Below are 144,179 nucleotides of genomic sequence, written 5' to 3'. Positions count from 1 at the left end.
AACTGATGGATTTGTTCTACGGTTCTACCTGTGGTCAGAGATGTCCTACTGGGAGACAATCAAGATTAAGTCAGAGTTTGAAGAATTGGCCGCCAAGTCAAAACCCCAAAGCCGCCTTAGATTTTGCTTTAATCTGTGGCATGTCTGACGTCGACTCCCAAAGCTTTAATTACGCCAACTTTGACTTGCAGAAAACAACTGATTTGAATATGTCAGAGACGTCCTTTTCTTCATCTTTAACAACCTTAGTTATGACTGGGAAATCCAAAGTCAAATCGAGGCATTTGGTTTCAGCTCAGCAACTGTTATGGTCCACCAACAGAGTAACTGAACATGGCACAGCTTGTAAGCATTCCATGTGAATTATTACCACTATCTGTACAGTTTGAATACCAACAAATTTTTCCCCCCTTATTCCGCAATCAGATCTCTTCAATCTACAGGACGGGTGAGAACTTGTGTATGAACTTCAGTTATGGTCTCCGGTTCAGATGAGTAATTCAACAAGGCAAACTTTACATGCAATGCGATCTTTCCGCCTTCTCTGGCAAGCTTGGCTGCTGTTGCAAGCCAATGGCCAGGTACATTGTGAGGACCACGTACCACCTCAGTCATATCCACAAACTTTAAGAGCTTTCTTGACTGGACTGGCACAGGTGGGCCATCGGGATACACGGCTGAGTTCAGCTGTGCTGGTTCGTTTTTTGGAGGAGGATGTGCATCCCTTGTTGTGAATGGTGCGCTAAGTGTGGTGCTCAGGTTTGTCAAGAAGCTCCCCTTCTGAGAAGTTGCTGGAGCACGAGCCCACTCAGTCTTTTGAACTGTGCAATTTGGAATGTGCATGTATTGGAGGCGAAGATGAAGCACTTTCTTCGACCAATTTCCTTTTGTGACAAGTTGTGCGCCGGTTATGACAAACACACCATTGGGCACTCTCTGGAGCCAAGCAGGATTGTGCTTCACAGCTGACGTGCAAATAGATGAGTAGCTCTTCCATTGGACAGATTCGAAATATCCCGACTCTGAGTCTTCCGATCCTTGCCACTCGGACTTCCAGGATGAATCAGAGTTTCTGAGAATGCCAGGGATACTGGAAAGGTGCTGCAAATGTATGGCTAATCGATTACAGTTGGGACCCTCCAAGTATAACCGCATACCAATCACTGGCTTTTGATTACTTAAAACCTGAAAAGGAAAATAAGCCTACTTATCAAACTACAGAAGAATCAACTAGCGTGCTCTAGTGTTGCAATGAATCTAGGAATCGGCAGTTTATTTAAAAATTTGCATTTGCCAACCAATGCAGAAAATTTATTAAACTGTCTCAGCTTAATACAAAATAATATTATTAACAATAAAAATTTTAAGAAAAAAAAAATAAAGAAGGATAGGAAAAGAGAATATACCACCAGAGTCATTGCAGTTTAATGTCACATGCTTATGTTGCATAGTGTTTAATGCACTTAGGTGCGAACTCCATTGATATTTAAGTATATTTTACGAATCTTCATTTGGAGGGTAGAGTTTAGAGTTTACCATCTGTATCACTTCCTACTCCTTTTAACACATAGTACATATGGATTGCAACGACTTGCAAACCATTTAAATTACCACCATGCCAGTGTGCTAGAACTGTGGTCTAACTTGTAAGGCATCACATTAAATAAAACGGCATAGTATCCATGGAGATGCATGAAATGAAAATAATAATAATGGGGTAAAAAGTGGAATGCATGAACTAACTAGTTCTATCTCAAAGTTTGTTAACTGTGAAAATGACAATAACCAAAAATTAGGGATGTAAGGAAACAGAAAAAGGTTGATTTACGATTAGCAGAAAACAATTTGCATAGACACTACCAGTTACACCCTTCTGCATTTAGCACCTAGAAAATCAAGAAAATATAAGTTGCAGCTTTAGGATACAATCAGAAATTGTACCTGGTCAGTATTAACATGAAGTTTTGGACCGAAAAATCTAAACTGCAGCTGCGAATAGGAGGCTTTTCTTCTTTGAGGTCCAAGAGCTAGTTCACTGAACATTGGTGCCCATTGATTAGGGACTTGAAATTCCAAGAAGTACTGTAACTCTTCAGGATCCGGTTTGTCTGGCAAGTGGCAAATATAAAAGAAAATGTGATCAAAATAACAGAGCATAGCATTATTAACTCAATCTCAACTAAGGTTGCAAATGCATTTTTTTACGAGTAATTTACACATGAAGATTCCATTAGTATATATGAAAGATTGATAAATGAAACACCTTAAATGTTCTAGGATCTGAACAATGAGATCATGATGCATTGTAAGTTTTGCTGGCATGAAATCTTTTACTTATTCTATTTTATGCAGATTCATTAGAGCAAATAAATATTCAACCAGATAGAGCCTATTGAGAAAATAATATAGTAATAAATTTTGTTCGTATCAACTTACAACGAAGATATAAATTTATAGCATGGCTAAGATATCCGCTTCCCTGGATGCCAGTTAGAAGAGATGTGATGGGAACAAACTTGAAGAGAATTGCATCAGGATTATTTTGTATCGTTTGTAGCCAATTGGAATGACTTGAAGCATATACATCACCTCCTCTTTTTGAGCATATGACCGTGAGCCCCTATTATAAAGGAACATATCTAGTTCAAAATCATCCAATTCATGTAGAAATCCAAGGCAACATCTATCACAAGGAAATGTCTGTAAACATACTTCCTTGGTTGAAGCTTCTGAACGGACAGCCAGTCTCAAGGTGTTAGGTTGCAAAATTTTTGTGAAGACCTCAGGCACCTATGTTAATGGAAAGCATTAATAAACTTTTTTGATAGAGATAAGCTAACATCAGAAAAATAGATATACCTTGTTCTTGCCTTCTTTGGTTTTCTGATGTAAAGGAGAAAAACTACCGTCAGAAAATAAAAAATCTCCAAGATCCTCAAGATGTATCTTTAATTCGGTAGGTGAGATTGTTGAAGAAGGACTTTGCCTAACACAAACTATATCTTGACCTCCTATAGCTACCTCTACGATTATATGTGTTCCAAACGTCTTGATGAACCTAAGAGAAAAAAGAAATATGTTTATTAATTCAAGAAAATATTACTTGGTGGGGTATAATAGTGCCACCTCATAGTGAGAAGGAACCATGTCTTTAAACTGCTAGAATTATTATCATCATGCATGATTCTACACTGCTAGTCAATAAGATGGCAGATTTTTCAATATAGAGCATTGTAACAAATAACTCATCTATTTACATCTAAAAGAAGACATTATATCATTAACCACTTCGTTATAACTCACATGAGAGCACAATATTTGCTAACTTCTAATGTTACAAACTAACTTCATTGTCCTACGCAATGCAATAGTACTCACCAACTGAGGGCCACAGGATCCCACTTTGAGGGAACTGCCTTCTTAACCTCATCATGAAGAACCAAATGAGAGGCTTTTAGGTGTAAATTATACAAGGAAATGAAGTATCCATCAAAGGCAAGATACTTTGTCTCCTTAGAATCTTCCAGCCATGACCCGGTTAGATCAAAAAGTGCATTGAAATAACCTGAAGGCACTTTTCCTTGGACTGAAGATTTCTGATTGAGTAATTCAGACATCTGTTGCAAAGAAAATGCTATTATGGTATGAAAACCACAATTTCAATATTAAATAATCAAGTTGAAGAATATTAGAAAGCAAAGTTAATATCCTAAATCCTGTGCAAGTCAACTAAAAGTTGCTAGATGGAATACAATCACCCTCTTCAAAAGATAGATATACACACACCACCCTGCTTTAATATTAATAGAACAATAAAAGATCCTTATTTCTACTTGGCAGTTTACAGAAATTCAAGATGTTTAGGATACTCAACAGGCAAGACAGTCTCTTCAAAAGATAGATGTGACCACCCTGCTCTAATGCTAATAGATCAACAAAAAATTCCAATACAAAGAACTTGAATTGCTTCTACTTGGCTGTTTAGAGAAATTCAAGATGTTTGACGTACTCAACAGGCAAGATGCCATGCATTAAATTTACTAGAATTGAAACTGCAATATCTAGTATATTTGTCAGACATTCTGCAACCTGGAGGGAACTAAGAAAAACTATCTTAGTTCATGCTTAGGTTAGGAATGCCCCCCAATCGATCGAATGAGAAATTACCAAACTTCTCATTATGCTACACTCCTGCAATTCTAATACCGAAAAATGAAGACCCGTTTTAGTATCCAAAATCACCTGGTTGAACTCGAACACATCAGAGCGGAACCGAATCCTATCGCCCTTGTCCAACCCGATGTCCTCGGAGACGCCGCGGACTACCTGCCCCCCGGGGAACACTACGTCCCGCGTGCGGCCGTCATCGAGCTGCACGATGCGGCCACCGCCAGGGAGCTCCTTGGAGAAGCGGAGCCTGAAGTCGCAGGTTAGGTCGAATCCGTGCCCCAGCGAGAGCAGCGCCCGATGATCCACCGTCTCCTCCTCCATCCCTCTTCCCGGGTCTTCGTCAGTCTCCAAGGCCCACAGATTCAAGAAGCAGGGTCATAGAAGTAAGCAAACAAAGGGGCGGAAGCGACAGAATAGCGGTCATGCGGTAGTCCGAGGAGATTTGACCATTCTCGTCGCGAGGATCGAGGGGAGCGGCGAAGACGACGGAGTCGGAGTCGGAGTCGGAGTCGAAGTGGAAGAGTGCACGCGCAGCTTCCAGCGCAAAGGCGTCGTCTTTCTTTGAGGAGCCAAGGAAGAAGCAAAAAAGAGGAAGCAACTGAGAAATTAGCAGGCGAGTCTCTGAGCTGGCGTGGGACCCACTGGGTGGTGGGTCCTACCCGAACCGAGGAACGATGGTCGCATAACACACTTCATTGCACCCATAAACCTCTAACTAACTATTTAATCCATTTTCATTCTGTTTTGTACGGCAACTTTAACCGGGTCGGATCTTGAACGACGGTGATGACAATTGCCATCCTACCGGGTCGGATCTTTAATGACGCCGACGCAAAAACGGCTACTCGGTTCCTCCTATCTCGATCCCATCCGAAGCTTCTCGCTCTCTCCTCCTCCTCCAACTCCGCGATCCTCTGCAGGATCTCTGCCGCCGCTGCGCCACCCAGGGGCGATGGCAATGGCCTCTTCCCATCTCGCTGAACGTAGTCTCACTCCCGGCGGAGACGCCTCGGCGGCCAACGTGCTTGAACCCCAGCTCGCTGAGTCTGCTTCTTGTTTCACTTTCGTAAGTTTGGATTGGCTTACCTAGTTGCTGTTTCTCATCGCATGTTTGGGAATTTTTTGCTATCCGTGTTGAATGGGAAGTTTTTTTTTTAGCAGAATGACTAATTTTGTGCTGTAGGTGAGATGTAATGTTGGGGCTTAGCTATGAAAAATGTGGTCGTTCGGATTGGATCGGGCATTGCCTTGTTATGCTCCTTGTTTAAGAACGATGACTCTGAGGTACTGAAACTCTAGAAAGCAGAACGATGCCTTTTGAACTTGCTAGATGGAGTTCGGTCTTTTTGAGTTAGCTCACTTCTTTTGTTTTTGGGTGAATTATTAAATGTTTATGGAGTTGGGATACTAGGTACTGCGCTTTTATCAAATTCCTGTTTTGTCGAAACAAAAAGATTTGCAATTGGTAATAATGATTTCAACATCCCAAAATTTCAGTTTGGGGATTTTTTGATTTTAGTTCAAGGTGGGTGGTCCTAAGTTATTGTGGTTAAAATGCTTCAATGATAAAATACCAGCTACCAAAAATTTTGGTTTCTTGTAGTTAGAGGTGACAATTCGGATTGTGTTAATGGTGTCATAAATTAGTCATCTTACTCAGGCCAATAAAAAAGTAAATGAGATAACTTAAAATTATTATAGTTTTTGTTAAGAATGATTTTAAAAGGTGTAAGACCGACTCACTTCTCTAAAGAATTAAGTTATATGACATAAATTATGTTATTTCTAAAAGTGAATTATTCTCATAAATAAGTTAGTAATATGTCTGGGATGTCTCATGTTACTTTTGGGTTTTATCTCTCTTAACTGTTTTTCATGTCAACTTGAGGTGTGTTAACTGGCTGTGTCTAATATCTTTGGCTATAACTATAGTTACAAACATGAGAAATTAAATTTCAACTATCATTTTTACATCTAAATTCATGCCTCAGAATTGGAGTAGCATAAAGTTTAATGGAAAATAGCTAATTTAAATTTGCATCTACTGCAATATATCAAATTAATTAACCCAAGCAATCCAAATAAGGAATATTTGATATGTATAATATAACATATCGAATTAATCAAGATTTTCCCTGGTTCCTTGATAAAAATATTGTTTTTGTTGTATTTAATCTTAAATAATCAACTTAAGTCATCCTTATACTCTAAAGTACAATATGACAATGCATATTAATCAAGCTAAGTAGGTTAAAGGCTTTTGTTATTTTGATTGAATTATGTTTGATTAGAGCGTTCAAAGTTGGACATAATCTTTTTTCTGCCGTGACTCCTTTGCAGCATCCACATGCATTGACACTTTTTAGAATATTTGTCTCTGTTAAAGGTTTAGTTTTGTTTTTTGTTTTTTGAGAGTTGATTCTAAAGAAATTGTTTAGGGATGCATTTAGGTAATATGAGGAAGGAGATACTATGCTAGAAGTCATTTCTATTACTGTCTGTTGGAATGCTGCCTTTCCCGTTGTGTATGAAAAATAAACATTTAGTTCATAATAAGATGTTTAAAACTTCTTGGTTGTGAAAGACAGACCAAGAATAAATGTTATCCTAACATGAAAAAACCGGTTCCCTCTTTGATTAAATGGTACATGTAGGAAGTTTATAATATACATCAAATTGTGTGTATGTCTGCACGCGAGTGCCTGCATGCACATGATTGCAGATAGTTCAGACTGAAGGAATAAGAAAATAAAGGCCCTTTATATTCCTAAAAAACTATATTCTGCACAGGTACAATACCAAAGCTAGATTTATTTGTAGTGTAGAGGAGTTGCTGAATGAAAACTACAACTGTTTGCAAGGAACTGATTTTGTTGCTATCATTAATGGTTCCTCCAATCATCATCCATTCGTTCAAGCCTGAATCGCTCTTGAACATAGGCGATAAAGTTTGCAGCTCGCCTGTCTACCTCACTGATGGTGTTCACGTTGTTGGCAGCAACCTCATAGGTGCCCAAGTTACTGATCCCTTCCTTTTTGATCAAGGAAGGTTTTGGCTTGGGCGAAGGCACAACAGCTTCATCTTCCACATGTATGCTTACTACTGTGGTAGCCGGAGGAGTTGGAGCCGGCACAATCTTGTTTGTGTATTGCACTGAGGGCTTTGGTGCTCGATAGAAGGCCACAGCCATCTTACCTTTGGATCCTCTACGCTTGCGGTTGGTCTCCATTATGTCTCTAAGCTCTTGTTTTTCGATAATGGTTTGTGTGGATGTTCTGTTCTAGTGCTATTTATAGTAGTAGGACAGCATGTCTGTTAAAGAAAGATAAGAATGCTGTACGGATCAGCACATAATAGAGGGGTAAAATATCCAAATCTGATCAAGAATATTCTTCTTTTTACACAGAGAAGTCGATGCAACTTATCTCACTTTTATGCACTAAAGTAGCTTTGGATTCTTTTGGGGGCACTCTCTCTTCAGAAAGGCAATCTTGTGCTTTATCAGATTCATTTATCCTGCTTCATTAACTGTAAGCTATTTAACCATATTTCCAAGTTAAGATATTTCTCGGTGTTTAGATAGTTGAAATAGATAAGATTGATGTCTTTTTCCAGTTGAATATTCCTACCAAGACGTGCACTTTCAGTTTTTGATCCAGTGGTTCTGTAGCATCCAAGTCAGGGGTATCGTATTAGTGCAACTTTTCAAATCTTCTTTCTTGAATGATATCTTTCCTTATGCAAGCTGATATTTTGTTCTTCGGTTTACAACTGAGAGGACTATGTTGCCTGTCATAATTCTTATCTTTTGCTTTTGAAGGGATGTTACCTACCTTTTGATGGGTGAAGAATGAAGCTTTTAATGATGATGAAGTCCTTCCACTTGCCTCCCCAAATTCTTAGACGACAACAGGCTTGCAATATGTTGATACTTTCTACTTGTTTCTGGGTTCTACCATATATTTCCAGAGCAAATTCTTCAAAAGGCAACCAGTCTCCACATGTAAAGCTCTAATGTTTAGACTTCGCAATTTTGCTTCAGTGGAGGAAACCCCTAACATAAGAGCCTTGGTGACATGGGTTCGGTGCCCATTTTTCGCTGCTAGAGTCGGGAATGTTTGGCAATAAGCACCTCTAACCACTTCAAAATGGTGAGGCTAAAGAGAAATCAGCCTGTAATCTCTCTCTACTTACCATTATAATTCTTCCTCTCTTTCAAAGTTTACAGCAAGTGGCAGCAAAAATCTCACACACGCACACACACATCAACTTAGGGTTTAGGGCACTAAATACTAATTTAGATAGATTTCATTGATTTTTTTTTAAGTTTTATGCAGTCATTTTTTCACAGAAGCTTCATTCTTATCTTGACCAGGAAGTGTCTTGATGTTCTACTGAATGTCATATATATATATATATATAGAGAGAGAGAGAGAGAGAGAGAGAGATTTGATATGTTAAGCGATGTTTTGTGCGCGATCGTGAGCGAAATCCGAGTTGGGTTATCTGACGCGGTCAAAATTTAATTTTTTAATCTTTCTGTCATCTGTATGCAACAATTTTTCTCTCTTTCTTTTAAAATTAAAATGAAATTTTATCTTCTCTCTCCTATTATTACACACAAAAATTTATTGTGATAGTGATAATACAACGTTGTAGCAGCTATTATGTAGTAGCAGCTACAACTTGTAGCAGTTAGTATGCAGTAGCTGTTACAATGGTGCAGTAGCTGCTACAACGATGCAGTAGTCGTTACAACGGTGCAGAGGTCGCTACAACGGTGCAAAGGCCACTACAACGGTGCAGAAGCCGTTATAATGGTACAGTAGTTGTTACAACGATGTTGTAGCTGCTACAACATAGTAGCTACACACTAACACTGTTACATGTTATAACAGCTATTGTACAGAAGCTGCTACAATGTGTAGCAGCTATTGTGTAGTAGCTGCTACAACATTGTAGCAGTTACATCACCTTTAAAAATTAGCAGCACAGTGATTATTGTATGCAATCAGATGAGAGAGAAATGAAAATTTTATAGTTTTTGCATGCAGATGAGAGAAAAAAGTTATTGTATGCAGATGAGAGAGAGATTAAAAAAATTGAGTTTTGGTCGTGTCAGATAGCCCACATCGGATTTCGTTCACGGTCCTGCACAAAGCGTTGCTTAGCATATCAAATATATATATATATATATATATATATATATATATATATATATATTTGATATGTTGAGCGACACTTTGTGCGTGACCGTGAGCGACGCGCAGACATGGCGTTGCCAGCTCGATTTCGCTTAAAAAAAAATATGTCCTTTATTCTCTCTCCCCTTCTGCCTTCTATTCAAAACTTCTGCGTGGGAAAATTTTCAAATTAAAATCTCCCTCGTCACTCTCTCTCTCTCGCTCCCTCCATCTCCATCGTCCGTCGAACCTCGCGCTCCCGTCGAGAAAGTTTCATCGGTGTCTTCAATCTTACAGCTGCTGTGAGAGCTTACCACCTCTCTCCATTCCCAATGGTATTTCGTTTCATTTTAATTTATTATTTTCCGTCGTTATAACATACATATATTAGAAGGGTTAATGCTATAATGTGCAGGGACGACACTGGCTACAAATGCCTGCAGGCTACAGCCACGTCTGCGCGTTAGCTGCTATACGTTGTAGCAGCTACAAACGTGAAGCAACCACTTGGTAAGTCTTTTTTTTTTGTAGCTACATTTTCTAGCATATATTACCCCTACAAATATTTAAGTTCATGTATATCAACTTTATAAAAAAATTATTTGAAATGATTTTTTACTGATGCAGCGCCTTTGCTTCGCTTCTAAACGTTGCAACAATTACTATTGATGCGGGAAGCATCCGACGATCGAACCTTAGTTTTGATAATGACAAAAGGGATTCAAAGTTAAGTTTAATTGTTATCTAATGTGATTGAATGAGTTTTTTTAGGAAAGTCCTAACTGCGGTTAGGCAGGTAGAAAACCCTAGAGGGTGGTAACCCTAGGGCATAGGAGGTGGTAACCTTATGTGGAAAGTCTTGGTAGGTCAAGGTCTTTGGGCAAAAGTCCTAGAGTCGAGGACTCTAGGTGAAAATCCTGGTGGCGCGGATCGGGTGGAAAGACTGGGCGGGTCGTGGAGCGGACGTCCAGCAGAAAGTCCTGAAGACTCGGGCACTGAGCAAAAGTCCAGTCGATCTGGAGGATCGTGTTGGAGCAATATGTTGGGACCTTAGATGGCTAGAGGGGGGGGGGGGGGGGGAATAGCCTCTTTGAAAAACACTAAACGCAAATTTCTTCAAGAACTTTGTTAGCACAGCACAGCGGAAACAGAAAACTAAAGCGAAGGAAAAACAAACACACAGCAGACACAAGGATATACGAGGTTCGGGGATAACTTGCCCCTACTCCTCGGCGTGTCCGTAAGGAGGACAACTCCTTGATCTTTCGGTAGATCACACCCCGGACAAGATCCGGCTAAAGATGTCTCCTTCTCGGTGGAGCAACCTCTCAACAAAGTCTCAGTTGATTATAGATTTAAGCACAAGACTTACAGTGGTGGCTGAGAAAAATATTAAGATGAGCTTACAGCCACGCGGAGAAGAGAACAGAGCAGAGAGCGCACAATCAACCTTCTCAGCAAGGAGCTCACAGCTTCACCAACTTGCTCTCTCGAAGGCTTGATCACAAAAGACAGAGAATTCAGAATACCCTTTCTGAACTCCTCTTCTTCCTTCTTATGTCTCTCTGCTTTACTGGCTCGAATCACCGCCGTCTGCAGAATCGCTGCTGCCAGCAAGGCGTAGCCAATCACCTCTCCTCCTCTTCTGATTCTCTGAACACATGCCAATGGAAATCACTGGCGTCTCTGGATACCAACCAATGGGTAGAAGTCAAACTGAGCAGCCCAATCGTAATCGGATTTCGCCAGTGAACGTTGATGCCCCAAATGTATCTGTTGCAGCAAATTACAATGAAAAGGGTACTTGTCTCCTTCTCTTAATGAAGCTTAATTTGAATCCAAACATGAGAATGTGACCTGCAACCTGCAAGCTAGAAAGACTCACAGTAGATGGTTAAAAACAGATGGTGAAGACAAATACGGCAATCAGAAAAAGTATATGCAAAACAAACAATACTGTGGATCGGTCTGCAGACCGATCCATGATTTCTGGATCATCTCTGATCGGTCTGCGGACCGATCAGGAACTAATCTGATCGGTCCCTAGACCGATCAGATAGCGCTGTTTGAAAATACGCACAGCTCCTGATCGGTCTGCGGACCGATCAGGAACTAATCTGATCGGTCCCCAGACCGATCAGATAGCGTTCTTCCCAAACGCTTACAGCTTCCTGATCGGTCTCCAGACCGATCAGTAAAAACATAGTAGGCTACTGATCGATTTCTGATCGGTCTGCAGACCGATCAGTAAACGTTCAGTAGCCACTGATCAATTCCTGATCGGTCGGCAGACCGATCCAGACACACCTGGATCGGTCTGGCCGACCGATCCAGCCTCTGCTGGATCGGTCAGCCGATCTCTGACCTAGTCCGGAGAAACGAGCTCCCTAGCTCTCTCCGACTTCATCCGGTCCTAGAGAACGAGCTACCGAGCCCTCTCTGACTTCGCATGCCAAGCTTCCTTCTTGGACTTTTCAACACCAGATGTCCGATCACCCTTGATCCATCTGGATTTTCCCTTGCCTGGCTTCACTCACCAGGACTTTCCAACTGCCTAACATCCCAGTTAGGACTTCCTCAATCAGGTCAACCTAGTCACCAGGACTTTCCAACCGCCTAACATCCCAGTTAGGACTTTCTCAATCAGGTCAACCTAGTCAACCTAGATTAGTAATTAATCTGAGTTAAATATCGATACAAACTTAAATCGGTGTCAACAACAAAACAACATCCAGGTCAGACTGTCTCCCCCTTTTTGTTGTTTGACAACACGATTTAAGTTTAGATCAGAAATGCTCATCTACCCATAATTTTAGGGAAATCAGGATCCTCCCCTAAGACGGATACACCACCAAGTCAATGACGGGAATCAAGATCCTTCCCGTTATCCTCTCCCCTAAAATCAAGCTTCCATACATTTCTAAACTTAGGTATCCTCTCCCCCTTTGTCAAACACCGAAAAGGTGCAAATGAGGTGACAAAAACTCAAAAGGCTCCCCCTAAATCCATACTGCCTTCTCTTAACTGACCTAGAGTTCCCTCTAAGGTCACAATATGACAGTAAGAAAGACAAAAGATACAATCAAATCATGGCATAGGAACAACATAATAATAATTAAAAAAAAAAAACATAGAAAATGAAGCATAATAAGGAGCAAGCAAATATAAAACCGAGTAGCATAAATATAGGAGTAGCATCAGAAGTGCAAACATCCAGGTCCGACATAAAGACTAACAAATAACATCCAAAATGCAGACAGCCAACAAACAAACTGTATCAATCAACATCCTCACACTGAGGAACACCGCCATCATCGGCAGGAGGGGTGAAATCCTGAGGCGGCACGCTGGAGGATGAATAGCCTGGGTAAGATTGCGGAGGCGGGTAGCGTGCCATCCATCCGAGTAGCAACTGCTGTGTCACCACCTGATGACTGCGCATATCATCGAAGCGCTGGTCTATCCGAATACGTAGTCCATCGAACTCAGCAGCCACCATCTCCTCGTGTCGATCAAAGCGACTCTCCAGCTCGGCGATCTGCCAGCGCAGATCAGGATCGGCCTCCCCATCGTCAGCAGCAGGAGGAGCAGCAACAGGAGCAACCTGTCGTCGAGGTAACTCACTAAGTGCCCTCCCATCCTTCCACCTAACTGTCCCATCCTGTCCTAAGATTCCAGACTTGGAAAACGCACGTTTCCCAAGTCGACAATCCTGCTTAACCATCTTTACTATCCTCCCCTTAGAGACATCAATACCCAGGGTCTCAAGCCAGTCAGTAATTACATGCCCAAAAGGCATATAGATGGTGTAACCGCTTGGCTCGCTATGGGATATGATAGAAGTATAGACACTCGACATGACATCAAAGTCAAGACGCCTACGCAACCCGTAAAGCATCAGACAATGATACGGTCGAATCTCTGCCAATGGTTTAGAAGTAATAGGGAGAAGACAGTTTGTAACAATTTTGAAAAGAATGTAATCAGGAGCAGAAAGGCCAAGGGCTGCAAATGTAGGAAAGTCGACATCTAACTCATCTAATCCATCTGGTCTTGGATGTCCAAAGAAGTACTCATAAATCGAATCAGATGAGACATCAAGAGGATGAGGCACGGGTTCAGGCAAAGAAGGATAGAATGAGAACACCGTCCCCGAACACATACGACAGTCTAAATAACCAAAGAAGGCAATTAAGCTGAAATCAATGTTTTGCTTAGCCACTCTTGATCTATAACTACCATCAATAGTCTGATGAAGGTTGTTATAGAATTCAGAGACTAGGTCAAAATTGATATCTCTCTCTAAATAGACCAAGGAATCAAGTTTATAGTAGGCTATGGTTTCCGTAATGGCTGGACAAAACTCATTCATGTATTTTCTATCGACTGATCTACATGAGAGCAATTTGAAGGTCCTTTCCTTAAAGGATTGTTCAAACTGTTGGTTGGGAAATCTTCCCGAACTGGATGGTTGAGGTCGGGAAGGAGCAGCAGGAGCTTTGGATTTATCTTTGGACTTGGAAGTACCCTCACCTACTGATTTCTTCCTAAGGGGACACAATGGGGTAAAATGGGGCAATGAGTGAGCACCGGAGCCATCAACAATTAAGAACCGAGACAACAAAACAACAGAAGATTCAGTGAGAAATGAAAACACAATGCCAAGTTCTTAGAGAGGCAAGAAGTTACCTTGGTGCCATTTGAACTAGGGCTTCCGAGGGCTAGAGCTTCGGCTAGGTTTGGCGTGCAAAGAGAAGAGAAAGGGTGGTCTGTGGGAAGAGTCGGCTAGGGTTTCGCGTGAATGACGAAAAGGAGGGATCGGGAGGTTTTAAGGGTTTAGATGGGTGTACAGTGAAGAAATGATCAGACGGTTGTCCGATCAGAAGGTATCCGAAGCCCCCTGATCGGTCACCAGACCGATCAGGGAACCTCCTGATCGGTCTGTAGACCGATCAGAAAGTGATCAGTAGCATTCAGCGAAGCTGATCGGTCCCCAGACCGATCAGGGAACTTCCTGATCGGTCCGTAGACCGATCAGAGATCGATCAGTAGCCCAGTGAACTTCTTGATCGGTCCGTAGACCGATCAGAGATTGATCAATAAGCCCCTAAGTCACAGACTTAACCAATGGAACCACTGATTGGTCTATGGACCGATCAGAAGAGCCCTATGCGTATCAGATTATCCTGATCGGTCCCTGGACCGATCAGTGAGGCGCACAAAAATAACCTGATCGGTCCTTGGACCGATCAGATTACAGACAGAAAGGTTGGGAAGTTTTTGGATCGGTCTGTCGACCGATCCATCTTCTCCTGATCGGGCTGTAGCCCGATCAGTGTCTGATACTGAAATTTTCAGTGATTTCAGTAACCGAAATCCTTAGATATGTTTGATAGTTCGTAGAAGTTTCTCCAGTAAAACTTTCAAAATCAATATCTAGAACCCTGAGAATCTACAAGCATAACTATGTCCTAACGATGGGCTCTTATGGTGTGAATTTGTTTATAACTTGAGACTTTCAAATTCGACCACAAACACTGAGATTTCAGACAAGTTTCAAGTTTGTCAAAATAGACAACTCAAGGTTAAAGACTGAAATCTTCAACCTTGCTATGTTCAGTCCCAAATTTGGCAAAATATGTCCAAATTTCTATCATTATTTCAATGACTTATCCTAGTTTCAATCAAAATCACGAAAGGTATCGATCAAAGGTATCAAACATTCCAACAATCAAGGTTACATGATTTATAAGGAAAAGTCCAACCAAGTTTCCTTGGTTGGAATATATGAGTAAGATCTAGGAACCAAATACACATGAATTATGTAATGGTCTTCCCCATACTCAATTAATGTCTCTTCAACCTAATTATTTAAGGGATGCATGATACATTTTGAATAATTTGGTTGTTCCTAGCATCTCACCCCATTTCTAGCAAACAAAAATATTTTGTTAAACCTTATAGTTTGTGTGAGATGTTCCCAAGTTGCCCAAAATATTGTCCCAATTACTCTTGTCATTTTAATAGTCCTTATTGATCATGGTGAAGTTCTAATGACCTAAGGAGCCAAACACATTCCCAACTCCCTCCTTAAATGACTAAATTCATTCTCCGGAAGGGGTTTGGTAAAAATATCAGCTAGGTTTGACTTTGACTCAACATATGTGAGTGCAATGTCTCCCCTAGCTACGTGATCTCTTATGAAGTGATGACGCACTTCAATGTGTTTGGTCCTCGAATGATGGACTGGATTTTTAGTTAGGTTGATCGTGCTAATGTTGTCACATAGCACTTGTACACCCTTATAAGAAAGTCCATAATCCTCTAGGGTGTGTATCATCCACAACAATTGTGATACACTCTCTCCCATGGCAATGTATTCAGCCTCGGTCGTGGAGAGAGCAACACAATGTTGCTTCCGACTTGACCAACTAACTAAAGATGAACCTAAAAATTGGCAACCCCCACTAGTACTTTTCCGATCCAATTTGCACGCATAATCGGAATCGGTATAGCCTATCAAGTCAAAAGACTCCATGCGAGGGTACCATAGACCTACTCGAATTGTGCCCTTAAGGTATCTCAATATTCTCTTAACTGCAATTAAATGAGATTCCTTGGCACAGACTTGATATCTAGCGCACATGCCCACAGCGAAAAGTATGTCCGGTCGACTAGCTGTGAGATATAAAAGACTACCAATCATGCTTCTATATTGCGTTAGATCAATTGGTTTTCCACTCTCATCATTGTCAAGGCGAGTGTTTGTCGCCATTGGAGTGGACACTTCCTTAGAGTCACTCATATTGAATTTTCTAAGCATCTCTTGAGTGTATTTCGTTTGATGGACATAAATGCCATCTCGAGTTTGTTTGATTTCTAATCCAAGGAAGAATGTCAATTCTCCTACTAGACTCATCTCAAACTCACTTTCCATGTGAGAGATAAATTCATTCAAATAGCCCTTGTTATTTGAGCCACAAATTATGTCATCGACATATACTTGGGCTACGAAAATGTTTTCACCATCTCTACGCAGAAATAGTGTTGGGTCTATTTGGCCTCTTACAAAGCCCTTTTCTAGTAAATAAGTTGACAGCCTTTCGTACCAAGCTCGAGGTGCTTGTTTAAGCCCATAAAGAGCTTTCTTGAGCTTGTATACGTGGTTTGGAGCTTCGGTACTCACAAACCCCGGGGGTTGTTCAACATAGACCTCTTCTTTAATGAAGCCATTTAAGAAGGCAGATTTAACATCCATTTGATAGAGCTTGAAACCTCTATGTGCAGCAAAAGCTAGCATCAAACGAATGGATTCTAATCGGGCCACGGGAGCATAAGTCTCATCATAATCGAGACCTTCGACTTGACTATAGCCCTTGGCTACAAGTCTTGCCTTGTTTCTTACAACTTCTCCCTTTTGATTTAACTTATTTTTGAAGACCCATTTAGTTCCAATAATGGTGGTCTTCTTAGGTCTAGGAACTAAGTCCCATGCTTGGCTCCTTTTAAATTGACCTAACTCATCTTGCATAGCTATGATCCAATCAGGATCGCGCAATACCTCATCAACTAATTTTGGTTCAATCTCTGAAATCAATGCGACTTCATTAGACTCATTTCTAAAGAATGACCTAGTCCTAACCCCTTGTTGGATATCTCCCACAATTTGGTCTTGGGGATGACTAGTGGTTATCCTAGATTGTCTTGGTGTTGGTGGTGCCTCATGAATGGTCTCACTAGGCACAGGCAAGGACTCAATATCAGGCAAGGGATCAACCGGAGCCCTTTGTTGCCTTTGCTCATCGTCATCAGAGTCAACCTCGACTCTTTCTTCATTTTGATCATTCAAACTTAGATTTCTAAGTTCAAGTTGAATTTCTCCTACATCCCTTGATTGATCATTTGATTTAGGGATTTCTTCAAAAGCTACATCAGAGGACTCTTCAATCAATTTAGTCCTATTGTTGTAGACTCGATAGGCTTTGCTGGTGAGCGAGTAACCGACCAGTATCCCTTCATCAGCCTTGGCCGAAAATTTTCCAAGATGGTCCTTGGTGTTCAAAATAAACACCTTACAACCAAACACCCTAAGATGTTTAATTGTAGGTGGTTTCCCAAACCAAAGTTCATGAGGAGTCTTTCCTAAAAACCTATGTATCGAGATTCGGTTTTGCACATAGCAAGCTGTATTCACAGCTTCAGCCCACAAGTAACTCGGTAGTGAGTACTCATTGAGCATGCTTCGTGCAGCCTCTTGTAAGACTCGATTCTTTCTCTCCACAACCCCATTTTGCTGTGGGGTCCTTGGAGTTGAGAACTCATGTCTATACCCTTTTGCTTGACAAAATTCTAAGAACCTATGGTTTTGAAATTCACCACCATGATCACTTCTAATGGTTTTAATTGTTGTTGATTTTTCATTTTCAGTTCTTCTACAAAAGGAAATAAAAATATCTATGGTTTGATCCTTAGTTTTCAAAAAGAAAGTCCATGTATATCTAGTAAAATCATCAATAATTACTAAACAATATCTACTACCATTCAATGAAATAACATTGTTACAATCAAACAAGTCCATATGTAATAAGTCTAAGGCAGTAGATGTACTCACAATGCTTTTACCTTTATGAGATGCTTTTGTTTGCTTACCCATTTGACATGCATCACATAGTTTGTTCTTTTGGTACTTGATGCTTGGTAAGCCTCGTACTAGTCCTTTGTTGGCCAACTTCCGAATGTTCTTCATGTTTACATGTGCCAACCTTCTATGCCATAGCCAAGACTCTTCTTCTTTTGACATGAAACACTTAATCAAAGCATTAGTAGCACTTTTAAACGATACTTGATAAATATTATCAACCCTTGTGCCTACTAGTACCGTGTCAAGTGTGTCAATGTGTTTAACCAAACATTGACTTGAATGAAATTCAATTGTGTAACCCGTATCACACAATTGACTGACACTTAGGAGATTAAAAGTCATCCCCTTGACTAGAAGAACATTCTTGATGTGGAGACATTCGGATATATGAATGTCTCCAACCCCTATAACCTTAAGACTACCATTATTGCCAAAAGACACATTACCTCTATTTTTATTTTGTATGGTAGAGAATAGTGACTTGTCCCCTGTCATGTGCTTGGAGCATCCACTATCAACAAACCAAGTTGATAGACGCTCCCCCTCGACCAATGCCTACAAGACACGAAAGACGGATGTTTTAGGTACCCAAATTCTGGGACCTAATGCATCTACAATGAGAGACTTAGGCACCCATGCCTTAGTCACCTTCTTCCTAGTCTCATGAACCCTAGAAACATGTGTTCTATGAAATTGGGTTCTTGACACTAAAGAAATAAAGCTAGACTCCTTAGGTTGGTATCCTAATCCAGCCTTGTTGTAAACCGCCCTTTGGGCATTTAGAATCATGTCTAAGGTCTTAGAGCTGGTTGAGAATTTCTCAAGCATTTTCTTGAGCTTCTCAATTTCACCCTTCAAGGTTTTGTTTTCATCCTCTAGGGCCTCTTGATAAAGGTCATCGACCTCATCTTCCCTAAGGGCCCTTAATTTCTCTATTTCATCTTTTAGCAGTTTAGTTTCTATTTTTGATTTTTTAAGGGAAGTAGACAAATGTGCAATTGTTTTATAACACTTTTCTAAATGGGGAGAGGTTACCTCTTCATCATCCGAAGATGATGAAGTCGCGGCTGAAGAGCTTGAGTCCTCACTCTCGGACTCGGACTCCTCTCTTGCCATGAGGGCTAACTGCCGTGTACTCTTCTCCCTCTTCTCTTCCTCAGATGAACTTGAAGAAGACTCATCCCATGTAGCTTTTAGAGCCTTCTTCTTCTTGACTCTTTCCTCCTTCTTTTTGGCTCGTTCCTCCTTCCTTTTTAATTTCGGACACTCGCTCCGATAGTGTCCCTTTTTGCTGCACTCATAACATGTAACATTAGTTTTGTCAATATTTTGTTCACTAGGTTTACCTTTCCCTTTGTATCTTCTGCTCCTTCTCATGATTCTTCTCACGAAGTTGGCCATCTCGCTTGATGATGATTCACCTTCATCATCGGACTCGGAGGAGGATGAAGATGAAACAATTTCTTTCTCCTTCTTCTTTTCTTTCTTTCTTCTTCCCTCCTTGCTCTTTTCTTCTGCAACCAAAGCAATACCTTTCTCTTTTTGCCCTTTGTTAGCAAGTTCATGTAATTCCATTTCACAAAAAAATTCATCTAACTTAACAATGGAAAGATCCTTGGATACCTTGTAGGCATCCACCATGGATGACCACAAGGCATTCCTAGGAAAAGCTTTTAGAGCATACCTTACGAGGTCACGGTTTTCTACTCGTTCATCCACCGAATGGAGACCATTGATGATCTCCTTGAACCTTCCATGTATCTCACTTACAGTTTCATTTTCCTTCATGACAAGGTTCTGTAGTTGGTTTAGGAACAAATCCCTCTTGGCGATCCGAGAGTCTCGAGTCCCTTCTTGGAGCTCGATGAGCTTGTTCCATAGATCCTTCGCACTTGTGAAAGGACCAACCTTGACAAGTTGATCCTTGGCTATCCCACATTGCAAAGTGACAACCGCCTTGGCATCGACTTGTCCCTTGCGAGTTTGCTCGGTTGACCATCTCGATGAGTCAAGTTCCTTACCTTCTTCGTCCTTTGGAGGTGAGAATCCTCCTTGACCGAGAACCACATGGAGATATCAGTCTTGAGGTAATACTCCATGCGACTCTTCCAATACTGGAAATCTGCTCCATCGAAGAACGGTGGTCTGTTGGTGCTGAATCCTTCCTTCATGGCCATCTTGTTGCTCCTTGGAATGTTAGTCCAGATGAAGAGCACCAGGCTCTGATACCACTTGTTGGGATCTTAGATGGCTAGAGGGGGGGGGGGTGAATAGCCTCTTTGAAAAACACTAAACGCAAATTTCTTCAAGAACTTTGTTAGCACAGCACAGCGGAAACAGAAAACTAAAGCGAAGGAAAAACAAACACACAGCAGACACAAGGATATACGAAGTTCGGGGATAACTTGCCCCTACTCCTCGGCGTGTCCGTAAGGAGGACAACTCCTTGATCTTTCGGTAGATCACACCTCGGACAAGATCCGGCTAAAGATGTCTCCTTCTTGGTGGAGCAACCTCTCAACAAAGTCTCAGTTGATTATAGATTTAAGCACAAGACTTACAGTGGCTGAGAAAAATATTAAGATGAGCTTACAGCCACGCGGAGAAGAGAACAGAGCAGAGAGCGCACAATCAACCTTCTCAGCAAGGAGCTCACAGCTTCACCAACTTGCTCTCTCGAAGGCTTGATCACAAAAGACAGAGAATTCAGAATATCATTTCTGAACTCCTCTTCTTCCTTCTTATGTCTCTCTGCTTTACTGGCTCGAATCACCGCCGTCTGCAGAATCGCTGCTGCCAGCAAGGCGTAGCCAATCACCTCTCCTCCTCTTCTGATTCTCTGAACACATGCCAATGGAAATCACTGGCGTCTCTGGATACCAACCAATGGGTAGAAGTCAAACTGAGCAGCCCAATCGTAATCGGATTTCGCCAGTGAACGTTGATGCCCCAAATGTATCTGTTGCAGCAAATTACAGTGAAAAGGGTACTTGTCTCCTTCTCTTAATGAAGCTTAATTTGAATCCAAACATGAGAATGTGACCTGCAACCTGCAAGCTAGAAAGACTCACAGCAGATGGTTAAAAACAGATGGTGAAGACAAATACGGCAATCAGAAAAAGTACATGCAAAACAAACAATACTGTGGATCGGTGCGACCGATCCATGCTCGATCATCTCGATCGGTGCGGACCGATCAGAACTATCTGATCGGTCCCGGACCGATCGAGATTGTTGAAAATCGCGGCTCACGATCGGTGCGGACCGATCAGAAATCTGATCGGTCCCCGCACCGATCGGATAGCGTTCTTCCATACGTTTACTTCGATCGGTCTCCCGATCAAGAATATCGATGAGCTCGATCGATTTACGATCGGTGCACCGATCGATGGCGCTCGATAGCTCGATCAATTCGATCGGTCGGCGGACCGATCGGTATAAATTTCACCGGATCGGTCCGCGGATCGATCGGTGTCAGGTTTCCGGATCGGTGCCGACCGATCCGACTTCTTGATCCGGTCGAGCCCTCTCGACCTAGTCCGGAGAAACGAGCTCCCTAGCTCTCTTCGACTTCATCTGGTCCTAGAGAACGAGCTACCGAGCCCTCTCTGACTTCGCATGCCAAGCTTCCTTCTTGGACTTTTCAACACCAGATGTCCGATCACCCTTGATCCATCTGGATTTTCCCTTGCCTGGCTTCACTCACCAGGACTTGCACCTAGCTTCACTCACTAGGGTTTTCACCTGGCTTCACTCACCAGGATTTCCAATCTGCCTGGCTTCACTCACCAGGACTTTCCAACTGCCTAACATCCCAGTTAGGACTTTCTCAATCAGGTCAACCTAGTCAACCTAGATTAGTAATTAATCTGAGTTAAATATCTGATACAAACTTAAATCAGTGTCAACAGTAAAACAACATCCAGGTCAGACTGTATCAACACAATATCCCTTAGGTCAAGGTTGACCTGGTTGACCAAGCTTGAGTCTTGGTCGTGGTTTCGATGTTTGTCAATACATGCAAACAACACATGAACAATGCAGGTGCAATTCTCCACTGATCAGGGCTTGATCAGTTTGGTTGTAGAAGAGTCAAGTAAGTCAAGGTTGACCGGATACTTGACTGGGAAAGTCCTAACTGGAATGTTAGGCAGAAGGAAAATCCTGGTGAAAGTCATAGTGAGTGAAGCTAGGCAGTATGAAAATCTTGGTGAGTGAAGCCAAGTGAAAGCCTTGGTGAGTGAAGCCAGGCATATGGAAAGTCCTAGTGAGTGAAGCTAGGCAGAAGGAAATCCTGGTGAGTGAAGCCAGGTGGAAGTCCTAGTGAGTGAAGCTAGGCAGTGAGAAAATCTTGGTGAGTGAAACCAGGTGAAAGTCCTAGTGAGTGAAGCTAGGCAGTTGGAAGTCCTGGTGAGTGAAGCCAGGCAGATGAGAAGTCCTGGTGAGTGAAGCCAGGCACGGGGAAAATCCAGATGGGTCAAGGTTGACCAGACATCTGGTGAAAGTCCAAGTAGGTCAAGGGATTGACCGGATACTTGGCACGAGGAGAAAAGTCCAAGTGGGTCAAATGGATTGACCAGATACTTGGTGAGGGAGTCCTAGCAGGTCAAGGGTGACCATATGCTAAGCATGATGTACCAACAGGTCATGGGTTGACCGGATGTTGGTTTGGGGGACTTAGGACTTGGTTTTGGGCAAAAACCAGCATCTGGATCGATTAGCTGATCGATTGGATGATTCCCAATCGATCAGCGGATCGACCGGGTGAGTCCCTGCGACAGAGCTCCTCCCAATCGATCAGCCGATCGATTGGGAAGAAATGTCGCGCGCACAGAACGCCTTTGGATCGATCAGTCGATCGATCCAGAGCTCCCAATTGATCAGTGGATCGATTGGGAGATGGCAATGTTGCGCGATAAGCCCTGGATCGATCAGCCGATCGATCCAGGCATTTCCCGAGAGCACAGAGGCGCTCTGGATCGATCAGTGGATCGATCCAAAGCCTCCCCGATTGATTGGGAGCAATCCAATCAATCAGGATCCGACCGTTGGCGTCGTATTTAGTTGCAGGCGTTCGATTCCTTCGGAAGAACTCTCGGCCACTTCTCCAGATCTTCACCAGCGATCACAGAGCTTCTCCACACGGTTCTCACCGCCAGTTCTTGAAGCTCTTGGAGGTTTTTTCAAGTCAAAAGGCGGATCTACAGCTGAAGAAGAAAGCAAGGGTTAGGGTTTTCTTGTACTCATTGTAAGCTTTGTGCTTGTATTTTGTATCCTTTCCTTTTCTTCTTGTAGTGTGAACTTGTAGGGCTTCTCCGCCTTCGGTAGTTACCGAAAAGGAGTGTTTATTAGTGGAGGTGTGTGTGAGTGTGTGGATCCTTGGACTAGTCACCTCCTTTGGAGGTGGATACCAAGTAAATCTACTTGTTAGCATTGTGTGTGTTGTTTCTTGTATATTTCCGCTGCACATCTTTGAAGAAACAAGCAACGCCGACCACGAGCACGCGATGAGCTATTCACCCCCCCTCTAGCTATATTTCGGTCCCAACAGATCGAACTGGCAACAGGTATACTCTCCTGAGTGGAATAGATGAGGGCGCGTTCCCTGGAAGAGGGAACAGTAGGCGTCGATTCGACCTAGGGTTTTCGGTCGAAAATTTGAAGTCAGAACCGGACAGTCCGGAGACTGTCAAATACTTCTTCTATTAGATTTGTATGTGTGCTAACTTTGACTTGTAGGGTATGTAGGTGTTTTGTGGACTAACATATTCTGCAGGGACTAAAGTACACATCTTGCCTCGGATGAATAGTTCCCGAGGCGCCCTCCATGGAGCTTGGAGGCCCCTCGGGTGCAAAGGTGGGTTGGTTGCGCAGCGGGCTTGGAGGCGTCCTTGAGGACAGCTAAGGCGCCCTGGACGCTGGCTTGAAGGCGGCTCAGTGGTGATGGAGGCGCCTCCAGGCAGGATAAGCAGCAGGCAACGCAGGCTTATCGCAACGCAGGAAGAGGGATAGAGTTTAGGTTTGAGGAGCCTCCATGGGGCATTGGAGGCGCCCTCAACAGCCTATTTAAGGCCGCTTTGACCAGCAACTCAATAAATCAACGAAAAGGCTATCTTTCATAAACAAGCTGCTAACAAGACATTTTGACAAAGCTACAATTCGATGCCGACGACCCGGAGCTTTCAAATTACTGTTATATCTGTCGTTGGTATAATTACTGCTTTTTCATTGTACTTAAAATTGTAATCATTTTACGAGATTATATTTGTTGCCCAAAGTAAGCGTTCAACAAACGTGGACCTTGGAGTAGGAGTCTCCACAGGCTCCGAACCAAGTAAATCTTGGTGTTCTTCTGTGTGATTGTTCTTTTATTATTTCCGCTGGGTTACTCCGTTAGTTTTAAATCGAACGAATTAGCCACGAGCGTTATTCATCCCCCCCTCTAGCGCGGTCTCGATCCAACAATTACTTCGCATCAAACTATCCTTATAGCTGCTACAACTTGTAGCAGCTAACTTGGAATGGTGGCCGGAGAAGGAAGGAAGGATTTATGCTACGACGTGCAAGGCCGACACTTGCTACAAATGCCTAAAGCTACTTGGACTTTCTTTTGCTGCTACAAGTTATAGCAGCTACTTCGATAGTTAACTGTTATACTATACCTTGTAGCAGCTAACTGTCCATGTAGTTGCTACAACGTGTAGCAGCTACTTCAACAGTTAACTGCTACACCTTGTAGCAGCTAACTTTCTATGTAGCTGCTACAACTTGTAGCAGCTGCTTGGTAAGTCATTTTTTTAGTAGCTATATTTTCTAGCAGATATTAACCCTAAAAATATTTTTGTAGCTGTATATCAACTTGCTAAAAAATTATTTATGTTATTGCAGCGCCTTTGCTTTCTTGCTACACATTATAGCAGCTACTTCGACAAATAACTACTACACCTTGTAGCAGCTAACTTTCCATGTAGCTGCTACAACTTGTAGCATCTAATATTCCTAACTTGGAATGTTAGCTGCTACAACGATGTAATAGCTCTTTCTTTGTTTACACTCAATAAGATGTTACTCTGCATTTTCAACCAATAATAGATCATAGTAATCTCAGTTTTTTATTTAGATCAATTAAATGAGGTTCTACACATTGTAAAAGCTACTGCAACACGTTAAAGTAGTTAGTCGTCAGAAGCTGGTACACGTTGTAGTAGCTTGTCAAGAGTGGTTGCTACACTGTGTAGCAATTACTTCTGATTTGCTACTACACTTTGTAGCAACTACTCCAGAATAGTTGCTACAACGTGTAGTAGGTATTGTTGATCTCCAAATAACATTTTCTTACCAATTACCTTATTGCAATTATTGTGAAAATATATATATACCGTGCAATTATATTTTTACTCTCATTGGCCAAAGGTTTAACCCCTAAACTCGTAGTGTGAAAAATATTTCGAAAGAATTTCAATCATAGTAGATCGGTGCCCACACGGTATCTTCGTCAATCAATCTCACCGCGATGACTTGTTTCTCATCCAAATCTTCGCCCCCATTGTAAGTATTCTGTTAGAGATGAAAGTTTTGAGTCATCTCGTTTTGTTTAGGAGTTTGAATTTTTAGGGTTTTGATTCGTCTGCTATCTGCTATAATGGGATTTAATGATTTTAGGGCTTTCGGGATTAAGATTATGGTTGAGGGAATAGAGTGTTTAAAAAAAGTGTATCTTTGTTATAGCAGCTACTGTAGTTGAACCCTATTGATTGATACAATGTGGCTAAACTCTATAGTCCCGATTGGCTTCTCACTATTGTAGCAGCTACTTGACCCTAACTGCTACAACGTGTAGAGTACTTATGTTTAGCAGCAACTACTCACATTGTACTACCTAGGAGAAATTATAGACATTGTAATGTATCAGATTATGCTTAAAAAAATAACAATGTAAGGTATCATAGTATGGGTGAAAACCAACCGCATTGCACTGAAGGCAACTGAGTATCACTAAAATCTTATGTATTTGTTTGACAGAATTAAATGGCGAGGTAGAGAAATACTACTTCCCGGGCATATCGTAAGAAAGTACATTGGAAAAGTAATTACCCACACTTCAAGGGTTTTTTTATCATCACTACACATAAACGACCGACAGATGGAGATGATCAATGGAAGCTCATTTGCTTGGGTAGTAGTCATGCCTGAAATTGCAAATATCCAAAGCTTTATACAAAATATATTTGACAATTGGGATATTGAAGCCAGATGTTTCATCTTTCATGACAAGGAGATTAGCTTCATAAGGAAAGATGTTTCACTGATTCTAGGACTCCCAGACCAAGGCGATGTAGTAAATTTGCAGCAGCATGCTGCCACCACCCCACTATTTCTTCAACACTTCAGTAATATGGAGTGTACACAAAAGGAGTTAGAGAATAAGATGATCAACCTCAGCAAACAACCTTCATCTGTTGAATCTGATACTCTTTTTTGTCAATTTTTAATATTGTATTTCTTAGTTTCTGTTTTATTTACTGCTACTAGCAGTATATCTAGATTACCAGTACAATCACTAATAGATTGTGTAGATAATTTTGCTAATTTAGGCAAGTATAATTGGTGTAAGGTTGTATATGACTATATGAGCCCACAGCTAGGGGCAATTGGTGTGATGCTTTCACAGAGGCTGAAACCAGAGAGCCTTGCAGGAAATCAAGCTCTCGTGCTCAAAGGGTTCGCACATCTCCTTGTTAGTGTGTATACTGAAAGCTTAGCTTTTGTAAACATTTATTTTGAAATAAAGAATCACATTGGTCAAAAATATCTACATTTGTAGTTGTTCAATTAATTTATATTGTAGATAACATGGTGTGTGGTGTCACACACAGAAGATCATGTTATCAGTTCTTTATAAATTATAAACAGATGCTCACGACTAAGATGGAAGGGAACAAACCGTTGGAATAGTTGTAGTGTAATTAGGTATTAGTTATCTTGACTAATAAATTACACTAGTATATTCTAAATGTATTGAGTGGGACCATTTAAGGTAAGTTCTTTTTATACTGACTTAATAAAAGAACAACACCTTAGTTATTATGGAAGTGTGTGCTCCTAATCCTAATATAATAATAAGCACATATATTTAGTATTTATTTCTTTAACTTATCAAAGGGTGAGATTTAACTCGATAAATCAAAAGGCTCGATAAGTTGGGAAATGATATTACTTATAGTGTGTATTGTTGATTATAGGAGGAAACTGTGTCCTAGTAATCTAGGTTGAGAATGTCCCCAAGAGGAGCTCATAAGGATTGTCATATTAAACCCTGCAGGTGAACTTAGTCCGACATGACGATGAGGTTGAGTGGTACTACTCTTGGACTAAGATATTAATTAAAATGAGTTGTCAGTAACTCAATTAATTAGTGGGCATTCGATATCTTAAACACAAAGAGATTAACACACTCATGATAAGAAGGAGCCCATAATATAATTTGAGATTGGTGCAGTAGTGCAATAATAACTCTCTAGTGGAATGAGTTGTTATTGATGAACTTGAGTTGTGTGTTCAGGGCGAACACGGGATATTCAAGCTCGTCGAGAGGCCAAAATCAATTTCTCCTCTAGGTCCCTATCTTAGCCTCATTAATGCCTCATATCCACCCATGAAAAGCTCATCTTGGTATCCAAGAGGGGGCCGACCCAAGGCTTGGTGACCAAAGCCAAGGGTCGACCACTATCTTCTCTAAAGGGGTCGGCCATAAGTTTTACAAAGGGGGCCGACCACATAATTCAAATTATGAGAGGTGTTTTGAATTTTTAAAATCTTCTCTTTGTAGATATCTATAAGTTTTAAAAGAGATATTTTAAATTATAAAACTTTCCTTATTTGAATTAGGCCACATGGTTTAAAAGAAAGTTTAAAAGTTTTAAAACTTTTCTTTTTTTAACCATCCTTATGGTTTTTAAAAAGGGAGTTTTAAATTTGAAACTTTCCTTTTTTTGTCACCATGTTAAAAAAAGAAATTTTAAATGAGAAGTTTTAAATTTTAAAACTTGTTTTAAAATAAAGAAAACTTCCCTTTTTTAAACATCCACATTAGGAGATTAAAAGAGAGCTTATAAAATTTTATAAGAGCTTTCCTTCTTTGCTTATAAAATTTTTACAAAATTTTTATTTCCTTCCTCTTAGGGCCGGCCACCCTTGCTTGGTGCCCAAGCAAGGGGCCGACCAATCAAATGAATCAATCAAAGAGGAGAAAAAGGAATTAAAAAGGAGGAAAGGAAAAACAAGAGGAAGATTTTAATTTTTTGTAAAAATCTTTCGTTGTATGCCTTAGGCAAGTATTATAAAAGAAGGAGAGGAGAGACCTCATGATGTATCAATTCTTATTCTCTTGCTTGTGCTCCCTCTTGTGGTCGACCCTCTCCCCTTTCCTTTCCCCTTGCTCTCTTTTATTTCTTTGTGGTGGTAGTGGCTGGATTTTAGAGAAGGAGGAAGGAACTTTTGGGTGGTGTTCATCTTGGAGGATCGTCGCCCACACGATGTCCAAGAGGAGGCGAGGAATACAACAAAAGATCTCGAGGTTATTAGCATACAAAGAAAAGGTATAACTAGTAATTATTTTCCGCATCATGCTAGTTTTTCTTTATATGAATTCCAAACACAAGAGACATATGATTCTAGAGTTTCGAATTTGTGATTCGAGTTTGTGTGTTTTTTTTTATTTTTCGAATTTGTGATTCGATTGTTCTTTTTGGTTAAACCTACAGTTATATAAAGAAATTAAATATTAGCTTTCCTTAAAAGGTTTTGTATAGGCGGTGGTGGATGATTCCATACCCAAGAAGGACTAGTGCCTTGCCATGCAGTCCTGAAAGATAATTTTAGAAATTAATATTTAATTGAATTTATAACATAGGTGGATTTGGATCAATAATGTTAAGCATTGTTTGCGATCCAAATCTAAACCATTAAGAACAGATAAGTTAAATTTGGAATCAATAATGTTGAAGTTCCGTTTGCGATTCCTAATTTAATTTCTAAAGAACACAATAGGTTGTTTAGGAAAGGTTCGACACTTGTACAAAATTTTTGTACAGTGGAGCTGGTACGATCTTCCTAGGACCAACCAACACTCCTAGCTGTAAGTGCTTAAATATAATGATAGCCTCATAAGATTTATGGAGAAAATATCTTATTTAAACAATTTTATTGTATTGCAGGTCTGGATCTGTGAACATGTCAGAATAATTGATCCTTACAGACAGAATGCTCTTCTAAGAATATGCAGATGGAAGTGGTCAGGCTCTCGTGTGGAGACAATAAAGTCTAGGATCGCAGAATTACATGCTGCCAAAATAATTGTTGATTTAATTCCATCGGACCTAGAGATACATCTGCTCTCAAACGATTCTCTAGAAGATGTTGTAGAGTATATAGATCAATAAATTGCTGAGGGATTTTTACAATCAGCTGCTAAGCAACATCCTGAACAAGTTCCTAGGCAATTTCCTGAATAGGCAGCCGACGCTCAAGAAAATCTCCAAGCATGTCCTAAGCAAGAGAAAGAGGCTTGTACAAATTGTCAAGCAAGGGAGGCCGAAATTGTTCATTTGGAGTCTATGGTTGAGGGCAAGGACCGACTCATTGCTAGATGGAGGCTAGAATTAGTGAGTTAATTGTTGAGAATAAATTATGTGCCAGTGATGCAGAAACTTCATTAGCTTCCAAGGACAAAACAATTGATGAGAATGACAGAATTATAGATGTAAAACATCAAATTATAACATAACAAGATAGATAAATTAAAGATCTTCAAAGCAGTTGCTTGCCAAGGTTATAATGTCATTACCTACCAATCGGCCATTAACAAGGTCAAAGAGGTGTACTACAAAGAGAAGGACACCCCTAACTGCTAAAGAGATTAAGGGAGTGCCCTTGGCCAAAAGGAGAAAAAGAGTCACTTTCCAAGATGAGCATGAGACAGAGATGGCCAAGGGCAAAGGAGAGAAAAATGTTGAGCCTCCTGTTAAAGTACAAGAAGCCCCTGTCTCATCTACTGATGTAGCTGCCACATCTTCATCAACTAAACTCTTGTATACACTTGTCAAACAAAAATCCAAAATCATTAATGTTGGGACAAAAATGTAGCTAGAGGGGGGTGAATAGCTCGACGTGATCTCTTGCTCGTCGTTGCTTGCCTCTTGCGATGATGTGCAACGGAAATACAAGAAAACAAACACACAACGCTAACTCTAGAGATTTACTTGGTATCCACCTCAAGAAGAGGTGACTAGTCCAAGGATCCACACACTCAAGCACCCTCCACTATAGAAACACTCCTTCTCGGCAACTACCGAAGGCGGAGAAGCCCTACAACCTCACAATACAACAATGAGAAAGAAAGAAGCAAAATATAAATGAATCTTACAAGATTACAATGAAAACCCTAGCTTCTTCTTCTTCTTGTTGCAACTCGCCTCTTGACTTGGATGAGCCTCCAAGAACCTTCAAGAATTGACGGTGAGGAAGAAAAGATCGTTGTGGAGCCGTGTTGTAATCGCTCGTGGAGAAGAGAGGAAGAGATATCGAAGAAAACGCTCGCCAACATCTATATTTACGCCAACGGTCGAATCTCAATCAATTGGATTGCTCCCAATCGATTGGGGAGGCTTTAGATTGATCGGCCGATCGATCCAGAGCGCCTTTGTGCTCTCTGGAATCACCCTGAATCGATTGCCCGATTGATTCAAGGCTTCTCGAGCGATTTCCAGCGCTCCAATCGATCGACCGATCGATTGGAGATTTCAATCGATCAACTAATCAATTCAGAAGCTTACTGTTCACTCAGAAACTCTCCCAATCGATTGACCGATTGATTGAGGAAGTTTCAATCGATTACCCAATCGATTCAGCCCATTTCTGCATAAATTTGCGTCACCCAATCGATTGAACCCCCCAATCAATTGGCCAATCGATTGGAAAGTAGAAAACTGGATAGAGCTTGAAATTAGCTTCATTTCGCATCCAAGATCACCTCATTCCGATATCCGAGTCAAAAGTTATGGCATTCGGAAGTTTACTACGTCCGAACTTCCTAGTTCCATGCCGACTCCCTATTGGACTTACGACCGCTAAGAAATCGGTCAACTTTTGACCCATCTGGACTTTCTCTTTGCCAACTTCTCATTGGATTTCTGATCACCAAGTATGATCCTCCTTGACCCACTTAGATTTACCGTCTCATGCCAAGTGTCCGGTCTTCCATGACCCACTTGGACTTTCACCAGATGTCCAGTCACCCTTGACTCATCTGGATTTCTTTGTACCAAGTATCCAGTCAATCCTTTGACTGACTTGGACTTTTTAACACCAGATGTCCGGTCAACCTTGACCCACCTGGATTTTCACCTGCCTGGCTTCACTCGCCAGGTCATCCCATCTGCCTGACTTCAATCACCAGGTCTTCCCATTTGCTTGGCTTCACTCACCAGGACTTCCTATCTGCCTGGCTTCACTCACCAGGACTTTCACTTCTGCCTAGCTTCACTCACTAGGTCTTTCACCTGGCTTCACTCACCAGGATTTTCCTTCTACCTAGCTTCACTCACTAGGTCTTCCCATCTGCTTGGTCAACCTTGACCAGAGGAAAATTGTACCAACAATCTCCCCAAATGAACGATTGCACCTGCAATCTCCATTTACTATCAGTTTCCATGTATTGTCAAACATCGAAACACAAACATCAAGACTTGAACTTGAGCCAACTCAATCTTAGTCAATCTGGTCAACCTTGACCTTAGGGAATATTGCACCAACAATCTCCCCCTTTTTGATGTTTGACAATACCTTTAAGTTAGGCTAATCCCATAGCCTCAACTCTCCTTCATGCCAATGTAAGGATGATGGTTTCCTTCATTCTTCTCCTTTACTAGAGGGCAAACTCCCTCTTTAGGTAATGAAGGCCTAACTTAACCACACATTCTCCCCCTATTGGCATACATAAAAAACTCTCCCCTTGAAGAGTTACCCAACGTTGTTCACAACTTCGCTCGTTGTTCACAACACCATTATGAAGGTCTCATACCCTTCATTATCCTTTAATGCTCACCCTTGAGCATGAACAAACAAACAGTGAGGATATCCACTCCCCATTGTATTTAAAATGCTCAACCTTGAACATTTACGCTAAAGAAGGTTAACCACCTTCCAAGATATATGAAAAAAAAATTAATTTTCATGTCCTTAAAGAGTAACTCCCCCTAAAGGCATGCACATTACTTCTGTCATTGCACCAACAATGACTTGGAATTCTTAAATCTTCAGGAAATCCAAATTTAGAAGTTTTGAGGTTCAAAAATTCAATATTGAAACCAAACCTCAACCTAAACCTCTACTTAGTCTTCCTTAACCAATTCATCCTTGTTTTCATCATAAAAACTCCCCCTAAATATATACAAATGTGTTTTGAGGGGTAAGGAATGGTTACATAGACTAAAAATACTGAAATCTAGCTTACCCAGACAAAATTAGCATTTCAATCGATTGGAGTTGGGTCCCAATTGATTGAACCCATCTGAATCGATCCACTGATCGATTCAGGTTGCGTGGATCGATCGGATCGATCCAGCGAGCTTCTGCTCGCGAGAAATGCCTTCTCAATCGCGATCGATTGAGACACTCCAATCGATCAGGTGATCGATTGAAGCTCTGAAAATGCTGAAATTCACTTTCAGTCAATTTCAGAAACTCCCCAAAAATTCTACAAAATTCAAAAAATCATTAAAAAATCATGTAGACATTCCTTAGGGCATATATTATCAAGGAAAAAAAATAGTTTTCTATGAAAATACTTTCTGTTTTCAAAAATTGACATAAACTTGAAAACTTGTAAAAACTTTAGAGTTTTCTTCCAAGTTTGTAGCTAACTATTCAATGATGATTACTATCAAAAGATAGCCTTCATCAAGGTTTTCCAAAGTATATTTAAAACTATTTTCAAAACCAATATCCAACCATATTCTTTAGGCTCAAAGCACATGACTTGTACATTAGCTTTCCCAATGATTGGAAAACACATAACTATGTGTTTTGATGAACTTAAAACTCAAAAGAATGCACTAAATCAATATCTTGAGTTTTTTTTTCATTATCCTAACATCTCACTTGTATTTAATGTGTATGAAACCACATACAAGTCACCTTATAGTTCTTAGTGAGATGTAAACTTTGGTTTTACCCTAATCTAGGGATCATGCATATCTATCTAGGCATTTTGAGGTTATGAACATCCACCAAGGATGTTGCTTGTTGATGAATGTCATTTGTCCTTAGTTTGCAAGGAATTAAAATAATGCATGATGTGTTATGACATACATCAAAGATAAATAATTTTCAAAAGAAAGTTTCCTATGACTACATGATGTATGTATGACATGACATGGTACTTTTGTATTTTTCATAATAAGGCATGAGTGGAAGAATAGATATGATGTCATGACATATGATGAGCAAACAAAGCATGATAAATTAGCATAAATAAAGTACCTAAACTATCTATCTAAGTATCCTTAAACCTTAGCTAACTTAAATTTAAAGCCTAGATTGCCCATTACTTCCCAAGAAAATGTCAAAACCCAATTTTGACATTTCTTTTGCTTTTATAAATTTTATGTCAATTTAAAATTATATCCAATTTCTCAAATTATGGCACATCTTACTCTTTCCAAGAGTAACTCATTTATCCTTTTCATTTTCAAAGGTTAACAATAACCTTGAAAATGCTCTCTGAGTGTCAACTTTATCAAAGTTGGGTTAACTACCCTTCTAATCAGAGTTGACACTCTTTAACCCATCTAAGGGGTAGAGAAAATGCTCCTAGGAACCCAAAATCTATTGGTGCTCCTTGGATGCTCTAGGTATTCACTAGGGATACCTTCCCTAGATACCTTCCTAGTGACCTTGTTGTTGGAACCCCAAGGTGTTTTGATGTGATCAAACAAGCTAAGTTAGGTCCTGCGTTTGTTTAACCCTTGTGTCTAAGTGTGCAGGAGCTTAGGAACACAGGAAGTTGAGCGGAAGACGTGGCTAGCGAGAAGGACGGCACGGGGAGAGAGCCGACGGGCTCGGTGCATCCGAGGGACGAGGTGACCGCGGAAGAGTACACCGGTGGACGAGAAGAACGTGCACGGCGTTCGAGGGACGAGAAACCAGGAAGGAAGGCTGCTCAAAGAGAAGGCCGGAACTTGGGTTCGTGTGAGCCCTATTCCGGATGGTCGAGATCACCCAAGCTAGCGGAGTCGGAGCGAACAAGACCCGGACCGAGACGAGCTGAACCGGAGGCGAAAAAGTCAACGCTGTTGACTTCGAGCTTCGGGGCGCCCGGAGCATTCCGGGGCGCCCGGAGCAGTCCGGGGCGCCCGGACCTGGATTTTGACCAGGATCGCGTCAAACGCGATCTGATCGTTGGGGATAGAATTTTATCCCCCCCAGGGCGCCCGGAACTCCTTCCAGGCGCCCGGACCAGTACTATAAATAGAGTACTGGTCTGCACATTCAGTACAACGAACTTGTAATCAATTCCTTCTGTGCTTTCAATTCTGTTCCTTTCATTTGTGCTGTCAACGTTGTAAAGAGGCTACTCCGCCCAGAGGAGAATCAGATAGTGTGCTTACATTCCTTGGATTAGCAATCCCCTGATTGTAAACCAAGTAAAACTCTGGTGTCTACTTTTCTTTACTTAGTCTCTTTTATTTATTTATTACAAGTGTTCATTATATAGTTGAAATCCGAGAAAGGTTCGAGTTTTATTTTGTAGGGCAATTCACCCCTCCCCTCTTGCCGGCCTGCAAGGGACCAACAAGTGGTATCAGAGCAAGGCACTTCAGCAGGACTAACCGCCGATCGAAGCAACAAGATGACCGGACCAAGCATCGTCCCACCAAAATTCGAGGGGAACTTCGCAGACTGGAAGCGTCGTATGGAGGTATTCCTAAAAATAGATTTTGAAATTCGGTTTATTATGAAATATGGTTTTGTAGCTCCAATAGATAAAGATGGAAAAGAAAAAGAAGAGAGCGATTGGACAAAGAAGGAGCAGAATGAGTCGGTAGCAAACAGCCGTGCGGAACATCACCTGCTGAGCGTGTTACCGCATCGGAAACTATTTATCTGCTAAAGAACTTTGGGAGAAGTTCTTGGAACTCCACGAAGGCATGTCCGAAGCAAAGCTCGCTAGAAGGGACATCCTCCGCAACAAACTGATGAACATCCGTCTGGAGAAAGGTGAGAAAGTAGCCCGTCTACATGCAAAGGTAAAAGAACTAGTTACTAGTCTCGAAAACCTTGGTGAAACGGTAACAAACCGGGACACTATACGCTACGCGCTCAATGCGTTTCCAAGAACTCCGGAATGGACATCAATCGTCGATGCTTACTACATCTCAAAAGACCTGGAGGTAAGTACTTTAGAAGAGTTGTTTTCTACCATTGAATTACACGAAACTAGATATGCAGAGATATCAAAGGACACAACCCAGACTATGGCGCTGAACGCAACCAACAAGGATGAACCCGAGTCAGACTCCGAAGACGATCAAGAAGCGTACATGGTAAGAAACTTTAAAAAGTTTTTTAGATCTAATAAATTTAAAATGCAGAATAAAAAGAATCAAAAAGGTAGAAGAAATGTACAGTGCTACCAGTGTCAGAAGGAGGGACACCTAAGGGAAGACTGCCCAGAACTCAAGAAGGTCAAAATGAAGACACCCAAGAAACACAACCTAAAAGCAACTTGGGACGACACTTCTTCATCCGAATCAGAAGCTCAAGAATATGCCGGGATAGCACTGATGGCAAGCTACGAAGGACAAAGTACATCAGAACCCAGCATCGATGAAGGGGGAGCGACCTCAGATGGAAGTAGCGAAGCAGGGGGAGATTCAGGCTTCAAGTCTGATATGGTAAGTGAGGTATGCCTCTTACCCCCTGATGAACTTTATTTTGGAATCAAAGCTATGACTAAATTCATGTATAAATTAGAAAATAAAAATGCCAAATTAGAAAATAAAATTTTAGAAACAAAGAGAATTTTGGCAAAATCATGTCTTATAGAGGATTTTGAAAAATTGAAAATTGAAAATGAAAAACTAAAAGAAGAAATAGAAAGATTGAAAAAATCTAATGGTTCAAATATTTCTACTTTTAGAAATTATAGAGGTTTAAATTGGTATTATAGATTTCATCAAAGTCAAATTAGAAATATATCAAAAATCTATATACCTAGGAAATACTTGGTTAATCCTGTAGGTAGGAACCTCTACTGGATTCTAAAAACCTGTTTAATTTAAAATTAAAGTCAGACTTAGCATTTTCAGCAAGGAAATTAAACAACTAATTTCTTTATGAGGCTTTGTCTAAGGAAGTGGTTGTTGCTCCAATAACCAAGAAGGTCTAGTGCCTCGCCACGACCTGGAAGCCAAGTATCGAAATGAAAAGTTTAATTGACTAACTGAAAAAGCATTAATTTTAATTACTTAATGCTTTAAAAGAGTTATTCAATTTGTGTTAGAAAATATTTTAAAAAAAAAATCTTAGAAATTTTTTATCTTAGAAATTTTTATAAAAATTGACTTAGAAATTTTTTTATGAAAAGTTATCTTAGAATTTTTTTTTGCCTTACAATTTTTCTTAAAATTGACTTAGAATTGTTTCTTATGAATATTAACTTAGATTTTTTTAGAAAAGTTTTTTTTGGAATGTTACAATAAGTTTCAAACTTAAAATTTTTTTAACACTTAACTGTTTTTATCTGAAAAATGTTTTACTTAAATTTTTCTCGAAAGAAAAATTCTGAAGAGTCTTTACTTAGACATTTTTTTTCTTTCTCAAAGTTTTTTTAATTAACCTTAGACTTGTTAATAACCCCAATTTTTATGTGATCAAAGGGGGAGAAGTATGTTAAGTCTAGGGGGAGGTAATATAATTTTTCATTTGAAAAATATTTGGACTTATTTGAATATAAATTGTTTTTATTGCATATGTTTACCCTAACTTAACTTGGGTTGCTCACATCAAAAAGGGGGAGATTGTTAGAACCCCAAGGTGTTTTGATGTGATCAAACAAGCTAAGTTAGGTCCTGCGTTTGTTTAACCCTTGTGTCTAAGTGTGCAGGAGCTTAGGAACACAGGAAGTCGAGCGGAAGACGCGGCTAGCGAGAAGGACGGCACAGGGAGAGAGCCGACGGGCTCGGTGCGTCCGAGGGACGAGGTGACCGCGGAAGAGTACACCGGTGGACGAGAAGAACGTGCGCGGCGTTCGAGGGACGAGAAACCGGGAAGGAAGGCTGCTCAAAGAGAAGGCCGGAACTTGGGTTCGGGTGAGCCCTATTCCGGATGGCCGAGATCACCCAAGCTAGCGGAGCCGGAGCGAACAAGACCCGGACCGAGACGAGCTGAACCGGAGGCGAAAAAGTCAACGCTGTTGACTTCGGGCTCCGGGACGCCCGGAGTAGTCCGGGGCGCCCGGACCTGGATTTTTACCAGGATCGCGTCAAACGCGATCTGATCGTTGGGGATAGAATTTTATCCCCCCCAGGGCGCCCGAAACTCCTTTTAGGCGCCCGGACCAGTACTATAAATAGAGTACTGGTCTGCACATTCAGTACAACGAACTTGTAATCAATTCCTTCTGTGCTTTCAATTCTGTTCCTTTCATTTGTGCTGTCAACGTTGTAAAGAGGCTACTCCGCCCAGAGGAGAATCAGATAGTGCGCTTATATTCCTTGGATTAGCAATCCCCTGATTGCAAACCAAGTAAAACTCTGGTGTCTACTTTTCTTTACTTAGTCTCTTTTATTTATTTATTACAAGTGTTCATTATATAGTTGAAATCCGAGAAAGGTTCGAGTTTTATTTTGTAGGGCAATTCACCCCTCCCCTCTTGCCGGCCTGCAAGGGACCAACACTTGTTAGGCTTCTTAGAGTCCTTGGTCATCTTTTCTAGATCAACTCTAGGAATTGCTTCCCTTGTGACATTCTTAGTGACTTTCTTAGACTTCTTAGAAGTCTTAGTCACGTTTGTTGTTGCAAAAATACTTCTAGGGATAACTTCCCTTGTATTTTTAACTTGACCACTAGGCCTAGGGTTAGTTCCATAACTATATGGAACTCTATGGTAAGAAGGCACATCCTTTTTGGTTTTAGGTTTGTATCCCAAACCTCTATGACCCTTGGATGATCCTTGTTGTCCTAAACCTAGATTTTGCTCATTTTACCCTTTTAGGATATTTTCCATCCTTTTTAGGGGGTTTTTCTAATTCATCAAGTCTTGACCTCAAGACTTGATTTTCTCTCATTAAATCCTTAGTTTTTGGTTTTTCATTTAATCCTTGAGCAATTTTATTTTTAGGCTTGTAACTAAAATCCTTAGAATTCTTGTCTAAATTTTTATCTACCTTCCTAGACCTAGGTGTGGTTGTTTTAACATGAAAAACTACATGCTTTTCCTTAATGCTATCATGCTTCCTATTTCTATGGTAAATAGCATTAAAATGATATAAATTAGAACTAACATGCTTTTTACCATTATTTAAAGGGGTAGGCTCAACAAATGATACCTTGCGTTTTACCTTGGAGGCTCCTCCTTGAGTTATGCTTTCTCCTTGAGCCTTGACTACTTTCTTCCCCTTGGGACATTGACTCCGATAGTGTCTGTCCCCTTTGATTGCAAGAAAAGCACACAATGTGCTCCTTGCTCTTCTTTGTTCCGGGAGCGGTCTCTTTGGACTTCTCCTTGCCCTTTGGTGTCACTTGACCCTTCTTCTTGACCAATTTAGGGCACTTGCTCTTGTAATGTCCTTTTTCCCTATACTCAAAGCAAATAACATGATCTTTATTATTAACAATTGAAATTGGTATACCTTTGCTTGAAGGGATGACTTCTTCTCCTTTTAATCCAGATGTAGAGGCTTCTTCTTGATCCGACAATGATGATCCACGCTCCCCCTCAATCCTAGCGGTGGAGGCTTCTACCTCTTCATCCTCAGACGTTGAGTATCTCTCAAATTCCGAATCCTCATGCTCATGAAATAAGGAGTATACTCATTTGCTTGTATCTTCGTGCTCCATAGAGGATGGATCTTCTTCTTCTTCCTCCGGTGTTGAGCATCTCTCAACCTCAGAATTCTCCTCCTCTTGGTCTTGATCCACCAAGTCACCCTCTTTGGATTCTTCATTATTTTGTACAGTGGAGGGAATCTCATAAATCTTGGCCAACTTTCTCCATAATTCTTTCACATCTTCAAATTCTCCAATTTTACAAAGAATTGTGCTTGACAATAAGTTAACCAATAATTTGGTTACCTTGTCATTCGCCTCATACCTTTGAATTTGTTCTTGACTCCATTTGCTTTTCTTGAGGATCTTGCCTTTTGAATTTCTTGGAGCTTCAAAGCCTTCCATGAGAGCAAATCATTGCTCTATCTCCATCATAAGAAAGTTTTTGATTCTAGATTTCCAAGAATTGAAACTCGTGGATACATATGGTGGAGGCACCCTCGTGTCGAATCTGAATCCATCTCCGAATTCCATTTGAAGTTGAGTTTGATGATGAAGTCTTTGACTTGATAGAATTTGCTTCAACTTCTACACCCTCTAGCCTTGTTGCCCCTTCCGGCAATGATTCCGGTGAAGAGCGGCATCGCTCTGATACCACTTGTTGGGACCAAAATGCAGCTAGAGGGGGGTGAATAGCTCGGCACGATCTCGTGCTCGTCGTTGCTTGCCTCTTGCGATGATGTGTAGCGGAAATACAAGAAAACAAACACACAACGCTAACTCTAGAGATTTACTTGGTATCCACCTCAAGAAGAGGTGACTAGTCCAAGGATCCATACACTCACGCACCCTCCACTATAAAAACACTCCTTCTCGGAACTACTGAAGGTGGAGAAGCCCTACAACCTCACAATACAATAATGAGAAAGAAAGAAGCAAAATACAAATGAATCTTACAAGATTACAATGAAAACCCTAGCTTCTTCTTCTTCTTGTTGCAACTCTCCTCTTGACTTGGATGAGCCTCCAAGAACCTTCAAGAACTGGCGGTGAGGAAGAAAAGATCGCTGTGGAGCTGTGCTGTAATCGCCCGTGGAGAAGAGAGGAAGAGATATCGAAGAAAATGCTCGCCAACGTCTATATTTATGCCAACGGTCAAATCCCAATCGATTGAATTGCTCCCAATCGATTGGGGAGGCTTTGGATCGATCGGCCGATCGATCCAGAACGCCTCTGTGCTCTCTGGAATCGCCCTGAATCAATTTCCCGATCGATTCAAGGCTTCTCGAGCGATTTCCAGCGCTCCAATCGATCGACCGATCGATTGGAGGTTTCAATTGATCAACTGATCGATTCAGAAGCTTACTGTTCACTCAGAAACTCTCCCAATCGATTGATCGATCGATTGGGGGAATTTCAATCGATTACCCAATCGATTCAGCCCATTTCTGTACGAATTATCATCACCCAATTGATTGACCAATCAATTGAACCCCTCAATTGATTGGCCAATCGATTGGAAAGCAGAAAACTGGATAGATCTTGAAATTAGCTTCGTTTCGCATCCAAGATCACCTCATTCCGATATCCGAGTCAAAAGTTATGGCCTTCGGAAGTTTACTACGTCCGAACTTCCTAGTTCCATGGCAACTCCCTATTGGACTTACGATCGCTAAGAAATCGATCAACTTTTGACTCATCTGGACTTTCTCTTTGCCAACTTCTCATTGGACTTCTGATCACCAAGTATGATCCTCCTTAACCCACTTAGATTTATCGTCTCATGCCAAGTGTCCGGTCCTCCATGACCCACTTGGACTTTCACCAGATGTCCGGTCACCCTTGACCCATCTGGTTCTTCGTGCCAAGTATCCAGTCAATTCTTTGACTTACTTAGACTTTTCAACACCAGATGTCCGGTCAACCTTGACCCACCTGGATTTCCACTTGCCTAGCTTCACTCACCAGGTATTCCCATCTGTCTGGCTTTAATCACCAGGTCTTCCCATTTGCCTGGCTTCACTCACCAGGACTTTCCATCTTCCTGGCTTCACTCACCAGGACTTTCACTTCTGCATAGCTTCACTCACTAGGTCTTTCACCTGGCTTCACTCACCAGGATTTTCCTTCTGCCTAGCTTCACTCACTAGATCTTCCCATCTGCCTGGTCAACCTTGACCAGAGGAAAATTGTACCAACAATCTCCCCCAAATGAACGATTGCACTTGCAATCTCCATTTACTATCAGTTTCCATGTATTGTCAAACATCGAAACACAAACATCAAGACTTGAACTTGAGCCAACTCAAGCTTAGTCAATCTGGTCAACCTTGACCCTAGGGAATATTGCACCAACAATTAAGGTATGGTTTTGGTTGGTTAAATGTTTTGTCTTTTAGTCCTAATTCACATATAATTACTCACACAGAAAATTTGTCTATATGTATTTGTTCAGCAAGTGAAGTCATATTTTAAGAATACTAAAGATGATGTGGTGGCACAGGCATTGTTGAAACTGAGTCAGCTAAAGTGAGTCAAATGTTTGTTGAGTTATACACTTACTGTAATGCAAATATATGATGAATTATGTTAATACTTCTATTGTGAACACAAGGATAAATTATATTGGAATTATCTTCTTATTGTATAGTCAAACAAACATTTCATATTGTTGAATAAAATCAACAGTGACTGATTTAGAAGTTGCTATAACACATATAATTTTTGTAACTACTCCAATTATAGCAGCAATAGGCACTATTGATGTAAAACCAAATTTATGGGCATGTTTTTTTTTTGGTTTATGTAAGGCTATGACAAAGTCAATATGGTCCAACGAAACAATTTCATTCAATATGTCATCTTTCCCGTGTATTTTTTTTATTGGACTGTCGACAGAGATGGTGATTACATAAATGCATATTTTGCAATCATTGCAGAGGAAGTCAAATCTTCCAACATACCTTATTGGTCATCTATATTTTATCCTACTGGTTTTGCTATAAGTATAACACCAACTCCTACTACCTAGTTTTTTATTCTCTATATATTCCTCCAACAATGTTTGTGTGCATACACAGGATTTGTTTGCAATAGTAAAATATGAGGCATTTGGTCTATCAACAAGCACTGACACTAATAAGCCAGTCAGATATATATTCTATCCATTAAATAATGTAGACGATCACTGGCACCTACTGATCATAGACCTCCAAGAAACTCATTATATGCATTATAACTCCCTTAGAGCCTCAGAACTCTACACATCTAAGTTTCAAATTCTGTAAGTACCTGACATGTTGAAGAAATCATTATGTAATGGATTTATGCGTGTATTGGTTACTTACAAACTTCATCCTAATGTAGGTGGATTTTTTTTAAAATATGGACCCATCTTACTGTTGGGGCAATTTCCCTAAGTCAAGTTTGAACAGTTTGACTAAGCTTGAGTTGAGTCAAGCTTGAGTCAGGATTTGAGTTTTGATGTTTGACAATATAAGGAGATTGATGGAGCAATCGTCCGGTTATGGAGATGGTCAAAGGGTTGACCAAGTTGATGAGAGTACAAGTCAAGTAGGTCAAGGTTGACAGGAGACTTAACTGGGAAAGTCTTAACTGGATGTTAGGCATTAGGAAAGTCCTAGTGAGGAGCTAGGCAGGAGAAAGTCCTGGTGAGGAGCCAGGCAACGGGAAGTCCTAGTAAGGAGCTAGGCAGGAGAAAGTCCTGGTGAGAAGTCTGGCAATTGGGAAGTCCTGGTGAGGATCCAGGCAACGGGAAGTCCAAGTGTGATCTTGGCAAAGGTTGTAAGTCTAAGCATGTGGTCTTGGCAAGGTAAGTCCTAGTGTGACTTGGCAAAGAGAACTCGATAACTAGGATGAGGCTGAAGGAAGCTTTTGAAGGCAAGGCGTGAAGGATGAGGAGATATCCTAGGGACGCAAGGATGATGGAGGAGGTTAGAAGGCTAGTTTGAGGTTGGTCAAGTGTGGTGGTATAATCCGACAACTAGGATGAGGCCGAAGGAAGCTCCTGAAAGCAAAACATGAAGGATGGGAGATATCTGAGGGACGGAAGGCTGATAAAGGAGGCTAGAAGGCTAGTTTGAGATTGGTCGGGTATGGTCGGATGCTAGGCATGATATACCAACAGGTCATGGATTGACCGGATGTTGGTTTTAGGGGGCTTTGGACTTGATTGGGCAAGTCTATAGGAGCTGGATCGATCAACCGATCGATTGGCTCATTCCCAATCGATCGGTTGATCGATTGGGAGAGCACCCGCGACAAAGGGTTCTCCCAATCGATCCATGGATCGATTGGGAGCCTTTGCTGATCGCACAGAAAGCCTCCCAATAGATCAACCGGTCGATTGGGAGCCTCCAATCGATCGGCTGATTGATTGGGAGGTTGGATTTTTGTGTGATATCTCTGAAAATCGCACGAAACATAGTGAATCGATTGGGAAATTGATTCATGGGATTTCTAGAGAGCACAGAGGCACTCTGGATCGATCGGTCAATTGATCCAAAGCCTCCCAATCGATTGAGATTCGACCGTTGGCGCAGATAAAGGCATTGGCGTGCGATTTCTTCGGTAGAACTTGATTTCTTTCTACACGAGCTTGCAAGGGTGATTTCCACAACATCTCCACAACTCTCCCCGCCAGTCTTGAAGATTCTTGGAGGCACGCCCAAATCAAGAGGCGAGTTACGACAAGAAGAAGAAGAAGCTAGGGTTTCATTGTATAAAATCTTGTAAGAGTTATTTGTATTTGGCTTCCTTCTTGCTTATTGTTGTATTGTGAGCTTGTAAGGCTTCTCCGTCTTTGGTAGTTACCGTAAAGGAGGGGTTTTCATAGTGGAGGGTGTGTGAGTGTGTGGATCCTTGAACTAGTCATATCTTCTTAAGGTGGATACCAAGTAAATCTACATGTTAGCGTTGTAGTGTGTTGTTTCTTGTATTTTCCGCTGCACATCATCACAAGAAGCAAGCAACGACAAGCACGAGATCGCGACGAGCTATTCACCCCCCCCCCCCCCCATCTAGCTACATTTTGGTCCCAACAATTGGTATCAGAGCGAGGTCGCTCTTCTACGGACTAACCGCCAAAAGAGCAAGAAGCTAGAGGAAGAAGAAGATGGAGCTTGATGGACTGCTTGGATGAGATATCCAAATTCCACCTCCTTACGACAAAGAAGACTTCAATTATTGGAGGACGCGGTTAGAAACTTAGTTTCAAATGGATTAGAACCAATGGATTGCATTGGAAGACCCATTTGAAGCTCCTAATGATAAGAAGGGTAAACGCCTCCAACCTCGACATTGGACCGAGGAACAAAAGGAGCAAGCGGAGGCGGATAAGGAGGTAACAAACATCTTGTTAAATTTATTACCTTCTAATATCATTGTGAGTGTAGGTGAATGCACAAGTGCATGTGATCTTTGGAAAAAGATCATTGCTTATCATGAAGACCCTTCACAATTCCAAGGAGTAGAAGAGCCTAAGGAGAAGGGCTCATTGGTCTAAGAAGAGAAGGATCAATTGGATGTTGACACGAGTGCAACATTAGAGAAAGAAAAAGAAGAGGAGGAGAAGGAAGATGAGGAGAGATCTTCTACATCCTCAAGAGAGGAAGAGATGGAAGCATCCATATCCTCAAGAGAAGAAGAAGAAGAAGAAGAAGATGATGCCACCTCCACAACACAAGATAAATCAAATGGAGGATTGAGTGCTATCTCTACAAGAAAAGGTAGATAAATTTGTATTGTAAATAATAAAAATTATATTATTTGTTTTGAGTGTAGGGAGCATGGACACTACAAGAGTAAGTGTCCCAAATTGGTCAAGAAGAAGAGCCAAGTAGTATCCAAGGGCAAGGAGAAGCCAAAGGAGACAATCCCCACAACAAAGAAGAGCAAGGAACATATTGTGTATTTCTTGTGCAACCAAAATGGACATTATCGAAGTCAATGTCCAAAGGGGAAGAAGTCGGTCAAGGTCAAAGGAGGAAACACAAGTCTAGGGGGAGCTTCCAAGGTAAAAACCAAGGTATCATTTAATGAACCTATTCTTTTGACACATGATAAGAAGCATGCTAGAAATAATTCTTATCATTTTAATGCTAATTATCATGAAAGTAGGAAACATGATGGCACTAAGGGTAAATATATTCCTCCTCGTGCTAGATCTATTACACCTAAGGCTAGGAAGGTAGATAATTACTTAGGCAATAACTCTAAGGATTATAGATATATACTTAAAAATAGAAATGCTCAAGGACTCAATGAAAAATCAAAATCTAGGGATTTATGGAGTGAAAATCAAGTCTTGAGGATAAGACTTGATAATTTAGAAAGGACCCTAGCAAGAATGGAAAATATGCTTAGGGGTCAAAATGAGCAAAATCTAGGGAGAACTAGGCAAGAGTCATTCAATGGCCATAGAGGTTTAGGATACAAGCCTAAGGCTAAGAAGGATGTGACTACCTTTCATAGGATTCTATATAGCTATGGGACCAACCCTAGGTGTAAAGGTCAAGTCAAAGATACTAGGGAAGGAATCCCTAAAAGTACTTTTGGCAATACCAATGTGATTAAGACTTCTAAGAAGTCCAACAAAGTCACGAAGAAGGTCACAAAGGAGGTCATCCTTAAAGTTGATCTAGTAAAGGTGACTAAGACTCCAAAAAGGTCAAACAAAGTCACAAAAAAGGTTACAAGGGAAGTTATTCCTAGAAGTGACCTAGTAGAAGTGACCAAGGCTTCTAATAAGCCTAGAAAGGTCCTTAGTAAGGTATCTAGGGAAGTCATCCCTAGTGAGTACCTAGAGCATCCAAGGAGCACCAATAGTTTTGGGTTCCTAGGAGCATATTCTCTACACCCTAGATGGGTTTAGAGAGTGTCAACTCAAATTGGAAGGGTAGTTAACCCAACCTTGTTAAAATTGACACTTGAGAGCATTTTCAAGGTTATTGTTAACCTTTGAAAATGAAAAGGATTATGGGGTTACTCTTTGAAAGAGTAATATATGTGCCAAAATTTGAAGAGTTGAACTTAATCTAAATTTGCACACTTAAGAAAAGTATAAGAAAAATCAAGTTAGAATTTTGATACTTTCTTAAGGAATTAAGAGAAAACTCATGCTTTACTCAAATGTGATTAAGCCTTGAAGAGCAAAAAGGTGCCAAGTTTTGAGGATTTGAAATTAGGTTAACATTGGCACACTTAAAGGAAAATCATAAGAGATACTAAGTTGAGATTTTGGTGTTCTCTTAATGGGCTAAGGGACAATTTAAACCTTAATAAAATTAATTACTTCTTGGAAGAGTAAGTTGTGCCAAACTTTGAGGAATCACACTTAATGTAAGCTGGTACACTTGGAAAAAGGATACGAAATGACTAGTTGAGATCTTAGTATGTTCTTAAGGAACTAAAAGCAAATCTAAATCTTAAGTCTCAACGTTTAATCCTTAAAAGGAGTAATTTGTGTCAAATAAAAATTTGAGAATTGAATTCTTAATTTCAATTGGCACAAATAGAAAAGGGTAAAAGAAATGTCAAGTTGGGTTTTGGCATTTCTTCAAGAAATGGGTAATTTAGGATTAAATTTTAAGGTTTAGCATATGATTAAGGATGCGTAGATAGCCTATCTAGGCATATTTTATTTATGCTAAAATGTTATATTTGATTGCCTATCATATGTCATGACATCATGCGTTGCACTCATTTTTATTATGAAAAACACAAAAATACTATGTCATGTCATACATACATCATGTAGTTATAGCATGCTTTTCTTTTGAAAATTGTTTATTTTGATGTATGCTATTAATCATCAAGTAGTATGTCAATTTCCTTATAATTAAGGACAAAAGACATTTATTATGAATGGTAAATATCCGAACAAGTGGGACTATACCAAATGACATCCTAGGTGGATGAACATAAATTTCATAATGCCTAGATAGATATGCATGATCCCCTAGTTTAGGATAAAATCAAAATATACATCTCACAAAGAACCATAAGGTGACGTGTATGTGTTTTAATACACATTAGATGCAAGTGAGATGTTAGGATGGTGAACAAAACTCAAGATGTTGATTTAGTGCATCTTGTTGAGTTTTAAATTCATCAAAACACATAGTTATGTGTTTTCTAATCATTGGGAAAGCTAATGTACAAGTCATGTGCATTGAGCCCAAGGAATATGGTTAGATATTGGTTTTGAAAATGATTTTAAAATGCTTTTGGAAAACCTTGGTGAAGACTATCTTTTGATAGTGATCATCATTGAATAATTAGACACAAACTTGAAGAAAACACTAAAGTTTTTACAAGTTTTTAAATTTGTGTTAATCTTTGAAAATAAGAAGTATTTTCATAGAAAACTATTTTTCCTTGATAATATATACCCTAAGTAATATCTACATGAAATTTCATGATTTTTAGAATTTTGTAGAATTTTTAGGGAGTTTTTGAAGTTGGCTGAAGTCAACTTTCAGACATATCAGGCATTCAATCGATCACCCGATCGATTGAGCTGTCTCAATCGATCGGGCGGTCGATTGAGAAGGTGTTTTACGCGAACAAAAACGTAGTGGATCGATCCACCGATCGATCCTGCTTCAATCGATCCATTGATCGATTGAAGTGCAAGTTTTGGTTGAAAAAGGCCGTTTTCAGCATTTTAAACCAACTTTAGTCTATAAAACCTTTCCTAACCCCTTGAAACACCTTTATATACATTTAGGGAGAGTTTTCATGATGAAAACAAGGATGGATTGGTTAAGAAAGACTAAGTAGAGGTTTAGATTGAGGTTTAGTTTCAATTCTAAATCTTTGAACCTCCAAACTTATCAATTTGGATTTCCTATATGTTTAGGGTTTCTAAGTCACTGTTGGTGCAATAATAGAGGTTTGACCATGTTTTTAGGGGGAGCTACTCCTTGAATACATGAACATTTACTTTCAAGGACCTTGGAAGGGGGTTAAACTTTCGAGATGGATAATACTCAGGGTCAAGTATTGGGAATAATGGAAGATTAGTTATCTTCGTTGCTAGGATGATAAATGCTCTCGGATGAGCATTGTGAAGAAGATTATTGCTCAAGGAGGAGCATAGGGTTAATGAAGGGGATCGGACCTTCATTGGTAAAGTAAAAAATGCTCTTGGATGAGCATTGAGAAGAAGATTACTGCTCAAGGGGGAGCATTGGGTTAATGAAGGGGATCAGACCTTCATTGGTAAAGCGAAAAATACTCTTGGATGAGCATTGAGAAGACGATTACTGCTCAAGGGGGAGCATTGAATACAATGAATGGGGGTTTCATTGGGGAGTTGATGCATGCTCTAAGATGAGCATTGTGAAGTGAAGTAGAGCTCAAGGGGGAGCTTTGGCGGTAATGAAGAATATGAGATCCTCATTGTAGGGTTGTCAACAATATATGAGGTTGTAAACAACGTAGAGTTAACTCTTATGGAGAAGAGTTTGTTTTCAGTTTTTGATGTGTAACAAAGGGGGAGAATGGAAGGCTATGGGATCTAGCCTTGATATAAAGAAGAGGTTAAGGGTATGGGATTTAGCCTTGGTATAAAGAAGAAGTTAAGGCTATGGGATTTAGCCTTGATATAAAGAAGAGGTTAAGGCTATGGGATTTAGCCTAACTTAGAGGTATTGTCAAACATCAAAAAGGGGGAGATTGTTGGGGCAATTTCCCTAGGTCAAGTTTGACCAGTTTGACTAAGCTTGAGTTGAGTCAAGCTTGAGTCAGGATTTGAGTTTTGATGTTTGCCAATATAAGGAGATTGTTGGAGCAATCGTTCGGTTATGGAGATGGTTAAAGGGTTGACCAAGTTGATGAGAGTACAAGTCAAGTAGGTCAAGGTTGATAGGAGACTTGACTGGGAAAGTCCTAACTGGATGTTAGGTATTAGGAAAGTCCTAGTGAGGAGCTAGGCAGGAGAAAGTCCTGGTGAGGAGCCAGGCAACAGGAAGGCCTAGTAAGGAGCTAGGCAGGAGAAATTCCTGGTGAGGAGCCAGGTAATTAGGAAGTCCTGGTGAGGAGCCAGGCAACGGGAAGTCCAAGTGTGATCCTGGCAAAGGTTGTAAGTCCAAGCATGTGGTCTTGGCAAGGTAAGTCCTAGTGTGACTTGGCAAGGAGAGCTCGATAACTAGGATGAGGTCGAAGGAAACTCTTGAAAGCAAGGCGTGAAGGATGGGGAGATATCCGAGGGACGCAAGGCTGATGGAGGAGGTTAGAAGGCTAGTTCGAGGTTGGTCGAGTGTGGTGGTATAATCCGACAACTAGGATGAGGCCGAAGGAAGCTCCTGAAGGCAAAACGTGAAGGATGGGAGATATCTGAGGGACACAAGGTTGATGGAGGAGGCTAGAAGGCTAGTTCGAGGTTGGTCGGGTATGACCAGATGCTAGGCATGATGTACCAACAGGTCATGGATTGACCAGATGTTGGTTTTAGGGGGCTTTGGACTTGATTGGGCAACTCCACAGGAGTTGGATTGATCAACCGATCGATTGGCTCATTCCCAATCGATTGATTGGGAGAGCACCCACGACAAAGGGTTCTCCTAATCGATCCATGGATCGATTGGGAGCCTTTGTCGATCGCACAGAAAGCCTCCCAATCGATCGACCGATTGATTGGGAGCCTCCAATCGATCGGCTGATCGATTGGGAGGTTGGATTTTTGTGTGATATCTCTGAAAATCACACGAAACATAGTGAATCGATTGGGCAATCGATTCAGGAGATTTCTAGAGAGTACAGAGGCGCTCTGGATCGATCGATCGATCGATCCAAATCCTCCCAATCAATTGGGAGCAATCCAATCGATTGGGATTCGACCGTTGGTGCAGATAAAGGCATTGGCGTGTGATTTCTTCGGTAGAACTTGATTTCTTTCTACACGAGCTTGCAAGGGCGATTTCCACAACTTCTCCATAGCTTTCCCCGCCAGTCTTGAAGATTCTTGGGGGCACGTCTAAGTCAAGAGGCGAGTTACGACAAGAAGAAGAAGCTAAGGTTTCATTGTATAAAATCTTGTAAGAGTTATTTGTATTTGACTTCCTTCTTGTTTATTGTTGTATTGTGAACTTGTAAGGCTTCTTCGCCTTCGGTAGTTACCGTAAAGGAGGGTTTTCATAGTGGAGGGTGTGTGAGTGTGTGGATCCTTGGACTAGTCACCTCTTCTTGAGGTGGATACCAAGTAAATCTACGTATTAGCGTTGTAGTGTGTTGTTTCTTGTATTTTCCGCTGCACATCATCACAAGAAGCAAGCAACGACAAGCACGAGATCGCGACGAGCTATTCACCCCCTCTAGCTATATTTCGGTCCCAACACTTACTACGATATGTAGTATCCAGGGCTACCATCGCTAATGTCAAGAGACTTTGATATATCTATAGTCCCCGGCCCTACACAAGTAAAATCGTAAGTATATGTTTATCCATATTTTTTATACATCTCTACACTCCTGGTTGCAATTAGATTATTAACAGTGTGAAATCTGTTGGTGCGGTTAGCACTAACAGTCTAACTCAGGTTTTGATGAATGACAAAGTATGTTAAGTTAGTTCCATTGTGATCTAACACTTTAACTAAGTGTGTAGGAGAAGCCCAGCAAGGTCGACAGACCGATGTGATAGCTGGCACGAAATCCAGACTGGTCGACGGGCTAACCTGATGTCTGGCACGAAGTCCAGCTAGGTCGACGGGCTAACTTGATAGTTGGCACGAAGACCAGATGAGTCGACGGACTGACCAAATGTCTGACAGGTAAGTTAAGGTAAGTCACTGGAGGGGAGTGACTTGTGAGGGTGCGTTCCCCATTCGAGGGAATAGTAAGCGTCGATCCAACTTAGAACCATTTCGGAAATCTAAGTTGAGATCGTGACTAGATTCCGGTCTCGGTGAGACGGAACCTAATTACTACCCTTTTCTTTAATTGTACTAATTTTTGTTTTGCAGGGTAGTATAATTTGCATTTGCCTCGGACTAATGTTTTCTTGTAGGAAGTTGATTGCTGGAAAATGGGGGTTCGGGTGCCTGGAAAGCAAATTTTATCCCCGCTGTCGTCGCAAAGTGGAGCTCACTAGTTGGCTGGGCTATGTCACGGTCTGGGCACTCAGAAGGGATCTGGGCGCCCAAAGCATCCAATATAAGAAGGTCTCACCACTTCCAACGACTGCTCTACTGCACTGTACTCCTGCGACGCTGCTTCTCTAACAACCTGCTAAAGTTTTCTTTCTTTCATTATTGTCGGTATTTTTTTTAATAGTTCTTGTACTCAATATTGTAATATGATTTTACGAACTATTAGTGATTGCCCAACGAAAGCACTCGGCGCGTGCGGACCTTGGAGTAGGAGTCGACCAAGGCTCCGAACCAAGTAAATTGGTTTGTGTTAGCATTGTTTTACTTTTATTTTTCCGCCGTGCTTACTTAATTTGATACGATAATTTTTTGATCGCTATTCACCCCCTCTAGCGACTTTCACGATCCAACAAGTAGTATGAGAGCAGGTATCGCTCTGATTTAGTGCAACCACCAATCAGACAAAAGGGGTGGATTTTTTTGTTTTCTTTTTCAGCTTTAAGTTTTTCGAAACAATCCAAACTGGTATTGTTGTCTTTTTGGATCTTTTTTTTCGTAGCAAGTTAAACTGAATTGGTGCAACACCAATTCAGTCTTAAAATTTCTTTCTTTCTCTCACACCGCTAATCCAAGACCAAGTCTTGGGATTTCTTTCTCCTTGTTTTTTGTGTGCAAGGTAAAATGTCTCAAATCGAAGGTTTCAACACAGTCCGCCCCCCTCTATTCAACGATGATGATTTCCCCTACTGAAAGAAGCAAATGGAGGTTTATCTAAAGACCGACTTCGACCAGTGGTTTAGCGTCACCAGAGGCTACAAGGCACCAGTCGACAACTCTAGAAATCCACTAGACCCGGAACAGTGAACTCCGGACATGCAAAAGAAAGTCTCAATGGACTTCAAAAATCTCAGCACACTGCAATGCGGGCTAACGAGGGAAGAGCTGAACCGAGTGGGTCCACGCCAAAATGCGAAGGAATTATGGGACAAGCTCGTTGAACTACACGAAGGAATGAGCGACGCCAAGGTAACTAAACATGATCTCTTTTTAAATAGATTATTTAATATTAAGATGTAGGAAAGAGAAACGGCAAGTCAGCTCCACGCGAGGATCAAAGATATCCCCAACAGGCTTCACGCGATAGGCCACCAAATGGAGAACCGTGATTTGATCAGGTATGCTCTAAATGTGTTTCCTCGAAATGCATTGTGGGCATCCATTATGGATGCCTACAAGATTTCGAAGAATCATTCTAAGTTGAAATTAGATGAACTATTTTGCAAACTTGAGTTACACGAGCAAACTAACGCTAGAACTGAGAAAGGTATCACTTTGTTTGCAAGTTTCTCTAAGGAAAAGACAAAGACCAAGCCTGAACCTGAAGATGAGTCTGACCAAAATTCAGAAGACGAAGAGTACCTAGTGAACTTGGTAAGGAAGATGTTCACTAGGAGGAGGAAGAACTTCAGCAGAAAAGATTTACAAAAGATCAACTCCACAACTGAACTAAGAAACGTGACTTGCTTCAGGTGCAATAAAAAGGGTCACTACAAGCACGAGTGCCCAAAATTGAAGAACGAGAAGTCAAAGACAATCAAGAAGAAGGCACTCAAAGCGACATGGGACGACTCATCTTCAAAAGAATCGGAGGTCGAAGATCAGAATCACCAAAGCTACCTCGCGCTAATGGTTCGCGAATCAGAGGGTGAATCGGAAGACGGGTCCAAACCTGAATCGAGCCACGAGTCCGTACTCATTTCAGAAGGTCCCGAAGAGGTATACCTTAGTCTAAATAAGAAATTTTTTAAAGGCATTGCATGTTTAGATAGAAAGTTAAGTACAATTGAAAATGACAATAACATGCTCCTTGAGGAAAACCAAAATCTCAAGGAACAAATCACAAACTCTAATCCAACGTAAGCTTTAACACTTAGGAGGAAAATTCAACACTAAAAGCTTAAATTAATAAATTAAAAGGGCTTTTAGAGAAATTTACATCTAGATCTAAAAATTTAGACCTTATATTAAATAGTCAAAAAAGCGTTTACAATAAATCCAGACTTGGCTACAAGTCTAGTTCAAATAAATCGTTTATATCACTAATAAATCAACATAAATAACAAATTAAAGCTTGGGTTTTGAAAGCATGCTTAACCACGCAAGTAGGAATTAACCAAAATTATATACCCAAAGATAAAATATATTATGTAGAATCAAATAAACCAAATCAAAAGCCAAAATACAAACCTAAACCAACTAAACCAAAAACAAACTATTTTAGAACTTACCAAAAATCAGATTATCATAAAGTTAAATACAATTATAAAAGTAATCAACAGAAACTCAAAATTAAAACCTAAATCAAATTAATAATTCAAGGGGAGACTCCAAAATAGTTGGCACCTCCAAAAATAATCTACTTGACAGGATAACCAAAAACTAACCTACCCGGCAGGGTAATTAGGACTAGTTTAAAAAGGGACAACAGTTTAACTTGACCTACAGTACTGGTGAAGTTTTGGATGATAGTGCGTTAGGGAAACTCTGTCTATGCATGTCATGGAAGATATGGCTTCGACCTGGTGCATTTGGCTTAGTGGAACTAACCGAAGCTACTCCTTACGGATCCTAACTAGTTAGACCAAGATTTTATACTAAGTTCAGTGGATATGACTATTTGGAAAACCTCGAAAGCATGTCTACTCTAATGATGTCCAAGTGACTCATCATAACCCAGAAGTTTACCTAGAGAATGTCTATTTGTTGAACCCAAAGCCAAACCTGAATCTAACACAATGTTAAACCAAACCATAAATATTGAACTTAACTTCATCTCACAAAAATTATAAGTTTCCCTGATTGAAAACATACATAGGGTGAAATGACTAAGGACTTCAAATCGAACCAAATCGAATCGAATCTAATTAAATCAAATTAAAGTAAATAAATTAAAGTAAAATTAAATTAAATGAAATTAAAATTAAATTAAATCAAATTAAAATTAAATAAATGTAAATAAAAAATTATTTTTAAAAATAATTTAACTTAAAAATTATTTTAAAAATTATTTTAAAAATTATTTTAAAAATTATTTTTACTTAAAAAATTAAAAAAAAAAACTTAATTTAACATAAAAATTATTTTAACTTAAAAATTTATCTTAAAAATTAATTTAACTTAAAAATTATTTTAAAAATTTATTTTAACTTAAAAATTATTTTAAAAATTAATTTAACATAAAAAAATTATTTTAAAATTAATTTAACTTAAAAATTATTTTAACTTAAAAAATTGCTTTAAAAAATTATTTTAAAAATATTTTAAAAGTCCTTAAAAATTATTTTAAAAATCTTTTAAATGTTATTTTAAAAATCATTAAAAAATATTTTAACTTAAAATTTAATTAAAAAAAAATAATATACCGGCCAGAAGCCAGGGGCGCGCCCGTCCCTCACCCGGAAGGTGCTCTGGGGCCTTGCCCAGGCACTCTACTCCAGGCGCCCGAAGCCAGATCGAGCGCCCGGAGCGCCCTTTATATAGGGCAGCAAGGGCGCCCCCAAATCCTTTTACCTCCTCCTTCCACTCTTGCCAAGGTTCTCACCGAGCTTTAATGCGAGAGGGATTAAAATTAAAACTTATACTTCCTTCTTTGGTTATTACGCTGTTGTGAGTCAACCGAGGTCATCATCTCTAGTATTTTTATTCACGATGCATCGGTAAACTTTCATTCCTCTTCTAATTTTTTTTAAACATTTCCTATAATTTATTGCTTAGTCTAGCTTTTCTTTGATAAAGTAGGAAACGTCTTAATACTGGTGTTGGACCCTCTATTGCTAGTACTGACCCTAGGTTCCCTACTGAAGAACTTAGGATTAGGTTTGACTCAACCATTTATATGTCTATCTGGACTAGGTGTTTAAATAGACAGTTTTTCTTGCGCTCTTGTATCCCAGCTGTAGAGGTCATTGACTACTACAGCTTGTAGAGCCTTATTTACTGTATCAGTTCAGTAAACATAGGTTTATGTGTTGAACTATACAACAACTTAGTCGAGGTAGATGACCTTACATATACTACTAGAGTAGCTAGTATTGATATCACGCTATCCCCTACCATCATCTAGACCTTTTTAGATCTACAACCATCTACATGCACTTTTCAGTGCTATCCACCTAGGGATCTACCACTTGGTGATCCTTACTCTCATATTACTCTTGATACGATTTATTCGTATTTTTTTGGGGGGGGGAGGGGGGGAGGGAGTACCCACTGTTACCATGTTTAGGTCAGTTTCCCTTCGAGTCCAGGACTATGTCCTCTATAGGGTTTTAGTCTCCTGTATTTTGCCGTTGACCACTCGCGACGTCGCGATGATGCATCCATTTCACTCTTTTTCTCCTTTATGCCTTTTTCCATAAATTAGACATAGATATTAGCCTACATATCTTTCATACTATTATCTACTCAGCCGAAGTCACCACCAGCGGGCGGGTTCATATGTCGTACTGTCATATTTTGACGACATATATTGCCTCCTTACATATTGACGTCACCAAAGGTGATGTCCGAGTTTTGACTGAGTTTGATGTTGTAGGATCTAGGAATTTCTCTTTAGGTGGTATCCATACCGATGATGAGGGTGTCCTGTCCTGATAGAGGGGCACAGCACCAGCCTGACCCAGATGTAGAGTCAGATGCCCAGGAGGAGGAGGCAGAGCAGGATGAGTTTATGATTGCACTATTCGGCGAGACCACTCCTGCTCCAGCACCGCCTCCAGCCCGAGCACCACGTCCCGCTCCTCGCACTCTAGGCGACCAAGTTGCCGAACTCGAGCTATCTATGATGAGTCTCCGTCAGGAGGTCTCCGATTTTCACCGAGGTATGCGGCAGGAGGTCTCCGACTTACGACAGGATATGCGACAGGAGGTCTCCGACTTGCAACGGAATGTGCAACAGGAGATCTCCGACTTTCGACGTGACCTATCTAGCTCTCGAGAGGATGATCAGACACGTTACTCTGAGTTGATGGTGTTGTTACGCTCCTTGGGCTCCGGACCACCTCCTTCATCATCCCAGTAGACTAGGCGTTATTGTATTTTCACTATGACTTTAGTATATTGATTGTAGTATATTTTGAGTTATTGGCTTTAACTTTATATATTGTCGTGTCATGAATATACTAGGATTTTTAATTTGCAAAATTATTTTGAAAAAATTATCTTTAAAATTCTAGGATAATTTTTTTTTATATTTCTCAAAATTCCTTATTTTTAGAATTTTTGAAAATCAACTTTAGCCTTAGAATAGATCAATCCCTTAGAAAGCATGCTCCTATAGATCTAAGGTTTGAGCATCTCACCAACACACTAGAGCTAATTTGTTTGTGTATTTCTGAACTTAGAAAGGGGTGAGATGTATAGGCAGATTGTCTAGACTTAAAAGATGCTTATATTAGTGCATCATTATAAATTTGGGCGTTAAAAATCAAATAAATATTAATCAGATTAAGTATTTCAGCTTAGTCAAATACTAACTGAATACAATCAACTTAACCTGACTAACCAAGTGAAAGCTGCTATCTTTTGATAGTTAGTAAGTAACTTATGGTTAGACAATTAAAGTTTTGTTAATGTCAGCTTCAGGAGGGATTAATTATTTTCATACTTATTATTTTCTCCTCTTTGAAAATATTTTTGAAAAAATTACTTTTGAAAAGTATTTTTCATTTCTTAAAAAAATGTTTTGAAAATTGCTTTAATTTTACAAATTTAATTTTTTAAAAATGGCTTTCAATTTTTTTTTAACTTTCAAAAACTTATTTATTTTTAAAATAACCTTCAAAAACTTATTTTTGAAAATAGATTTCAAAAACTTATTCTTGAAAATGACTTTAAAAAAATCTAGTTTTGAAAATTGACTTGTCTTCGAAAATTGGTTTTAAAACGGCCTTTTACAAACTTATTTTTGAAAATTGATTTTAAAATTGACTTTTACAAACTTATTTTTGAAATTAAACTTTTACAAATTCATTTTTAAATTGACTTATGTTTGAAAATTATTTTTGAAAAATTGCCTTAAGAAACTCACTTCAAGTTTTTGCAAACTTAAAAACTACGTTATTTTGGCAATTATACAATGTTATTTTTTGAATATATGCTGCTTTTCAAAAACTTAGTTATTTTCAAAAAGTTAGACAATGTTGAAAATTTAAAAATCTTTCAAAAATGACTTTTTCAAAAGCTTTAACTCCCCCAAGATAACCTGAAAATTTTATCGAAAGTTTTTGTTGTCAGATTTATTTTCTTTTACGTTACCGTTTTTTTGTCTATGCTTGCTATTCTTTTTTATGGATGCCAAAGGGGGAGGGTTAGGTGGTCTAAGTTAGTTAGCAACAAAATATATAAAATATATAAAACCAAGTCTAACTTAAAAACCAAGTCATTGATTACTACTTACTCTTTGCATATTTTTCACTAACTAAACTCAGGTTGTCATTGCATCAAAAAGGAGAAAGTTGTTGGTGTGGTTAGCACTAACAGTCTAACTCAGATTTTGATGAATGACAAAGTAGGTTAAGTTAGTTCCATTGTAATCTAACACTTTAACTAAGTGTGCAGGAGAAGCCCAGCTAGGTCGACGGGCCGACCTGATAGCTGGCACGAAGTCCAAACTAGTCGACGGGCTGACTTGATATCTGGCACGAAGTCCAGCTAGGTCGACGGGCTAACCTGATAGCTGGCACGAAAACCAGATGGGTCGACGGGCTGACCAGACGTCTGACAGGTAAGTTAAGGTAAGTCACTGGAGGGGAGTGACTTGGTGAAGACGTGTTCCCTGTTCGAGAGAACAGTAGGCGTCAATCCAACTTAGAACCATTTCGGGAATCTAAGTTGAGATCGTGACTAGATTCCGATCTCGGTGAGACGAAATCTAATTACTACCTTTTTCTTTAATTGTACTAACCTTTGTTTTGCAGGGTAGTATAATTTGCATTTGCCTCGGACTAACGTTTTTGATCCTGTCCGAAAGCTGAATCAACGGACGCTGGGCACGTGGCGCTCTCCGGGTCGCTGACGTAGATCGTCGACTGATCGTACGAACCTCCGACGAACCTGCACAGAAGTCGGGCCGGGAAGGGGTTCTCGGCGGTGACCCTCCGACGCTCAAGTCAGGCAAGCTAACAGTGAAGAAGTGGCTCCAAAAATTGTAGAACGCATACCTCCGGCGAAGTATAAGGCTCCTTATATAGAGCGGTGAAAGAGCTCACGCACACCTACCGAGGCAAATACGTGTCCTTAGCACATACCTCGGTATGTGTTTGTCAGAAAGCTTACCTGACACCATACTGCTACAGTCCAGGCATGTCTTCGATGGGACAGCAGAACACCTTGCCGCCAGATTTGGAGTATGGCCTAGTCATAGGACTTGACAGCAATCATAAGATGTTCCTTGTCCTTTTCTCCCTACTCCATGTCGGGGCGTCCGGCCGGCCGGCACTCATCTCCCGTCCGGCCGGCCGACACTCATCTCCCGTCCGGCCAGCCGGCACTCACATCACGTCCGGCCCTCCATATGCATCCAGATGTGGGAGATCCCTGTGCTATGGGACCGCTAGCAAGATGTTACCTTATGTCTACTACCGAGCACGACTTCCGCCGCCTTCACATCGTTCAATCGAAGCCGAACCCGACCGCCGGGCGCCTGCCATCGCTATTCACCGGCCGACACGAGGTCGGCCCATCCTTCTCCGGCCGGTCGACCGGTCCGCCTCTCGGCCACCGCCCTTGACTACGTGGCGTTGACCTCAAACGGGGTCCTCGTTTCAACTGCTTGATCACTTGCCTCCCTCAAGTCTAGTCAAGGAGGCGAAGTCCGACCGATCGACCGCCGATCGACCGAGTAACCATCACGCATTAGTCCGCTCGGCCAGGCTTAGGGATGCACATCCGTTCGGCGGTGTCTTACCCGTGCCTTGTATTCCCTTGGAATCCATGCCGAATCATCTCCCCTACTGCCAATCACGTGCGCTACGCGCGGTAAGGGGCGCTCATTAAATGTGACCCGTGTCCTGCTGACACGTGGCGATCTTGCTTCTGTCAGTGTATGGTGGTGGCGTTACGCCCGATGGGACAGCCGCCGTTGAAAATGAGCGGTTGGATGATCGCCTCGTTCTTCACGACCTGAATCGGACGTTTGAGGTCGTTCGAGGCTAACGCTATAAATCTCGCGACCTCTTCTCTCCGCCGCATTCTTGCTTCGTCGACCTTCGACTTCCCGCTGTTCTTTCTGCTCCGGCGACCTCGTGTCTCAGCTCCCCGACGACCCCGAGGCCCCTTTCGATCATCCCTTTTGCTCGTAAGCCTTCCTTTTCCTCGTTCCCTCCCTCTTCTTTTTTCTGTTAGCTGTCCCCTTCAGTTTGCCACCTTTTCTTTCTTGTTCGAACCCTTCTTTTTGTCTCGAATTCTTTACTGTGTTTCGACCATGACTAGCACTTCCCAGCCGACCGCCGGCGCTCCTGGTCTTTGGTACACGACCATGGAGAGCCGGTTTGACGAGGAGGGCGCGCTGCGCCTCGCTCGGACTTATGAAATCCCTGCCGACCACTACATAGTATTAGCCACCCCCGCCGACCGGCCTCATGAACCGCCGCCCGGCACTGTCCTCTTTTTTCGAGATCAATTTTTAGCCGGGCTACGCTTTCCTCCACATAAGTTTTTCTTACAAGTGTGCACCTATCGCTCCCGCTCGGTCAACTATCTCCTGTACGGGTGACAATATGAATCTCAGTATACATATATCTATACCTCGGCCACACTCGGCCGGAACAATACACACAAATAGTAAACAATCCACGCAGTTATATTCAACATTTCTACACAGATATAATATGAACAATCCACGTAGTTATATAAAGAAAAGATCATATAGAAATCAACGAAGATATACGTACACATCCTACTCCACTACAACGAAGAAACGAAATCCACGAAGTAATGAAATATTCGCAGCGGAAAACAAAGTAACAAACCCGAATGTTCGATATAAAGTCCACAATACAAACCCACATCACAAGTATACGTATAAGAGCGAATACAGAAAACGATATCTAGAAATCCTCGCGACAAAGGGGTTAGCGACTGGATTATCTCCCGACGGCCTCAACCTGAAAAATAGTAACAACGGGGTGAGTTCAAAGAACTCAGCAGGTAATCCAATAGACATGTACAGCAATATATAACTACCAGTAATATCCTAAGGTACAACCTCCTAAACCATAAAGCCTATAGTACAATCTCCTATCAGTATAACACATATGCATAACTGAATAAAATGCAATAACCAACAATAGGCATGTAACACAGTCTACTGCACAAATAATAAGAAATGCGATACTGAAATAAACTGTACTCACCTGCGAGGCTTGGGCAAATGACTGTGGACACAGACAAAGATAGTCAGAGCAAAAGCATGTATCCTGTATGCATGTCAATCATATGCAATCACCAAAATGCATCAATCATAAAGAATGCAATCTGCGCATATGATGCAATATGACATGGTCACCCCTGACGCCAGTCAGCCGTCTCACACGCGATGGCGAGACCGAGTGGGTAGGGCTGTGACACCGTGCACTCTGTCGTCACTACCCCTGATGAGTGACCGAGTGGACGGGATGCTGTCGGAGTACACCGATCCTCCTACCTCAGACATAGTGAGGGAGCGCAATGCTCTCATCTCCCAGACGCACGACGGGAGGGATCCCTACCGCAACCTCACCAGATCGCTACCCATGAGCACCTGTGCACCACCGAGCAACCCGCCATACACACCCGAAGTGCCGCCACTACCCACGCAGTGGTCACGCCGTGCACCCTCACGTAGCCTACCGACGAGCTCAACAATAATGGAGTCGTCAATCACCCAGCATGCAATCATGCAATATGGTGCGTGCGGCTACATTATGTCATACCTGAACATATCCTCCTCCATATGCGTAGGTGCCAATAAAACTAACGCATATGTATAACAATGATCTAAGCAATGCAAATCCAACAACATATAACAAGTATCTCCAGCGACTAATCAAGTGTAGATAAGCATCATAAATATCCATCTCTATGAACATATATACACATGGCAAAAGATAAAAGTATCCAGCTCTAAAGTAAAGCAACTAACAGAAGAAGCATGTGATAGGTATCAACTAAGCTACGACTAGGGAAGAGATAAATCTACCATCTACCACTAGTAATTATATATATACTATACATATCACAAGACAGTATCAAAAGATAAGTCAAAGGGTACCCGCCTCCAATAGAAGGTACAGTCAATCCAAATCCGAATCCGAGACGCCCGTCTCGAATCAGAGTCTTGCGTCAAACAACATATATATTTTTTATTTAGCTAAATCCCAAGAATAGCCAAATAAAATCCCTAAAATCAAATTAGGGCAAAACCCTAATCAACATAACCACAACTTACCTAACTAAACCTAATGGTCGACTAGGGTTAGTTACCTAATCCCTAATCACCAATTTGATTAGAAATCCAAACTTAGATTAGATCCAATAGTTAACTAGGGTTAATTGCTTAACCCTAATTATTCCATTAGATTAAATCTACGTAAATAAATCTAATCATAATCAACAACTAGTAATCCAATTACTCCTAATTCAAATCTACACATCATGTATCAACTAACGATACACTAACCATCATACTAATCACCATCTAAATCTAATTACAACCTCCAATCAAACATACACATAAACACCTATCATAACCGTAAATCTAAATATGATCTACCACATGGATCAATTACTCTAATTCATATCATAAACCTAAATTAACTAACCTACAGCAAGATCAAAACCATACCTCAATTCCACAGCTACTGTGGCTATTGGGACAAGAGGATTGTTGCTACCGAGACCAAGAAATTGCTGGAATCAAGAACTCACAGCATTCAATTTGAAATCCACAGAGCAGGTCCTCACTGGAATAAATCGGACGAAGCAATGAATTAAACTGGAATTCATTGATCAGATTACGATTGAAGATCACAGAGCAAATAATAGATCACACCATGGAAACCATAGATCAAACAACAACCTAATCTTACCTCAACCGATTGTCTGCAGGAGGTGTCGCCCGATTCGATTCTATGTTCCCGGAATTCCTCTGCCCCTCAATCAACAAGGAGAAAGGGATCTACGACCTAACCCGAGATCGCCAACCATCAATGAGGAAGAGAGCAAGAATCGGAAAAGAAGATTCGAACTAAGGCACAAATCAGAGAGTCGAAGGATACCAAAGACCCGACTTAGCTTTAACCCCTTCGAAGCTCCAAGATCCACTCCTCGCCGGCAACACCAAGAGACGGGGAAAGAATCGCCAATCGCCAAGAACTGGTGCGTCGGTGATCTAGGGCAGAGACATGAGAGGAGGAGGGAGGAGAGGATCGAGCCGCCCGGTAGCCAGGGACCCTGACGTTGGTGAGACTCCAGAGAGGAAAACCTCCGCCGGCGGTGAGCTCGCGGAGATCGGCGACAACGCGAGAGAGATTCGGTGGAGAGGAGAAGAGATCGAGAAGAAGGGTCGGGGAAGAGAAGGTGGATCGGCGGTTTTGGGGAAGAAGGAAATAAAGAAAAAGAAAAAGGAATTTATATAATAAACATTTCCTCACTTAAACGGGTATCCCAAACAGGCTTAATCCGAACCCGCCGATCGATCCCCTCAAAACTCTTCGTACGAGCTCCGAAAAATTCCCAGAAAATTTCTAAAAATTCCGGAAAAATTTTATAAGGCTATTTCTCAAATAACCCTATTATTTAAATTTTCGAGATCTCACATCCTCCCCTACTAATAAAAAAATTTAGTCCCCAAATTTCGCTATAACCAACAGCAAACACTATAATATAACCAAACAGTATAAATGCTGAAAGAAACTCAACCCACATACCTCAAGTAAAAAGATGAGGGTACCGAGCTCGGATCGTATCCTCCAGCTCCCAAGTAGCCTCCTCGTCAGAATGATGCTGCCATCCGACTTTAACCACTTGACAGCCTTGTTTCGGCACCGACGCCCTACGGTCCGAATCCGCACCTAACCTCCTCGGTAACATCAGTCAATAGGAATGATATATCCGATGTAATACGTGCCGATCGAATACGATCTCCTCAAAGATAGATACATGGAATACATCGTGAATGCCGCCTAGAGATGGTGGTAGGCTGCATCGAAGCTACCGCTCCAATCCTCTCCAAGATCCGGAATGGTCCAATATATCGGGAGCTAGCTTACCTCTGACACCAAATCTCTTCACCCTTTCGTGGGTGAAACTTTAAGAAATACATGATCACCAATGGAGAACCTGTGGGTCTCCGCCTCGATCAAGATAACTCTTCCGACGGTCCCGAGCCTCGACATCCTCCGTCTCGATAGGCGAACTAACTCTGATCCCCGCCGAGCTCACCGAGGTCCTATCACTGGCCTCCCCAACCTCTTCCCGGAGGATAGGTGTCCGACAAGGCCTACCATATAACGCTCAAACGGTGCATCCGGATAGCCGAATGATAGTCGTTGTTGTAGGCGAACTCCACTAATGGCGTGGTCCTCCCAATCGCCTCCAAGTCCATGACACAAGACCTCGCAAGTCCTCCAATGTACGAATAGTCCGCTCGACGCCCATCCGTCATGGATGGAATGCCGCATCAAACGGCTACGTGCCCAAGGCCCGCCGCAGATCGCAGAATCGGACGTGAACCGTGGGTCTCTACGATATAATGCTCAACGGAACTCCATGCAACTGATAATCTCTCGACAAGATAACTCAGCCTAATCGATCCAGAATCGCCTTCCGGATCGCTAGGTAGCGGATTTGGTTAATCGTCAACGATTACCCAACGCATCACGGCCTCGACGAGTCCTAGGCAAACCAACCACGAAATCCATAGTAATGTGTTCCCACTCCACCGAATAGGATCCTCAAGTAATCCAACAGGTCTCTCGTGCTCACCTTCACTGTGCAAGACATCCGCTACAAACTCCGCGATGTCTTTCTTCATACCGCTCCACCAATAGGAACGCCTCAAATCACGATACATACGGGTCCCACCTGCGTGGATAGCAAATATATGAGCCTCCTGAGTAACTCCTCCACGACCGGGTGAGACCGAGGTACACATAATCGCCTCGGAAATAATCCCTCATCGCCTCGTAAACTCATTCTCCGTCCGAAGCTATCCGTCAACGAATCAGAATGCCGATCTCCTGGCCTCTCGAATCCTCATCCCGATCGACGATCGAGCAACCATGGTAACAAGAATACCGCTCCGTCTGCCCTCGCCTCAAGGCCCAACTCGCTAATCCTCGAATCAAGTCCGTGATCAGAACTCAATGACAAGCTAAAGTCCTCTCGACTTCGTCAGTAGCATCAAGAACCACATTAGCTTTACCCGGATGGTAGCTAATAGTACAATCATAATCCTTCAGGAACTCCATCCATCTCCTCTGTCGGAGATTGAGTTCCTTCTGGGTGAAAATATATTTGAGACTCTTATGATCAGTAAGAATCTCAAAAGTAATACCATAAAGATGATGTCGCCAAATCTTCAAAGCAAAGATAATAGCAGCTAGCTCTAAATCATGTACTGGGTAGTTCTTCTCAAGCTCCTTCAACTGACGAGAAGCATAGGAGACTACCCTACCGTGCTGCATCAAAACAGAGCCCAAGCCCTGAAGAGATGCGTCGGTGTAAAGTACAAATCCGTCATCACCAGAAGGTAAAACCAAGACTGGTGCTGATACTAATCTCCGCTTCAGCTCCTGGAAGCTGGTCTCACAAGCCTCTGACCACGTGAACTCCACGCCTTTCCTAGTCAGACATGACAACGGCATAGCAATGCTGGAGAAACCCTCAACGAATCGTCGATAATATCCAGCCAAGCCCAAGAAACTGCGGATCTCCTGGACTGACTTCGGCTGCTCCCAGCTGGTGATAGCCTCGATCTTCTGAGGATCTACTGAAATACCTCGGCTAGAAATCACATGTCCTAGAAAACCAACTGAGGGAAGCCAAAATGCACACTTGCTGAACTTCGCATACAGATGATGTCGTCGAAGAGTCTCCAAGACTATGCGAAGGTGCTACGCATGTTCCTCCTCGGAACGTGAATAGATCAATATGTCATCGATAAACACAATAACAAACTGATCTAGGTACTCCAGGAAGATACGGTTCATCAAATCCATAAATACTGCTGGAGCATTGGTAAGCCCACATGGCATTACCAAAAACTCGTAATGTCCGTATCTGGTGTGAAATGCTGTCTTCTGAATATCAGAATCTCTAACTCTCAACTGATGATATCCAGACCGCAGATCACTCTTGGAATACACTGAGATATCTCTAAGCTGATCAAATAAATCCTCAATCCGTGGCAAGGGGTACTTATTGCTGATAGTCACTGCATTCAGCTGCCTATAATCGATGCACAACCTCAGAGTATCATCCTTCTTCTTGACAAATAATACAGGAGAACACTAAAGCGGAATACCGTGGGGTTCTCCACAAGGACATCGGAATGCTCCTGCTCGTGCATGTCATATGCAGCTGCTGCAGGGGGAGCTATCCTCTGCTGACGATGCGAAGATTGGGCTCTCGGCCCTCCTCGCTGACCCGGACTGACCAAACTGTCCTCCCGGAACAGAAACCCCGGAAGCAACATGCTGACCCTTCAGCGAACAGTCTCGGCTCTAGTGCCCAAGAAGTTTACAATAATAGCAAACTGACTGTCCTAGGATGCATGCAGAGATGATGTGATCTTGGGACCCCCATCGGGTGCAGTGAGAGTCACCGGTGGATAGTTTCCGGTTCTGCTGAGAAGACCGGGAACGTCCTGATGAAGATCGTCCTGACTTCTGGGGTCGGCCAGATGACCCTGAAGTACCCTGACCCATCTAAGTGCGACTGCTTTGCTGCTGTCCCGTAGTCTGTGGTTGCTGGATTTGTCCGGAAATCCGATCAGTCTTCTTCCTCTTCTTGTCTACTTTCACTTTCTGATGAGCAGACTCAATCATAAGAGCTATACCCAGTGCCTCTGTGTATGATACTATATCAAGACCGGCGATCTTCACCTGAAGATGTCCATCGAATCCCTAGACAAACTGAAGCATACGAGATCTATCATCGGCAACTAACTCAGGACAGAATCTGGCCAACCGATTAAATTCGGTATTATACTCCATCACTGAGAGGTTCTTCTGCCGAAGATTCAGAAAATCCTACCGACGTGTCATCTGATACGCACGGGGAAAATACTGATTCTCAAATGTCTCCCTAAATGTCGTCCAGGTAATATGTTGCTCGCCTATAATCGAGTGCTGCGTGTCCCACCAGTTCTCTGCCTCATCTCGTACCTCAAGTACGCAGTATTAGGCATGACTGGAGGGGGTGCCGAGTATACTGAAGGTGATACCACTGGTGGTACAGTCGAGGTATGTACTTCTGAAGTCGGAACTATCGGGGTCTGATAATCCGACGTGCCTATAATATCCTGACGAGTCTGTCCCTGACGGACAGGCTCGACCCGAGCAGATCTCTCTGAAGACCCTATCTCCGGAGAATCTATCGTCCTCTTACGTGGGCGACCACGTCTCGATACCGGAACACGTGTAGGTGTCATATCTGTAAACAAAATGTTACCCAGATATCACTATAGGTATAAAAACTATAAAATTATCTGTTTTACCTATTTACCGTCTGGAGATATCCTGTCACTGCTTAGCCCCAAATAGAACCACGTCAAAATACCTCGGAATTCCGAATCGAAAAATCGACGGAAATTCGCAAAAACCGAACATATCCAGATAAGCACGCAAACTCCATGACACAAAAATCTGAAATCGGAGCCTGACTCTGATACCAAAAATATTGGTATCAGATAAAAAGAAAATACAGAGCATCGTAACTCATGCTCTGATACCAAATAAATTGTCACGCCCCAGGTAGTCCCTGTCCGAAGAAATTTCGGCAACATCTCCCCTGTACGGGTGACAATATGAATCTCAGTATACATATATCTATACCTCGGCCACACTCAGCCGGAACAATACACACAAATAGTAAACAATCCACGCAGTTATATTCAACATTTTTACACAGATATAATATGAACAATCCACACAGTTATATAAAGAAAAGATCATATAGAAATCAACGAAGATATACGTACACATCCTACTCCACTACAACGAAGAAACGAAATCCACGAAGTAATGAAATATTCGCAGCGGAAAACAAAGTAACAAACCCGAATGTTCGATATAAAGTCCACAATACAAACCCACATCACAAGTATACGTATAAGAGCGAATACAGAAAACGATATCTAGAAATCCTCGCAACAAATGGGCTAGCGACTGGAATATCTCCCGACGGCCTCAACCTGAAAAATAGTAACAACGGGGTGAGTTCAAAGGACTCAGCAGGTAATCCAATAGACATGTACAACAATATATAACTACCAGTAATATCCTAAGGTACAGCCTCCTAAACCATAAAGCCTATAGTACAATCTCCTATCAGTATAACACATATGCATAACTGAATAAAATGCAGTAACCAACAATAGGCATGTAACACAGTCTACTGCACAAATAATAAGAAATGCGATACTGAAATAAACTGTACTCACCTGCGAGGCTTGGACAAATGACTGTGGACATACATGCATAAAGATAGTCGAGCAAAAGCATGATCCCAGATGCATGTCAATCATACGCAATCACCAAATGCATCAATCATAAAGAATGCAATCCGTGCATATGATGCAATATGACACGGTCACCCCTGACGCAGCCGTCTCACACACGATGGCGAGACCGAGTGGGTGGGGCTATGACAACCGTGCACTCTGCCTTACGAGTGACCGAGTGGATGGGATGCTGTCGAGTACACCTATCCTCCTACCTCGCATATGAGGAGTGCAACGCCTCATCTCCCAGACGCGATGACGGGAGGGATCCCTACCGCAACCCCACAGATCGCTACCCACGAGCACCCCGTGCACCACCGAGCAACCCGCCATACACACTCGAGTGTCGGCCACTGGTCACGCTGTGTGCAGACCCTCATGTAGCCGGCTGACGAGCTCAACAATAATGGAGTCGTCAATCACCCAGCATGCAATCATGCAATATGGTGCGTGCGGCTACATTATGTCATACCTGAACATATCCTCCTCCATATGCGTAGGTGCCAATAAAACTAACGCATATGTATAACAATGATCTAAGCAATGCAAATCCAACAACATATAACAAGTATCTCCAGCGACTAATCAAGTGTAGATAAGCATCATAAATATCCATCTCTATGAACATATATACACATGGCAAAAGATAAAAGTATCCAACTCTAAAGTAAAGCAACTAACAGAAGAAGCATGTGATAGGTATCAACTAAGCTACGACTAGGGAAGAGATAAATCTACCATCTACCACTAGTAATTATATATATACTATACATATCACAAGACAGTATCAAAAGATAAGTCAAAGGGTACCCGCCTCCAATAAAAGGTACAGTCAATCCAAATCCGAATCCGAGACGCCCGTCTCGAATCAGAGTCCTGCGTCAAACAACATATATATTTTTTATTTAGCTAAATCCCAAGAATAGCCAAATAAAATCCCTAAAATCAAATTAGGGCAAAACCCTAATCAACATAACCACAACTTACCTAACTAAACCTAATGGTCGACTAGGGTTAGTTACCTAATCCCTAATCACCAATTTGATTAGAAATCCAAACTTAGATTAGATCCAATAGTTAACTAGGGTTAATTGCTTAACCCTAATTATTCCATTAGATTAAATCTACGTAAATAAATCTAATCATAATCAACAACTAGTAATCCAATTACTCCTAATTCAAATCTACACATCATGTATCAACTAACGATACACTAACCATCATACTAATCACCATCTAAATCTAATTACAACCTCCAATCAAACATACACATAAACACCTATCATAACCGTAAATCTAAATATGATATACCACATGGATCAATTACTCTAATTCATATCATAAACCTAAATTAACTAACCTACAGCAAGATCAAAACCATACCTCAATTCCACAGCTACTGTGGCTATTGGGACAAGAGGATTGTTGTTGCCGAGACCAAGAAATTGCTGGAATCAAGAACTCACAGCATTCAATTTGAAATCCACAGAGCAGGTCCTCACTGGAATAAATCGGACGAAGCAATGAATTAAACTGGAATTCATTGATCAGATTACGATTGAAGATCACAGAGCAAATAATAGATCACACCATGGAAACCATAGATCAAACAACACCCTAATCTTACCTCAACCGATTGTCTGCAGGAGGTGTCGCCCGATTCGATTCTATGTTCCCGGAATTCCTCTGCCCCTCAATCAACAAGGAGAAAGGGATCTACGACCTAACCCGAGATCGCCAACCATCAATGAGGAAGAGAGCAAGAATCGGAAAAGAAGATTCGAACTAAGGCACAAATCAGAGAGTCGAAGGATACCAAAGACCCGACTTAGCTTTAACCCCTTCGAAGCTCCAAGATCCACTCCTCACCGGCAACACCAAGAGACGGGGAAAGAATCGCCGATCGCCAAGAACTGGTGCATCGGTGATCTAGGGCAGAGACATGAGAGGAGGAGGGAGGAGAGGATCGAGCCGCCCGGTAGCCAGGGACCTTGACGTTGGTGAGACTCCAGAGAGGAAAACCTCCGCCGGCGGTGAGCTCGCGGAGATCGGCGACAACGCGAGAGAGATTCGGTGGAGAGGAGAAGAGATCGAGAAGAAGGGTCGGGGAAGAGAAGGTGGATCGGCGGTTTTGGGGAAGAAGGAAATAAAGAAAAAGAAAAAGGAATTTATATAATAAACATTTCTCACTTAAACGGGTATCCCAAACAGGCTTAATCCGAACCCGCCGATCGATCCCCTCAAAACTCTCCGTACGAGCTTCGAAAAATTCCCAGAAAATTTCTAAAATTTCTGAAAAAATTTTATAAGGCTATTTCTCAAATAACCCTATTATTTAAATTTTCGAGATCTCACAACAAGTGTGCAATTATTTTCACATCCCGCTCGGCCAACTAGCTCCGAACTCCTTTAGGTTGCTGAGCGGGGTGGTAGTCCTCTTTAAACTAAACAACATCCCATTAGACCCCAAAGTGTTCCACTACTTCTACTACCCTAAGCAAGCCGAGTGGGGTACTTTTGTTTTCCAATCTAGGATAGGTTTCATCCTTTTTGATAATATGCCGAGCTCCAACAAACACTGGAAGGAGCATTTTTTCTATATGCACTTTCCCGAGCCACCGGCCTTCCGAATCATGTGGCAGACGGCGATGCCAGCGCAACCGGAGCTCGGCAAGTTTAGAGGCGATCCGGCCTACCTTCATGCAGCCGACCGGCTGGTCGGCCAGCACTACCACATCGACAAGCTGATCCTTCCGGGAGTGATGTATATATTCGGCTTGTCTTCTATTCCCGGCAATCTGCCTTGCAGCATGAGTAAGCTCTCCTATCATCCTCTTTCTTTTGTTCTAACTGATTTATTCTTTGTTTCTGCAGCCGAAGTTATGTGGCGCGCAAAGGCTATCGAGCGGCTGAAACTGCGAGCCGCTGAGATCGAGGCGGCCAAGAATAGGGAGATCGCCGAGCGGAGCTTGGACTCAGCTGGTCCGGCCAGCGGAGAGGGTGAGGGGACTCAGAGTGTCCCCGAAGCCTTAGACGCTTCTGCCTCTCTCGGCGAGGCTGCGGGCGATATAGAGCCTTCTACTCAAGTCGGGGTAGAGGGCCGTTCGGCTGACGAAGCCCCCCTGGCAACTCGGAAGCGCAGACGGCCAGAACCAGCCTCTCAACCAACTCCATCTGATGAACCGCAATCCGAGCGGGGCGATGAAGCTCCAGTGCTGTCCGGGACGGTCTCTATAGAGAGTACCCCCACGCCGCGCGGCTCTCCAAGGGCTACCTCTGAGGTGCCGCCCGCCAGTCCTCCGCGAACCATGCGTCGCCTTAGGCGATTGGGCGACCTTCCTTCCTCAAGTGGTGAGCCGTCCGGTAAAGCAGCCGCGCCCCAGGGTGATCCGAGCGGCCCGAGATTGATAAAAACTGTCCTGCGCCTTCCGTCGGAGGAATATATGGCGGCTGCTGATCGGCCAGTGGTCCCCGAGCAGCAGATCACCCTCACGGGTCCTCTTGCCAAAGCCTGGGAGGATGCTCGGCTCCGAATTGCAATGATGACTCCCGGTCAGCTAGGCGACAACAATCTACAACAGGCGACCGGGGTATGTTCTTTGCCATGTTAGTTATTTGGATTTAGTTTCTAATTTGCTCCTATCCGTTTGTAGAATTGGGTGGAGCATATTACAATCAGCAATCGCCTGGCCGAACTGGAGGACGAGCTGAAAAAGCTCAAAGCCGCGGGAGATAGCAGACAGTCAACGACCGCTCTGGAGAAGGCAAAAAAGCTGCTGGAAGCCGAATGGGGTAAGTCTTCCGGCTTGTCGAGCGAAGTGGCTCGACTCGAGGCTTTGGTCAAGCAGCGGGACAAAGAGATAAAGACCGCGACCACCCGGAAGCGCCAAGCCATCGACGACATGGATATGATGAAGGTAGAGAACCGGGGGCTAGAGCAGCGAGTGAAGGAATTAGACGCCTTGCTCAAGACTGAACGGGAGGGCCGCTCGGCCGACCAGGTTAAAGCGGAAGGGGCTTTGCAAGATCTCCAGGCGGCCCTTGACGCTTCTGGAGCCACTCTTAAAGAATATCAAGATGGGGAGCCTGGTCGGTTGGCGGAAGCGCGCAAAGCATTCGTCCGCTCGGACGAATTTGGCGAAAAGTTCAGTGACAAGCTGTCCTTAACTTTCGAAGAGGCGATCAAAGTGGCAGTTGCATATCTGAAGAGCAAGGGTCACATACCAACCGAGCTGGCGATTCCTCCCGAAGATCTGGCGGTCATGATGGGCTCCATCCCCGATTCTCTCTTTGATTTTGGTGATAGTGAATGAAGGGTTTGTAAAATTTCTTTCAAGTTTCCGCTGTTTTTTGTATGCCCGCCGTTCGGGGCGAAGACTGTTGTTATCACCTTTGTCTATTCAGCGTTTGGTGTAAATGAATTCTCTTTGTTATTTGTTTGTTCGACCAGCCTCCAATCCTTAACTTTTTTCACCGGTCCTAATTTTCTCGCGCTAAGTGCATTTTATAAAGGAGCCGCTCGGACCCACGCTTTCTTTATTCTAGCCTTATCGGCGGGCCCGATCAGAGGTCGGCCTTTACAACCGAGCAGAACCTTGCAGAAAGTTATCCGTCCAGAGGATTTATATACTCCGGTTGCTCGCCTTTTAACGTCGAATTTTACCGTCAGCGCCTGACGACCTTCCGCTCGGAGGGTTTATAGACGCCGGCTCGTCTCTCGATTTTTAACGTCGGAGCTCGACGGTCTTCCGCTCGGAGAGTTTATAGACGCCGGCTTGTCTCTCAATTTTTAACGTCGGAGCTCGACGGCCTTCCGCTCGGAGGGTTTATAGACGTCGGCTCGTCTCTCGATTTTTAACGTCGGAGCTCGACGGTCTTCCGCTCGGAGAGTTTATAGACGCCGGCTCGTCTCTCGATTTTAAGCTCGACGATTTTTCGGCCGGAGAGTTTATAGACGCCGCTGCTCTCGATTTTTAACGCCGAGCTCGATGGTCTTCCGCCGAGAGTTTATAGACGCCTGCCTCTCGATTTTTAACGCCGAGCTCGACGGTCTTCCGCCGGAGAGTTTATAGACGCCGCTGCCTCGATTTTAACGTCGGAGTCGGCGGTCTTCCGCCGGAGAGTTTATAGACTGCCTCGCCTCGATTTTTAACGTCTGAGCTTGACGGTCTTCCACTCGGAGAGTTTATAGACGCCTGCTCGTCTCTATTTTTAATGTCGGAGCTTGACGGTCTTCCACTCGAGAGTTTATAGACGCCGGCTGCCTCTCGATTTTTAACGCCGGAGCTCGACGGTTTTCCCGGAGAGTTTATAGACGCCCTCGTCTCTCGATTTTAACGCCGGAGCTCGGCGGTCTTCCGCCGGAGAGTTTATAGACACCGCTCGCCTCTCGATTTTAACGCCTGAGCTTGACGGTTTTTGCTCTGAGAGTTTATAGACGCCGTCTGCCTCGATTTTTAACTCGAGCTCGGACGGTCTTCCGCCGGATGATTTATAACTCGACTCGATTTTAACGCCGAGCTCGACGGTGTTCCGCCGGATGATTTATAGTCGCCGCCGACTCTCGATTTTTAACGCCGAGCTCGACGGTCTTCCGCCGAGGGTTTATGACGCCTGCTCTCGATTTTAACGTCGGAGCTCGACGGTCTTCCGCCGGAGGGTTTATAGACGCCAGCTCGACTCTCGATTTTTAACGCCGGAGCTCGACGGTCTTCGCCGAGGGTTTATGATCGTCTCTTGATTTTTAATGTCGGAGCTCGACGGTCTTCCGCCGAGAGTTTATAGACGCCCTGCCTCTCAATTTTAACGCCTGAGCTCGCGGTCTTCCGCCGAGGGTTTATGACGCCGACTGCCTCTCAATTTTTAACGCCGGAGCTCGGCGTCTCTGCCTCAAGATTTATAGTCGCCGGCTCAACTCTCGATTTTTAACGTCGGAGCTCGACGGTCTTCCTCTCGGAGGGTTTATGACGCCGGCCCGTCTCTCGATTTTTAACGTCGGAGCTCGACGATCTTCCCCTCGGAGGGTTTATGACGCCTCGCCTCGATTTTAACGCCGAGCTCGGCGCCTTCCGCCGGATGATTTATAGTCGCTGGCTCGACTCTCGATTTTTAACGTCGGAGCTCGACGGTCTTTCGCTCGGATGATTTATAGTCGTCGACTCGACTCTCGATTTTTAACGTCGGAGCTCGACGGTCTTCCGCTCGGAGGGTTTATAGACGCCGGCTCGTCTCTCGATTTTTAACGTCGGAGCTCGATGGTCTTCCGCTCGGATGATTTATAGTCGCCGGCTCGACTCTCAATTTTTAACGTCGGAGCTCGACGGTCTTCCGCTCGGAGGGTTTATAGACGACGGCTCGTCTCTCAATTTTTAACGTCGGAGCTCGACGGCCTTTAAGGCTAATTTTAACGCTGATGGTATACGCCCTACCGAGCGGCGAGGGGTCTTCGTCTTCGATGACTTGGCTCGGATAATTTTTACGCCCGGCCGATCGGCCCGGGGTCTTCGACATTGAGTCGGTGCCTCGGATCTTATACATCATGGAGATAGGCCGCTCGACAGATAATGTCAATTGCGTTTGACATTTTGCTTCCTGCATTTCAAATATACAGCCAAACGGAAAATATACAGCACACATTATATTGGTGCACCTTTCACCCTGCCCCGGAAAGGCTGGAGATAATTTGCGCTTCATGGTTGATCCAAGTCCCAATCCATCTTCATCCGCTCGGCGGTGCTCCCCCTTGAATGCCGGTTGGATCATTGTCTCGGGGGAGGCGTCTGCCGGGGATCATTGCCTCCGCTCGGCCACCTGATGCTGACGTTGTTTGTTGCTTCAGCCACTCGGCTTGCGCATTCTCTCTTTGTTGCTCCACGAGCTTAGCTGCTCTTGCCTTGATTAGAGTGTCGAGCTCCTTCGAGGAGAGCATCACCGTGTGCGGTCGTCCAGCTTCGTCCATTGCTTCCGACCGGATGCAGGAGCGTTCCCACAGACGGCGCCAAATTGATCCTGTCCGAAAGCTGAATCAACGGACGCTGGGCACGTGGCGCTCTCCGGGTCGCTTACGTAGATCGTCGACTGATCGTACGAACCTTCGACGAACCTGCACAGAAGTCGGGTTGGGAAGGGGTTCCCGGCGGCGACCCTCCGACACTCAAGTCAGGCAAGCTAACAGTGAAGAAGTGGCTCCAAAAATTTTAGAACGCATACCTCCGGCGAAGTATAAGGCTCCTTATATAGAACGGTGAAAGAGCTCACGCACACCTACCGAGGCAAATACGTGTCCTTAGCCCATACCTCGGTATGTGTTTGTCAGAAAGCTTACCTGACACCATACTGCTACAGTCCAGGCACGTCTTCGATGGGACAACAGAACACCTTGTCGCCAGATTTGGAGTATGGCCTAGTCATAGGACTTGACAGCTGTCATAAGATGTTCCTTGTCCTTTTCTCCCTACTCCATGTCGGGGCGTCCGGCCGGCCGGCACTCATCTCCCGTCCGGCCGGCCGACACTCATCTCCCGTCCGGCCAGCCGGCACTCACATCACGTCCGGCCCTCCATATGCATCGGTATGCTGGGGAGATCCTCGGCATGACTTCCGCTCGGCCCTTCGTTACTGTTCAATCGAGCGCCGGAACCCCGACCCCTGTCGGGGCGCCTTTTGCCATCGGTTATTCACCGGTCGACCGGCCGGGAGGTCGGCCCATCCTTCTCCGGTCGGCCGACCGGTCCGCCCTTCTCCCGGGATCCGGGCGCCCGGAAGGCAAATTTTATCTCCGCAGTCATCGCAACGTGGAGCTCACTGATTGGCTGTGCTACGTCACGCCCCGGGCATCCGGAAGGGATTCGGGCGCCAGGAGCATCCTATATAAGGAGGTCTCACCCCGGACCAAAGAACAACAACGTCTTCCAACGACTGCTCTACTGCGTCGTGCTCCTGCGACGCTGCTTCTCCGACAACCTACTAAAGTTTTCTTTCTTTCATTATTGTCGATATTTTTCTTAATAGTTCTTGTACTCAGTATTGTAATATGATTTTGCGAACTATTGGTGATTGCCCAATGAAAGCACTCGACGAGTGCGGGCTTTGGAGTAGGAGTCGACCAAGGCTCCGAACCAAGTAAATTGGTTTGTGTTAGCATTGTTTTGTTTTTATTCTTCTGTTGTGCTTACTCTAATTTGATATGATAATTTTTCGATCACTATTCATCCCCCCCCTCTCCAGTGACTTTCACGATCCAACAAAATCAATTCTGTCTTTCAGTTTAGATTGTGCATTTTTTGTTATCCGATACGCCGAGAGTTTAATGTACAGAAGACCAACAAACTTCGGATAAGCTGGAATAAGAGAATATAGTTTTCATGTTGGTCATAAGATTTTTACTAACAACACTGGATTACTGACAAGTTGGTGGTGTAAATTTATTGTAAACTGATTGTAAATCCCATAAATTTTGCCTAGGTTGTGTAAATGTTTTGTAATACTGCTATAAATGTCTTGTCAAGCTACTACAGGGTATAATAGCTAATATCGAGTAGCTGCTACACGTTGTTGCAGTTAATCGGCAGTAGTTGCTACAACATGTAGTAGTCAATCGACAGTACTGCTATAGGGGACAAATAAAAGCTAGATTAATCTATTATAAATCACATGTAAATGTATTGTGAAGATGGCAAGTCCACCTTGTAGTAGCTAACTATCCATGTAGCTACTACAACGTGGACAGTTAGCTGCTACAAGGTGGACTTGCCATCTTCACAATACATTTATAGGTGATTTATACTAGATTAATCTAGTTTTTATTTGCCCCTTATAGCAGTTATGCCAATTGACTGCCACACGTTGTAGCAACTGTTGTTGATTAACTGCCACAACGTGTAGCAGCTGCTCGATATTAGCTACTATACCCTATAGTAGCTTGACAAGACATTTACAACAGTATTACAAAATGTTTACACTACCTAGGCAAAATTTATGGGATTTACAATAAATTTACAATCATTTTTACAATAAATTTACATTACCAACTTGTCAGTAATCCAGTGTTTGTTAGGAAAAATCTTATGACTAATATGAAAACTGTATTCTCTCATTCCAGCTTGTCCGAAGTTTGTTGGTCTTCCGTACATTAAACTCTTGACGTATCGGATAACAAAAAATGCACAATCTAAGTTGAAAGATAAAGTTGATTTCACACTGTTAATAATTTAATTGTAACTAAGAGTGTGGAGATGTATAAAAAACAAGGATAAACATATACTTACGATTTTACTTGTGTAGGATCCGGGACTATAGATACATCAAAGTCTCTTGACATTAGCGATGGTAGCCCTAGATTCCACATATCGTAATAAGATGGGTCAATTTTTTAAAAAAAAAAACCACCTGCATTAGGATGAAGTTTGTAAGTAACCAATACACACATAAATCTATTACATAATGATTTCTTCAGCATGCCAGACACTTACAGAACTTTGAAACTTAGATGTGTAGAGTTATGAGGCTTCAAGGGAGTTATAATGCATATAATGAGCTTCTTGGAGATCTATGATCAGTAGGTGCCAGTGATAGCCTGCATTATTTAATGGACAGAATATATATCTGACTGGCTTGTCAGTGTCAGTGCTTGCTGATAGACTAAATGCCTCATATTTTACCATTGCAAACAAATCCTATGTATGCACACAAACATTGTTGGAGGAATATATGGAGAATAAAAAATTAGATAGTAGGAGTTGGTGTTATACTTACAACAAAACCAGCAGGACAAAATATAAATGGCCAATAAGGTATGTCGGAAGATTTAGCTTCCTCTATAATGATTGCAAAATATGCATTTATGCAATCACTATCTCTACTGACAATCCAATCAAAAATACACAGGAAAGATGACATATTCAAAGAAATCGTTCCGTTGGACCATATTACCTTTGTCGTAGCCCTAGATAAATCAAAAATAAAACATGCCCATAAATTATGTTTTACATCAATAGTGCATATTGCTACTACAATTGGAGCAGTTATAGAAATTATATATGTTATAGCAACTTCTAAATCAGCCATGATTAATTTTATTCAACAATATGAAATGTTTGTTTGACTATACAATAAGAAGATAATTCCAATGTAATTTATCCTTGTGTTCACAATAGAAGTATTAACATAATTCATCGGATATTTGCAATTTCAGGCATGACTACTGCTCAAGCAAATGAGCTTCCATTGATCATCTCCATCTGTCGGTCGTTTATATGTAGTGATGATAAAAAAAAACCCCTTAAAGTGTGGGTAATTACTTTTCCAATGCACTTTCTTATGATATGCCCGAGAAGCAGCAGTTCTCTGGCTCGCCATTTAATTCTGTCAAATAAATACATAAGATCTTAGTGATACTTAGTTATCTTCAGTGCAATGTAGTTGGTTTTCACCCATACTATGATACCTTACACTGTTATTTTTTAACCATAATCTGATACATTACAATGTCTATAATTTCTCCTAGGTAGTAACAATGTGAGTAGTTGCTGCTAAACATGAGTACTCTACACGTTGTAGTAGTTAGAGTCAAGTAGCTGCTACAATAGTGAGAAGTCAATCAGGATTATAGGGTTTAGCCACGTTGTATCAATCAATAGGGTTCAACTACAGTAGCTGCTACAATAAAGATAATTTTTTTTTAAACACTCTATTCCCTCAACCATAATCTTAACCCCGAAAGCCCTAAAATCATTAAACCCCATTGTAGCAGCTAGGAGACGAATCAAAATCCTAAAAATTCAAACCCCTAAACAAAACGAGATGACTCAAAACTTTCATCCCTAATAGAATACTTACGATAGAGGCGAAGATTTGGATGAGAAACAAGTCGTCGCGGTGAGATTGATTGACGAAGACACCGTGTGGGCACTGATCTACTATGATTGAAATTCTTTCGAAATATTTTTCACACGACAAGTTTAGGGGTTAAACCTTTGGCCAATGAGGGTAAAAATGTAATTGCAAGTATATATATATTTGCACAATAATTGGTAAAAAAAAGGTTATTTGAATATCAGCAGTACCTACTACGCATTGTAGCAGCTATTTTGGAGTAGCTGCTACAAAGTGTAGTAGCTAATCAGAAGTAACTGCTACACAGTGTAGTAGCCACTCTTGACAAGCTACTACAACGCGTAGCAACTTCTGACGACTAGCTGCTTCAACGTGCTGTAGTAGCTTCTACAATATGTAGAACCTCATTTAATTGATCTAAATAAAAAACTGAGATTGCTATGATCTATTATTGGTTGAAAATGTAGAGTAACATCTTGTTGAGCGTAAACAAAGAAAGAGCTATTACATCGTTGTAGCAGTTGAAATTCTAAGTTAGCTGCTATAAGTTGTAGTAGCTACATGGAAAGTTAGCTGCTACAAGGTGTAGCAGTTATTTGTCGAAGTAGCTGCTACAACGTATATCAGCAAAACAAAGGTGCTGCAGCAGCATAAATAATTTTAAATATTTTTTTAGCAAGTTGATATACAGGTACAAAAATATTTTTAGGGTTAATATCTGCTAGAAAATATAGCTACTAAAAAAATGACTTACCGAGCGGCTGCTATAAGTTGTAGCAGTTATATGGAGAGTTATTTGCTACAAGGTGTAGCAGTTAACTACCGAAGTAGCTGCTACACATTGTAGTAGCTACATGGATAGTTAACTGTTACAAGGTGGAGCAGTTAACTGTCGAAGTAGCTGCCATAACTTGTATCAGCAAAGGAAAGTCCAAGTGATTGCAGGTGTTTGTAGCAGGCGTTGGCCTTGCACGTCGTAGCATAAATCCTTCCTTCCTTCTATGACCACCATTCTAAGTAAGCTGCTACAAGTTGTACCAACTACAAGGATAGTTTGATGCGAAGTAGTTGTTGCAACGTTTAGAAGCGAAGCAAAGGCGTTGCATCAGTAAAAGATAATTTCAAATGATTTTTTACCAAGTTGATACACATGAACTTAAATATTTGTAGGTGTAATATCTGCTAGAAAATGTAGCTACCAAAAAAACGACTTACCAAGTGGATGCTTCACATTTGTAGCTGCTACAACGTGTAGCAGCTAACGCGTAGACATGGCTGTAGCCTATAGGCGTTTGTAGCCGGCGTTGTCCCTACACATTATAGCATTAATCCTTCTAATATATATATATGCTATAATGATGGGGAATAACAAATTAAAATGAAACGAATTACCATTGGGAATTCAGAGAGGTGGTAATCTCTCATAGAAGTTGTGAGATTGAAGACGTCGGTGAAACTTTCCCGATGGGAGCGCGAGGCCCGACGGACGATAGAGATGAAGGGAGCGAGAGAGAGAGAGAGAGAGAGCGACGAGGGAGATTTTAATTTGGAAAATTTCCACGCAGAAGTTTTGAATGGAAGGCGGAAGGGGAGAGAGAATAAATGACATTTTTTTTTAGCGAAATCGCGCGCGCGCGTGTATATATATATATATATATATATATATATATATATATATGTGCTCTCTTGCCACTAACTTTGTTCATTTTAAATGCCTCCTTTAATTTTTGTTGTTGTTGGAATTATGTTAGTCCATCATTTTGGGCGCAACCTTGGTTCCTTCCTTGCATGGTTTGTTAGTTTACGACATAGTGCTACAACACTAAAGCTCTGTTAATCCTGTTTCTTAGACTTCTACCATTACCCAAGTTGAAGGTCCCGATAAAATGTATCGCTAATCTAACTGATGTATGAGCTTCGTGATAACTAAGACTTTACGATAGCTTGAACATCTCATCAGACCTAGGGATGTAAATGAACCAAATGCTCATAAACAAATTTGATGTTCAGTTTGATAAGAATATATTTATGTTCGTTCAATATATATATAATTAATTAAATGAACAAATTTGAATAACTCATTAAACTAAATAAATAAACTTGAACATATATATTTAGTTCGTTAATGTTCATGAATAATATTCATTAATAAAAATTTTATTAACATGTCAAATAAACAAAGAAAGTTTAAAAATGAATAAATAAGTTTGTAATATCAAGCTCAATAATCAATCAAATAAATTTAAAATATATAAGTTTCAAACAATCAAGCAAGTTTGAATCGAAAGTTTGATAACATCTAAACGAATCAAATTTAAGTCAAACTTAAGTTAAGCTCAAGTTTATAAAAAAGAAATCAAGTCAAGTTTGAACAATCATTTCAACGGCTTAATGCAATATAGACTCGGCTTAACTTAAATCGGTTATCTTATCAAGCAAGTTTAAACACGGTAAAACTTGATTCGTTTACAATCCTACCTCGTCGGACCATCCTCAGCACTCGGGCCCTCGTTTGTTTCAGATGTAGAGCTTCCACTCACACCGGAAAGCTTTTGTACTCTTCATCAGAATGTTACAAGAAATAAGAGCAATCGAGCAGACTTAACACTGACCTCAGCCCTGCCAAAATCACATGGCTTTCAGTGCTAGCCACTGCAAAAATAAACTTCTCTGACTAAACAAATGTGATAACCTCTCGACTTCATTTGACTGTCTAGGGAAGGATCAAGAGTCCATATAACAAAAGACAATTAAATGACATTTATTTATTTAATCATTTATAGAATTTACTATTTCATATTTTATTAGAATTTTCCATATTTATATGAATTGCCTAAAATTTACAAAAAGGGGCAAATTACACACTTGGTCAAAATTTAACCTTGGTTAAGGATTTGGAGAATATAATAGTAATAAAGTTAGGTTAGGGTTACACAGGGCTCTTATCTTTTTTCCTTTTTCAATTTCTGATTTCTTGCTATAAGCATTTATATTTAGGAAAAAATGTGGTTTGGGGCCTGAGAAGGGTTTTGACTAGAAAAATAGTCAACATAATTTTTAAAAAAATTGATGAATTTTGGGAGGAAATTTGAGGAATCTCTTGCAGGTGGCTCGGATCTAGTAATTTCGTCATTTCTGTGGATCTCGTCCCGAATTGGTGAGCTCTTTTTGCCTTGATTTTTGAGATTTTTTTTAATCTTTTTTTCTTCACTGCCTGCCTCTGATCTGTGGTAGTGGAGATCAGGACGTCTAGGGTTTTGCGATTCGAGCTCAATGCGTAATTACTTTCACTGTTGGCTGATTCGCGCTCGAATTGAGCTTTGGGAGGCTGAAAACTCTTTGCTTTTTAGTGTTTCCGGTTGCTTATTTCATTCTTCGCCGACAAATTTGGGATCTTGGAAAGAAAACATTTATTTATTTATTTTTAACTCCAGTGACTCGGTAACAATCTTTTACATCAGTTAGCTTCGCGAGTTTTTTTTTGGATGTGATGTGCTTAGCTGCAATGTGATTGAAATGTGATTTCCTTTTCCGATATCTAGGGTTTTGCCTCTCTTCCTTTTTGCTTCAGGATCTAGTGTGTCATGGTTCAGTTAATGATCCTTCTTACACTCATTGCGTTGAGAATACCAATTCTTTTCTAGTTTATTATGGATTAGAATCAGTATAAAAAAGTTCATGTTTGATTGAATTCTTTTTTATTGATTTGCAGGAGAAAATGGATCTTTTATGTTAGTACAAGTGTGGCAAGAATTTTACTTTGTCTGTTGTGGATGTGTCTGCAAGGTCATTAATAGAGCAGCAGAAGCAATATTACAGAATGGATTGTAATAGGGAGGCGGCCGTCAAGGCAAAGGAAAATGCTGAGAAGAAATTCAGTGCTATGGACATTAAGGGCGCGATGAAGTCAGCTTTGAAGGCCCAAAGTCTATTTCCATCGCTTGAAGGCATAAACCAAATGATTTCGACTCTCGGCGTTTACCATGCAGCAGAGAAGAAGATAAATGGGGAGCATGACTGGTATGCAATTCTTTCTGTGAGTGCATCGACAGACGAAGAGACACTGAAGAAGCGTTATAGGAAGTTAGCGATACAGCTACACCCTGACAAGAACAAGTCTGTGGGGGCAGAAGATGCTTTCAAACTCATTTCAGAGGCTTGGAGTGTATTGTCTGACAAGAACAAGAAAATGGCATTCGATCAGATTAGAAATGCCAATGGTGTTTGCAACAAAGCCTTTCAATGGCATGGTAGTAGCTCTGGACATGATCCTCCAAATGGTTTCTACTCGTTTTCCAGTCCCACCACGTCTAGCAAAAGAGCTCGCAAGAGAAAAACTTCTTCTGTGACTTCTACTGCCCCTCAGGTTCATCCTGTTAATCTGAACACATTTTGGACATCGTGCAATCGGTGTAGGATGCAGTATGAATACCTCCGGGTATACCTTAATCACAATCTTCTCTGTCCAAATTGCCACCAAGCCTTCATGGCTGTTGAGATAGGTATTCCAGGAAATGCTGCGGAGTCTTCAATTTGTTGGTCAACCAAGCAACACCAGCAAAATTCAAATCATAATTACACCGTAGAGAATGGATATAGTTCCGGATTCAACACCTCTACATTTCCTGGAACGGCAACTATGGAATTCCAGCACCGTCCGAATTTTGATTCGTATAATCATCAGAACTTCCAATGGAATTCTTTCACTGGATCAGCTGGAACTGCTGGGACAACAGATTCTTCATTTCATATTGCAAACTTAAACCATAAGAAATACGAGAAAATGAAAAGAAAATATGAGAAGGCACAAGCAGCGGCTCGGAGGGAAGATTCTTCCAGGGCTGGTTTTCATGTCTACCAGAGTTCATTTGAAGGTTCTCAAAATTACACTACTGATCAGCAACAACCTATATGTAAGGTTGGCAGACCAGCAAAAAGGAAAAACAACTGTGACAAAAACAATATTTGTCAGGAAACAGATGCATCACAAAATATTCCCACTTTCAATAGAAAACCATTTGATATTGAAGACCAAGGTGCCGTCTCTGAGCTTCCTAGATCTAAGATGGATGCTAGACAGAGCGACCCCTTCAAGGAGTTTTCACAAGTTAATTCTCGAGGTATGCTATTAGAAAAGGCTAAGATGGCAATTAGTAAAAAGTTGAACCAATGGAAGTTTTCTAAGACCAGGAGGTTGAAAGAAAAGGTCCAATTTAGGCAGACAAATGGACAGAAAGCAGGTGTAGTACATAAGGAAGCTAGTAAACAGATGTTTTTAGCTGTTTCCAGCATGAAGGAACCGACTAATGACTGTGCAGATGAGAAAATCCTTAGACCAGTATCAATTGATGTACTTGATCCTGATTTTTATGATTTTGATAAGGATCGCTTGGAAAAGACTTTTCATGGAGATCAGGTATGGGCTATATATGACAGTGAAGATGGTATGCCTCGTCTCTATGCCATGGTTCAGAAAGTTCTGTCTCGGAATCCTTTTAGTATTCGCATGAGTTTTCTTACCTCTAAGTCCAATAATGAACTAGGACCAATTAACTGGGTAGCTTCTGGATATGCAAAAACATGCGGAGATTTCAGAATTGGCAGGTATCGTATCACCGATACAGTTAATATATTTTCCCATCGGGTTAGATGGGAGAAGGGTCCCAGAGGAGTAATCAGAATTGTACCCAGGAAAGGTGATATTTGGGCATTATACAGAAATTGGTCTCCAGATTGGAATGAACTTACACCTGATGATGTGATATTCAAATACGAAATGGTAGAAGTACTTGATGATTATCAAGAGGAATGTGGTGTTACTGTCATCCCATTGGTGAAAGTTGCTGGTTTCAAAGCAGTGTTTCATACACATATGGACCAAATGAGGGTTAAGAGGATTGCAAGGGAAGAAATGTTTCGTTTCTCACATCGGGTTCCTTCGTATTTGCTTACTGGCGAAGAAGCTCCTAATGCTCTAAAGGGCTGCCTTGAATTGGACCCAGCGGCAACACCTCTTGAACTTCTTCAGGTTATTACCGAAGTCAAGGAAGATGTGAGTATGGAGTTGAATGAACAAAGATAAGGTAAGTAATTCTCCATCTGTTAGGTCCAACCCTTGGAATTAAACATAGTGCTTCTTCACACAAAAGAAAAAGAAAGGAAAAAACAGCTTCTATGATAACTTGGATTACAAGACCAGGCTAAGATGAATTACTTACGTCTTCTACGACAATTGCTGATGGTGTTATCTAACCATTAACTTTTTTTATTCCTACATGGAGATTGTTGCATAGTTCTTGATGCTGGGAGACCATGTTCTAGTGTTTGAAACCACATTTCACCTTGAAGGCCTACCTTTCTATTTCCTTGCAAGGTGATTCCATTTCTAACAAAATAGTTTCGGCTAATTGATTGCAGGTGAGAATCTTAATATAGTTTTTACCTTCTCATATTCTATATTTTCATGTATTTCTTTGAGACTATTTGTTCTGGCGTCCGTCCTTGTTGTTATTTAACTTGATTACCGGATTACATGAGGGGTATAACATGTACGATTAATGTCAAAACTAAACCTGTTGCTTTAAAAATTGAACTTGTTTCTCTGTTCTGTTTCCCATTTAACTGCTGCTGTGTTTGTTCTGTTATGTAACTAATGTATGATAGGATAACAATTCTTACACATTAATTTCCCATCAAGAACTACGATTTACATGAATCTGCTATCTAGAAAAACCTTAGAAACCCTTCGAAGTAGCATAGTTAGAATGCCATTATTCTGGACAATTTTCAGAGATGTTGCATTGTGACAAAATTGCACATATATGTTAGCTTGCAAAGCCCACAAAGTGCCATTAAATGTATCTTTTGGTTCAGTCTTCAGAAGTATCACAGCCAAAATGCCTTCTTTGTTTTTTTTCCCTTTCCTGTAACTGGTAGAAGAAATACAAGTTTGTTTGTTTTCGTTCGGTTTAGATTTTGGTATCTTACACCTGAATGGCGCATATCCGTCGGAATACATTGTAGATCAAGTTCATTCTTTTCTATGTGAATTAGGGTTCGTTTGGCAGTGCGAAGGCGATAATTGTGTCTCGCATACCTACAACCTGTACTCTAGCTGTTGGGATCTGGCGGAGGCACTTGCATAAACACAGTTAACAAGTGTACCTTAGGATAGTATGATGTATTTCCTTAAGGGTGTGTTTACTTGGGTGGAAACATCCCAGGAAGGAAATTTGTGGCAGAAAGAATCCCACTAGTGTTTTCCTGTGTCTACTTGGAGGGACATAAGTTAGGGTTGCCCTAGTGTAACTTACTCATTATATGAGCATTTCCTTCCTCATTGGGACTTTGAGAACTAACTGGTAATGCATCTATGTTCTTATCAGTGTTGTTAAATATTAGTGACTAAATAGAGATTCAAAAGAAGCTCTGTTTACTGGGGTGGAAGGCAGAGAGGCATATGGAAACCAGGGAGAGGAGAAAGGGCTAAGGGAAATGTGATGTGAAAGGAATGAAGAGAAATTAACTTGATGATTTGACTAACTAAAATGCTTAAACTAGTTAAATTTTTTTAAAAAAAATTGAGGGGCGTTTTAGTGATTTTTGGTGTTTGAAGCCCTAGAATACTTTGAGGGCCATGCTAGCCTAGCCGCGATTAGAACCCTTATCTGCCCAATTGGATTTTCAGGTTGGATCCAGCATAAACACAACCCAATTTTTTGTGCCTTGTTCGAGCATGAGCTAGATCCTGTTGGGTTGCCTAGGTTAGTCCTGGATCGCATAGACCTAGCTACATATAAAAAAAAGATAGATTTGCTATCTTAGCGGCCCTCCTAGTGCCGGCCCTACGGATATGGAGGGAGGTTCATGCAGGTACACAGGCCATAGGCGTATGGTGAGATAAACCTCAGGTCATCAATTCTTGAGAATCGATTCGTCAGAAATGTCATGTGTTCATCGTCTGTGCTGTCCTGAGGACGACCTAGCTACATATAAAGATATGCTAAGGTTTGTCGTCGAAGTTGGGCCTCTAATTGGTCTGCTAATTGGCTTTTGTAAAGTCGATGTGAATTGGTACTCCGAATACTAATTATTACTTTTTCATTTTAAATTTAATTATGTTTCTTGGCGTGATGACTAAGGAAGATGTGGACGCTCCATGTCCATAAGATCCAATTGGATGAGAAAGAGGAGCATGTGAGTTGATAGGTCTAAGAATATCGATCATAGTATGCAGGATCGTGATCCGATAGTATCAATACGCTCCTAGATAGTTTGAATTGTCTTTTGCAAGGGAATCGGAGTAGAATCGCTGGGATCCTATAAGATCGGTAGAATCCTAGGTTATAACAATTCTGTACATTTTTATTGGGACGGCTTTGTCGGCCTTTAAATTGGGTCATTTTATATGATTTTCCTTTTTTTTTACCTAGAGGCCTTGGACCCTAAAGATACGATCCTACTATTTCAATCTTGATCCCAAATTGATTCTGTATACGATCACGATCCTACTAATTATGATATAGATGAGATTTTGTGATAATTGAATGAGTGCATCTACCTTGCAGGTCGGAGTAATTAACTCAAAAGGTGACTTGGGTATCTTAGTCCACCGAACGGCCGTGTGAAATGATGAGATTAAACGACATGGCATCAATGATTCGATCTTACCGAGCTACAAAACTTTTATCGACTACTACGAGGGCGTCCCCACAAGTTAGGGGTCCCCAGTAGAAAAATCCAAGAAGTATAGTGTATTCTGAAAACGACCGTATTGCTCCGGTGGTCCAAAGCTTTTTTAGGTGGCATGAGAATTCCATGAAATTTTAGAGGACGCCGTTAACTGGCAGATAATTTACTGGTCCAGGCTGACGTGGACAGAATTCCCTAGCTTTCATTTAACGGGCTAGATTGCCATCCAAATCTAATAAAGCCTGTCTGTCCGACACGCACGCGCGCCGCCTTGTTGACGCCGCTCCGTCGCAGGGTGACTCATGACGCACCCACTCAGCCGCCCGACGAATGGACTATAGCCACAGCGGCAAACAAATATTCTGAATACTGAAACTTTTATCCTACCCTAATTTACTACCGGGAGTTTGAAATAGATGCACAGGATGAATTCGATTCAAAATATATATATTTGAATTCGAGCTCGATTCTAAATTTAAAAAATTTAAAATTTTTAATTTGAATTCGATTTCAATTAAGATTCAGGTTAAATTCAGTATGAAAGATATGAAAATATTCACGAATTATTCAAATTATTATCTGAAAATAGCTATTTCAAATTTGAAATTTATTTATTTAATATATTTAATTTGTATATTAATATTAATACATATTTAACTTATATAATAAAATATTAAGATTTGGGAGCGGCTTGTGAACATTCGAATAATATAATTTAGACTCGAGTTCGATTAAAAAAAATTAAATATATTCGAGTTCGACTCAAATACGATAAATTTAAATATGAATTAAATAATTTTCGAACTAAATTCAAAAGTCCAGGAATCGACTCAATTTACCACTCTAGATAGATGGTACCTAAGGACGTATACTACTCTACACGCGAAGAGAAACGCACATGCCCCTCTTGGCTAGCACATAATTTATATCGATATAGATAAGCCTGAGGTTTTATGGGATATGAAATATCTTGTTAGTTGTGTTTATTAGTATAGTTGATGTTAATAATTAAAATTTAATTTTGATGAATGGCTAAAGTTAGATTGTATGATTTAATATTTTTATTATATAAGAATTAACGGATTTAAAAGACGTGACATTATGTTGAAGCTCTCAGACATGATAACTGGTATGAAGTTCAAATAGGTCAAAGTATAACTTGATATCTGGTAGAAAGTCTAGTTGAGTCTGCGGGACCTGACAGCTAGATTTGACAACTAACAAGAAGACCTGGTAGGTCAAGAGACAAGTCAAGTGACTGTAAATGGTAAGTGAAAGTAAGTCATTGGAAAAAAGTGATCCAGTGAGAACGAGTCCTTGTGGGACTATATGCGTGGTCTAGTTTAGAGTCATTTCGGATGTCTAAGCTTAGGCCATAACTAGATTCCGGTCTTAGAAAAATAATATCTAATTAATAATCATTTTATTTTAATTATGCTAACTCTGTTTTGCAGGTTATTTTTGTAGAGGCGTCTGTGCGTAAATAAACTTTGGAGATAAAAGTTTACTACGCGAAGGCGCCCTAGAGCGTGTTGGAGGCGTCTCGGAGTACATTAGAGGCATCTCGAAGCGCTTGGAGGTTCCTCGGAATGCATTCGAGGCGCCTCGAAGAGTTTGGAGGCGTCGTCGTGTGTATAAAGACCGAGGGCTTCAGAACTGATAAAGGTTGGAAATTACGAGATCAAGTTTGGAGTTCAAGGCATCTCAGATAAGGTTAGAGGCACCCTCAACACTCCTTAAAAGCCCTGTTCGACCAATGGCTTAAAAACAACTTTCATACGAGCTCATACGACCGTTCTGCCACTCCGACTTCGTTGTGTTGTTGTTGTGCTACTAATCTATGATTTCCAACTGCTACCAGCAGACCAAAATACCGACACATGAGCATTCAACTTCGACATTTTCATGTTAACAATTTAATTAAAGTTATTTACTTTATTGATATAGCAGTGTAGGTTTGTTACACTGTCCTTCTTCGTATTCTTGTATTTGATCAGTCTACCGGGAGTTTGCTAGTAGAGAATTTAGTGGATTACCTATCGATAGATCCAAGGGACCTGAGTCTTGGAGTAGGAGTCGCTGAATGCTCTAAACCAAGTAAAAAACCCTTATGTTCTTTTGTTTGTGTTTTTTGTTCGTTTATTCCGCTATGCACTTTGTTTTAAAAAGTCTAAAAAGATAAGTTTTAAAATACACATGATTCACCCTCCCCTCTCACGTGCTCATCGACCCTACAATCTCATCTCTACATACGTCATTATTGCTAGGTGAAACTCGCTTTCAATAAAATATGGAGTCGCCTTGGAGGGACCGTCAAGATGTCAGTTTCATCTTTTGTCACAAAAAAGAAAAACACGTAAAGGATAAACCGATGGATAAAATTCCCATTTATATGGGGTCTAAGAGTACCCACATTGGTGTTAATATATGAGTGTTATAAAATTTTGATGGTGTTACAACCAATGTGGATGGGTCTTATAATATCCAACTATTAACAATGTTCAATTTTTTGAACGCGATTAATGAGTAGATTTTGTTGGTGATCTTGTAGTCGGCTAGAAGGGGGGTTGAATAGTCGTGCACCCCAAATGATTCGCTTCCTATGTATTTGTTAGTTGCGTAGCGGAAATCTAATACTAAATACAAATATGAAAGATAAAGACTAAAGAAAAGAAATGCAAACAAACCGACACACCGATTTACGTGTTTCGGAGATAAAGCTCATACTCCACGGCTGTTCGTAAGGTGGACGATCCTATCTATCGGTGGATTAATCTCTGGAAACTTCGATTAGCACAATCCTCATTGTCGGTGGAGAAACATCGCCACAACTCGATCAAGAACACCCGGATTGCAATGAGAGCTTGGAAACTCTAATTAGACTTAACCAAGTTCAAGTTCGTCACCTTGGTCAGTCATCCCAAGCTCCATCTTATAGAGCTTGGGAAGAAACAACCCTGTTGTTTTACCATTATCAGTCAATTGGTGCCTGGCCAATGACTCTCCAACGGCTCTTTATCAATCGACTGATCCCAGTCGTTCGAGCACAGAAACTCTCTGTACTCACCCCCAGTTGACTAGTCCCAGTACTAGTCGACTGGTACAATCCTAAACATAGGGTTTCCCTTCACAAGTACATTTCTCTCGCACTCGGACCCTCACGACTCACTTGACTTTTCTTTTTAACTTTGACTTCTTGCCTTCAAGCCTACTTTCTTTGGCTCTTGTCCCTCGGATGTATTCAAACCCGCGGCTCGTCTCCAATGCCATCTTTCGCGTATGCCTCAAAGGCACTTCCCTCGACCCTTGTCCTTGCTACCTTGTCCACGGTCCCTCGGATGCTCCATCCTTCACCGAACCCGAAGTCATCAAGCTGAGTCATATGTGTATCCTGCAAACCTGCACACTCATATACACATATCGAATACAAAGGTGAACCTAACTTAAACTCTTTGCCCAAACACCAAAACACATGGTCGCACGGACCATTGGGATTACTCCAACAATCTCCTCCTTTTTTATGTTTGGCAATATGTTTAAGTTAGGGAAAACATAATAGCAAATAAACATACTAGAATAAATGGACTTATGTTGTCAAGGTTACATACTTGGACTTACACCACCGAATGGACTTACGTTGCCAAGGCTACACACTTTGGACTTACACCGTCGAATGGGAAAAAAATGCAACATACATTGGAACTTATCATAAGGCTCCCCTTACAACTAAGCTCCCCATTGAGCTAGGAATTTCATGTAAAAATATTTAAAGTTTTCTCAACTAAATCTTACTTCTCCCCTTTTGCCTAATATTAAAAAGCTTCCAACAATATCTCAATTGCGAAAACTTGATCATCAACGTGACCCTAAACTCGTGTATTTATCTCCCATGAATCTCATACACCTACATGAGTTGACCTGGTCAAAACAAATGCTGAAAAACAGTGTCAACCTGGTATCAGTCAACTGCCTCCAACATCAGTGGACTGCCCCTATTGAATTCAACATACAGAAGCATTCTGTGTTCGAAATACATTGTTACCAGTCGACTGATAACTGCACCAGTCGATTGGTACTCCAATTTCAGCCCAGACAACATTCTGAACTCAATTTTAGAAATGCGCCAAAAAATCTACAGACACCCAAAAATCTCTAAATTTTGTGGAGATGTATGTTTTACCCATGTATACTTAAGAAAAATACATTTAAATATGTATCTATCACCAATCCCAAGATTGACACAAAATCTAAAATTAGCTAAATGGTTCAATTGAACCTTGACCTAAAGTCCTAGTTTTGGCTTTCTCTTGATGTATTTGTCCATACTAAACCACAATGCATCCCTACATTGGTTTATATGACATATATACATCCAAAATCAATTATCATGTAATATAACCCCCCCCCCCCCCCCCAATGTCATATTTCTTACATGAAACACATCCCAATTGTGCCAATTCCCTAAGGTTGAGACTCAAATCCGTCTCCAAATCACTTGGCACATTCCATGACCCAATCTAGACTTCCAAGTAAAATCCACTTGAGATACATTTGCCATGTGCCCCAAATTGACTCTTAGAGCTCCCTCTAGAGCTCTTAACCTTAGTCATCTCCCTAAGTAACTCATCTACAATTGCTAGGTCACATCGGTGCACCTCGGGTGACATTTAGCCTACAAACTTAACCTTTTTAACCTTAGACACCTTGTCTTTGATTAATTTTTCCTTACTTTTAAATGACTTTCCCTTGCTATTTTTTGACTTCTCCTTGCTATAGTCATATGCAACCCTAGCATAAGACTTTCCCTTAGCATTGGAGACATTAAATTGGTATCCCAAACCCGATCTATCATTGTTGGGTCTTTGGCTACCCAACACCATACTTAACCCTCTAGATCTAACATTGAATGTATCTAAGGTTTTCTCCAATTGATCAAGCTTTACTTTCAAAGTTTGATTTTTTTCCTTTATAGGTCCCTAACCCTAGAGTTGATTTATCCATATTAGACATTCCTAGACTTACCCTTCCTAAGCATGTATCTCCCCATCTTGGGATTAATACCTTGGTTCTCTTCGGGTCTACCATTACTTTATATTCCTAGCCCGGATTGCAATAAGAGCTTGGAGACTCTAATTAGATTTTAACCCAATCTAATTTCATCACCTTGGCCAGCCATCTCAAGCTCCATCTTATAGAACTTGGGAAGAAATAATCCTGCTGTTTTACTGTTATCAGTCGACTGGTCATTGCACCAGCCGATTGATGCCTGGCTAACGGCTCTTTACCAATCGACTGGTGCCAACACCAGTCGACTGATCCCAGCCGTTCGGGTACAGAAACTCTTTGTGCTCACCCCCAGTCGACTGGTCCAGTCGACTGGTCCAGTCGACTGGTACAACCCTAAACCTAGAGTTTCCCTTCCCGAGTACATTTCTCTCACACTCTGACCCTCACAACTCACTCTTCTTTGCAGCTTTGATTTCTTGCCTTCAAGCCTACTTCCTTTGACTCTCGTCCCTCGGATGCATTCAAGTCCGCGGCTCGCCCCCAATGTCATCCTTCGCATATGCCTCGAAGTCGCTTCCCTTGACCCTTGTCCTTGATGTTTTGTCCATGATCCCTCGGATGCTCCATTTTTCACCGGACCCGAAGATATCAAGCTGAGTCATATGTGTATCCTGTAAATACAAGGGTGAACCTAACTTAAACCTTTTGCTCAAACACCAAAACATATGGTACCATTGAGATTGTTCCAACAGATTTTATATTTAAAAAAATAAATTTTAAATATAAATAATAAAAATAAATAATGGATAGAGAGATCTATAAATAATCAATTTAATATTAAAATAAATACAAGTATGTTTTAATAAAAGGAAAAAGTTAATATAATACATCCATATAAATGTACAAACCTAATAGAACCTAAAAAATTTTCTTGTTTGATTATACATTAAATTAATTCACTCGGTAAGAGAAACCGTCTATTTTAGATTAATCGGAAAAAGTTTGCAAATTCCATTATAAAAAAATTAAACAAATTTTAAATGAAAAAAAAAACAGAGAAAAGTATTAATGCCCTATTTATTTAGATTAAGAATGGAAAGAAATTTAAGATGGCAAAAAATCTTTTTTGGTAAAACGAATGAGGAAAAAAATCAAAGAAAAGGAAGAATTTAATTTTTTACGAAATTAATGTTAAAAAAATATTCTTCCGAAAACTTTCCTTAATTTTTATTTTCGTCCTTCCAAATAAACAGGGATAAAGGAAACTGCGTGGAAGAGCCCATTCATCCGCCGCCATAAGTAAGGTCCATATTTACAGGAACAGCAGCTTCCCTTTTCTCCTTGCTCTGGACTCGTTTCACTTCTCTTCCCTCGAGCCTTCTTCAAGGAGGAGGGCCTCCTTAGCAAATCGATGGCGACCCCTCCCCGGTTTGAAGTAGAACTGGAGGTGGACGACGATGAGTTCTCGAAGCTCATCAGATGGACCAACTCCCCAAGGTTAAATTTTGTTCTCTTTTTTTCCTTTCATTTTGGGTATTTTTTTCTAGTGTATTGGGCTTCCAAAGTTAAGTTTTTTTGTTCTTAGAGAAGAATTTTCTTCAAAGTTGGGCTTCTCCTCGATTTGCTTCTTGTTTACCTTCAAAAGCTCATCTGAAGTGTATGGTTTCTTTGTTGCAGGGTTGTTGTAGACAATGATTCCTGTTCTGATGCAACAGTAATCAGAGTAAGTAAGAAACTTAAGGAGATTTAAACTTAAATCTTTCTTGCAAAAGTTAAAACGATAGAAGCTCAAGATATCATCATCACTGTTGCTTACCTTCATTGGTTCAGGTGGACTGTGTCAACAAGCATGGAATTTTACTTCAGGTAGTTCAAGTCCTCACTGACCTGAATCTTTTCATCAGAAAGGCCTACATAACATCAGATGGAAGTTGGTTCATGGATGGTAAACATTTGAAACCATTTGAAAGTGTAGAAACCGGAGATCTTTCATCCTTTTGTGCTGAGTTTCTTATACTGTTCTTGGTGTTTCTCAGTGTTTTATGTGACTGATAGAGATGGAAGGAAAGTCTTGGACAAAGAGGTCATCTCCTACATTAAAAAGGTATTTGTTGCCTTATGTTTTTCAGACTCAAACTTATGTTTTTTCGAGATGAATCTATAGATTGAATCATGTTTGTCGTTGCGGTTTGTGCAGTCGCTAGAGTCAGATGATTTGTTCTTCCCTAAGTTGCGGAATTCAGTCGGTATAACACCCTCAAATAAGCACACGTTGATCGAGTTAGCAGGCTCTGATAGGCCTGGCTTGCTATCTGAAATATGTGCCGTGCTCGCAAATCAGTCGTGTCATGTGGCGAAGGCTGAGCTATGGACACACAACAGCAGAGTGGCAGCCGTGCTTCATGTTACGGATGAGTCCACCAAGGGCGCAATTGAAGACCCCCAAAGGCTCTCGATGATCAAGGAGCGTGTGTGCAATGTGCTTAGGGGCGATAATGATCCGAGAGCTGCTAGGATGATTGTCTCAATGGGACTTACCCACCCAGAAAGAAGGCTGCATCAGATGATGTTTGACGATCGGGATTATGAGAGGGTTGTTGCTAAAGAAGTTGCGCAGGATGAATCCAGACCCAAAGTCACCGTGACGAACTGTTTGGAGAGGGAATACACTGTGGTCATTTTGAGGTCGAGGGACAGGCGTAAGCTTCTTTTCGACACAGTTTGTACGCTCACCGATATGCAATATGTCGTGTATCATGGCACCGTTAGTTCAGATGAGGATGAAGCCTATCAGGTAGATAATAATGTGGTTCTCCTAATGCTTCTGGTTAACAAGTAGCTTATTCGTGTTTCTTTCATGCCGTTGCTAATCATTTAGTCCTCCATTCAGGAATACTATATCAGAAATGCCGATGGCCTTCCCGTAAGTGAAGAGGTCGAACAACGACACCTGATTCAGTGCCTTGAGGCAGCTATAGAGAGAAGATCCTCAGAGGTACAACAAAAGTCAAATGCAATGTAAAAATGTTTGCAATTCGTATTCAGATTTGTATCAATGTTTTTTGAATCCTCAGGGTCTAGCATTGGAATTGAGAGAAGATGGAAAATTTTCACTCCCAGAAATCACGAGAGTGTTCTGTGAGAATGGATTGACGATCCGAAGAGCAGAGATCTCGCGAGAAGGAGCTCAAGTAGCGGACAACTTCTATGTTTCTGAAACCTCAGGCAGTCCTGTGGATCCTAATAAAATTGATTTGATACGCAGACAACTTGGCCTAACAAACCTAACCGCGAAGCAGAACACACTGCAGCCTTCGAATCCTCCCGAAGTTGTAAGCACTGTTAGTCTTTTCTTTGCCAATCTCTTTAGGGTATCGTTTCAGAGCTTCCGATTGATAAGATCCTACTCATGAAACATCGACTTATCGATGGTAAACATTACAAAAGGGGGTATCATTATTCCTAGATTGTGCAATTGTTTATGGATGTAAATATACATCACAGATTCAGAGAGGATGTACATACCTGACATGATTTGTTCGTAGATTCTATTAAGTGTAAGAGCTTGTTCTAATGATGAGCGTCGTGTTGTCATGAACATATTGTTCTGTAAGCAATGTCCAATGCCCACACAAAAGTTGAGGTTCCATGAGCTTAGATGAATGATAAATCCCTGACTTGAAGAATTGAAAGTGTAAATGAATGACACTAGATATAATCACTTTAGTCGACAAACATGGATAACGACAAGCTATCGCCATAGAAGATCTTAGAAGAGATTCTGAACAAGAAGAAATCAAATGCATTCGGGTGGATTTAAAGTGTGTGTTTCTCATTGCAATACATATCCACATCGTATTTTGTTATTTTATGTGTAGAGGAAATCTTGCACTAACTATCACCAAGGAAATACACCATCTTTGACTCTTCTAAACGGTTTAATTCGATCCACTTTTTGTTCGTGTTTTTAGATGATATGAAATGGAAGTAATTTCTCATTTGATAAGGTGAATATCAACGTCTTTTATTTTTTGGGGGCATTTATTATGTCATGGTTGATATTACTCTAGGTTGGTAATTCAGATCTTCTGTCCTGAAATCATGTATTCCATCTGTTCTGCTCGCCGATCAGACAAATCAAATCACATCTTAAAGATGTTACACACATCTCAAGGATGTTATGACTGTCTGATCAGCACATGATTTCGGGACAGAATTCAAATTAGTAATCCAGTGTGTTGTATTAAAATGTTAGAAATAGATTATGTTTTTAAATCAATAAAAATAATATAAGAAAAATATTAAAATGTATATATATTTTTAATAAATAAGTTTACAAAGTGTGAGATTAACTAAATTATCTATAGAATTGGGTCATAAAATATAAAAAAATATTGTACAAAAAAAAAATTCAAATCACCGTAGAGATATCCTACTTTTCTTCGTTATCAAGGGTGCCCCACCCTATACTTTTCTTTGTTATCAAGGGTGCCCCACCCTATACAATTATCAAACTGCTCTCAATTATTTCATTATTATCTACTCCATAAATCTTCCGTCTAAATTCTAAATCGATCAAATACATTATAACAGCTATAAAATCGTAACTGCTATAACGTGAATTTTAAATGAGTAAATCAAATCTATATTGTAACAATTACGGTTTCATAACTGCTACAACATGAATGATAAATAAACAAAATTAAATCAATATTGTAACAGTTACATAATTATAACTACTATAACGTGAATATTTTTAAAGAAATGAAATATACATTGTAACAGCAGAAATCATAGTTGATACATGTGTTATAGTTACAAAATTATAGCTACTACAACGTATTTGATCGGCTCAAAATTTAAGTATGAGATAATAATGAAACAATACTAGAGGGCAGTTGAGTGCTTATGTATGACTGAATGATTGGATGAACCCTTTTAATAAAAAATCAAAACGCTCCTTTTATGATTTAAAAAAAAAAACAAAAAGAGCGTCATTCTAACTTTGACAATTTATCAAAAAGCGCACTTAGATTTATGAATTGACAAAAAGACATACTATACTTTGATATTTACTAAATAGCATACTTAATTTTCTATTTTTCCCGTTCTACCCCTTAATTATTTGTCAATCTCTTTTCTCTTTTTTATGCATGTAATTTCTTTTCTCTTCCCTCTCTTTAATGCACGCATCCTCTTTTCTCTTTCCTTACTCTTCATGCATGCAAAGCATAATATGAGTGATATGAATTTCATATCATGTCTATGAGATTAGAGTTTAATATATCTTTTTTATAATATTTTAACACCTTCGGAGAAGTCGAAATATGCGATAGATAACACCGTTGGATTCCTTACAGCCTCAAAAATCTACAGGACTTGAAATGAGTCTAATATGAGGTCTCTAGGTCCATTAATGAGTTTTTGACCAAAATCCACTGATAGACCTAGAAATCTCGGATTGGACTCATTTCAGGTCCTGTAGATTTCTGAGGGTGCAAGGAGTCCAACGGTGTCGTCCATCGCATATTTCAACTTCTCCAAAGGTGTTAAAATATGGTCGAAAGAATTAGCTAAAACAATCCAATGTGGGCCTTATATGAACCATGGGTCTGATATGGTTCCATATTAGGTCCAACGTGAGTCTGATATGATTCCATATCAGACCCAACATGAGCCTAATATTAATCATATCAGGCCCTGTTGAATTATTTTAGCTGATTTTTCACAAAGTTCCTGTGGTTCTGAACTGGCATAAAACTCTTGTTTTACTGCTGTTGGATAAATGAATGCTTTTTTTTTTTCTGGTCTCAGATGGTGCCTGTTGAATTATTTTAGCTGATTTTTCACAAAGTTCCTGTGGTTCTGAACTGGCATAAAACTCTTGTTTTACTGCTGTTGGATAAATGAATGCTTTTTTTTTTTTCTGGTCTCAGATGGTGCCATGGAAGTCCAGTACATAGATATGGTCTTTACGCACTACAATGGATAGTTGAGATAAATGGGAAACCAACTCCGGACCTAGAAGCTTTTCTAGTACTAAAGGTACATCTTGCGCTGCCAATCTTTGCCTTTTTCTTTTGTGAATTTAAGATGCACAAGATTGTTTTTCTTTCAAAAAAACACAGGGACTGGAGCACGGAGAATTTGTGAGAGTACTGAGGACAGTCCATTTGAATGGGAAGCCTCATGTGCTGGCATTGAAGCAGGACCTTCACTACCGGCCAACTTGGGAACTTAAATTCGATCCAGAAACGACAATGTGGCGACGGAATGTGATAAAAAGCTTTGAGCGGTAGCCAAATATCAGGATCCAACACAACATCCAAGTTATGAAAATTCACATGCAAGAGCTCCGCCGCAAGTTTCATCTTTAGCTCCAAGAAATCAGGTTGGTAGCTACCAAGCTTTTAAGTTATAACAGCAATACAAAATCCAAAGAGTCTAAATTCTCCATCTTGAGGTGTATGTTCATCTTGCCTAAATGCATGTTTATATCTTATTTAAGTACATAATTTAAAATTTCTCCCTAAATATGCAACAGTTGGACTCCATAGGGTACCCTTAGATCTTTTAGCCCATTCATCAACCTTCAACTCTTAACGCTTTTTGACTCGGGACCCTGGATTTACTCCCAGCCACTCTTGTTCAGCCTTTGGCGTTCCTCTGACAATGTGTTTATTTGATATGTATATTTGTATCTTAATAACATTTTAGAAGTAGTTGGAATCCAGAAGCACGCATCCTCAGGCAACATGGGCCTCATATGGTTAATATTAGGTCCACATCGAGCCTGATATGAATCAACATAGGCCTAATATGAATCATATCAAATCCACATTAGATTGTTTTAGTTGATTTTTTCAATCATATTTTAACACCTTAAGAGAAGTTAAAATATGACCAAAATTCACTGATAGACTTAGAGACCTCGGATTAGACTCATTTCAGGTCTTATAAATTTCTGAGGCTGCAAGGAGTCCATCGATGTCGTCCATCACATATTTCGACTTCTCCAAAAATATTAAAATGTTATAAAAAAAGACACGTTAAACTCTAATCTCGTGAGTCTAATATGAAATCATATCAAACCCATATTATATTTTGCATGCATGCATATTTTCTAAAGAGTAAGAAAAGAGAATATGAGAGGAAAGAGAAGAGAGGATGCATGCATTGCAAAGAAAAAAGAGAAAAGAAATTACATGCATAAAAAAGAGGAAAGAAAAAAACAATGATTGAAAGGTAGAACGGGAAAAATAAAAAATTAGGTACGCTATTTGATAAATATCAAGGATAATATGTTTTTGATCAATTAATAAATCTAAGTGTGCCTTTTTGATAAATTACCGTTCTAACTTTTGTCCAAAATTATTAAAATTTTGAACCATGAATTATCTAAAGTTTCTTAGCAAATAAATCAACTTGTGTCAACTCATTTGAATCATGTTTAAAACTGTAATAAGGTAACTTTAGTTAAGTTAGCTATAATTAGTGAATCAAAACTGATGTATGTAGAACATCATCAATACTTACTAAACAACACAGAACCTTATTTGCAATCAAGAATTCCTCCCAACACAACGAGAAAGAATGGAGTCATCCATTTCACTTGCCGTTGCATTCATTCTCATTCTTATTCGTCATTTTATGGAGCACACCAAAATCAAAACTGAAATGATTATCGACACGAGCAAAATATGAAGCTTCAGTGTTTCAAAAAGTTCCTTCTTTTCACCAGAGACCAAGCACATATGAATATGCTGAGATATTATCGGTGTTATCAAATTAATTTGCAGCTAATGCGATCAAAACATATATAACATGTTTAAGAATAACTGTAGTTCGTAAATGAAATCCACAAAAAACAGCCTGCGAGTATACAAGACTATGTTACAAGGCACTGCTTTCCCATGCCATTACCTACCTGGGTCAAGACTAACAACACAGGCGTGCAACAATTAAAATTTGGGCAACGAGATAGAAAAAAAACACGAAGACAGAGAACTTCCTCTAACGAAACAAGATATCGTGTCTTTTGTTTTCATCCAGTAAACTGCATAGCAGATCAGATATTACCGTTGGAGAGAAACATGAACTAGCTCCTTGCTCTACATTATAGAGCAGGAGCAGGTTGTCTTCTTTGGCAACTCATCAACCTTTTCTGGGGTTATTATATGAAATGATTAGGAACCAACTCAAATACGTAAAATAAATAAATAAAAAAATAGGATATGAAAATAACAAAAGGATCGCTAGAGAAATAAGCAGACACAAATAATCAGGGTTAGTTAAGTGACAAAACCAAATTTAGAAATGGTTATGGTTTATCAACTAAAGAGATTTTACCAAACAAAGAAATTCTAGCAACATGAACAAAAGATATAACAGCCAACATTAAAGGAAATGATTCTAATATTCTAGATCATAATAAAAAGGTAATAAATTTGTTTGCAGGAGAGACTAAACGTCATAAAGAAGTAGAACACCTATTGGTTTATATCAAAAGGTTTGGTGGGCTCTATGCAGGAAATTGCTGTAATGATTTGCAGTTGATTTTGATGGTATCTATCAACCGATTGTTGAGAGAAATTATCAGAGGTCAGCCCTTTGACCAAGAGGACTTTTTGAAAAACAATGTATTCAGTTCATTTGCATTCAAACAATTATCTAGGCAATCCGAATGAATGACAAAGTTAAATGGATTTGAGTTTACAAAGAAGCATCTTCATACAATCTTACCTACATCCAAAAAACATTGCAAGTTCCTACTACTAAAAGTGGAGCTTCATCACTGTTGTAACTTTTTCACCAATATGGTCCGTGTATTGAATTCTAAGCATGGCAATCATCCACATAGTGCTGTTCATCATTTGAAGTCATACATACAAGGTACATACTGGCTATCAACTAATACAAGTGTTCCAAGAGTGCAAGATCACAATGGCAAAGAACCTACAGTTGTGAATCTAGAGAAGTAACTTCAGTGACAAATCAATAAAGGTGGAGGTTTAAGCTTTTCTAAGAACAAGTAAATCTTAAAAAACTGTTCCTTTGTGTACACTGGATTGGAACTCTCCAAATAAGATTAATCCAAGTTATTCTTAAAAATAGAAAAACTTGCTGTCACCTAATTGAAAGCTACTTAATACAATAAGAGATGGAATTCTTATTGAACTAAATCTAATTTATCCTCAACGAGACCAAGTAGATGTTAAAAAAAAACATTATACTATCTGAAGTTTGCAACAAAAGTAAGCCTAAGAAACAATTTCAACTTACCTGTTTTGGTTTTAGTCAATGTAGGTTGAACAACAACATGCATGGTGATAACGCCTGCAGGGAGCTCACCAAAAGGTGATTTGCATTGGGCAATTGTTGAGCTGTTCTCCAATATTTTGCCAGCATTGATAAGTTTGACATCATTAGACACTTTTGGTACAATCTTCTTATCTACGGACAAAAAATCCAACAGTATGTTAAACAGCAAGTTTGATACAATCAACGGCTAGTAAGTAAAAACATCAAAATCACCAAGATTCTTGTAGGTGTAAAATTATAATAACATAATAGGCATCTAAAAAACAGTAATGGTGTAATTAGAAATTTAAGATAAAAATTCATAAATAAAGACACACGGAAATGAATTGCCTACCATAAATATTTAAACAGTTCATAAAGAACGCAGTCAGTACGACTTTTATCGTCGGTAAACTACAAGAGTTTAAACATCTTACATGATCTGCATACTTCCTTGATACTAGATGTTGGATGATCTCAAATAAGATGACTGAAGTTGATAAGAAAGTAAAATAAGCAGTAGCTCATGCCTTCTGGCTCCTGCTACTAGATTAAGGCTGTTTCCTATGAGAAAAATATCACAGAGAGAGAGAGAGGAAAAAGGAGGTACGGAAAAGTGGTAGAACAAAAACAAATTTTCAAAGGAAAGATGTTAAGGGAGAAGAAATTCAGAACTTATTTCTCTCATTTTGGTCCCGCCCAAGTCAGGCAGAAAGACACCTTTTCTGAAAAATGGCACCAATGGCATTCCTCTCCATGCACCTCAATGGAACTCCAGCAGAACCCTTGTAAAAGCAAGCAACACATTGATTAAGCTGATTGGGTAGATTACTAACTCATCTCAACTGTGCCACTGATGCAGTTGATTGACCATTTCTACTAGGCATGGAACGGAAAGCTGAAGGTGGACAATGGAAAGGTCTTTGCAATCAGCAAAATTTGTCTTTGACGGTGAGTTCATCATGAACACAATACAATAACCAAGGTTCCATTGTGAGTGATTCAGCATCACAGCTAACTACTGCAAGTTAAAGTAACTAGTATCACAAAAAGCAAGGTCTATCAAGAATATCCACTGTAATCCTATTTTCCAAAAAGCATAGGAATAATTTGGCAATTCTATGTCCCTGGAAAAAATTTGGAACGTTTATTTCATAAAAAAAATGTCAATACACTAACAAAAGCAGGCAACACATGACCAGACATATATTAAAATATTACATCAAATATGTATGAGAAACTTCTAAAAGGAATCAGAAAAATATACATAGTAGAGGGACCAGAATATATTGATAGACATAGTAAGGGCAAAGCTTCAAGTTGGATTGCTAAAGAAATACATCAAACTAGATTACATCACTTCGTACAGAGGATAACTAGAAAAATTATAAACTAGGTAAACAGAGAAAAATAATAATAATCTGGGAACAACTCTTATCTATTCCACTTGAGATTTTAGAAAAAATCTTCAATACGATTGCTTACAAGGCTACAACATGGGCAATCTCATCCGGTCCATGGCAACGCACTGACGTTTTGTGGTTCACAAATTTGGAAATGCTCAGTAATTTCCAAAGAATCAGACTTAATCATAACAGATGGCATTAGTATGACTACATTTCACCGGATAATGTGAACCAGTGTGATAATCACGTTACACAAAGTACAACAATCCAAAACAGTGTCAAAGCGAATTTATGGATTATGACAAAGAAGCATAAAAAAACACAAACATGGGATTTAAAAAAAAAAAGAAAGATCTGAGAACCAAAAACACAGACGGAAAACGATATTTTTTTTTCATCTGAAATCAGAAAAATAAAAAACAATAATATCAATCAGATTTTCGAATGAAGTCGAAAGAAAAGGGAGACTCCTACCTCGAGGCCACTCAGATATTATCCTTTCTTTGAGCATGGCGACGGTGGAAGAAGAAGAATAGCGGATAGGACCGATGTCCGATCCATCATACAACCGAAACTTGAGCTCGACCAGATCTTCTTCTGGCATTTGTTGTCTCCGATCTAACATCCACAAGATGGAACCACCCAACACGTCAATTATAAATTTCATCAACCATAGACGAAAGCCTCAAAATCAAATCCAAACGAAAGGAAAACACACATACATACGCACCTCTCGGAAAGAATCGAGTCGAGCAAAGACGATCCGATCAGGAAAGGGAGAGATCTGAGAAGCGGAGATGATGGAAGACCTCGGAGTAGAGATCGCACGACGATGAATCGTTAGAATTAGGGTTCTAGCAGAAGCGTTCGACCCAAAGGCTACGAGCAGAAGAAGAAAAAGGAAAGACGCCGACTCAAACGGAAAGCGGGGGAGGTTCTCGAAATAATACGAGAAATTTTTGACTTTGACTAACTTATTTATTTTGCCCATTAGAATTCTAGAAATTACATTTTTTCCTTCCTTTTTTATATTATTACGCAATAAAGTAGTTGAAAAATAAAATCAAAAACCTCCCAAATGAGGAGAAACATCATTTAGGTGCCCCCTTTCCCAAAAAAAAAAAAACAAACAAACAAATGGATTTTATGTCAAAAATACCCCTAGATTAGATATTATTTTAGAAGCTATCCAATAACTGATATTATATATTTGAAGTGGATTTAAGATTTAAAGTTTACTCCCAATAACTTGTGTTTAGAGTAAATTTAGGATTTAAAGTTTCAGATTATAGTGCTTCTATAACTATTTTAAAGTTATTTTGATAAATTTTAAAAAAAATTTGAAGTAAATAATATTTTGATATAATAGTCTTCAGAGATCTTAAACCTTAAACCTAAACCGTAAACTCTAAACTTACACTAAACATATTATAGCAACTACTTATTAAGTTCTACCTGTTATAACAGTTACTAAATAGCTTATAGACGTTATAACATTTACTTGGTAGCTTTTATCTTAAATCTTGAATTCATCCTCAACATGTTGTAGCAACTATAACTAATCTCTACACGTAGAAACTACTGATAATTGCTATACACTGTAAAAACTACTTGGTAGCTTCTACAATACAATAGCACTGAATCAAAGAATATTTTTAAAATAAAATCATGGAAAAAAAATGCTCATTTGATTTTTTTTAAGACAATGGAGCGTCTTCTAAATTGATATTTGATCAATTTGGCTCATTTATGATTGATACACCCAACCTATCAAATCTATATTTTCCTAATTTAGCCTTCACCAGTTGACACAGTTAATAAATTGCACCAATTGATCTTAGGATCAATTTTCAATAGATGTAAAATGTTTTATTAGATGTGTAATCTTTTCTACATAAAGAATCATTATATTAGGACAAATATTTCTTAAGATTTATCTCTTTCTAACAAGTAGGAGGTCGATTCAGAGGGCCGACATTATGCTCCAATATATTCTCCTAATCTATCAAGTAGGTCTCGCCTGACTTGTTTAGTCTTCTCAGAAATGTCTTCAGCTTTCAGCATCTCACAGTGTTGTTTAGGTCGATTAGGTCACCTAAACCCTATCGTGACATTTGTATGAGTCTGTCAAAATCCATGAAAGCTCAAGAGAGAGCTTAATTGAGTTGACCAACAGGAGGAGATGGCAAAGGAGCCAAGAAATAAAAAAGGCACAGGACCACTTAACTTAATCATCATTCCCTTCACCGCACAGCCAACGCAGTCGCCTCTTTAATTGCATGCCTTGAAAAGTCAAAGCACAGAGCGACTGGTAATAAGAAAAGTTGAAAAATAGGCACAGCTTGTTCCCCTCCTTTATGACTATGCTTTGTTTTTTTAAGGATAAGCTACAACAATGGATCGAGAGCGAAAGATGATAATGACGAATTGATCTGTGTTTTGTGTTTCGTGTTTAGTGAGCTCCTCCTCTTAAATTTGCTGCGACAGTGTGATGAACTAGAAGTCAGTTGGCGAAGATGAAGTTTATGAAGCTTGGATACAGACCTGATTCCTTCTTCTTCGCCGCTGAAGCAATCAGGTGCGCGCGTGATGCTTCTGTTTTTGATGCTTTTTGTTTTTCTGATAGTGTGATTCTTGATTTCAGGTCTGTCTCGTCGGAGGTGTCCACTGACCTCGAAATCCATGTTCATGGAAGCTTGTACCGCCTGCACAAGGTGAATTACAGTGTGATCGAAGTCGGAAGCTGTTGGAATTTGTTGTTTTGTTGATGAAAATGGCTTCTTGATTGGTTTTGCAGTTTCCTCTTTTGTCGAAATGCCTCCGCCTCCAGAAGCTTTGCTCTGAGATCGAGGATGCCGGTGAGATCGCCGTCGTTCACCTGCCGGAGTTCCCCTGTGACGCCGACGCTTTTGAGCTCTGCGCCAAGTTTTGCTACGGCATTGCCATCACGCTCAGCGCGCTCAACATCGTCCCCATCTGGTGCGCCGCCCACTACCTGCGGATGAGCGACGACGCCGACCGCGGCAACCTCCTCGGCAAGCTCGACGTCTTCTTCAGCTCCTGCATCCTCCGCCGGTGGAAGGACACGCTGGTCGCGCTGCAGAGCACGCGGCAGCACGCCCCTCCTCTCTGCGAGGAGCTCGGCATCACCGGCCGCTGCGTCGACGCCGTCGCCACCGCCGTCGTGGCCAATCCCCTGCTCCCGGGCGCGTCCGGAAGCTGGTGGGACGACGACCTCACCGAACTTTGCGTTGACCACTACTGGCGCGTCATGGTCGCCGTCAAGTCCGCCGGGATCGTCCCGGCCAAGCTCGTCGGCGAGGCGCTGAGGGCCTACGCCCTCCGGTGGCTGCCGATCCATGACGACGACGGCGGAGAGCTCACTGCGAAGCAGAGGCTGGTGATGGAAAAGATACTGAGCTTGCTGCCGCAGGAAAAAGGCTCTGTTTCCTGCAATTTCCTGCTGAATCTTCTCAAAGCGGCAAACTTTCTCCAAGCTTCGACTTCATTGAAACTGGAACTGGCCAGAAGAGTCGGATCACAACTGGAAGAAGCAACCGCCGGCGATCTCTTGATCCCATCCAACTCCAGCGACACACTATACGATGTGGACATAGTGATGACCATGCTAGACGAATTCTTGCTGCAGTTGCAGAGCCCTGCGAGCGAGAGGAAGGTGGAGTTGGAAGGTCGGCTATCCTCCTCTCACAGCTCTAAACTGCGAGTAGCCAAGCTCATCGATGGCTACCTCCAAGAAATCGCCAGAGACAACAACTTATCCGTGGAGAAGCTAATTGCCGTCGCTCAAGCTGTTCCAGATTTCGCCAGGGTTGACCATGACGATCTCTACAGAGTCATCGACATCTACCTCAGGGTAATTCTCAGATCTTATCTTCAACCTTTACATGTTTGATTCAAAACTGGTTTGATCTTGTTTGCCTGGTTTAGTCACACCCGGAGCTCGACAAGAACGCGAGGAAGCAACTGTGCAGAATGCTAGACTGCAAGAAGCTCTCGGTCGAGGCCTGCATGAAAGCAGCACAGAACGAGCTTCTTCCCCTGCGGGTGGTGGTGCAGGTCTTGTTCTCCGAGCAATCGCGGGCCGCCGCCTTGTCAGGCTGCCAAGTCACCGAGCTGCCCGGCAACCTCAAGACGCTGCTGGCTAAGACCGCGGTTGAAGACGAAGAAGACCGAGGTCGGAGCATCACGAAGTCGAAATGTCCGACCGCGGAGAAGCCCGAAACTCTCAAAATGAAGCTCGCGCAAGAGCACGACGACGAGATCGACTACGATCTGATTCCGCGCGAAGCGCTCCTCCTGAGGAGCGTTTCCTCGCGGTTCAGAGCCCTGTGCTCGCTCCCTAAGAATCCCAAGAGGATCATCAGTAAACTGCTGGCGATGAACAGAGGAACTAATTACTAAGGCCACTGTTTAGTCGTCTATAATCGATCGCTTCCATCTTCTTCCTCATAAGATTTCTACTCTCGATCTTTGAGAATGAGCTTGTTCATGCTGACAGATCTGACAGAATAGGATTTGTGTTCGCCGATCTTTGTGCGATGGTTTGCTTTCGGTACTGCTCGCCACGAACGGGACCAGTTTAAACGCAGTGTTGCCCACAGCTCCCTAAAGCCATCCTCTCCGGCAGAAAAACATTGAAGAGCGAGAGCGATGACCAAAAGATTCTACACCTCGATCTCCACATCTTCTTTCTTTCAGTGTCAATCATGGAGCACTCGTTATCGCAGCAGACAGTCGGACACGTCTCACGTGCTCTGCTGGCTCTTGATTGCATGCGCTTGTGAGACAGAGGACGTGAACTTGCAGCAGGATGGTGATGGTCGCCTGGAAGGAGATTGGATTACTGCTAGTTGGATTTTGCAGATCCTGAAGGAAGGAGGTTAATGTTTCATGAGACAGGTTTGTGTCTGCAATCTGTTAACTATGAGCTGAGAGTTTTCCAAGATGACGAGATGATAATTAAGCAGTAGAGCAGTAAGTTTAGATTTTTCAAATTATATAGAATAGCTTAAAATATTATGACTGATTACTAGGATGAACACCACTAAAAAGTCACTACAGAAAGGTGGATCGCCCCTTTTCATATGTAACTAGTTTTACATATAAACCTACCTCCAATAACATAATTGATAATTAATACAAAATATTTAGAAGGAATTCAACATTTCCATTTTTCAATTGCATGAACCATACTCTTTAGCACTGTAGTACATGGCTTTTTCCTCCTATTAATCTTAAAAGAGGATTATTTATTTTCTATTTCATCAATAAATATAAAGCACAATTAATTTATACATATTGAATATTCAAATTCTAATTATCTTATTATTGTTCTGAGTATTTCAGACACATTTCAAACTTTTTCATCCTCCTAAAAGTAATTTATATCTATAAAATATTCAAAATATCCTATTTTAGCGGGATGGTTGAAGACATGGATGAATTTTATTAAAAAAATAAAAAAGATCTCTTTTAAAATTTTATTAAAATAGATATATTATTATTATAGTCTATTTTTCCATTGAACTTGGACTCCTCTCCATAAAATTGGATTAATTTCTCAACTCACAAGATCTAACACCTTGAGAGATAACATAAGCTAGAGCTTGGGTTGGCTTGTCGGCACTTTAACTCAGTCACCGATAGGAAAGAAGAAAAGAATAAGAAGAGAGTTTAATGGAGAAGAATTGCCTAGATAGGAATAAGAAAACCAACTTATATGTGGCTCACCTCTTCTAGTGTTTATATAATTGTCAAAATTAAAAACATCTCCACGTCGAATGTTTCATGCCCTTTTACTTCTTCCCGCATGAGTCAATAAAGATGGGATTAGACTTAACCTCGAGTCGGGTTGGGGCCGGACCTGGCCCGAACCCGACCTGAGCCCGTAATCGAGTCAACATGTCAAACCATAACCTACCCGGTAGTTACAATTCCAAACCCCCAAAAACCGGACCGCCGATTCGACCCCCGTTGGTTCCAAGATTTTTTTTTATATGTATTCGTTGTAATCGGCGATTTCTAGCCATTGGGAGGGGAGGTTGAGGATGATATTATAAGGTATTTTTTTCAATAGTTAAGATCATTTTTATCATTTTTTGATCAATGATTATGATTTAGTGTTTATTATTATCCAAACTTTATAAATAGAGAGTTCATTTATCATTTCCACACATATATTCTCTACACGTTTTCGATTCCAAGTCTTCATTTTTACACACTTTTATTTCCAACTCTCAACTACAATAGAAGGAGGTCGAAGATGTTCATTTTCTCAATCTCGGAGGGAAAATGAAATGGTGAATTCACACGAGGACCCCATCATTTAATAAATCGATGATACGACCGAGTACCTTCTGACACCCGAGACATAAGGAAGTATTGATGTAATTACTTATAAGGTTCAAGAAATTTCTTCTATAAAATCTTCTATTTTTACTAAATATTTTGAGAAAGTTACTCTTCCATCAGCAGAATTGCTTGCAAAATGTAAACACTGCAATACTTCCTACAAATTCCAAGCTAATGACGACTATGGATCATTGAAATAATACGTAGAAATGAAGTACTCAACAGAATATGGATTCAATCATTCTCAAATACAATTATCAAAATTTTCTTCAACTAGTGGTAGTACTGATTCTGATTTATTTTTATATTCTAATAAAAGTTAAGAGAATTATTAGCTAAATTTGTTTTCATAGAATATTTTTTCTTTTAATTTTGGATCTAAATGTACATTTGAAGATTTTTGTAAAGAATATAATTTTTAATTCATGTGCTAAACATGTCCGACTACACTTACTCATGTGATTAAAAAATTAGTAAAAGAAGGAAAAAAATTTTAATTGATGAATCTAATAAATTAAATAATAAAGTTTCTTTATGTTTCAATATTTGAAGTGATCGTTGGCAATCACATTTGTATATGGGTGTGACTTATTATTGGATTAATAACTCTTGAAATCTCCAAAAAAAAGATTGCTAGCTTATAGAATTTTTGATAAATTGTATACTACTCATAACATCATATAATTATTATGTTTAATTTTAAAAGAAATTTATATGTTCAAGATGAATTAAAATTTTTAGAAAATCATATTAAACTAATTAAAACTATAATTTCTTATTTATGGTCGCATCAATTTGTAATGAAGTAACACTACAAAAAATAAGACATTTTGGGACAAAATTGAGGACGAATTTTAAAAAAAAATTCGTTGCAAAAATTTTAGGGACAAAAATTGGGACGAAAATTTTTTCGTCCCAAAATAGTTGATGCCAACTTTTGGAACGAATTATGGATTGTTGCAAATTTGGGAACGAATTTGGGGACGAATTTGGCGACGAATAAAATTTTCGTCCCCAAATTCGTTGCAAAAAAGTATACAAATTAGCAACGAAAACTATTTTTGTTGCAAACTTAGGAACGAATTTGGGGACGAATTCACATAAATTTTCCACCAAATTTGTCTCTATTTTTGCAACAAATTTGGGGACGAATTCGGTGACAAATTATATTTTGTTGCCAAGTTTGTCCCTAATATTGGAACGAATTTGGGGACAAATTCGGTGACAAAATTTCTTTTGTTGCCATTTTTGTTCCTAAGTTTGCAACGAATAATAAATTTGTTGCAAAATTGGCAATGAATTTGGCAACAAAAACTTGCCAAATTCTTTGACAATTATAAGATAAATTTTCGTCCCAAAATTCGTCCCAAAATCTGGGACGAAATTTGGGACGAATTTTGGGACGAAGTTTGTGATTCGTCCCAGAATTCGTCCCAGAATCTGGGACGAATTTTGGGACGAATCCACAAAATTTGTCCCAGAATTCGTCGCAGATTTTTTGTTGCCATTTTTGTTCCTAAGTTTGCAACGAAAAATAAATTTGTTGCAAAATTGGCAACGAATTTGGCAACAAAAACTTGCCAAATTTTTTTATAATCATATGATAAATTTTCGTCCCAAAATTCGTCCCAAAATCTGGGACGAATTCTGGGACGAAAATAATTTTGTCCCAAATTACGATAGAATTGGGACAACTCATTTTCGTTGCCAAATTCGTCCCTATATCAAATATTTTTTTCGAGCTTCAATTTATTTCTGCAATATAATCCAAATACATAAAAATAATATGCATTCAACACATCCTAATTTAACATCAACACATCCTAATTTAACATTCAACACATCCTAATTTAACATCAACACATCAACTCATAATTCAAGAAATATAAAGATTTCAACAAAGTTTACATACAAGATCCATCTTGTTCAACAAAGTTTACAAGTTCAACAACCCAAGTCCATCATCCATCTAACAACACTAAGAATGCATAACTTTGATCCCCAACACATCAACCCAAGTCATATTCGTGTGCCACAAAATCTTTGATCCCCATAAAATCTCCTTTGCCTACATAACAACAAACAAATAAACTAGATTATGTGTAACAAGAAAGATTGTAAATATTATACGATATAGCCATGTAAAAAGAATAATTAAAAACAAAACATAAATGTAAAATTCCTTAAACATTCTAATAAAAGCCCTAATTCTAATAAAAGTCATATTTACCAACGATATGAATCATCCATGTCATAGCAACGGTAAATAAAATTATAAGAATTATTTTGAAACTAAGTACATGTATCGTAACTATGATACAACCTAATATAATTGGCACATCATATAGAGAGAAAGAGAGAGATCTTGTGAAGTATGGTATTAGGGTTCAAATTTCTCACTTAGTTAACTTTATTTTTCATTTTAATTTGCTGAATTTATAGTTTTATCTTTGGTTGGTATTTAATGTAAACTAAAGGATGTTTAAAATAATTGTTCCTTTCATTGTGTTAACTAGTTGACAATTTCATATGAATAACTTTAACACATTTTTAACAACTCTTTGCAAAATTTTAAAGTAGGAGGATGCATCGTTATCTAGTAAAGAATTTTAGAATAGTGTGATGTAATTCTAGATGAAATATAGAACTTTTATGTATCTATATAGTTTTGAGATTGTACATAGATCAAATTCAGAACTTTTATGCATCATTATCATTGAAGACAAAACAAGAAAGAGCAGCTTATCAAAAAGAAGGAACACAATTAAACAACTATTTAAAGCTAACTTTAACATAATTATTTAAAGTTAACTTTATATAATTAAACAACTATAACATAATTATTTAAAGCTAACTGTATATATAGATCAGTAAATGCATATTAATGAACTTAGGAATACCGAAAAGAAGTGAACAAATACAGCTGTCTTCAACTACAGTGAGATCACACCAAATTGAGACCTGCACAAACAACATTATAAAATCAGGACAAAAATAAAGTCAGAGTATTAGAGACTCCATTCATATTGCCTAGTTATGCTTTAATTTTGTTACTGGTGCACAACTAATAATCATATAGATTAGTCCAGTGATAAACTCAGGAGTTAAAAATTGAGTAAATGCAAAATTTAAAAATTACCTCAGTCCAGTGATAAACTCAGGAGTTAACCCCTGACGATTAGGCAAATTTTTGTTATACATCCAACTTCGCTCATTCTGCATTTTACCTGAATTCAACTATTCAGTTAAACATTATTAAAAGTTCCTATAGTTAAATCTTATCATTGAATACAAAACAAAAACAACAGCTAATCAAAAAGAAGGAACGCAATTAATCAACTATAATATAATTAATTATTTAAAGCTAACTTTATATACAAATTATTAAATGCATAATAATGAACTTAAGAATACCGAAAAGAGGTCGACAAATACAGCTGCTTTCAACTACACTGAGATCACGCTAAAATGAGACCTGCACAAACAACATTATCAATTAAGACAATAAATTTCGAAAATTAACTTAAATTCAAGAAGGTGCGTGCACGGCGGCAGCCATACGTCGTCCAGCCATCGCAAGCCAGCGGGCAGCCACACGCCGGCCAGGAAGCGGCCTGCCGGCGGCCAGACAAGGACTGCCGGCAGCCAGACGGAGCCAGCCGTAGGCAAGGAAGGCCCTGCCAGAGGCCATGCAGGACCTGCCGGAGGCTAGGCAGGGCTTGGCAGCGGCGGCCAGGCAGCGCCTGCCGCCGCCGGCCATGCACGCGGCTGGCGGCGGCGGCCAGGCAGCGCCTTCACGCGGCCAACCCACGCCGGCAAGCAGCCCCGCGACGCCGACAGAGAGAGATCGAGGGCAGAGGGCTTACCAAACGAAAACCTTCCACCGCCGATCGTCGGAGATCACGCCGTCGCCGGTCGGAGATGCGGCCGAAATCCTGGAAATCGCAGCTGGAAAGGGGAACGGGGGAGAGAGAGGAAAGAAATGAGGGAGGGGAACAAGAATCGGGTAGAAGATTAGATCTAGGGTTTTTAGGAACAAACCTTTTTTGTTCCCAATTTCGTCCCTAAAATTGGGACGAATCCATGGATTCGTCCCAAATTTTGGGACAAATACTGGATTCGTCCCAAAATCTGGGACGAATTCAGAAATTTGTCCCAGAATTTAATTTTTTTTAAATAAAAGAGGAACAAAATCAAAATGAATAAATACGGACCTAGAGACATCGGAATTTGATAAAACAAGTTTCTATGTGCTCGTATCATTATCCTGATCGTAAATCTATCAATAAAAATATTTTTAACCAAATAGCTATATTTTTGGAATTTTTTAATCCCAAATTGACCAAATTGGGAGTTAAAAATTCAAATCGCTTAAAATATTAATTAAAAATTATGGATGAAGACGTATTTATGATCATCTCAACGATACGGACGCATAGAAACTTGTTTCATCAAATTCCGATGTCTCTAGGTCCATATTTAGGCCTTAGGTGTTTGATTTTATTTATTTAAAATTATTTTCAGTTTTGGGACGAATCGAGGAATTCGTCCCAAAGTTTGGAATGAATCTCTGGTTTCGTCCCAAATTTTGGAACGAATCCAGAGATTCGTCCCAAAATTTTATTTATTAAAAAATAAAAAAACAAACTTGGACGCCTTAAATACGGACCTAGAGACATCGGAATTTGATGAAACAAGTTTCTATGTGTTCGTATCATTATCCTGATCGTAAATCTATCAATAAAAATATTTTTTACCAAATATATATATTTTTGGAATTTTTTAATCCCAAATTGACCTAATTGGGGTGTTAAAAATTCAAATCGCTTAAAATATTAATTAAAAATTATGGAAGATGATGTATTTACGATCACCTCAATGATACGGACGCATAGAAACTTGTTTCATCAAATTCCGATGTCTCTAGTTCCATATTTAAGTTTTCGGACACTAATTTACAATTATTCACTACAAACACCTTTTTTCTTAGTATCAACCTATATATGTTTTAAAAAATATATACCTAGAGACATCGGAATTTGATGAAACAAGTTTCTATGTGATCGTATCATTATCCTGATCGTAAATCTATCAATAAAAATATTTTTTACCAAATAGATATATTTTTGGAATTTTTTAATCCCAAATTGACCTAATTGGGTGTTAAAAATTCAAATCGCTTAAAATATTAATTAAAAATTATGGATGATGATGTATTTACGATCAGCTCAATAATACGGACGCATAGAAACTTGTTTCATCAAATTCCGATGTCTCTAGGTCCATATTTAGGCCTTAGCTGTTTGATTTTATTTATTTAAAATTATTTTCAGTTTTGGAACGAATCCTGGATTCGTCCCAAAATTTGGGGCGAATCCAGGAATTTGTCCCAAAGTTTGGGACGAATCCAGAGATTCGTCCCAAAATTTTATTTATTAAAAAATAAAAAAACAAACTTGGACGCCTTAAATACGGACCTAGAGACATCGGAATTTGATGAAACAAGTTTCTATGTGTTCGTATCATTATCCTGATCGTAAATCTATCAATAAAAATATCTTTTACCAAATATATATATTTTTGGAATTTTTTAATCCCAAATTGACCTAATTGGGTGTTAAAAATTCAAATCGCTGAAAATATTAATTAAAAATTATGGAAGATGATGTATTTACGATCAGCTCAATGATACGGACGCATAGAAACTTGTTTCATCAAATTCCGATGTCTCTAGGTCCATATTTAAGCTTTCGGACACTAATTTATAATTATTCACTACAAACACCTTTTTCGATAGTATCAACCTATATATGTTTTAAAAAATATATACCTAGAGACATCGGAATTTGATGAAACAAGTTTCTATGTGATCGTATCATTATCCTGATCGTAAATCTATCAATAAAAATATTTTTTACCAAATAGATATATTTTTGGAATTTTTTAATCCCAAATTGATCTAATTGGGTGTTAAAAATTCAAATCGCTTAAAATATTATTTAAAAATTATGGATGATGACGTATTTATGATCTGCTCAACGATACGGATGCATAGAAACTTGTTTCATCAAATTTCGATGTCTCTAGGTCCATATTTAGGCCTTAGGTATTTGATTTTAGTTATTTAAAATTATTTTCAGTTTTGGGACGAATCCTGGATTCGTCCCAAAATTTGGGACGAATCCCTGGATTCGTCCCAAAGTTTGGGACGAATCTCTGGATTCATCCCAAAATTTTATTTATTAAAAAATAAAAAAATAAACTTGGACGCCTTAAATACGGACCTAGAAACATCGGAATTTGATGAAACAAGTTTCTATGTGCTCGTACTATTATCCTGATCGTAAATCTATCAATAAAATTTTTTTTTTACCAAATATATATTGTTGGAATTTTTTAATCACAAATTGACCTAATTGGGTGTTAAAAATTCAAATCGCTTAAAATATTAATTAAAAATTATGGATGATGATGTATTTACGATCAGCTCAATAATACGGACGCATAGAAACTTGTTTTCATCAAATTCCGATGTCTCTAGGTCCATATTTAGGCCTTAGGTGTTTGATTTTATTAATTTAAAATTATTTTCAGTTTTGGGACGAATCCTGGATTCGTCCCAAAATTTGGGACGAATCCAGGAATTTGTCCCAAAGTTTGGGACGAATCTCTGGATTCGTCCCAAATTTTGGGACGAATCCAGAGATTCATCCCAAAATTTTATTTATTAAAAAATAAAAAAACAAACTTGGACACCTTAAATACGGACCTAGAGATATCGGAATTTGATGAAACAAGTTTCTATGTGTTCGTATCATTATCCTGATCATAAATCTATCAATAAAAATATTTTTTACCAAATATATATATTTTTGGAATTTTTTAATCCCAAATTGACCTAATTGGGTGTTAAAAATTCAAATCGCAGAAAATATTAATTAAAAATTATGGAAGATGATGTATTTACGATCAGCTCATTAATACGGACGCATAGAAATTTGTTTCATCAAATTCTGATGTCTCTAGGTCTATATTTAAGCTTTCGGACACTAATTTACAATTATTCACTACAAACACCTTTTTTGTTTGTATCAACGTATATATGTTTTAAAAAATATATACCTAGAGACATCAGAATTTGATGGAACAAGTTTCTATGTGATTGTATCATTATCCTGATCGTAAATCTATCAATAAAAATATTTTTTACCAAATAGATATATTTTTGGAATTTTTTAATCCCAAATTGACCTAATTGGGTGTTAAAAATTCAAATCGCTTAAAATATTAATTAAAAATTATGGATGATGACGTATTTATGATCAGCTCAATGATACGGACGCATAGAAACTTGTTTCATCAAATTCCGAAGTCTCTAGGTCTATATTTAAGCTTTCGGACACTAATTTACAATTATTCACTACAAACACCTTTTTTGTTTGTATCAACGTATATATGTTTTAAAAAATATATACCTAGAGACATAAGAATTTGATGAAACAAGTTTCTATGTGATCGTATCATTATCCTGATCGTAAATCTATCAATAAAAATATTTTTTACCAAATAGATATATTTTTGGAATTTTTTAATCCCAAATTGACCTAATTGGGTGTTAAAAATTCAAATCACTTAAAATATTAATTAAAAATTATGGATGATGATGTATTTATGATCAGCTCAATGATACGGACGCATAGAAACTTGTTTCATCAAATTCCGATGTCTCTAGGTCCATATTTAGGCCTTAGGTGTTTGATTTTATTAATTTAAAATTATTTTCAGTTTTGGGACGAATCCTGGATTCATCCCAAAATTTGGGACGAATCCAGGAATTTGTCCCAAAGTTTGGGACGAATCCAGAGATTCGTCCCAAAATTTTATTTATTAAAAAATAAAAAAACAAACTTGGACGCCTTAAATACGGACCTAGAAACATCGAAATTTGATGAAACAAGTTTCTATGTGCTCGTACCATTATCCTGATCGTAAATCTATCAATAAAAATTTTTTTTACCAAATATATATATTGTTGGAATTTTTTAATCACAAATTGACCTAATTGGGTGTTAAAAATTCAAATCGCTTAAAATATTAATTAAAAATTATGGATGATGATGTATTTACGATCAGCTCAATAATACGGACGCATAGAAACTTGTTTCATCAAATTTCGATGTCTCTAGGTCCATATTTAGGCCTTAGGTGTTTGATTTTATTTATTTAAAATTATTTTCAGTTTTGGGACGAATCCTAGATTCGTCTCAAAATTTGGGACGAATCCAGGAATTTGTCCCAAAGTTTGGGACGAATCTCTGGATTCGTCCCAAATTTTGGGACGAATCCAGAGATTCGTCCCAAAATTTTATTTATTAAAAAATAAAAAAACAAACTTGGACGCCTTAAATACGGACCTAGAGACATCGGAATTTGATGAAACAAGTTTCTATGTGTTCGTATCATTATCCTGATCGTAAATCTATCAATAAAAATATTTTTTACCAAATATATATATTTTTGGAATTTTTTAATCCCAAATTGACCTAATTGGGTGTTAAAAATTCAAATCGCTGAAAATATTAATTAAAAATTATGGAAGATGATGTATTTACGATCAGCTCAGGGACGCATAGAAACTTGTTTCATCAAATTCCGATGTCTCTAGATCTATATTTAAGCTTTCAGACACTAATTTACAATTATTCACTACAAACACTTTTTTGTTTGTATCAACGTATATATGTTTTAAAAAATATATACCTAGAGACATCGGAATTTGATGAAACAAGTTTCTATGTGATCATATCATTATCCTGATCGTAAATCTATCAATAAAAATATTTTTTACCAAATAGATATATTTTTGGAATTTTTTAATCCCAAATTGACCTAATTGGGTGTTAAAAATTCAAATCGCTTAAAATATTAATTAAAAATTATGGATGATGACGTATTTACGATCAGCTCAATGATACGGATGCATAGAAACTTGTTCATCAAATTCCGATGTCTCTAGGTCCATATTTAGGCCTTAGGTGTTTGATTTTATTTATTTAAAATTATTTTCAGTTTTGGGACGAATCCTGGATTCGTCCCAAATTTTGGGACGAATCCAGAGATTCGTCCCAAAATTTTATTTATTAAAAAATAAAAAAACAAACTTGGACGCCTTAAATACGGACCTAGAGACATCGGAATTTGATGAAACAAGTTTCTATGTGTTCGTATCATTATCCTGATCGTAAATCTATCAATAAAAATATTTTTTACCAAATATATATATTTTTGGAATTTTTTAATCCCAAATTGACCTAATTGGGAGTTAAAAATTCAAATCGCTGAAAATATTAATTAAAAATTATGGAAGATGATGTATTTACGATCAGCTCAATGATACGGACGCATAGAAACTTGTTTCATTAAATTTCGATGTCTCTATGTCCATATTTAAGTTTTCAGACACTAATTTACAATTATTTACTACAAACACCTTTTTTGTTAGTATCAACCTATATATGTTTTAAAAAATATATACCTAGAGACATCGAAATTTGATGAAACAAGTTTTTATGTGTTCGTATCATTATCCTGATCGTAAATCTATCAATAAAAATATTTTTTACCAAATATATATATTTTTGGAATTTTTTAATCCCAAATTGACCTAATTGGGTGTTAAAAATTCAAATCACTGAAAATATTAATTAAAAATTATGGAAGATGATGTATTTACGATCAGCTCAATGATACGGACGCATAGAAACTTGTTTCATCAAATTCCGATGTCTCTAGGTCCATATTTATGTTTTCGGACACTAATTTACAATTATTCACTACAAACACCTTTTTTATTAGTATCAACCTATATATGTTTTAAAAAATATATACCTAGAGACATCGGAATTTGATGAAATAAGTTTCTATGTGATCGTATCGTTATCCTGATCATAAATCTATCAATAAAAATATTTTTTACCAAATAGATATATTTTTGGAATTTTTTAATCACAAATAGACCTAATTGGGTGTTAAAAATTCAAATCACTTAAAATATTAATTAAAAATTATGGATTATGACGTATTTTGAATCAGCTCAATGATACGAACACATAGAAACTTGTTTTATCAAATTCCGATGTCTGTAGGTCCATATTTAGGCCTTAGGTGTTTGATTTTATTTATTTAAAATTATTTCCAGTTTTGGGACGAATCCTGGATTCGTCCCAAAATTTGGGACGAATCCAGGAATTCGTCCCAAAGTTTGGGATGAATCTCTGGATTTGTCCCAAATTTTGGGACGAATCCAGAGATTCGTCCCAAAATTTTATTTATTAAAAAATAAAAAAACAAACTTGGACGCCTTAAATACGGACCTAGAGACATCGGAATTTGATGAAACAAGTTTCTATGTGTTCGTATCATTATCCTGATCGTAAATCTATCAATAAAAATATTTTTTACCAAATATATATAATTTTTGAATTTTTTAATCCCAAATTGACCTAATTGGGTGTTAAAAATTCAAATCGCTGAAAATATTAATTAAAAATTATGGAAGATGATGTATTTACGATCAGCTCAATGATACGGACGCATAGAAACTTGTTTCATCAAGTTCCGATGTCTTTAGGTCCATATTTAAGCTTTCGGACACTAATTTACAATTATTCACTACAAACACCTTTTTTGTTAGTATCAACCTATATATGTTTTAAAAAATATATACCTAGAGACATCGGAATTTGATGAAACATGTTTCTATGTGATCGTATCATTATCCTGATCGTAAATCTATCAATAAAAATATTTTTTACCAAATAGATATATTTTTGGAATTTTTTAATCCCAAATTGACCTAATTGGGTGTTAAAAATTCAAATCGCTTAAAATATTAATTAAAAATTATGGATGATAACGTATTTATGATCTGCTCAACGATACGGATGCATAGAAACTTGTTTCATCAAATTCCGATGTCTCTAGGTCCATATTTAGGCCTTAGGTGTTTGATTTTATTTATTTAAAATTATTTTCAGTTTTGGGACGAATCCTGGATTTGTCCCAACTTTTGGGACGAATCCAAAGATTTGTCCCAAAATTTTATTTATTATAAAATAAAAAAAAACTTGGACGCCTTAAATACGGACCTAGAAACATCGGAATTTGATGAAACAAGTTTCTATGTGCTCGTATCATTATCCTGATCGTAAATCTATCAATAAAATTTTTTTTTATCAAATATATATATTGTTAGAATTTTTTAATCACAAATTGACCTAATTGGGTGTTAAAAATTCAAATCGCTTAAAATATTAATTAAAAATTATGGATTATGACATATTTTGGATCAGCTCAACGATACGGACGCATAGAAACTTGTTTTATCAAATTCCGATGTCTCTAGGTCCTTATTTAGGCCTTAGGTGTTTGATTTTATTTATTTAAAAATATTTTCAGATTTGGGACGAATCCTGGATTCGTCCCATAATTTGGGACAAATCCTGGATTCGTCCCAAAATTTGGGACGAATTCTCGATTTGTTCCCAAATCTGGGACGAATCCAGGATTTGTCCCTAAATTTGGGACGAATTTTTAATTCGTTCCTGATTTGGGGACAAATTTAGCAACGAATTTTTTTTATGTCGCAAACTTGAAACGAATTTTTTTTGTTGCAAGTTTTGTTGGTTATTTGGGTCGAAATTTATTTTCGACCCTAAATTTGTCCCAATTTTGGGACGAATTATTTTCGTTCCAAACTTTTGTCCCCAAAGTTATGTTTTTTTGTAGTGTAATAAGATAGATTTTGTAAAACTAATATAATGAGACGTAAAAAATTTCTATGTAACCAATACATTTGAATTTAATATATCAATTATTATAAGATTTATTTCAATATCAATAATTATTATGTTCATTTTGTATATAAAATATTAATACTAATATATATTTATTTTCACAACAATGAAATATTAATAGTAGTATTTATAAAATTTTAAAAGTATTTAAAGATGTAGTTGAATAACTTTCTAGTATTTATTATCCCATTACTCATTTAGTTTTAGAGAATATTTCTAGTAAGTATTAATTTTAAATTAACATATTAATAATGAATATTTATCTTCTTGCCTATTATCTATGAAAACTAAATGAGAAAAATATTTTTCTTTTTTTTTTTAAAATTTATTTAATTACATTTGCTTTAAATCTTATATTTAAATTAGAAGCTTTACAAGAAATGTTAACTGTGGGTGCAATCAACCTAGATTTTGATGTGTGTGTCAAAGAGTTTAAGTTAGACTTTCATATGTATTTGATATGTGTTTAAGTCGTGCAGGACTTGGAGAAACACATGAGGAACTTGCTGCGGTCAAGTATGGAAAGCTCATCCAAGGGCTCGGATCCTTGAGTTAGTGAAGGATGGTGTGAAAAACATCCGAGGGATCGCCGGACGAGGACCAATGGAGTGGAGCCAAGGGAAGTGGACTTCAAGGCAACGTGAAGGATGGCACGGAGAGGAGCCGTGGGCTCGGGTGCATCTGAGGGACGAAGGCCGAGGAAGAGGATTTCAAAGGCGACTCCGAGGATGTGTGTGAGAATGTGCTGGGACCAATCGACTGGTCATTGGACCAGTCGACTGATCCTATTTCACAGAATGCACAGAATGATTCTGTGCTTGTCGACTACGGGGACCAGTCGACTGGTCATGGGACCAGTCGACTGGTATATGGTCGTTGACAGAAATTGGCTTTATGTAGAGAGTCGTTGGGTGTGTCCAACGGCACATCAGTCAACTGGTGTGTGGACCAGTCGACTGGTGTCAAGTTTGAGTTGATTAGTGATCAACTCTCTCCTCTTATTTAAGGGGAGCTTTGGGGCATGAAGAAGGTTACTCATGCACATTGAATAACTTCTTGTCTCTGCCCAAAGCTTCCAAAGTTCACTCTCTTCCTCCTAAACCTAAACTTCATCTTGTAAAGAGGGAGAGATTCTTTGTGAGAGGTTTGCTCCGCCGAGAAGGAGAAGCTCTAGCCAGAGATTGTCGGGGACTGATCCACCGAAGGATCAAGGGTTCATTCACCTCAAGGACACGTCGTGGAGTAGGAGCAATCAATCTCCGAACCACATTACATCGAGCTTGTTAGCGTTTGTATTTTTCCTTGATTGCTTTCATTGTTTTGTTTAGTGTATTCCACTGCGTACTAACCTTCTTGTAGAGAAGAAATCGATTTGGGGGTGACCTAGCTATCCAACCCCCCTTCAAGCCGGCCACCGATTATCCTACAATTGGTATCAGAGCAAGGTTGCCCTTCAACGGACTAATCGCCGAGAAGAGCATTCATCAAAATGGCCGGCTCAAACATTCATCCACCCAAATTCGAAGGCGACTTCTCTTGGTGGAAGAAGAGAATGGATGTATTTTTCAATACCAATTTTGACATTATGCTAATCATGAGAAGTGGTTTTGAAGAGCCCAAGGATGAACACAATGAGACAATCGACATAACAAGATGGACCAAAAGGCAAAAAGAAGAGCATCTAGCAAATTCCAAGGCAATCCATCATCTACTAAATGTTCTTCCCCAACAAGAAGTAACAAGGGTTGGAACCTACTCAAGCGCCAAGGAGCTATGGGAAAAGCTAGTGGAGCTTCATGAAGGGACATCGGAAGCAAAATTGGCAAGAAGAGACCTCCTTCGAACTCAACTCAACAATATCAAGCTTGAGAAAGGAGAAAAGATATCAATTTTACATTCTAGAATTAAGGAAATTATTAATGGACTAACAAGTGTAGGTGAGACACTTTCAAATCGAGACATGATGATGAAAGCCCTAAATGCTTTCCCAAGAACCACAACTTGGAGTTCCATTGTAGATTCATATTACATATCAAAGGACCTAGAGAAATCCTCTCTAGATGAACTCTTCTCAACAATGAAGCTCCACGAAATAAGAGTTAAAGGATTAGATGGAGAAGCTCATAGATCAAGAGGAGAAGCCCTTGTGGCAAATAAGGGAAAGGATAAGAAGAAGAAGCCTTCATCCCCACCATCCTCCGACTCCGAAGAATCAAGCGCCTCAATGGATAGTGATCAAGAAGCGTATATGGTAAGAAAAATGAGAAGGGCATTTAAAAAGTTTTCTACTAACAAATCTCATGCTAAGAAAAGCTCAAGAAGCAAAAGTAGAATAAGGAAGGTAATTTGCTACAATTGCCAAGGAGAGGGACACATAAGAGATGATTGTCCTCTCTTGAAGAAGAAGGAAGGGAAGAAGAGGGAGGAGAAGAAGACAAAAGAAAAGGGGAAGAAAGCTCAAAACCTAAAAGCAACATGGGATGATCCTTCATCATCATCGGAGGAAGAAGAGCATCTGTTGGACCATGATCGTTCGATAGAGGGGGGGGGGGGGGGGAATATCGATTACGAAAAATTCGCCGAGTAAACGCAACGGAAGAGTAAAACAATACAATGCTAACACAAGAACCAATTTTACTTGGTTCGGAGCCTTTGGCGACTTCTACTCCAAGGCCCGTACACAAGGGTGCTTTCGTTGGGCAATTCACTAGCAATTCGAAGAATGTTACAATAAAGAATTACAGGAATGCTAATAAAAAAATTAATACCGACAAACTGAAAAGAAGTAAATTGAAGACAGCGCTTTGTCGGAGTAGCCTCGCGGCGTCGCAGGAGCATAGTAGAGCAGTCTGAGAGTTCTGAGTTGTTGTTTGAGCTCCACATTTGACCCTCCTTATATAGGAGGCTCGGGGCACCGCGGATCCCTTCCGGGCGCCCTGGTGTGACGTGGCAGTCCCAACCAGCGAGCTCCATGTGTCAAAGCCGCGAACAGGATAAAATTCACCTCCGGGCGCCGGACCACCTTTCTACAGAGAACATCTTCTCCTGCAAGACAAGGTTAGTCCGAGGCAAATAGATAATGTATATCCTGCAAAACAAAGTGTTAGCACATTTTATAAGTTCAACATGAAGAGTATGACTTACATTTCGTCTTTCCGAGACCGGAATCTAGTCACGATCTTGACTTAGATATCCGAAATGGATCTAAGCCGGATCGACGCCTAATGTTCCCTTCCCGGGAACGCGTCCTCACAGTCACTCCCTTCCAGTGACTTACCTTTACTCACCTGTCAGACGTCCGGTCAGCCCTTCGACCCATCTGGACTTCTCGCCAGCTATCCGGTCAGCTTGTCGACCTAGCTGGACTTCGTGCCAAGCGTCTGGTCAGCCCATCGACCCACTTGGACTTCGTGTCAAATGTCCGATCAGCTCGTCGACCCATTTGGACTTTGTGCTAGACATTCGGCCAGCCCGTCGACCTGTCTGGACTTCGCCTGCACAGTCAGTCAGAGTGTTAGATAACGACAAACCTAACTTAACCTGATTTGTCATTCATCAAAATCTGAGTTAAACCATTAGTGCTAACCGCACCAACAATCTCCCCCTTTTTGATGGAATGACAACTTGGTTAAGTTAGTAAAAAAATATGCAAGTAAGAACAAGCATGGTTTTTAAGGTTTTTAAGTTAGTTTTTAAATTTGACATTTTATTTTCTCTAACTTAATCACCTATCCCTCCCCCTTTGGCATTCATCAAATAAGGACATAGTGTTGGTGCAACCTTAGGTCAAGGTTGACCTGGGTGACCCGACTCGAGTTGACCTGACTCGAGGTATATTTTGATGTTTGACAAGAATAGAGAAGTTATATTTTGATGTTTGACAAGAATAGGAACTTGGGGGATTGTGGGTGCAACCTTTGGTCAAGGTTGACCTGGTTGACCTGACTTGAGTTGACCTGATTCGGGAAAAGTCCAAGTATGGAGACTTGGCACGGAAAAGTCCAAGTATGGAGACTTGGCATGGAAAAGTCCAAGCAGGGAGCTGGGCACGGGAAAAGTCCAAGCAGGGAGCTTGGCACGAGAAAAGTCCAAGCAGGGAGCTTGGCACGGGAAAAGTCCAAGGATGGAGGCTTGGCATGAGAAAAGTCCAAGCAGGGAGTTTGGCACGAGGAAAAGTCCAAGTATGGAAGCTTGGCATGGGAAGTCGGAGAGGGCTCGGTAGCTCGTTCTCCGGATTAGGTCAGAGAGGGCTCGGTAGCTCGTTCTCCGGATTAGGTCAGAGAGGGTTCGGTAGCTCGTTCTCCGGACTAGGTCAGAGAGGGCTCGGTAGCTCGTTCTCCAGACTAGGTCAGAGAGGGCTCGGTAGCTCATTCTCTGGACCGGACGTGGAAGTCGGAGAGGGCTCGGTAGCTCGTTCTCCGGACTAGGTCAGAGAGGGATCGGTAGCTCGTTCTCTGGACCGGACGTGGAAGTCGGAGAGGGCTCGGTAGCTCGTTCTCCGGACTAGGTTAGAGAGGGCTCGGTAGCTCGTTCTCTAGATCAGGAAGGCTTCAGGTTTAAGGCTAGGAAATTGGATCGGTCTGCTGACCGATCCAGTGATACACTGGGTCATCTGATCCATCTGGTGACTGATCAGTAACCAAACAGATTGGGAGAAGGAATGGCCTGATCGATCCACAGACCGATCAGGGCTCTGGCAACCAACTCTCTGTGAGAGTTGGGATCGGTTTGGGGACCGATCAGCCTAGGGCCTGATCGGTCCACAGACCGATCAGGGATCGCAACCAACTCTCTGTGAGAGTTGGGATCGGTCTGGGGACCGATCAGCGTAGGCCCTGATCGGTCCCCTGATCGATCAGATCCGCCCTGGACCGATCAGGGTGGAGCTTGATCGGTCCAGACCTAGCCGTTGAGTCACAACGGCTAGATTTCTGCTTCTTCTTTGTCTTCTTCGCAGGTTCATATAAGAGGGACACTACAAGGAAGCAGACGACTTCTTCCTCCTTGCTATCTGAGCTTTGCTGAGCTTTTCATCGCTGAAGCTTCGTGTGAGCTTCCCTCAGCTGAGTTTCCAACTGAACAGCTGCTGCTGTGGTTGGCATCCGTGAAGTTGCTGCTTCATCAACAGTCGACGAGAAGGCAAGCAAACTAGTGTTTTACATTCATATTGTTCTTGACTTCTTGCTGTATTTCTTGTACTCTGATCTTGCCGTTGCAAGAGAGATTGTGGCGAGGTTTCTCCACCCAGAAGGAGTATTTATTAGCCGGGTTCCCGGGGTCTCATCCACCGACGGATTGATAGGATTCGTCCACCTTACGGACACGCCGAGGAGTAGGAGTATCATCTCCGAACCTCGTTATATCGTCGCGTTTGAGGTTTGATCTTCTCCATTTTCGTTTCTATCTTTTATTTCCGCTGCGCTAACTCGAATTGTAGGAAGAAACGTGAATTTGGGGTCGGCTATTCACACCCCCCCTCTCTAGCCGCATCCGAAGGTCCTAACAAGTGGTATCAGAGCGAGGTTGCTCTTCGTCGGATTAACACCCGGGGGAGCACGAGCTAGAGAATGGATCAACTTGGAGAAGACGTCACGATTCCACCCTTCTATGATCGCGACGACTTTGCGTATTGGAAGGTAAGAATGAAGTATTTTCTTATGACTAACCTAGTAAATTGGAATTGTGTACAAGTAGGTTTTATTCCTCCGGTGGATAAAGAAGGAGAACCTCTCGAGAAGAAGAAGTGGACGAAAGAACAAATCCACCAATCCATAATCAACGACGAGGTAACGAAAATCTTTGAATTTTCATTACCTAATAATATCTTGTGTAAGATAGGTAAATACAACAATGCCAAGGAGTTGTGGAACAACTTGGCTAAGTTCCATGAGGAGAGCTCCAATTCAAGTCATGAAGAGGAGTCAAGTGAGCCAAGTAGCTCACATCATGGAGGTATGGAATTAGAAGTTGAGGGCTACTCAACATCTAAGGAAGAAGAGGAGGAGAGTTCTTCTTCAAGATTGGAGCAAGAAGAAGAAGCCTCTACCTCCGGAAGGGATGAAGGAGAGAGCTTATATCCATCCTCAACCCTAGGTAACTCAAGCAACTTAATTTCAAGTAAATTACATATAATGTGCTTTGAGTGTAGGAAATATGGGCATTACAAAAGTAAATGTCCAAAGAGGATTAGGAAGACTCCACCGGCACCAAAGGTCAAGGAAGCCGGAGTCCCGATACGCAAGGGCAAGGAGAACGTGGTGTGCTTCCAATGCAAGCAAAGGGGACATTATAGGAGTCAATGTCCAAGGGGGAGGCAACCTCACAAGGACAAGAGATCAAGCACATCTATGGGGGGAGATAAGGCAAATCCTAAGGTATCCTTTAAGGCACATTCTTGCAATTCTAATAAGACACATGCTAGTAGTTTTATTGCAATTGTCAATAATGATAAGCATGATAACCATAGAAACTGATACATGTCCTTAGGTGCCAAACATGTTAGCCTAGATAAGGACAATGCTAGAAATGCCAACCCTAGAGTTAACTCATCTAAGGTTAAGGAAAACCTAGATAGGAATCCCAAAACAACTAGACATATGCCTAGGAATACCTCAAAGAAAAATGGAAAATTAAAGCTTGAGGTATTAAAGAAGGAAAATCAAGTCTTGAGGTCAAGACTTGTCACTTTAGAAAAGACTCTTAAGAAGTTGGAGAAGCCAACTCTAGGGTCTAAGGGTCAAAAATCAAAGCCCAAGGACATGAGAGGTTTGGGTCACAAACCTAAGTCTCAAGTGGTCAAGCCCGCTTATCATAATGTTCCATTCGATTATGGAACAAGACCTAGGGCTAAGAAGACCATCACCAAGGTCACAAGGGGAGTCACCCCTAGAGTTGATCTTGATGAGTCCCAAATGACCAAGGCTTTAAAGCCTAGGAGGGTCATTAGGAGGGTTGCTAGGGAAGTCATCCCTAGTAAATATTTAGTGAACCCAATGAGCTCAAATAGGTATTGGGTTCCTAGGAGCGTGATTCCTTCACGCTAGATGGTTTAGGGTGTGTCAACCTTAATTGGATAGGTAGTTAACCTACTCATGGCAAAAAGTGGCATTTTAGGAATTTTCAAGGTGTAATCAAGCCTTGAAAATGAAATTAAGAATTATTCCTAAGGTGATTAGCATGTGCCAACCACATTTGAGGAGTTTTCTAGGGTCAATCTAATTGGCACATAGTGATCTAAAAAATCTTTAGTATATGATTTTAGGTCTATTACACTTAGGAATATAGAATTTATGGCAAAATGATCAAATTTATCAAAAATGGCAACTAAGGCTAGAATTATGTATTTTCTATACCTTTATATGTTATTTGCCATACATTGTTTGTCATATGCCATGTCATGACATCATATTTATTTTATTATCATTTGAAATGTCATGATAATGCTTAGGTTAGTTATATGTCATGCCTTATTTAAGTTTCATACTTTATGCCATGACATCATGACATTGGCATATATTTCCACTTATGATATTACTTTATGTCATGTCATCATCTCTTGCATTTATGATCAATTAATTTGATTTAAGGATAGAAACAAAATTTGATATGGAGATCAAATTGTTGTTTAGAAAATGCATGAGAACTTAGCTTAAGATGACCTAAACTCATATCTCACATCAAAATTGACTTGGATGTGTTTGATACACTTAGATGTGTGTGAGATATTAGGATTATGAGTTAGGATCAAGGTGCATAGTTCTTGTACCTAGATGAGCCTAATTCGAAATTGAGGATCATAGGGAAAACTTGTGTACAAGGCATGTACATTTAGCCCTAAGATTGTGGTCCTAAATTGAATGGTTTAAGATCATTTCAAAATTGATTTGAAAAACCTTGATGAAGCTTTTCTAGTGATAGCATTCATCATTGAGCAAGTTGATACAAAGATGGATTAACCTTGAGCTATTTCAAAGTCTTTCAAACTTTGTATCAAGATTAAAAAATGGGCGTTATTTTCATAGAAAACTATTTTTCCATGATAATATATGTTATGAGAAATGTATCCTCAAAATTTTACAATTTTTGAAATTTTCTGTAATTTTTTAGGGATTTCTGAATTTCGGGAGAAAAAAAATCAGAAATCTTATCAGAGAGCCGTGGACCGATCAGAGGAGATCCTGATCAGTCCAGGGAAGTCTGGATCGGTCACTGGACCGATCCAGGGTAGTGTGGATCGGTCTGGTGACCGATCCAGTGGAGGCCTGATCGGTCTGGTGACCGATCAGAGCGTGCCAAAATGCTGATTTTCGACTGTTGTCTGAAATTTCAGCTGTGAAAGTTGGTGTTTTAGATTTCTAAAGGGTTGAAACTCTCCAAGACATTGTTGGTGCAATGGTCAAGGAGGATTTGACCTTTAGGGGGAGTTTTACCTATTGGTCAAGGGGGAGTTGAATTTTAGGGGGAGTTTTTACTCGTCAAGATTTCTGAGGATGAGTGATATGGGATTATCACTAAGTTGATTGTTGATTTTAGTATCAAGGGGGAAATTAAGGGTTTCAATGAAAGGTATGAGACTTTCATTAGGAAGAAACTCTTGACCTTGATTCACTCTTTTTGATGTGTGTCAAAAAGGGGGAGAATATCTAGAGAATGTTCAAGGAAGAACATTGGAGAACTATTGGAAAACCTAAGTTAGGTTATCGGGTTAACCTAACTTGATTATGGTTTTTGTCAAACATCAAAAAGGGGGAGATTGTTGGTGCAACCTTAGGTCAAGGTTGACCTGGGTGACCCGACTCGAGTTGACCTGACTCGAGGTATATTTTGATGTTTGACAAGAATAGAGAAGTTATATTTTGATGTTTGACAAGAATAGGAACTTGGGGGATTGTGGGTGCAACCTTTGGTCAAGGTTGACCTGACTTGAGTTGACCTGATTCGGGAAAAGTCCAAGTATGGAGACTTAGCACGGAAAAGTCCAAGTATGGAGACTTGGCACGGAAAAGTCCAAGCAGGGAGCTGGGCACGGGAAAAGTCCAAGCAGGGAGCTTGGCACGGGAAAAGTCCAAGCAGGGAGCTTGGCATGGGAAAAGTCCAAGGATGGAGGCGGAAAAGTCCAAGCAGGGAGCTTGGCACGGGGAAAAGTCCAAGTATGGAAGCTTGGCATGAGAAGTCGGAGAGGGCTCGGTAGCTCGTTCTCCGGATTAGGTCAGAGAGGGCTCGGTAGCTCGTTCTCTGGACTGGATGGAGTCGGAGAGGGCTCGGTAGCTCGTTCTCCGGACTAGGTCAGAGAGGGCTCGGTAGCTCGTTCTCCAGACTAGGTCAGAGAGGGCTCGGTAGCTCGTTCTCTGGACCGGACGTGGAAGTCGGAGAGGGCTCGGTAGCTCGTTCTCCGGACTAGGTCAGAGAGGGATCGGTAGCTCGTTCTCTGGACCGGACGTGGAAGTCGGAGAAGGCTCGGTAGCTCGTTCTCCGGACTAGGTCAGAGAGGGCTCGGTAGCTCGTTCTCTAGATCAGGAAGGCTTTAGGTTTAAGGCTGGGAAATTGGATCGGTCTGCTGACCGATCCAGTGATACACTGGGTCATCTGATCGATCTGGTGACCGATCAGTAACCAAACAGTGGAGGAAGGAATCTGATCGATCCGAGACCGATCAGGGCTCTGGCAACCAACTCTCTGTGAGAGTTGGGATCGGTCTGGGGACCGATCAGCCTAGGGCCTGATCGGTCCACAGACCGATCAGGGATCGCAACCAACTCTCTGTGAGAGTTGGGATCAGTCTGGGGACCGATCAGCGTAGGCCCTGATCGGTCTCCTGACCGATCAGATCCGCCCTGGACCGATCAGGGTGGAGCCTGATCGGTCCAGACCTAGCCGTTGAGTCACAACGGCTAGATTTCTGCTTCTTCTTTGTCTTCTTCGCAGGTTCATATAAGAGGGCCACTACAAGGAAGCAGACGACTTCTTCCTCCTTGCTATCTGAGCTTTGCTGAGCTTTTCATCGCTGAAGCTTCGTGTGAGCTTCCCTCGGCTGAGTTTCCATCCGTGAAGTTGCTGCTTCATCAACAGTCGACGAGAAGGCAAGCAAACTAGTGTTTTACATTCATATTGTTCTTGACTTCTTGCTGTATTTCTTGTACTCTGATCTTGCTGTTGCAAGAGAGATTGTGGCGAGGTTTCTCCACCCAGAAGGAGTATTTATTAGCCGGTTTCCCGGGGTTTCATCCACCGACGGATTGATAGGATTCGTCCACCTTACGGACACGCCGAGGAGTAGGAGTATCATCTCCGAACCTCGTTATATCGTCGCGTTTGAGGTTTGATCTTCTCCATTTTCGTTTCTATCTTTTATTTCCGCTGCGCTAACTCGAATTGTAGGAAGAAACGTGAATTTGGGGTCGGCTATTCACACCCCCCCTCTCTAGCCGCATCCGAAGGTCCTAACACATAGGTCAAGTAATCAATATTACATAATACAGACAAAGTAAAAATTGCAAGAAATAATGTCAAGTTGACTTGGGGGAGTTTAAACAATTAACACACATTAATTTAGCTTTTCTCAATTTTTGTAAAATAATTAAGTTTTAAAAAAATAACTAATTTAGCAACATAACTTAGTATTTTAGTATATTTGGAGAATTTTAAAAGCTAATTTTCAAGTATAAGTTTATATAGTAATTTTCAAACGTCAGTGTTTAAGTTCCAAATTTCAAGAAATTTAATTTTCAAAATAAGTTTCAACTTGGAACACTTTAAAAACATGAGTTTTTAACATCAAAGTTTCAAGTTCAAGGTGTAAGTTTTTCAAAACAAGTTTCAACTTTGAAACGCTTTTCAAACCTGAGTTTTCAAAACCAAAATTTCAAAGCTAAGTTTGAGAAATCTACTTTTTCAAAACTAATTAAAAATTTTCAAAATAAGTTTGTAAACGAATCAGTTTTCAAGACCTTAGTTTATAAAATTCAATTTAAAGACTTTTTTTTTAAAAAAAATTCAAACATAAGTTTTCAAAATCAAAATTTCAAAGCTAAGTTTGAAAAATCTACTTTTTCAAAACTAATTAAAAATTTTCAAAATAAGTTTATAAACGAATTAGTTTCAAAACCTTAGTTTATAAAATTTAATCTCAAAACTAAAAAAAAACTTTGAGAAGGGACCTTATTTTTAAAGTGGAGAAAATAATTTTAGTGCTAAAAGTAGGTTGATTTAATTAGGGATGGCAACGGGGTGGGGCGGGGGCGGGTTTGCCATTCCCATCCCCGCCCCATTCTCATTTTTTCGGGTTCGGGGATTCCCCGAACCCGAACCCACGGGTTCGGGGATTCCCCATCCTCGCCCCATTTCTAAATTTAATTTATATTATTATTATTATTATTATTATTATTATTATTTAATAATAATTATTAATGATAATATTAATATTAATATCAAGTGTACAAGTCACAACTAGATGAAAAAAATGAAAGAAAGAAAGAAAGTGTACAAGTCACAACTACATCAAAAAACAGGGCCATTGCTTGGTTATTCCAAAAGTATGTTTTCTCTCTTTCAGTGTGTAATAGCAAAAGGACTCGCCATGATGGAGTAAAGCAAACAGAATCTGAACTCTGATGAACCAGGCGCCTAAGTTAGTTCACAGGAGCATAAGAACCTCGGTTGCCCCTACCATATCCGCTTAACCGTCGTGCAAAATTACCTAGCATATTCTGCAAGGAAGATAAGCAGTCATTGTAACTGCATCAATTGTAATTTCAATAAAAAATGACGAGCAGAAAATCTCAAATTTTAGGATTAAACTTGATGCGAGCTTGGTATAGTATAATTTTCATCAAGATAAATAACTGTATACACTTAATAATAATAATATTTGGGGCGGGTTCGGGAATGGGGATAGTATTCCCATACCCATCCCAAACCCGCCCCATCCCCGAAAAATCGGGGATCCCCATCCCCATTTCAGGTTTTCTCCGCGGGGCCCCAAACCCGCGGGGAAAATTGCCATCCTTAGATTTAATCCTCCCCCTAAACCTGGCATTCAAAATAGCTATCTAACCAATTAGGTACTTACTGACTATCAGAAGATAGCAGCTTTCACTTGATTAGTCAAGTTAAGTGCATTGTGATCAGTTAGTGTTTGACTAAACTGAATAACTTAACTTGATCAATGTCTGTTTTGTATTTAACGCCCAGACTTATGTCGATGCACTGATATAAGCATCTTAAGTCCAGGCAATCGGCCTATGCATCTCACCCCTTTCTATGTTTGGCAATCACAAGGAAGGTAAACCTAGGGTGTTGGTGAGATGCTCAAATGCTAATCCTAGGGGAACATGATTTCTAAGGGATTGACCTAGTCTAAGGCTAAAAATCTTTTTGAAATTCTACAAATAGGAAGGTTTTGAAAAACAATTTTGACCTAGGATTTAAAACAATCATTTTTTAAAATAATTTTGAAAATCCTAGTTTATTAAATTAAAGCAGAGCTAATCACATCTGAAATGGTAATCAATAGATCAAGATGTACTACATGAGTTGTAATAGAGGCATAACAGAAATATATAACAAACACTACTACTGAGATGATGAAGGAGGTGGTCCGGAATCCAGAGAACGAAGTAGTGCCAACAACTTAGTATGTCGGGTCCGGTCATCCTCTCGTAGGTCTCGTCGCAGGTCGGAGATCTCCTGCCGCACATCTCGTCGTAGATCGGAGACCTCCTATCGCACCTCTCGTCGTAGGTCGGAGACCTCGCGTCGTATGTCTCGGTGAAACTCGTAGGACTCCTGCTGGAGGCTCGACATAGCTCTCTCTAGTCCAGATACTCGATCGGCTAGAGTGCGAGGAGCGGGACGTGGGGCTCGAGCTGGTGCTGGGGCAGGAGCGGCCTCGTCAGGAAACAGTGCGAGAAAAAACTCATCCTGCTCTGCCTCCTCCTGCTGGGCATCTAGGTCGGGTTAGTGCTGTGCCCCCCTCTGCCAAGACATGATACCCTCACCATCTATATGAATACCAACTAGGGAAAAATTCCTAGCTCCTAAAACGTCAAATTTGGTCATATAGCGGATGTCACCTCTGGTGACATCAATGTCCAAAGATGACATATATGCTGTCAAAATGTGACAGTAGGGCATATGAACTCGCCCACTAGTCACGTATCCTGCTGAGTAGATAATGGTGGAAAAGATACGTAGGCTGATGTCAATATCTAACCTATGACATAGGGCATAGAGAAGAAAAGAGTGGAATGGGCGCATCACTGCGATGTCGCGAGTGCTCAGTGGTAGAATGCAAAAGACTAAGACCCTATAAAGGGCGTAGTCCTGGACTCGAAGGGCAACTGACCTAAACTGGGTCACAGTGGATACTCACTCGCCCTCAAAAAAATATGAATAAATCGTATCAAGTAATATACGAGTAGGGATCTCCAAATGGTAGATCCCTAGGGGGATAACACTGAAAGGGACAGGAAGATGGTCGTAACTCCAAAAAATCCCAGATGGAAGTAGGGGATAGCGTGATATCAGTGCTAGCTGCCCTAGTAGTGTAGGTACGATCATCTACTTTTACTAGATTGTTATAAAATTCGGCACACAAATTTATGTTTACTGGACTAGTACACTCAACAAGGTTCCGCAAGTTATAGTGGTTTATAACCTCTATAGCTGGAACGTAAGAGCGTAAAAAGAACGCTCTATCTACACATTTAGTCCTAATAGCCATATAAATAGTCGACTCAAAATTAATCCTAAGCTCGTCAGTGGGAAACCTAGGGTCAATGCTAGGAGTGGAGGGTCCAGCACCAGATTTAGAACGTTTCCTAAATTATGAAACAACAGTATAGTAATTAAAAGAACAAACATGCAACAACTTTTTTTTTAAAAAAATTTAAGCAGAGAACAAGAATTTTACCGAGGAGCCATCGTAGAATATATTTAGAAATGACGACCCCGGTTGATTCGCACAGCGTTTTAACCGCAGAACGAAGTAAAATTTAATTTTAATCACTCTCGTAATAAAGCTCGGAAGGAGCTTTGACGAGAGTGAAAGATTTGTGGTGCGAGAGGAGGGGGCGCCCCTGCCCCCCTATATATAGGGGGTTCCGGGCGCCCGGATCCATTCCGGGCGCACGGGGTCAAGTGGGGCGGGGCGCCCGGAGTCCCTTCCGGGCGCCCCGGGTCAGTATACCAGGGGTGCCCACCCTTGGTTTTTGACTCTGTTTTTTTAAAATAAATTTTTAAGTTAAAAAAATAGGTTTAGTTTTTAAAATAATTTTTACGAAAGAAAAAAATTTAAGTTTAATTTTTAAAATAATTTTTTAATTTAAAAAATTAAGTTTAATTTTAAAATAAATTTTTAAGTTTTTAAAAAATTAAGTTTAATAATTTTTTAAGAAAAACAAATTTAAGTTTAATTTTTAAAATAAATTTTTAAGTTTTAAAAAAATTAAGTTTAATAAATTTTTAAGAAAAACAAATTTAAGTTTAATTTTTAAAATAATTTTTAAGAAGAAAAAAATTTTAAATTTAATTTTTAAAATAATTTTTAAGTTAAAAAAATTAATAATTTTTTTAAGTTAAAAAAATTTAAGTTTAAAATAATTTTTAAAAAATTTAAATTGAAATTTTAAAGTAATTTTTAAGTAAAAAAAAATTAAGTTTAATTTTTAAAATAATTATTTTTTTTGAATGAGTTTAATTTTTAAGTTAATAAAAATTAGTTTAATTTAACATGTTAATTTAATTTTAATTTAATTTAATTTAATTTTAAGTTAAGTCCTTAGTCATCTCACCCGATCTATGTTTTCAATAAGGAAATCCTATAATTTTGTGAGATGAATTAGATTCAATTTTAGGGTTTATTTTTAACTTGTGTTAGATTCAGGTTTAGTTTTGGGTTCAACAAATAGGCGTTCTCTGAATAAACTTCTAGGCTATGGTGAGTCACTTGGACATCATTAGAGTAACCATGCATTCGAGGTTTTCCAAATAGTCTTATCCACTGGACTTAATACAAAACCTTGGTCTAACTGGTTAGGATCCATAAAGGGTAGCTTCGGTCAGTTCCATTTAGCCAAATGCACCAGGTCGAAGCCATATCTTCCTAGACATGCATAGACTAAGCTTCCCTAACGTACTATCATCCAAAACTTCACCAGTATCATTTTTCAAGTTAAACTTGAACCTTTTTTAACTAGTCCTAATTACCCTATCGGGTAGGTTGGTTAGGGTTACCCTACCGGGTAGGTTAGTTTTGGAGGTGACAACTATTCTGGAGCCTCCCCCTGAATTAATGGCCGTTAAATTTAATTTTTAGTTCTAGGTTTATGTCTATTTCTTTTATAATTATATTTTACTTGGTGATAGTTTAAATTTTGGTGAGTTCTAATATTTTTAGATTTTAAGGTTTTTGGTTTAGGTTTGTATTCTGGTTTTTGATTTCGTTTATTTGACTTTACGTAATATATTTTATCTTTAGGGATATAATATTGGTTAGGTCCTATTTGCGTGGTCAAACACGCTTTCGGAACTCAGACTTTATTCGTTGGTTTGTATTGGATTATTAATGATTTAAAGGTTTTATTTGAGTTCGACTTATATCCTAGTCCGGTTTTATTTTAACATGCTTTTTGATTATTTAGGATTTAGTCTAAATTTTTTGATCTAGTAGTAAATTTTTTTAATATATTTTTTAAATTATTAATTTCTAATTTTAATGATGAATTCTCCTCCTCAAGTGTTAGATCTTGAGTTGGTCTATTATTTACAACTTGTTCCTTGAGGATTTGATTTTCCTCGAGGAGCACTTTGTTTTCAGTTTCTAATTTAACTAACTTATTATTTAAGCAGGAAATAATTTTAAAAAACTTTCGGTTTAAGGTTAGGATTACCTCTTCGGAACCTTCGGAAACGAGTACGGACTCGTGGCTCGATTCAGGTTCGGACCCGTCTTCCGATTCGTCTTTTGACTCTGCTTCGCGGGCCATCAGCGCAAGGTGGCTCTGATGCTTCTGATCTTCTACTTCTGATTCATCCAAGGAGGAGTCGTCCCACGTCGCTTTGAGGGCCTTCTTTTTGGTCGACTTCAGTTTGTCGATCTTCAGTCTTGGGCACTCGTTCTTGTAATGCCCCTTTTTGTTGCATCCGAAGCATGTCACGTTCCTCAAATTGGCTGGCGAACTGATCTTTTGTAGATCCTTCTTGCTGAAGCTTCTCTTCCTCCTGGTGAACATCTTCCTTACCAGGTTCACCAGGTGTTCTTCATCTTCAGAGCTCTGGTCAGAGTCTTCTTCAGGTTCAGCCTTGTTCTTCTTGGAGGAACCTGCATATAAGGCAATACCTTTCTTGGCCCCAGTGTCAGTCTGCTCATGTAATTCCAATTCACAAAATAGTTCATCTAATTTAAGCTTAGTTAAATTCTTAGAAATTTTGTAGGCATCCACTATGGATGCCCACAAACTATTACGTGGAAATGTATTTAATGCATACCTGATTAAGTCTCTATTGTCCATCTGGTGGCCTATTGCGTGGAGCCCGTTGGGAATATCCTTGATCCTCGCGTGCAACTGACTTGTTGTTTCTCCTTTCTGCATTTTTATAGTAAATATTTTATTTAATAATAAATCCCTTTTGTTACCTTTGCGTCGCTAGTTCCTTCGTGTAGCTCGATCAGTTTGTCCCACAGTTCTTTAGCGTTCTGGTGCGGTCCTACCCGGTTCAGTTCTTCCCTTGTTAATCTGCATTACAAAGTGTTGATTGCTTTGTTCTCCGTCGATGCCTTTTTCTTCATGTCCAGAGTTGACTGTTCCGGATCTAGTGGATTCCCGGAGTTGTCGACTGGAGGTCTGTAGGTTTTTGTGACGGTTAGCCATTGGTCGAAGTCCGTCTTGAGGTACACCTCCATTCGCTTTTTCCAGTACGGGAAATCATCCCCGTTGAAAAGGGGAGGTCGCACTGTGCTGAAGCCCTCGATCTGCGACATTTTAATCTGCACAAAAAAAAATAAATAGAGAGGTTCCAAGACTTGGTCTTGGATTAGTAGTGCGGGAAGAATAAAAATAACTAAATTGGTGTTGCACCAATTTAGATTTAATTACGACGAAAGGAGATTTCCAAAAAGGTAATAATACCAATTTGGAATTTTATGAAAAATCAAAATCCGAAAATAAAAAAAATAAAAACAAATCACCCCCTTGTCTGATTGGTGGTTGCACCAAATCAGAGCGGTACCTGCTCTGATACCACTTGTTGGACCGTGATCGTTTGATAAAGGGGGGGGTGAATATCGATTATGAAAAATTCGTCGAGTAAACGCAGCGGAAGAGTAAAACAATGCAATGCTAACACAAGAACCAATTTTACTTGGTTCGGAGCCTTTGGCGACTCCTACTCCAAGGCCCGCACACAAGGGTGCTTTCGTTGGGCAATTCACTAGCAATTCGAAGAATGTTACAATAAAGAATTACAGGAATGCTAATAAAAAAATTAATACCGACAAACTGAAAAGAAGTAAATTGAAGACAGCTCTTTGTCGGAGTAGCCTCGCGGCGTTGCAGGAGCACAGTAGAGTAGTCTGAGAGTTCTGAGTTGTTGTTTGAGCTCCGTATTTGACCCTCCTTATATAGGAGGCTTGGGGCGCCACGAATCCCTTCCGGGCGCCCTGGTGTGACGTGGTAGTCCCAACCAGCGAGTTCCACGTGTCAAAGCCGCGAATAGGATAGAATTCACCTCCGGGCGCCCGGACCACCTTTCTCCAGAGAACATCTTCTCCTGCAAGACAAGGTTAGTCCGAGGCAAATAGATAATGTATATCCTGCAAAACAAAGTGTTAGCACATTTTATAAGTTCAACATGAAGAGTATGACTTAGATTCTGTCTTTCCGAGATCGGAATCTAGTCACGATCTCGACTTAGATATCCGAAATGGATCTAAGCCGGATCGACACCTAATGTTCCCTTCCCGGGAACGCGTCCTCACAGTCACTCCCTTCCAGTGACTTACCTTTACTCACCTGCCAGACGTCCGGTCAACCCTTCAACCCGTTTGGACTTCTCGCTAGCTATCCGGTCAGCCCGTCAACCTAGCTAAACTTCGTGCCAAGCGTCCGATCAGCCCATCGACCCGCTTGGACTTCGTGCCAAATGTCCGGTCAACCCGTCGACCCATTTGGACTTCGTGCCAGACATTCAGTCAGCCCGTCAACCTGTCTGGACTTCGCCTACACACTCGGTCAGAGTGTTAGATAATGACAAACCTAACTTAACCTGATTTGTCATTCATCAAAACCTGAGTTAGACCGTTAGTGCTAACCGCACCAACAGCATCATGTAGTCAATTTTGCTCTAATGGGAATTGATGATATAGCCTCCACCTCATCCGAAAATGAAGAGGGAAAGAGCTCAAGTGAAGATGAAGAGAGGAGCTCAAGTGAAGGGGGAGGTCAAACTTCAGATTCAGACTTCTCGGTAAGTGAGGTACATAATCTTGCTCCCCATATTTTAATCAAAATTATTTCAAGTACAAATGATGATTTGTTTAAAGCTAAAAGGAAAATAAATCTTTGAAAAATGATATTTGCATGCTTGAAGCAAGAATAGAATCCATGTGCTCTAAGGATAACAATATACATGCTTCTTCTAATTCCTCAAATAATTCATGTTTAGAAGAAGAAAATAAGAAATTAAGGGAAAATGTAGAATACCTTACCAATGCCCTTAGGAAATTTGAAATTGGCTCTAAAACCCTAAACATGATTATTGGGAGCCAAAGGGCAAATTTTAGGAAAAATGAGTTAGGATACAATGAACCCAACAATGAAAAGACCAACCATTGTCTACTTGTTAGGGGACAATCAAAGACCAAGACCATAGATAGAAAATGGATCCCCAAGGAATATTTGGTTAACCCAATTAGAAAGAATTTCTATTGGGTACCAAAATCAATCCTCAAGAGTTAGAGGATTTTGGGTCAAGTCAATCATGGAAATCATAATTCAAATCTTTGAAAAATGGTTGATTTGAAACCTTAAGGGAGAGCACTTAGCTTTGATAGAGATTCATGATCAAGAGGGCTAAGTAGAGGTTACCTTTATCTCACAATGATTTGCATTATTTCTAACCATAAATGTGAGATATTAGGATGATACAAATAATTCACTTATGCTTATGACATTTTGATGAGTTATGATATGTATCAAATTGTTAGTAATCATAGACCAACTATGGGGAAAACAAATGTTTAATTAATGGACATCTTGCCCATTGATTATAGTTGGACATTTTAAATGTTTTAAAACATTTCTATGTTTTATCTACTATGGTATAGCTATATTGAAATATATGATTGCAAAACTAGACTTCAATTTGATACAAACTTGCATATTTTTGAGACTTTTGAGATTTGTTCAAAACTTCAAAAATATTTTAACTTTTCATGAAAACATATTTTTCCTAGATAAAGGACATTCTAAGAAATATGTTGTCCAAAATTTCATGATTTTTTGAATTTTCTAAAAATTTTTACGCATTTCTGAAGTTAGCCTCAGAAGGTTGATATTCGATTTTAGAGTGTACCAGTCGACTGTGTCAGGTACCAGTCGACTGGTACCAGCCTTCCAGCATTCTGATGGCTTATGAAATCAATTTTGTGGTCAAAATTTGGTTAGAGTTGGTGCCATAGAATGCATGATTGATTGGTACAATTTTTTTGATGATGTCAAAGGGGGAGAAATGGGTAGGTTTAAGTTAGAAACCTACTTGTGTGCAAAACTTTGACAAAACTTTGAAAATTAAGGTTGAGAGCAAATGTTAAGGGGGAGCTTGGGTTTTATGCTTCATGTTTATAAATTGCTTGTAATTTTTCAAAGTTGTTATTTGTGTCAAACTTAAACATATTGCCACATATTAAAAAGGGGGAGATTGTTGGTGCAATCGACCTAGGTTTTGATGTGTGTGTCAAAGAGTTTAAGTTAAGCTTTTATATATATTTGATATGTGTTTAAGTTGTGCAGGACTTGGAGAAACACATGAAGAACTTGGTGCGGTCAAGTATGGAAAGCTCATCCAAGGGCTTGGATCCTTGAGTCGGTGAAGGATGGTGTGAAAAACATCCGAGGGATCGTCGGACGAGGACCAATGGAGTGGAGTCGAGGGAAGTGGAGTTCAAGGCAACGTGAAGGATGACACGGAGAGGAGCCGCGAGCTCGGGTACATCTGAGGGATGAAGGCCGAGGAAGAGGACTTCAAAGGCGGCTCCAAGGATGAGTGTGTGAGAATGTACTGGGACCAGTCGACTGATTCTATTTCACAGAATGCATAGAATGATTCTGTGCTTGTCGACTACGGGGACCAGTCGACTAGTCGTGAGACCAATCGACTGGTATATGGCCGTTGGCAGAAATTGACTTTCTGCAGAGAGCCGTTGGGTGTGCCCAACGACACATCAGTCGACTGGTGTCAGGGTTTGAGTTGATTAGTGATCAACTCTCTCCTCTTATTTAAGGGGAGCTTTGGGGCATGAAGAAGGTTACTCATGCACATTGAATAACTTCTAGTCTCTGCCCAAAGCTTCCAAAGTTCACTCTCTTCCTCCTAAACCTAAACTTCATCTTGTAAAGAGGGAGAGATTCTTTGTGAGAGGTTTGCTCCACCGAGAAGGAGAAGCTCTAGTCGGAGATTGCCGGGGACTGATCCACCGAAGGATCAAGGGTTCGTCCACCTCAAGGACACGTCGTGGAGTAGGAGCAAGCAATCTCTGAACCACGTTACATCGAGCTTGTTAGCGTTTGTATTTTTCCTTGATTGCTTTCATTGTTTGTTTAGTGTATTCCGCTGCGTACTAACCTTCTTGTAGAGAAGAAATCGATTCGGGGATGACCTACCTATCCAACCCCCCTTCAAGCCGCTCACCGATCATCCTACATTAACTTTGTATTACGACGCTTTAATTTCATTTAAAGATTCATCTTATCTTGCTTTAGTTAATATTATATATAATATTAGAATTTATTTATATGATATTTATAATCAATATTATGTAAAATATGGAATGCAAACTAATATTTCTGAAATACAATAAATTACTAGTAGTAATTTAAAATTTACAAAAACATAACTTTTAATAAAAGAACGAATAAACATCCATGAGGATTCTTAAGTTCTGGAACTTGAAAATTATTTTACGACTTATTTTGATTTTAATAAAATAGATAATGAAAATTTTGATACCTTAAAATGATCGTCATAGAAGACTCAAAGCTTTCTCGTTCTTTCCGTGATTGACAAAGAGTTTTTAGCTTTTCCAGTGTCAATTGTTGCTGTGGAGTAGAAGTTCAGTGTCAGCGGCAACATATTAGATGAATAACGATTAACTTTGTCTCCCGACTCATTGGAAGCCTTTGTATTACTTGACGATTGGACCAAAGCCAAGAAAAGAATCCAAAGAATGCAACTTTCAGATGACGAAGTTGAATATTTTGGTTCCGAAGGAACGAATACAATGGGAACGGGAAATAAAAGTGAGTAACAATGCCACTTCCTAATATAAAAGGGTAAAAATGTAAAGAATTACATCAATTTTGATTCCTCTATACCTTAAAGGGATACATAGACAACTTAAATAAGTGCAAATTATTTTTTAAAAATAAATTTTAATTTTAATTTTTTTAAATACAATAATCTTGAACTGTGGTGAACTGTGAACATATAATCGTCTTGGGTGGTAAGGTTAAGAGTTGACCTATCAGAAACCATCGAACTAGTGATTTCAAACCATGGTCAAGTCTAAATGACACTTCTGACAATCTGTTACTCACTTCTCCACTCATTAATCACCATATATTAAGAGGAATTAATTAAGGGAACTAGACCTTCACTACTTGCTTATCCATTCATTGGTCGTCACGTATTGGGAGGAAGGAAATCAGATATGTCATCCATTACTCGTTTATCCATTCATCGATTGCCACATATTAGGTGAAAGGAAGGGAACCACATATGACATCCATTACATGCTTCTCCACTCTTTTATTGCCACGTATTCTTAACTAGAAACTTCAGAGCCTCTGATGATCGACAAAAGATATCTTTGATACTTGGTGTAAGGTTTCTTTGGTACTCCATGAAATTTCTGTAGGACCGATGACACGTGAGAGGGGGGGGGGTGAATAATGTGTATTTAAAAACACAATGGAATAAAAGAAAAGAAATCAAGACGTGAAAAGAAAAGAGGACACGATCGGTTTACTTGGTTCGAAGTCTTTAGCGACTCATACTCCAAGACTCAGGTTCCTTGAACCTATCGATGTACAATCCACTAAATTCTCTACCGGTAAACTCTTGGTAGAGTAATCGAATACAAATAGAGAAATAAGAAAATGTAACAACCCTACACTTTTCTTAGCAATAAAATAATTAACTTTTAAAATAAAAGTTACCCAATACAATGACGTCGAAGTGTGGAAGCTTAGGTGTTGGTGTTGGCGTTGGTCCATTTGCAGTAGTTGGTTGTAGTAGCACAAAGTTTGAGAAGCCAGATAGATGAGGAATCGCGTAAATGACTTGTAGAATCTTATCTGAGGCTACTGATTGAAGCTCCTTTTATAGACATTTCTGGGAGCCTAGATTGAGACCTATCCAATCCTACTTCATCGTTGAATTATCTATCTCTGGGTGCCTAAACTCGGTCCAGGCACTTGAACCTCCGACATGACCTCATCTTGGTGAAGCTCTATCCGGTAGCCTCTATCCACTCCTGGGCGCTTGGATGCTGACGTGTGCCAGCTAATCAGAGTGTGTCACCTC

At 39.9% G+C, this 144,179-nt stretch overlaps 5 protein-coding genes and 3 long non-coding RNA genes across 12 annotated transcripts in view; 4 read left to right on the top strand and 4 right to left on the bottom strand.

Annotated features, from left to right (window-relative positions):
- Positions 1-4,744, bottom strand: part of LOC122021962 (MACPF domain-containing protein At4g24290-like) — a 5,166-nt gene extending 422 nt beyond the window's left edge. Inside the window, exons 1-7 of the mRNA XM_042580149.1 lie at positions 4,243-4,744; positions 3,379-3,617; positions 2,860-3,058; positions 2,713-2,790; positions 2,437-2,620; positions 1,942-2,108; positions 1-1,185 (exon numbers count right to left, since the gene is read on the bottom strand). The exon at positions 1-1,185 is cut by the window's left edge and continues 422 nt beyond it. Coding sequence (XP_042436083.1) covers positions 433-1,185; positions 1,942-2,108; positions 2,437-2,620; positions 2,713-2,790; positions 2,860-3,058; positions 3,379-3,617; positions 4,243-4,491 — 1,869 coding nt within the window. The 5' untranslated portion in view covers positions 4,492-4,744 and the 3' untranslated portion in view covers positions 1-432. The remainder of the gene's footprint in view (positions 1,186-1,941; positions 2,109-2,436; positions 2,621-2,712; positions 2,791-2,859; positions 3,059-3,378; positions 3,618-4,242) is intronic.
- Positions 4,745-5,038: 294 nt separating this feature from the next.
- On the top strand, positions 5,039-8,399 carry LOC122021941. 2 transcript variants are annotated; one of them, XR_006122694.1, is made up of 6 exons: positions 5,039-5,236; positions 5,354-5,454; positions 6,961-7,388; positions 7,578-7,701; positions 7,787-7,855; positions 7,992-8,399. It is a non-coding gene; the product is annotated as an uncharacterized LOC122021941 (long non-coding RNA). The 2 variants fall into 2 exon arrangements; XR_006122693.1 differs by having other exon boundaries at positions 5,354-7,388.
- Positions 8,400-60,261: 51,862 nt separating this feature from the next.
- On the bottom strand, positions 60,262-62,912 carry LOC122021059. 2 transcript variants are annotated; one of them, XR_006122439.1, is made up of 4 exons: positions 62,472-62,912; positions 62,283-62,378; positions 62,039-62,156; positions 60,262-60,320 (listed from the first exon to the last, which is right to left on the bottom strand). It is a non-coding gene; the product is annotated as an uncharacterized LOC122021059 (long non-coding RNA). The 2 variants fall into 2 exon arrangements; XR_006122438.1 differs by lacking the exon at positions 60,262-60,320 and having other exon boundaries at positions 61,763-62,156; positions 62,472-62,905.
- A 4,639-nt stretch (positions 62,913-67,551) lies between these two features.
- Positions 67,552-70,073, bottom strand: LOC122020847. Of its 2 annotated transcripts, none has more exons than XR_006122345.1 (4): positions 69,735-70,073; positions 69,546-69,641; positions 69,302-69,419; positions 67,552-67,609 (listed from the first exon to the last, which is right to left on the bottom strand). It is a non-coding gene; the product is annotated as an uncharacterized LOC122020847 (long non-coding RNA). The 2 variants fall into 2 exon arrangements; XR_006122344.1 differs by lacking the exon at positions 67,552-67,609 and adding an exon at positions 68,734-68,794 and having other exon boundaries at positions 69,735-70,072.
- An 11,738-nt stretch (positions 70,074-81,811) lies between these two features.
- On the top strand, positions 81,812-87,848 carry LOC122020214. Of its 2 annotated transcripts, XR_006122157.1 has the most exons (3): positions 81,812-81,908; positions 82,464-85,168; positions 87,319-87,848. XR_006122157.1 is itself a non-coding variant. In XM_042578035.1 (2 exons), the coding sequence occupies exon 2, from the start codon at positions 82,572-82,574 to the stop codon at positions 84,831-84,833; it is 2,262 nt and encodes a 753-aa protein (XP_042433969.1). In that variant the 5' UTR covers positions 81,812-81,908; positions 82,464-82,571; the 3' UTR covers positions 84,834-85,365. The 2 variants fall into 2 exon arrangements, 1 of the variants encoding a protein (XP_042433969.1); XM_042578035.1 differs by lacking the exon at positions 87,319-87,848 and having other exon boundaries at positions 82,464-85,365.
- A 5,898-nt stretch (positions 87,849-93,746) lies between these two features.
- On the top strand, positions 93,747-96,026 carry LOC122021229 (ACT domain-containing protein ACR6-like). Its single transcript, XM_042579322.1, has 7 exons — positions 93,747-93,946; positions 94,127-94,172; positions 94,280-94,394; positions 94,486-94,553; positions 94,647-95,243; positions 95,340-95,444; positions 95,524-96,026. The coding sequence occupies exons 1-7, from the start codon at positions 93,861-93,863 to the stop codon at positions 95,860-95,862; spliced, it is 1,356 nt and encodes a 451-aa protein (XP_042435256.1). The 5' UTR covers positions 93,747-93,860; the 3' UTR covers positions 95,863-96,026.
- Positions 96,027-100,218: 4,192 nt separating this feature from the next.
- On the bottom strand, positions 100,219-104,083 carry LOC122021280 (membrane-anchored ubiquitin-fold protein 4-like). The gene is made up of 4 exons (XM_042579381.1): positions 103,886-104,083; positions 103,630-103,773; positions 101,732-101,902; positions 100,219-100,613 (listed from the first exon to the last, which is right to left on the bottom strand). The coding sequence occupies exons 2-4, from the start codon at positions 103,757-103,759 to the stop codon at positions 100,561-100,563; spliced, it is 354 nt and encodes a 117-aa protein (XP_042435315.1). The 5' UTR covers positions 103,760-103,773; positions 103,886-104,083; the 3' UTR covers positions 100,219-100,560.
- A 1,290-nt stretch (positions 104,084-105,373) lies between these two features.
- Positions 105,374-108,205, top strand: LOC122021712 (BTB/POZ domain-containing protein At1g67900-like). The gene is made up of 4 exons (XM_042579868.1): positions 105,374-105,733; positions 105,800-105,869; positions 105,953-107,029; positions 107,104-108,205. Exons 1-4 carry the CDS (start codon positions 105,672-105,674, stop codon positions 107,575-107,577), a joined length of 1,683 nt encoding a protein of 560 aa, XP_042435802.1. The 5' UTR covers positions 105,374-105,671; the 3' UTR covers positions 107,578-108,205.
- Positions 108,206-144,179: the final 35,974 nt, after the last annotated feature.

The sequence above is a fragment of the Zingiber officinale genome, chromosome 9A (assembly GCF_018446385.1).
Source record: "Zingiber officinale cultivar Zhangliang chromosome 9A, Zo_v1.1, whole genome shotgun sequence".
Classification (NCBI taxonomy): Eukaryota; Viridiplantae; Streptophyta; class Magnoliopsida; order Zingiberales; family Zingiberaceae; genus Zingiber; species Zingiber officinale.
This window is presented reverse-complemented; position numbering and strand designations above follow the sequence as displayed.

Bases quoted from the DNA above. Each gene is read 5' to 3' on its own strand.
- LOC122021229 (XM_042579322.1), top strand. From the start codon at position 93,861: ATGGCGACCCCTCCCCGGTTTGAAGTAGAACTGGAGGTGGACGACGAT. The intron at 93,947-94,126 runs GTTAAATTTTGT...TCTTTGTTGCAG, and splicing joins AGATGGACCAACTCCCCAAG to GGTTGTTGTAGACAATGATT. The intron at 94,173-94,279 runs GTAAGTAAGAAA...TCATTGGTTCAG, and splicing joins CTGATGCAACAGTAATCAGA to GTGGACTGTGTCAACAAGCA.
- LOC122021712 (XM_042579868.1), top strand. From the start codon at position 105,672: ATGAAGTTTATGAAGCTTGGATACAGACCTGATTCCTTCTTCTTCGCC. The intron at 105,734-105,799 runs GTGCGCGCGTGA...TCTTGATTTCAG, and splicing joins TTCGCCGCTGAAGCAATCAG to GTCTGTCTCGTCGGAGGTGT. The intron at 105,870-105,952 runs GTGAATTACAGT...TTGGTTTTGCAG, and splicing joins GCTTGTACCGCCTGCACAAG to TTTCCTCTTTTGTCGAAATG.
- LOC122021280 (XM_042579381.1), bottom strand. From the start codon at position 103,759: ATGCCAGAAGAAGATCTGGTCGAGCTCAAGTTTCGGTTGTATGATGGA. The intron at 101,903-103,629 runs GTAGGAGTCTCC...TTTTGTCCGTAG, and splicing joins AATATCTGAGTGGCCTCGAG to ATAAGAAGATTGTACCAAAA. The intron at 100,614-101,731 runs GTAAGTTGAAAT...TAATAACCCCAG, and splicing joins ATTGACTAAAACCAAAACAG to AAAAGGTTGATGAGTTGCCA.
- LOC122020214 (XM_042578035.1), top strand. From the start codon at position 82,572: ATGGATTGTAATAGGGAGGCGGCCGTCAAGGCAAAGGAAAATGCTGAG.